Consider the following 144,179-nt stretch of genomic DNA (forward strand, 5'->3'; position numbering starts at 1 on the left):
TCTTTTCTCCAGCTCTTTCTACTTCACATCTGCAGGACCAAACTTCTTTGGCAATGTTTCTTTTCTTAGTTTATATTAAATGATTATTTGCTTTTTTCTACATAGTATATGATAAGGAAATGACAACCCATCACCCATATTATCTGATGGTATTTGCCACACCACGTCAGGCGTGCCACACACAAGATTTTACATGTATGAGCTTCACTACTATTCATGTGGAAGGGCCCATCTGTGGGCAATGTTACCCCTGGGCAGGTGGTCCTGAGTTGTATATAAAGTTATCTGAGCAAGCCACAAGGCACAAGCTAGTAAGTAGCATTCCTTGATGGCATCAGTTCCTGTCTCTAGGTTCCTGTTTGAGTTCCTGCCTTAACTTTTCTTCATGGCGGACTGGGACTGGGATATGGAAGCTTAAATAAGCCCTTTCTTCCCCTAGTTACTTGTGGTCATGATGTTTTAGAAAAGTAATCAAAAGCATACTAAGACACTGAGCCTGAGGACAGGATTGAAATCAGACTGCTCTTCATGGTAGAGGATATAGAGGGTCCTTAACAACATGGCAAAGTGTTATACCAGCCTTATGAGTAGGGTAAAGAGAAAACTACAGAACCTACTCCAAGCAGGACCACCAAAGGCCTAGACCAGATGTTTGCAAGCTGAAGCAATACTGGGACAACTTTGAATGTGACTCTACTCAACTTGGATGTGGATGAAAATGTTGTATTGTGGTGTCATAACACTGGGCAACCCTGGCTAGACCTTTCAAGAGTTAAGGTTACTTCCTGAGGTAAGTGTGTGATCTGTTCAGGGGCTTGATGAAAATGAAGGGAATTCAGAAGTGAAAGTAGGAGGTTGTTACAAACACTGCCATGCCACTGGATCCAACCAAAAGCAAGCCATGACTGTCATGAGTAATTCTTGCTTTTCTGTGAACATGTTTGTGTGGTGTGTGTGTGTGTGTGTGTGTGTGTGTGTGTGTGTGTGTGTGTGTGTGTGTGTCTGGAGTTTTTCCTTTTTATTACCTTGTAGCTAGAGTTTTCCTGCCTGGCCCACAGTCAGGACAAATCTCTCTAACCCACCAGTCCCGCAGCAGCTCAGACCCAACCAAGTAAACACACAGAGACTTATATTGCTTACAGACTGTATGGCCATGGCAGGCTTCTTGCTAACTGTTCTTATATCCTAAATTAATCCATTTCTATAAATCTATACCTTGCCTCAGGGCTTACCGGCATCTTCACATGCTGCTTGTCATGGTGGTGACTGGCAGTGTCTCTCCCACTCAGCCTTCCACTTCCCAGAATTCTCTCTCTCCTTGTCCTGCCTATACTTCCTGCCTAGCCACTGGCCAAACAGTGTTTTATTTATACAGAACGTCATATAAAATAAGACATGTTGAATTTTTCCCCATAAAATTTTCCCATAAATTAATTATCATTAATTATGTCACTCAGTAGCTGCCTCTTCCTTTCTGCAGGCTCAGCACATCTTCATGTGTCCCCATGACTCATGTACCACAGTAGATGAATTATGATCTTGTTGTCATCTCATGTAGAGATTACCTACAGTTTAAGAAGTGCAGAAGTGACTGGCAATGGTTAAATGTATCTAGCTTTAACCTCATTTCTAAGTATGCCTGTGTGTCTCTATGATACTAGATTTGAATAGGTGGATGGAGTAGAGCTCTGGACCCTACCTTGAGTTTAGTAGGCATATATTTGTCCACATATAATCTATGAGCTCTTTTTTTCTGACTAACACTGGTAACATGATCTTAAGTAATTATCTCAAGCTTCCAAGGCTGACAAGTCTAAGCCAGACACTGGGAATGAACACTACACCTCAGAAAAGATGGCATCCTAATTTTGTGGGACATTCACTTTGACATTAGAGGACAGAACAAATGGCCACTCTGATGAACAGAATGAGCTGTCACACAGCTACCTATGGTTTGGGTTGTCCTTTCCACCCTCACTGGCTTCCAGATGGAGCTCTGTTTACTGAGCTCTCAGTCCTTCACACTAACATAGAAACCTACTGAAGTCCCTAGCATTTAAAATAAATAAACCAATCTATTGTGCTTCCTCAAATTCCCATTGCCTGCTTCTACTCTTCCTGGCCTCTTACCAACTGTATGTGGAGAACAACTCTTTCATGTCTTCCTCTAACTCACTCTCTGAAACTGAATGGATTCTGCTTCTACCTTCTTCTCCTATTACAATGGTCCTCCTCATTACAGCACCCGAGGCAAGACTCTTATCTAGCTTGCCTCTCGACCTTTGACATGATTTCCACTTCATGAATCACTATTGGTAATGTTAACTGTGGCGTGTATTTTTTATGAGTGTCAAGACCTTTCTTGCGTGGACTTGATGGGTGATGGTCCTTTGACCTCTTCTTCTGCCTTCTCCCACTCTATCTTGATCATCAGCTGGGAGAATATTTCCATGCACACATACATTCCCTGATCAAATCCAACGCCTATGTAGTTTTCCAGATGGGGAACACAAACCCTCATTGTTACTATAGATAGAAATGGCTTTTTTTGTGACAATACCAAGAATTAAAGGCCTAATTAGCAAATTATTACAAATGACCTCTTGACTTCCAAGAAGAATTGTATAATTGTTTAAACAGAAAAGTGTGGATATTCTGTTGATCTTTCTCTCTCCATAACATGTCAAAGAATAATGCTAAATTACAAAGTTGGGAAATTCCACTTTTGGCTAAAAGTCAAAGAGTTCTTTAAAGAGGAAGATAAAAATGGTTACTATTTGTGAAGCTTAGAGTTTTGCATTTAAAAGATTTTTATAATATCATTTGCATTACACTGAACTTTGCTCCCCACTGATTAATATGTTTGTCCTTCATTTGACCTTTTAAAGCTCCCTCAACTGAAAGCTTTGCAGATAGCTGGTGACAACTTTGAAGCAATCCCAAACCCCAGGTTCAAGAATTTACCAACTGCTGATGTGGTAAGACTCTCTTGCTGAAGACACCATGTGTGTGTGCTTCCACTGTGGGAGATGGAGAAACTAAGCTTGGATTGAACTGGAAACTGCCACCCTGGACAGCTAGCTTTCATTGTGCCAGAAGGAACCACATAAACGGATGGTGGAGAACTGTCACTAACATTTCTGCTTGGGTATGAATCCTACATGCTAAAATACTGACATACCAGACAGGAGGTGTCTACTTGTGCAATAGTGGTTTAGCTGTCATGGTAAGACCACAACCATCTAACTGGATTTAAAGCTGTCTTACTTGAGAGAATAAAAACTTGTGGCTACAGAGGTCATAGGTCCCAATGGGGAAGCAGTTCTTAGCATTTTAGTAGATGGATGTGATGTGTCTGTCGGGTGGCCGTCTAAACATCTGATCACCACTGTTGTGGACCTCAACTTATAACCACTGGCAAGACTCGTGAGAACAGTGACCATTACAATGGCCTAATTTTTAGCCCTTGGTAGACATCTACAGTCACACCTTCTAAGGCTCAGTGGCTATCATTGTCAAATAGGGAGGCAGTTTATAAAGATAAAGGGGGAACCTCATGTTAGGATGAGGTCTTTAATTTTAACTGGGCATGTTAATCAGGTGAGCCAAAGGGGGCTTTTGCTTGCTGGATTTCAATACTTTGATAGCTGGACATTGGTAGTCAGCCTCAGGAGGAGGAAGAGGCCAAATAAGGGACTAGACCTTGGGGGACTAGCTTTTGGAATGTCATCTAGCAGTTTTTAGCAAGACAGAGGGAATCGGGGAGGAGGACAAGGCCTGCCAGATTAAGGTATTAATGATGTAGGGGGCCAAATGTAATCAACAGGGGCAGCACAGCTAAGCACCCTGCAATGGCCAACAGCTGAGTTACTAGCCAGGAAGAAGCCAAGAAAGAAAATTGAAGCCATTTATTCCCTCCTTGGAGGGCCTTGGGCCTTTTCCTTTTCTGTGAGGCTTTTCCAAAGTTCAGCCAAACTATCCTTGATGATTCCAGGTTGCATAGAAGCAGCAAGTTTTCCCAAGGCCATGCAGTAACCTCCTTGTTTTATATAAAGCAGATCAAGTGCCCTCCCATGTTGTAAGACTACCTCAGCCAATGAGTCGACCTGCTCTTCTAATTTTGCAATAGACTTTTCTAATGCAAATAATCCTGGGTTGTTTGATGTCCTAAGTTTTTGTATCCGACACCAGCTACTGCTATGCCTGTTCCCCCAAACAGCTCCAACTGTTCCCAACCCTAAGCTTACTAGAAGGGGTATAAGGAGAGGACTGATTTGTGAGTACAAGTGCTCCCTCCCTGCCAGACGGTCATGTACAAACATACTGGGGATTGGAATACCAAGAAACAAAATTTGGGGCCTTGATGCATATGCCAGATAGCTAAGCAGGGATGTAATCCATCATCTGCAAACAAACAGTTTCAACTGAGAGGTGAAGGAAAGAATGTCTACCTAATGAAGGGGTGGCTGGGAGCTGGGAGACATTTGTAGTTAAGTTTGCATTTGCTCTTAAAGGGGGAATCTAGACATATATCCCATGAAAGAGCAGGGAGAACAGAGTCAGACAAGACATTAGTGGTCTACAACCCATGTCAGTCTTATCTTCAGTGGATCTTCTCAGGCCTTGGTGACAAGCCAGCTTTTCTGCAGCTGGGTCATCACCTCCTGTGACTTGCTTGACCTGGGAATGATGTATCCAGGTGTGGTCCCTTCCAGTGGAGTCCTAGTGCCTTTTGACCTAAAATTCCAGCCTTTTGTTGAGGATGGGAGGAATGTACCCTCTTCTGTAACTGCTTCTCAACAGAGATTAGAATGTTGTCAGGGCCCATAAAGGCTGGAATGCTAGCCAAAAGCCAAGGGTGGGGGATTCAAGCAGTTTGGGGGCATTCATCAGAAGCATCTGGTTTGCTGACCCAGTTGAAGAGACAGGGAGCAATTACATTGGCTGAACTGGTTTACACCAGTTTTCAGAAAGTCCAGGGCTCATGGCTGTTTGGAGTTTTGTAGTCTGCAGCTGATTCATGGATGATGTCTGTTAGATGGTAAGTTTTGGATCCCTGGTTACTGAATATCTTCCACTGCTGATGTAATAAGTTGGATCAGGCCAAATTAATAAATCCAGGTTTAATCTGAGCAGAACAAAGCACCTTCTGGGTGGCTCTTGGGAAGGCAGGAGAGAGAGCATGAGAGCACATGGCAGATATAGTGACCAGGTCTTAAGTAGCCTGTAGGCATGGTCTTGAGCAGCCCCGGGGCTGACACTTGGCTGGTCTTCTGAGGGGGTAGAGTCTGGAATGGGAGGAGTGAGACATGAGTGTGGAATGGCCCCTCTCCCGAGCTGGATCTCCCCAACATCCCAACCTTTTTGGGTATATATGGTGGATGACAATTGGGCTCCCACCTAAACAACAGGGAGCAATTCCATTGGCTGAACTGGTTTATACCAGCTTTCAGAAAGTCCAGGGCTCATGGCTGTTTGGAGTTTTGTAGTTTGTGGCTGATTCATGGATGATAACTGTTAGCTGAGTAGAAATCTGCTGGGACAGATACAGACAAGGGACAGAAGTTAAAGTTTAAAACTTAAAGAAAAATCTTATATTTAGGGCTTCCCCCTCAGGAATAAGTAGCAGGTGGGAATCTTGGGCTGCTGATTGACAGGAGTGCTTATCTGGAGTCCATTTGACCTATGGCAAGTGACTTCAAGTCCTGACTCCCTGGAGCTCACATAAATTTAAAGTTTACACAAAGAAATACAGGTTTTGGATGTATTAGCATCACCACTGTTTTTAATCTGTACAGAAATCCACATTGTAGTAAAAAGCAGTAAACCCATGCCTTTGAATCATAGTAAAAGCTTTGGGACCCAAAAACTGATTTGAGTTAAAAGCATTAACACATTTTCCTCTATCCAGAGGGCTGTTGGCTGTTGGCTCTGTATAATATATATACATATACATATATAAGCATGATGAGATGCACCTTTTAGTCTATACTTAGAAAACAACTAAAGGAAGTTTAAAATTTGAGCTTGTGAATATAATAGTAGTCAATGCTTTACCAGAGCTACATTAATAGCTTATCAGAACTCCATTGATTAATATGTTAAAACTCTGAGGTCCACAGCCATGAGCATCAAAAATTGAGATATCCCTATGTTATGATATAGCAAGACAAGGGCCTAAGAAGTTTGGCAAGAGCATACGGAATATCTCTCCTTACATAAAGTCTATTCAGGCTAACAGAAACTGGCTTAAAAACAGATATCTGAGCCAGGCAGTGGTGGTGCATGCCTTTAATCCCAGCACTAGGGAGGCAGAGCCAGGTGGATCTCTGTGAGTTCAAAGCCAGCCTGGACTACCAAGTGAGTTCCAGGAAAGGCACAAAGCTACACAGAGAAACCCTGTCTCGAAAAACCAAAAATAAAAAATAAAAATCAAAATAAAAACCAGATATCTGGCCTCTTTGTTATTGTCAACTTTGTTAAGCTTTAGCTATTTGGATAAACTGAGTCATACAAGAAACTGGTATTCTATAAGGATGCATATAAAAGGATCAAAAATTAAGCTCCCTACCAATTTCAACCGAGTTCAGTCCCTCTTCTCCAGGGACCTTGGCTGATTTGCACAGCCAGTTTCTGTTAGTTTTACGGGAGGATGCTCACACCTAGAGTCTGAGGGCTGTAAAGGATACAGAACACGGACTTGACAAACAGGTCTCAGATTAATTTGGATTAAGTATGTGGCTGACACACCGAATTTTGTTCCTCACTCCCTGGGGTTTTGAAGCTTTGATACAATGTAACAAGGTAATTCATACACACCAAAAATAGAATGGATAATACTTTTTTCCCCCAAGAGGTTGGAAGTGAAGGCTGGAGCAAGAAAAGGGAAGGCAGCATTCAATTAAAAATGAGTGGCACTGTCCTTGGAATATGTCATTAACTGTAATCCCAAAGTCCTCCACTGGCTTTTGAGTGGGGCTTTTAAACAGTATGCTGATTGCATGGAACTGAGCATATTCAACAAGAATTTCAGCATGCTGTATTAATATAAAAAATTTCACAGTAAAAGAGCCCATTCAAAATCTTTCAATATTCCATAATGATACTTGTGTATCTATAGCACCTGAAAAACATATACATGCATTCATATGCTAATATATGCACATGTGGCTATATACATATATCATTTCAGTTATCTGGGGTCACAGCAAACCTGCCTTGAACATTTCAACCAATATTTTTTCTTAAATGAATCAACATAATTAAAACATTGGATATAAGGCAGTCATTCTCAGGAAAAAAAAAATTGTATACAAGACAATCATCCCACAATTAATTCATTATCTTTGGAAAACTCAAGTGTTTAGTCAGACATTTGCTTAATAAATACTTAAGCAATTCTAACTCCATCCATCAAGGTATACAGATTCTTTAGAAAGTTTAGTTGTTTCCATTTTAATTTCAAGTGTTCTGTGTGTGTGAACCGTCTACCAAGCAAAACAAGGCAGTGTAGACAATACCATCGGTAAAACTCGGGCATTCTGTTGCTACATGCCAAACAATTTATGTCATTGCTATTTTCAAAAACTGAAGGCTAGAGAACACTGTTTTTTATTAGGTGTATTTCTGTGGGAGTTTATCAAGGCAGACTATCATGGACACACTGGGGATCAGCAAATACACTTAATAATGGCGACGTTTAGAAAACTATAAGAGCGATATAGAAATCTGAACCTTTTTCATCTCCAGAATCTTCTAGAACTATCTAGATGCTTCAAATTCCTCCTTACTCAGTGTGTAAGAGTAGAAGGTCACACCCATATGTGCTCAGGTAGCTTTCACAGCAAGGAAATTTTTCTGCACAGAAGCTGCCCCTCAGTGGTGATATGGGAAATCTCTTGCCATTTTACACTGAAATCTCACTAGCTATACTCAATGTATTTAGGAACTATTCCAAGCATTAGCAAATTTCAATAAACGTGATCCAGTTACAAATTACATTCATGCTCCTGAGGATCTGACTCACAATTGAGCAAACTAGTCAGGACGCACCTGCATCAGCAGCTGTGACAACCAGGACGAAGTAATCCCTTGCTTCTCGGTCCAGACTCTGGGTCACCCGAAGCTCCCCACTGGCCATGAGGGCAAAAGCATTGTCTTCGTTTCCACCAAGCAGAACATAGGAGAGCTGGCTATTCGGCCTTGATCATCATCTCTTGCCACCACCTACAGGGGTGAATAGTCACATGGTTGTAATGTGCCACCTAACGTGAGACAAATGAGTCATCACAAGACAACAGGAAGGGTGTGGGGAGCAAGACAGTGCAACAAGGCTGTAGTTTCAAATTTCTAAATTGAGGGCTCGAGAGACAGCTCAGTGGCTGAGAGAGCTTTTGCTGCTCTTGCAAAGGGTCCAGGTTCAGTTCCCAGCACCACGTGGTGGCTCACAACCATCAGTAACTCCAGTACTAGGGGATCTGATACCCTCTTCTGACCTCCTTGAGCACTAGGCATACATGTGGCATACACGTAACACGCAAATACATGCCTGAGGGCTAAACACTCACACACATAAAGTAAAATTAAATCTAAAGATTTTGTAATTAAAGTAGTAAATAATAGTAACGTATTATTACACATATTTGCATAAAGCCAACATATAGGGTTCGAGGAAGGCTTCCCATAAATGTACAGTATGGTTTTTCTTTTTTGTAAAGAAGGAAGGTAGAACAATATTTTTAATGAACTTTTCCAAATTTTGGTATCATTTTATGTATGAATATTATTCTCATCGTAAAACAAAATTGAAAAATCCTCCTCAAATGAACAAATGGGTACAAAGTGAGTATACACAGAGGAAATTACTAAATCTCGGGGACAATGTTCGTAAGCATTGATTTTCAAGGTTTTCTATATCTGCATCTATCTCCCCCTGGCAGTGCGAGGGAGGAAGGGATCTTGAACATAGTTCAAGAAGTCTTTTAGTTTGATGTCTTAGGGCAGGATAAGCCCTGTTGTGTTTAAACATACTGACCTGAAGAATGGTTCTGGGCAGGGTCCCTAAATTTTCAGGGACATTCACGGAATACGGAGACAGCTCAAATACAGGGACAAAATCATTCATGTCAAGTAAAGTGATGGTGACAGTGCAAACATCCGTTCTGGGGCTACTGCCCCGATCCGAAGCCTGAACAGTTAGAGTGTAAGCAGGGGTTGTCTCCCAATCCAAAGACTTAGCCACTATGATGGTGCCATCACGGAGTCCATCCTGAACTCCTGCTGTGTGTTTCCAGCCAGGATGCCATAGTGAACCTGCCCATTGGTGCCTTCGTCACTGTCTGTTGCTGACACTTGGATTATATCTGTGCCAGTGAGGGTGTTCTCCTTAATCTGCACTCTGTACACAGCTTGAGCAAAAACTGGGTTGTTATCATTGATGTCCAGGACCATAACCACAACCTCTGTAGAGGAGGACAGGGGTGGTTGTCCTTTGTCTGTGGCCACCACTGTCAGGCTGTAATTGGAAACTTCCTCTCTGTCCAGCTCTCCATTGAGATGCACCTCACCATCGATGGTCCCAATGCTGAACTTGTTTGCCAAAGGGTTCAGTAGAGTGTACTCAATGTAGCTGTTGGGGCCACTGTCTGGGTCTGTCGCTTGAGCCTTGAAGACAACAGTATCAATAGGTGTGTTTTCTGGAACATACGTCAACTTGGGGGAAAGAAACGTGGGTGGATTATCATTGACATCTAACAAGATGATGGAGACTTGGGCTGTGCTTGTGAACCTGGAGGCAGGAGGCTGGGGGGAGTCATGGACCTGAATGACCAGGTTGTAGAAAGACTGGCTTTCACGGTCCAAAGTCTTGAGGGTTTTGAGGACCCCGTGCTTATCCACTGCAAACTGCCCAAGGTTTTCACCTGAAGCAATGCTGTAGGACAGCTCAGAGTTGACACCTAGAAGTGATAGAGGAAAAGTTAAGCTTATTAAACAGGTGATGGTTGTAGTCCAAGCCACACCAAATGGTCTGACACGTACTAGAGCATTTCTGACGCATTACCTACTATAATGACTTCCTGAGTGATTCCACATGAATCACTCAAAGTGATTGTGAATGATTTACCTATAGTTAAATACCCTTAGTAAATACTGCTGAACACATGACTCTTCTCCATTGAGCTTTTGATCTGAAATGCATTTACAATCTGGTGTATAAATGATCTATACAGGGTGTGTTACTTAGAGCAATGTTGAAATGTTAAATTACCAAAGTGAAGAAGAAGAAAACATTCCAGAGAGCAGATATTTTTCTAAACTTTTCTTGGTTTCTATCACATAACTCCTTGGGGCCCAACACTACAAATGTCACTCTCTATATTATTAGCTAAACATTTATAACTTCAGTAATTTATTGAGGCCGACACCAGTTTTCAGAGAAGGGTAATAAAATGTTCTGATGTTGGACATTAGTCATGGATGCTTAAAGTCTCCTTTTACATTTCTTGTCAGAACTAATAAATACTTTTTAATTCCTATTAAGCATCTGGCCAAGCAACATCCTTTAAGGAAATAGCCCCTCTCAAGGTTTATGTACATTCAAACGTTTGAAAAAGTATCCCTTAAAGGAACTGTTAGCCATAAAGTTATACATGAAAGTCTTCAGGCAGAAAGGTTCATGCTGTCCCTGGCACATGCTTAGATTACACACACACACACACACATACACACACACACACACACACACACACACACACACACACACACACACACACACATATATATATATATATAAAACTTTTAACTTAAAAACTATATACTCACTTTTAAAAGTTGCAGAAATAATTATAGCAAAGATACTGAGGAAAGCATATCTGCCATCATGTTTTAATAAGTTATTGAAGGGTAGACTCTACATAAGCAACAAAAACCAAGACAGGCTGGATTTTCTGCCTCAGAGAGTATTGTCCCAACTAGCTCACAATGCCACCTGGGCTCTCCCATCTCATCTGAAGGAAATTCAACTGTTTTAACGTTCTGAGTCCTACCTACCAGGAACAATGTTTGCTCTTTGCCAAGAGCCTCCCAGAATAGTTTACTAACTTGTTGTGAAAGCTATTCCTCAGTGATCTGCCAACACTTGAGTACATTTGCTTTTCACTTCTTTTCAATCTCGTGTTCCCTTTCAGGCACATTACCCAAGTCATGGAATTTCCTCCTCCAATGTGGTCCTGTTACTCTGTCTCTATGACCTGAAGATCTCTCTCTAGCATCTTTCCTCACATGCCAAAAATAAGGAAATACATTTAGAAGGCAAATCTGGGCACAGAGGGACTGATCTAGAATTTCTTGTGTGAGCTTTGATGAACAGATCTCTGGAGACACAGACTATGCCATGTGGTCATTCATCTGTGCAGTTTACAGCAGACTCTTCCCAGATGAATGGAGCAGAGGTTATAAGCTTAGGAGCCTGAACACCAGGAAAAAATACAAACAGTTCAGAGGCCACATATCTATCCACCTGCAGGGAAGAAAGGATGGGAAATCCAGAGCAGACAAGGTCAGCTGAAAGCTTCACCATGTCTTACATCTGCCCAGGTTGAGAAAGGTTCCACCTACTCTGCTATAAAGTGTGATTGAATATGTCAGGGGTGCTTTTTACATAAAGTGTAGTTTTATAAGTACATTTTCTAAGTCTCCTAACACAAAGGTCAGAAGCAAATGTGGAATCCTTGTTCTTCTTGAGATCCACAGTCACCAAAACACAGAAGTCAAAGCAATACCAAAGAACCTCCATGAAAAACTTAGTTCTATGCAGACATACAAAATGGTTCACAGTCAAGATCAATGGAAACTAGGAACAATAATAACATTCTACACAACTTCAGGGGTGACCCATGGGAGCCGCACAACTCAGTGGGACTGGTAGTACAGCAAAGATCTGAGAATCCTTGTTCATCATGGGTGTTCATTCAAGTAAGTGTTAAACTGTGGAGAAGAAAGAACAAGCCACAGGCTCATGGCCCCACAGAGAGCAGAAAGGGCCTTTTCACGAAGGGAAAGGATGACAGGAAGGATCAGCTATGGAACTAATAAGTGTGAACCTTTAACTATCACTAAGAATAAAAACATTTATATTTACTTTATAATCACAAATAAATTAAGGATTGCCATTTAAAATAAACCACATATAACTATGATCTTTGAAACAAAAAGTAACTGTTATTACACTAAATAGTGTGAGGCGAGAAATAGGTCTTATCTCAGAACTGGAATCAGAACTGGATAGTGGAAAATAGAGAGCTGCACTTTAAGAAGGGATGTTTCTCTTCAAAGAGTCTAATCCATCAGGTAACCTTTGTTAGCATTTAGGCATCTGTACTGGCTTGCCCTTAGTGTCCTAATAGAATAGTTCCTCAGCTGCAGCCACTAAGAGCACTCCAGTGTGCATTCACTACTTTCCCTTATAAAAGGCAGGCCTTGCCCACCTCCCATCTCTTTCTCTTCCTTCACTCTCATCCCCAGAGACCAGTCTCTGGCCCCTTCTCTGCTCTTCTCTCCCCTCTCCTCAATAAACCTCTCATGGGGGCTTTGTTGTATAGTGTGACTCCTTCCCACTGTTTTTAAAATACAACAACCTTGGCAAAGCACATGGTCCCAAAGGGACTCAGAACCTCCCAACACTGGCCCTGTCTGGAAAACATCAAAGATCTCATCATTCCCCTGCTCTTTGCAACAAGTGTCTGAACAGTAAGATGATAAATACATACTTAATTTTGAGTAATACGTTAACATTTTTATTTAGGGGCTTTTACAATCCAGCAGATAACTACACTGAATAAAGGGCTGTTTTTCCAACCATTCAAGTTCAACTTGCTGGAAGTCATGTGGTTCCATGAATGTTCTTGGGATTGGTTGGTGTGAGTGTTTTGCAGCTGCTAAAGGTGTGTACATGTGTCTGTGTTTGGGGAGATGTGCATAGATATGGATAAGTGTGTGTGCATGTTTGATTGTGAACATATGATATTGACATTTGCTATATGGTTTATTCCCAAGAAGTATAGAACATTATATAAATACATATAAGTAATGCAACACATTCTGAAATGATAAAATTAGCTGGATTACGAATGTGCACATTTAGCCACAATTTATAGATTTTGTCCTATGTATGTGAAGGGCTAATATTTGCTTGCCTGTGGCCTGACAAAGATGTACAGTATTGACAGGGCTACCACTCATCTTCAGGGAGCACTTTTAGCAAGGTCATCAGGGACCTGGACTATGGGATGGGCATTAGTTCAGCTGTGCACCAAAGATAAATGGACGAAGTCATTCAGAAAAAGTGACAGTGTGTCACTGTTCAAATATCCTGTAACGGCCACGATGCCTCAAGTGGGCATGGTTTCCAGAAGGATACAACAGCAGTAACCTGCATATTGTCATGATGTTTAAGCTATAACTTTTGTTCCACATAATACTTGCTAACTATATTCATAGACACATTGGGATTAATAAAGCTGTGACTTGTGTATTGACATCAATGTAAGATTTGCCTTATTGATAAGATTCTGTAACCCAAAGTGTTAAAGTTTGAACTCTGAATACATACACAGACAACACAAAAGGTCAAAGTCCCTCTCCTAGAGCATTCATCTCTGTAGAAGACAGCAATGTCCCAGACTGGGAACTTTCTGAACGGAAGACAAGTTGAACCTGTTAAACTGAGTGTCCCATTTGTAGACACACGGGAAGTGTTCACTGTAACTGTGCTGGTGTGCTTACAAACAAAGTCATTCTTATCTTTATCCTCCAAATCCAGAAGGGATGGGAACTGTGTCCTCTATTTTAAGTCAAGGTTCAGGAAATGACTCTGATAAAAGTATTCAGGCTGAACAATGGCTAAAAGCGGTTTGAAACTTTTATAGTTTTAACCAGCACAATTAAATGGAGAAACACCCTTAAAAAGAAAGAAAGGAAAAGATTTGTGACTGCACATGCAGGAATCGTTCCAGAAACTTTTTGAAAAAATTCATACACCGGTGCCTTTTAATCTTGTTCGCATTCCTTTACATTTAATTTTGAGGGTAAATGAAATTTGTTCCAGAGGATAGCTGGGGCTTCAACAGACCCCAGCCCACGTAGGCACCAGGCAGAAAAATGTTCAGCATAGAAAGCTGACCCCAGAACTGCGATTATGACTCCAGCAGTAAACCACTTGCCCTGCAAGCATGCAGATGGTGTTTGATCCCCAGAACTAACATAAAAATGCCAGGCCTGGTGGTACACACTTGTCATTCACATGCTGGGGACCCAGAGACGTTTGAAATCCCAGAATCCATGGCCAGACAGACAAGCCAAGTTTCCAGCCAGTGAGAGATTCTGTTTCACAAAACAAGGTGCACATGTCTGCATAATGACACCAGAGGCTAAGCTCTGTCCTCCATGCTTGTGAACACATACAGACATGTAACCATATAAACACATGCATACGTGGACATATCCACAAGAAAAATTAACTCAAGAATGTGTGCAGGTCATGGCAAATGCTCCATATTCATGTTCTGGAATGGTTAGAATCAATGAAAGTGATTTAAGCTTTGCAAAGGACTTGAATCTGGATCCTAGCACCCATCTCAGGCAGCAGCTCACAATTGTCTGTGGGACCCAACGCCTCCGACCTCCAGAGACACTTGCACACATGTGCAACATCCATATGCAGACACACACACACACACACAAACACACACACACACACAGAAATTAAAATAAAATAATCTCTTTTAAAATCCTTAACTTTATTATATACTATAAATTTAACAATCCTTTCCAGTCAATGAAAACACAAATGCTTGCCAAAATATTATTAGACTTTTAATTTAATAATACATAATTTAGTTATTCACTATAAAATATTTTCTTTAAGACGTTTTTCTCTTTTTACTTTGTATTTTTACTCTTTCAAAGTCTAAGTAACATACAGGCCTGTCAAATGGCCGAGCAGAGTAAGCTGCTTCCTATGAAAACTGATGACCTGAGTCCACACTCAGGACCCACATAGTAGAAGGAGAAAACTACTTCTACAAGTTGCCCTCTGACATACACACACACACCATGGCACATGCATCCATATACCCAGACACACACAAAGCAAATCAATAAATATAAAAATCAAATTTAAAAGTTTGAGCAATACACACACACAGATTTTTTTATCTAACACAAACTCAGAATAAATCTTTGACCACCAGATTACTGAACTAAAATGCTTCTAAAACACTTAAAGCAAAACTAAAGATAAAATTTGTTAAGGATATTAACTTATAATCAATAGTATGATTGGTATGAAAAATTACGCTATAAATTCCTTGATTTTTTAAATCCTCTACAGTTAAATCAAAACTCAAATTCCCACCTTTAGATACATAGTTATAGAATATCATTCATAAATAAATATGAATAAATAAAACAGTTAATAAGATAATAACATTGGAGTCATTAAAATATACACTCTACTTTAGTGGAAGTTTTAGGGACACCACAGAAATGACATACCATCATCTGTGTCAGTGACGTTAAACACAAGGACAGTGGATCCGAGAGGCAGATTTTCCATTAAGGATGTGCTATAGGAGCTCATGCTGAAGACAGGTGGATTGTCATTGACATCAAGGATGTTGAAGTAGGCTCGGATGGTGCTGAACTGTCCCCCACCATCCTCAGCATGGACCGTAAGTATGTAATATTGCTGCGTTTCATAATCCAGGGCTCGAGTCAAGTTGAAGACACTGGTAACTGGGTTCAGGAAAAACACACCATCCCCATCGTCTTCATCCACAACATATGTGATTTCTCCATTCACACCTGAGTCGTCATCTGTGGCTAAAAGAGCTGCTACCAGAGAACCTGTGGGAATGACAAACCAGGTCTAGAGTTAGTGGAACAAGGGGTACTGAGGTAAGTCTAAAAGTATAGACTGACCAAGAAAGTATTTTTATAGTCAAGGATTTTAAATAGATGGCTTCTGTAAAACAAGGAGCTTGGTATTCTGCTGACTTCTAGACTGACACACCCATCCCCTTAAACCACAATCCAAGGACCATGGCAAGCACCCCATGAAGCTCAGGCTGTAGTGCAAGGGTTATCAGAGAAGCAATCTTACTTCTGACACTGTTTCCACCCAGTGCTACCAAGCAATACACTTATCCATAAGTCAATGCATAATCATTGGAGCCCACAGATAATGTGGGGAACTGGGATTCCAAACAATATCGTGTGTGTCCTAGAGTTGGCAGCCTATAATACCAGTGGTCACTACTGTAATTAATATAGATAAAATGTGCTAAGAAATTAAGGACTGGGCATATCAGCTTAGAAAATGAAGGGGGAACTGTCAGGGAAAGGGATTACCAGGGAGTGACTTCTATCCAATTTTCTGTGTAGGCCCCGCTGTCCTAGAACATTCTCTGTCTCTGTCTCTGTCTCTGTCTCTGTCTCTCTCTGTCTCTCTCTCTCTGTCTCTCTCTCTCTCTCTCTCTCTCTCTCTCTCTCTCTCTGTAGAACAGGCTAGCCTCACACTCAGAGACTGATTCCTGCCTCTGCCTCTGCCTCTGCCTCTGCCTCTGCCTCTGCCTCTGCCTCTGCCTCTGCCTCTGCCTCCCAAATGCTGACTAAAGGCATGTGCCACCATGCCTGGCTGAGTTTTGATTTTTGAAGACAGCAACACAATGTAGTCGAGGCTGGCCTCTACTTCCTAGCTGTCTCCCTGCCTCACCTCCTGAGTGTTAGGATTACAGGTGTAGGATACCACACCCAGCTTCACATTTATCTTCTAAATTAACACTTTGTGGATTCTAATAATTATTGTCTCCATATTACAGAAGAAAATGATGCTTGAGAAATGAGTTAAGCAGCCTGGTCACACAGCTAATGAGGCCTAGAACCCCTAACTACAGTCTTTAACACACTCATTTGAGGTTTATCCATTTTTAAAGTATAAAAAGAGAATGGAGCTGACTGTTGTGAAAGCTGATGACCTGAGGCACAGGTACATTCAGAAACAAAAATGTCTGTAGTTATTAATTACGAACTTACCTCACCTCATCTGCTCTAACTTATTAATCATTTTCTTGGAAATTACACACAAGATGTTATGCAGAAGATCACAAAATGTGAAGTATATACTGTCACAGCTGGAAGTAAACATGTGTTAAACACTATTTATTGCTTAAAACAACCAGAAGAGTGGTTCCTCCAAAACGCTTCCCAGGGCATGTCACTTATCAGGGGTTGTATCTTCTGGGATGTCAAAAGAATACACAGGCCTGGAGAACTTGGGGGTGTGGTCATTCACATCGCTGATGGTGATGTTTATCCTCATGTCAGAGGACTGAAGGCCGTCATCTGCTCGAACCAGCAATGAATACTTGGACCTGTGCTCTCTGTCCAGCCTCTTGGTGGCTATGAGATCTCCAGATTCGGGGGTCAATTCGGAAGCTGTCATCAGCTCCACTAATGAGGGCATATGTGACCAGAGCATTTGCACCCTGAGGAAAAAGACCAGGCATGTGAACTGCTGGAGTCAAGAGCATCGCTTCTTGATGTTTACAGTGGGCATGAATTTGACAAAAGAAGACCTTGGGGCTTCGACTGCATGTAGCAGTGTACAATTTCAAAAGGTGGGGAAGAGAAATTTAACTAAGGAGGGGAGGATTTGTGCCCTAAAAATTAAAAATCATCAATGAAATAAAAGACCAAAAATTCATCTGATATTGTGCACTGGATGACCTAATATGGCTACCAGGTCCACACATACCATAGCAATCTACAAAGTCTATATAGGCTCTTTCAGAACCCTCATGGCACTTTTTATAGAAATAGAAAATAACACAGAGGATTGGAGAGATAGCTCAGCAGTTAAGAGAGCTAACTGCTCTTGCAGAGGACCTAGCTTCCATTCCCAGAACCGACATGGAGGCTCACAAATGCCTGTCACTTCAGTAGTTCCAGGAGAGCTGATGCCCTCTTCTGGCTTCCATAGGCTCCTGCATGCATGTAGTGCATATATACTTACACATACACATAAATAAAAATAAACATTAAATAGAAAAGAACACAACTTTAAAATTCACATAGAAACACAAAGGACCTGAATGAGACAAATCAGTGTTGAAGAAGAAAGCTGGAGATATTACTCCTCCTGACTGCATACTATATTTCAAAGCTACACAATAACACTGTATTCCTAGACAGATTCATAACAGAGCAGAGCAGAAAACTCAGAAATAAATCCATGGGAGTGGTCAGCTGACCTCTAAACAATCAGAAAGAATAAGCAATTCAGCAAATGGTGTGGGGAAACCTGATTGTTTACATGGCAAAGAAAAGAGCAGGGCTCAAAAGTCAGCACATATCAGGTGAACTCCTCAACATGAGACCTGAGACTCTAAGTCTCCGAGACCAGATGCAGAGGTCTCTCTTCTTGGTGGCATTGGTCCTGGTGATTCTGTCGCTGCCACAACACTGAAAATGCAGGTGACAAAACCACAGAGAGGTAAGGGAGGTGGCATCAAAGTGAAGGATTTCTACCCTGTGAAGGAATGGATGGTTGTGAGACGAACAGATGTTAGCAAACTGTACACGTGACAGAAGGTTCATTCCTGAAATACCCACAGACTGCAAAATATTTGTTTTAATAAAACAAATGACTAAGGATTCATGTAGCCATCTCGCCAAAGAAGTGGGGACAGCAGCAGGTGTGTAAAAAGTGTGCAATGTCACTAACTGCCGTGGAGATTCAAACAAAACTCCACAGATGTGCCACCTCAGACCTAACAGGGCAGTTACATTGGAGCATCACAAGAGACAAGCAATGTCAAGAAATTGGGGAAATAAGAAGCTCACTGTCTGTCAGAAGGAATGCAATAGAAACAATAGGAAGGGTCTACACACACACACACACACACACACACACACACTGAGAGAGCCTGAAAATGGATTCATCAATTCTACTCCTAGTATTTATGCAAAGGAACCGAAATTAGTATTTCAGAAAGAGGTTGACAGTTTCCTTTTCATCACAACACTGTTTTCCACAGTCAAGGTTGGGAGATGACATGAAAAGAGATGTGGTCTATACGTGCAAGGTTATTAGTTCAGAAAAGAAAATCCTTTCACTCAAAAGAGCTTGAAGATATCACTCACAGAGGATGGAGGTCACATGATATCAGTTACATGAGCCATCTGAAATAGTCAAGGAACTGAAGTACAGTGCTGTGTCCTGGGGCTGGGAAGGTAGTGAGGAATTGCCAGTTCCTCCCATTCTTAGAGAGGAAGACACTGGGTGGAGATTTGGCTGACATACAACAATTCCACTGAATGCGTCAGTTTTGGTTCCTAAGCTCCATCAGCCAGACTCAGTTCATGTCCCCCCAGTGCTGTGCTGTAATGGCAATTAAAGGCCAAGTGCTAAATGGAGGGGCTTTGGAGAATAGAAAGGCAAAGAAGAGAGAGGGGCCCTTTTGGGTTGCTTTCAGGAAGATATAATGCAAAGAGGACAATGGTGTTGAGTATCATAGAGTGCGGGAAATGTCTTGAGTGTAAGCAAATATTCACAGAGAGAGAGTAAGCAAGGCAAATAAAGAGCTCGGATCAAACCGTCTTGATAAAAACGTTAGGATATATGTTGGAGAATTTCAAATGTAGCACAGATTGGCTTGAATTCCATAGCCCTGAAATCTGATTCTGTTTCACCTGGAAGCACGTGTTGATGGACAGACAGATAGAGAGAGAGGGAGCTGGGGATACAGACAAGGGTACACTGTAGACACAAGGAGATGGCCTACAGTGGGGAAGTGCTGAGAAGACAGTGAGTAGAATGGTAGCCAAAGAGATTGCTGCTCCTTTACCCAATAGCTGGATGAAGTGATGTGGTGACCAAGGACAACTTCACAGAAATGGCAATCTGGCAATCAGAGATTGAGAATGACATGACATCTAAGAAGATCGAGGTAGGAGGTGAGAGTCCCCAAATGAGAGAATTTAAATCAGAGTACATGAGAAAGAGCAGGGCCAAGACTAAGCATCGGCTGCTCAAGAGCAGACAGGGTGTCATGAGCCATGAGGGATAAAAGGTGAAGAGGGGCCGGAGAGAAGGGTCAGGTGGCTGGCTGCCTAAGGTCGATGCAGAGGCCTGAGAGGAGGGTATCCTAGCAAAGCTTGAGTGTAAGGAGACTGTGCAAAGTTAAAGACCGTGCCAATTTGTTAGTGGAGGCAGTGGCTTCACAGCAGTGAGTGTCTCATAAATACACTGCTATCCTTGGAAACTAAAAAGCAATTGAAGTTGTAAATTCTAAGCTGTGTGCCTTGTGACCGAAGTGCCAAGTGTACACTGTGCAGGTTGGGGTGTCATCCTCGGAGCTCCTTGTCATAGGCTGAACCCTGCTCTAGCACTTCTGTGTTGCACTGGGCCACACACTGTCCTCTCTCTGCCTAGCCATCCTTGTAGGCATAATTGGAATCACGTGACTACCTGCCAAACAGTGCTGTTTCAAAGATTAAATTGGATAATACCTGTTTTCACAGTTAGAGTGATCCTTGATAGAGGATGTAGGAAAATGCTAGTTGACCATATCCTTCATTTTCTAAGGGAAGTATTTGATGATGTGGCCGTCTACAACTGGAGAGAAGAGTCCCTGTTCTCCTACAGAAAGTAAGTCTGATGCCCTGTTATAACCACTGACTAGAACCCCAAGGTAGTAAGTATGGCTGGAGTTCTTGGTTTTATAAACCTGTTTTGGTTTAAACACAGATCCTGTAAGGAATTTGCTTTTTCTTATTTGTTACTATCCAGAAATTGATTCATTAAAATATTCAAAGAACTCTCTCAAGCAATACTAGGAAGCAAATGGTGTCAGGTGGAGATCAAAAGCAGACTGACTGGATTACAGATCCTAAGCTCCTGGGCAGCTTTTATGTCAGAGGTTTTTGATGTTTTACTGTGTGTGTTTCTGTTTTCCATGCATATAAAAAGATCATCTTTGACAGCATGAGGCAAAAACACTCTCATTCAAAACTTACGTCCAGTGTCCTTTATAGGCTTTTTTACAATGTGTTTCCAAAGCCAGTCTTAAATTTAATAAAGAAAGTGCCTCCAAATCTCCCATAACTTAATAAGAGAAGGACTGAGTTTGACACGTTCTCTTTGTGGATTCACCCGTATCTAACATATTCACTGTAGTTTTATGGATGAACAAAAACATTCAAAAAGCATTTTCTGCTGCGGATCTACCCACATTCTGGACTGTTCCATGCCATGAAGAATTTCACCACTCTAGTGGAGCTGTGGCCATGGTTAACAGCTACATTCCATTCTGAACCATCCAAATGATAGACTAGTAAGCTAAGAGAATTTGAAGGAACAGGAACATTTTGAAACCATTATTCAAATGATTTCATACTTAGAAAAGCCCCATCTACAAAATGACTCAGGATAATAAACAATGTTCTTCAAATGGTAATCATTCTCCTGAAAGGAAGTGAAGACCATGTCCATACAGCAATCTGTTCCCCTTCAGAATCAGCTGGTGCTATTTACTCATGAACAGCTGAAATGTCTAGTGGTTAAAGTGGGAGTTTTGTAAAGTCTGTTTGTTTAACATCTCAGTCCTGTCAAGTGGGGACACACCATTAAAGCACTACCCCTGTGCAGCCAGAGGCAGAGCCCCACGGGAGGATTTCATGGAAAATGACAACATCGTGCAGTTGACTTTTCCAACCTGAAGTGTTGTTTTCAAAAACTGAACTTTTGAATGAACTGAGCTGTTCTTAGCATGCAGACTTGGTAACTGGAGAATGTGGCCTTCTGACACGGATCACTTTACTCAGTGACCTGTGGTTTCTCTAAAACATGAATATCTCCATATCATATATATTGTCTTACTATATGTAATATATTATATATATTATATTATATATATAAAATATAATATATATCTAACTATATATATTATACATGAGTATTTCATAATATATAACAAATATATTAATTAAAGAGAAGTGTATAGATTAAAAACCAATAAGATGATTGAAATTTCCAGCAACATCTACATGCTCAGTGCCTTGAAAATGTCCATTTCTCCTCAGTAGATAACACAGCAACTTCCTGTGTCACTACAGAGTAGAAGAGGCATCTTGCGTTTCAACACTGTTCTGACAAAGCAAAGTGCAGCTAGGGCTTCAGTGGACAGGAAACATTCCCATGAGCTGTTTCCATTCCAACCAAGAGGTGAGGTGCTGAGAAAGCAAAGCCCATAGACTGAGGGGTTATCCTGCTCTATACAGTCCAAGAAATGCTGGCTCCCCACAAGGGCTGAAATATCCTGGTGCTGTGGGAATTTCCCCTTATTAAGAACAGGATGTATTGAAGGAGGAAAGAATCCCAATGGGCTCCATCTTTTTCAAACAAAGAACAGTGAGTTCGAGGCCAGCCTGTTCTACAGAGTGAGTTCCAGGACAGCCAGGACTGGTACACAGAGAAACCCTGTCTTGAAAAACAAAACCAGAAAAGAACAGTCCTAATGCAGACTTCAGATTTCTTGTGGGTTTGCTGATTCAATCTCCCTGACACCATGCTTTTCTACAACCTCCCACACAGCCCTTAGAGTCTGTGGCACCCCAGTCTTCTCCCCAAGGTTTTCCCTCTACTGCCTTGACCAGCTGACAAGTGCCTCCCCAAGCTGTTTATTCCTGCTTTACCCTCCTGTACCTCCACCCTGCCTGACCCTGAACAAGCTGCTCCACTCCACATCTTCACATCCCATGTCTTTGTAAAGTGAGGTGTCTACATGACCATACCTGCATACTAACTTGAGTGTTAAATCTAAAAACCACCTCTCAACAAAAATAAAACAAAGTGTATGAAAACCAATTTGGGTGTAAATAACTAGAGACATAAGGAATCTCCTACTCCTCCTCAAATGTCACTATGACTACATCTTAAAGATGAGTTTGAAGGCAGCTGGGCATGAGCTGCATACACTCTTCACTCTCAGGCATAGCAAAGCCCCAAGAGAAGCATACCATGCATACAACATGACACTCATGTCAATAACATGTGCTCTAGAAAGGGAAGTGTAAGGATAATCATCTCAAGATAATAGTTAATGATGGATCTGATAGTCCCCAAGGGACGGTTCTTAGGAGAGTCATATACTGATGAAAACAATCAAATTTCCATACACAATTTATTTGCAATCCACCATAATTTGGGTTGAGCAATCTCATATCAATCATAATATCCCACAGAGTCAACATCCATACCACTAAAATATTTATTAAAATTAGCATAGCTATTGCTTCATTTTTCTGAAGTGATTAGAACAAAACATTTCAAACAAATGAGTTACATTTCTCTCCTCCTCAATTGCCATTACAGCCATTCAGTGCTGATTATTTTACATCAACCGCATGATATTCATGTTGATGTTATATTCAAATTGGAGTTCATGAAATTTCATAAATGGATACAGCTAAATATATTGTATCAGTGACAAGCTTTAAGAAAGTGAACTATTTGCTAAACTATGTCAGATGTTACATAGTATCAATCAGTACAGGTGTTCAGTCTTACAACTGTCAGTGATTACTGACCTGGGAATCAATATCAATATTTCTCTATACAAAATAAAATAGTAGACACTAACAAAAATCATCAAATGTTTTCTAAAAGAAAACTACTGTTATCTAAAAATTTATGTTTTATTCTCTTTCCTTTTACTAAATTTTATGAAGTTAATCATGACTAGGCTATGATATTTCTGACTCTATTATTTATTTATTTATTTGTTCATTTATTTACCTTTTTATTTATATATTTTTGAAACATGATCTCACTGCATAATCCTGGATGCTGGCATTCTCCAGGTAGACCAGGCTGACCTCCAACTCACAGAGATTCACCTGTCTCTGCCTCCAGATTAAAAGTGTCCACCACCAAATGCATTCTTGTTCTACCTACTTATTCAATGTTAAAGAAAAAAATCTATAAACCATTTAATCATAGTTTAAAAGAATCAAATGTCCAGATATTCCTGGGGTTGAGGAGGAAAGACAGTTCTGGGTGGGGCTTTGCTAAGAAATGATGGGAGGATGTTCTGGTGTTTGGGAAGGCTTTCCACTCGATATCAGAGCAATAATTAAACCTTTCACTCACAAGAAAGGAGAAACCAAGCAAGGAGCTTTTATGTGGGGAACTGTAAATTAACTCTGTAACCTCCCAGGCTATTGGTAGCATGGATATTGTGTGTCTACACTTAAAATAAAATATAGAGGATGATAATCTATATTGTGTCTAAATTTAACATTTGCCAATAGGTACGAAATTTGTTTATTAGAATAAATTGAAAAACTCATTAGTTTTTCTGCATGACAGCCTTAGATAATACACATTTTTTAATTTATATAGGCATAACTATATGTAAGATATATAATTATTTAAAAGTATAAAGATTTTAAGGTCACCTTAAATATTGTTAGTTTTAAATTATTTTTTTCAATTACAAATGAAATAAAAATAGATCCTTGGTGCTTTGAAAGCAAATAGAAATGAAGAAAAGGTAAGAATAAAAATCCAATTTCAATGTCTTTATTTATTTTAAAAATGACTTGGCCAAGAAATCTAAAACACAAAGGAAAAACAACTGAGTTGTCAATTGTTGATCAGAAAGATCCTCCTAACTGACCTTGTCTATTCTCATTCTTTTCTCCTATTTGTGTTGGGAGGGTAGGTATGGGCTTACATGGGTGCAGGTGTGTGTGAGTGCATATGAAGATCAGGGGTCAACTTGGGTGTTTCTCGGGGGTTACCCAACTTTAAATTTTTAATTCTGTCTCTTCATCTCTCTATCTGCCTGTTCTCTCTCTCTCTCTCTCTTTCTCTAGTGTGTGTGTGTGTGTGTGTGTGTGTGTGTGTGTGTGTGTGTGTGTACATGCACATGGGTGCAGTGTCCATTCAGGTCAAAGAGTATGTTAGATTCCCTGGAGCTGGAGTTACAGGCAGCTGTAAACCACCCAAGGTGGGGCTTGGGAACTGAATCCATGTCCTCTACAAGAGCAGCCAGTGCTTTTGACTGCTGAGCCATCTCTGCAGTCCCACCACAGAGTCTCTCATTGAGACCTGAGGCCCACCAAATAGTCTAGATGGGCCAGACAGCCTGCCCTAGAGACCCTCCTGCCTTTGCTTCTCCAGTGCTGGGTTTACAAGCCAGTACCACTGCACCCAGCAGTTTTATGAAGGTGAAGAGGCTTGAACTTGGGTCTTCATGTTTGTGAAACATACACTTTACAGACTGAGCATATTGCATTCTTATATCACAGTTAGAGCAAACTAATAGATGCTGTCTGGGAAAGAACACAATATCCATAACCTTAGAGCTCCCAGCATGTACTTCAGATTCTGTAAGTCACTGCTATTACAGATTCTAAAGACATGAGCTACCTCATCAGCATCCACAGCAGTCAGCTGCATAATCTTAGACCCATCTCCAATGTTCTCTTCCACAGTGAGGTCCAGAGTGTCTGTTGGAAACACCGGTGGGTTGTTGTTGATATCTTGAAGTGTTATTTCTACCTACAAAGAAAAAGGAAACAAAACCATACATGAGGGCTCTACCCAAAATGCAGACCCGGAGTCCATGCAACTATCCTTCCCAAAATGAATCAAAAACAAGCCAAAAATCAGGACTCCTTGAAGGAAGAATATAAAATATTCATAGGAACAAATAAGGCCAATCAAACAGCATCTGACTTGTTGATGGTAAATGATTTTAAATGGTCACAATGGAGTTCATACTGGAAAATGTCCCCGAGAGTTGTCACTGCAACTCCTTTAAAGATCTTCCCGAACTAGGGACCATCTATCTTGCAACCCATGATGTCAGGTGACAGTGGAGGTGATATAAACAGTTTTGCCAGAAATGTTTGCACAGTGTTAACTAACGCCTGTGGGAAGTAATGACAGTCACACATTGTTTCAGGAAGCTCTTGAAATTTCTCCATGTAACATCAACCCTCTAATTTGGGAACACAAAAACTACACACTTTCCATCTTGACTCCCATTTGCAGTAACAAAAATGCACCAAGCCCCCCTTCAAAAGCCACGTTCCAGAAATCACAAGTATGAAGTGCTTCTTTGAAAGATCTTAGAGCTAATTTTCCTACCTAAGAGACATTTTCTAAAGTAAAGATCTACAAAGTCTGAACAATAACTTCCAGTCCCTATGTTTCTTGTCTGAGTTGGGTGTGAGAATTAGAGCCTCTGAGAAGAGGGAAGAGAGCTGCCAGTGTAGAAGATCACAAATTAAATCAGGGAGAAAACTCACCCAGCCAGTCAGCAAGGAAGTATTTCTCACAGAATCGGTGTTCTGTAAGAAGCCATTATTCATAGCTATCCTGTGAAGACCCTATCAGATCCAGGGGTTAAAATGAGAACTGAGGAGAGAAGGGGGCCAGCAGAGAAAATGGTTTCTCCTCAAGAGACACAGGAAAGGGGAAGAGAGCATTAGGTGGGCACAATGTCACTCTCTGACCCAAAATGTTGGGGAAAACTCAGACAAATTAGACAACTAAGTGGATGAAAAATTGATAAAAAGAAAACAATATACAGAATTTAATATCTAATAATTGCTGTGAGTCTCGCTCTACCTTTAGTGGAAGAGATTTGCTCACCAGCAAACAGTTCAGCCTCTCCCAGGCAAAGGCAAGAGAGGCCAGCAGGAACCCGCAGCTTCCCTGTCCACCAGTGAGGGCTCTCTCCACCCTCCTTCTGAACATTACAGTTGCCTCCATGGCAGCTGTAAGAGGCAACCAGGCATCTGAAGGCTTATAAATGCCATGGGTCTACAAACAAATTGGGCTCTGCCCCTCGCCCAACTGAACCTGAACACTTCATGTCTCTTGGCCTCTATCCCTCATCCCAAAATCAAGTTTACATAGGAAAACTTAGAAATACACACACACACACACACACACACACACACACACACACAGAGAGAGAGAGAGAGAGAGAGAGAGAGAGAGAGAGAGAGAGAGAGAGAGAGAGAGAGAGAGAAACGTCTCCTGTGGCTGAAAGCTTCAGGCGTTGGTCCTAACTTTCCATCTTGTTCACCACTGAATACTCCAGGCTTGCTAACTCACCTGGAGATTCCCCTGTCTCCACTTTCTGTCTAGTTCTGGGGAATCTGGGATTACAGATGTACTACAGTGCCCACTTTACTTCTAGGGATTAGGACTTGGGTCCTTACCCTAGCACATCAGGTTCTCTACCCCCTGAGGTATCTCTTCAAACCCCCAGAACAACTAGAGCACAATTAGCTGCCAGTGACAGATCTCAGATCCACAGTGGCCCTTCATTTGTTTTTTAAGGGAAAATACAGAAAGTATTTTTCAACTTGTACTCTCTCCGTTCAGGAATCTGATGAACTATTTTTGCATTCCAGATAAATCATTATTTATTATTGTTCCATCTAAAAAAAATCAGATTTAGAAAGAAAGAGGTCTTTATGTTAATTATGCTTTTGGATATATTTGCTAAACTTCCAGTGATAGATTTCTGTGTTTTATATGATAGTTCAAAACAAGCCTTTCTACATCTTCATCCAGGCAGGAGATTAAAACAGTTAACATAGGAGTCAAGACAGTGAGCCAAGCCCAGTCCTTTCTGTACTCGCTGAGAGAAATGACTGCACCAATGTGAAAAGGCAGCTCAGAGAAATCCCCAGTGTCAGGAGACAAATTTCTTTTCCCCAAGTTGTCAACAGTAGGTTTCTAATTGGGGAGGAAGGATTTCAATGTCTCAATTTGCATATTCATCTATAAGCACCTTTCACCTTTTCCCTTAATGAACAGTGTCTTGTCCTATTTTCTCCTGTGATGTTCATGGCTAACACAGGCCCAGCACTTCATAGACACCAAAATGCTGGATGATAAATGTTGGAGTGAGTGAGCATACCACAGGCAAAGCAGTCCAGATTGCAGAAGAGAATAATTTGTGAATGTGTGAAAATGTGTTTATAGTTTGGCTATATTTTTTTAATATCACTCACTGTATTTGTTGGATACACACAGGTTTTCATAGTAACACACTGTTCTGTACAACTTGCAGCTGACATGCACCGTAGTTCTGGATTGTTACTAAGCCCAGGGCCTTCACACCCTCACACCTGACTCCCGTAAAGAAGGCTGTGCATGCTTGTGTATGTGCACATGCATGCGGGGACACACACACACACACACACACACACACACACAGCCTAAAACAATGTGTGGCATGTGTGCTAGTTTGTTATAACTATTAAAATACACAAGCCTGTTAGCCAGTTCATGCACTTAAGGCATCATGAAGCCTGTTTCAAAGTCTTTGCCTGCATGAGCCTTTGCAAAATGATTCTCAATGAGTGGAGAAAATCTTTTGTGTCCTTTTAAGCTTATAGAATGTGTGGCATGATGTGGGATGGTCTGTATGTCAAATGTGTTGCTGATTGGTCAATGAATAAATCACTGATTGGCAGTGGCCAGACAGGAAGTATAGGCGGGACAAGGAGGAGAATAGAGCTGGGAAGTGGAAGGCTGAGTCGGAGAGACACGGCCAGCCGCCATCAGGATAAGGAAGATGTAAAGTACCGGTAAGCCACAAGCCACGTGGCAAGGTATAGATTAATAGAAATGGATTAATTTAAGCTGTAAGAACAGTTAGCAAGAAGCCTGCCACGGCCATACAGTTTGAAACCAATATAAGTGTCTGTGTTTACTTGATCGGGTTTGAGCGGCTTGGGACTGGCGGGTGAGAGAGATTTGTCCAGACTGTGGGCCAGGCAGGAAAACTCCAGCTACAAATGGCGTCCAACGTGGTGGCAAGAGTTTCCACCTAAAACCTGAGAAAAAAGATTCTAAAACGGAGCTAAAAACAGCTTCCTAATTGTCTCTCTCAAATGAGCGGCAGCTGCGGGTTTGAGCTACTGGCGGGTTGCTGGCGTGCGCGCTCGACCTGCAGTATGGCGGGAATGAGGCCTCTGCAAGTGGCACATTAAGCTACATTGTGGATTTAGCCTTTGCTAGTACAAAACAAAAAAGGAGGTTTCTGGGCTACACGCTGCTTGGATAAAAGCATAGACCCACGATAGAGCTGGCGGAAAACTACAGTACCGCCGCCATGTTGGGAAACTGAGGTGGGCGGAGCCAGCAGCCACAGCTGATGCAGCTTAAAGCAATAGACTCACAATAAGACAGATTCAGATGTAATAGTTTAAAATGTGTGTAAAATATACGTAGGCTTGAAAGAGACAAAAAAAAAGGTGATATATACAGTATAGAAACAAATACATGGTTTTAAAAAATAAAGTCTTTAAAGAGACAGTAAAATTAATATAAAAAATAAGCCACGTAGAGATGACTATTACACAGAGAGTCTGGATTGTGTTGTCTTTGGGATTCTTAACTACAGAGAGATATTTGATTGTAAAGGAAACTGAGTTAAACCAGTATGTATATTTTAAAGATACTTTGACTTCAAAATTTGGATGTAAGGATATGTTGCTTTGGAAAAGAGTCTCTTTTGTTTCCACAGAAAGCAAGAGGCTATGGATTTGTTCCAGAGTAAGATACATCAGGTTTGACCAGCCAAGACCCCCTGAAAGGTCTCCGATGACACCATGGTCCAGATGATCCAACATCCAGAACCGTTTCAAGACAACTGGCTCAGATGATACAGCCTCACGGACTACTCCATGATTCTAAAATTTTCTTTGTTTCCCCAGAAGATACAGCGCCCCCCTCCAGCAGGAAGTAGTAAGAGAAGCTACGCCCAAATTCCCAAATATACCAAGCTGACTTTGGAGATGTGTAAAGGTTAAAACCTTCCTTTTTAAGAAAAGAAAAGGGGAAGTGATGTGGGATGGTCTGTATGTCAAATGTGTTGCTGATTGGTCAATGAATAAATCACTGATTGGCAGTGGCCAGACAGGAAGTATAGGCGGGACAAGGAGGAGAATAGAGCTGGGAAGTGGAAGGCTGAGTCGGAGAGACACGGCCAGCCGCCATCAGGATAAGGAAGATGTAAAGTACCGGTAAGCCACAAGCCACGTGGCAAGGTATAGATTAATAGAAATGGATTAATTTAAGCTGTAAGAACAGTTAGCAAGAAGCCTGCCACGGCCATACAGTTTGTAACCAATATAAGTGTCTGTGTTTACTTGATCGGGTTTGAGCGGCTTGGGACTGGCGGGTGAGAGAGATTTGTCCTGACTGTGGGCCAGGCAGGAAAACTCTAGCAACAGTGGCACACTGAAAGTTCAGAGAGCTATTCATTTATAAAATGTATTAACATTTAAGAAACCTGGAAGAGCATCGTGCTCACTTCCTTTTATTTTACAGAGAGCGTGAGTCAAGGCATTGAAATGTCAAGTGCTTTTATCTAAGGAAAACAATGAGAGGTCACAGGGCCAGGATCCATTGAATTTTCCGCAGTTGAGTGTAGAGTCTGGAATGCTGAGCTGGTTTGATGATGTGCCCAAGGCCACTGGTCTCTGCCCTTAGTTTTAAAGCAGAAATCTATCACTCAAAACTTGTCCTTTGTGGTGATATATTGTGTACCCTAATAAAATCTGCCTGAAGATGAGAGGACAGAACAAGTCATTAGATCAAAGGTAGAGGCCAGGCAGTGGTGGCACACACCTTTAATCCCAGCACTAAGAAGGAAGTGAAATGGCTGAGTGGAGAAAGGTATATAAGGCATTAAGAGACACGAACTAGAAGTCTTTTCAGCTGTAGCCCTTTAGACTGCCAATTCAGAGACATTCAGTCAGAGGATTTGTGGAGTTGGTGAGGTGAGAAGTAGCTGTGGCTTGTTCCTTTGTCTCTCTGATCTTTCAGCATTTACCCTGACATCTGGCTCTGGGGATTTTTATTAAAAGGCCATTTAGGATTTGTGCTACAGTCTTTATTCAAAAATAACATGAAAATTATGTTTGAGGAAGTTAATACCTAAAGAGATGCATGAAGAGCCAATTGGTTAAGAAAGTGAAATAGAGAGAGAAAAGAAAGGAAGGAAGAGAGAAGAAGGGAGGGGGAGGGAAGAAAGAAGGGAAGGAGGGAGGAGAGAATAGAATAGAAAAAAAGAGAGGAGAGGAGAGGAGAGAGGATTTTATCCAATTATCCCAAATTTAGGATATTTCATCTGTGGCTTGTGGAAAGATAGATATTCAGATAGGTGTGTCTTCAAGTTCAATCACTCAGTAGGAAGTTTGAGGTGTATATTACAATACAATACAATACAATACAATACAATACAATACAATAGAGCTGTAGTGTAGATACAGGTATAATTGATTGCTTTTCAAAATCAGAAAGATCTGCTTTCTTCCTAAATGTTGAGATCCTTTTAACCATTTCAGAAATTACTGACAGCTAAATAGTTGGAGAGATAGAAAGTACACACACTATGAAATAGCGAGCCACACTATGTCAGGGCAGAAAAGGCTGTTGGCTGAGCGGCAGGCATAAGACAGAACATCCCTGCCACTTTGTCTCTGTGGAACTAACACTTTAATTAAATCCCATGTGTACTATTAGATAGCTGGGTTGTATAAATTATGGAAAGCATTGCATCAAAAATAAAAATTAGAGTTCACATGCATATGTACTACCTCTATGGATATTGAGGAATTACATCAAGATTATATAAAAGTACAATTTTTAAGTATTTTATAATTGTGAATGTGTGTGTGTGTGTGTGTGTGAGAGAGAGAGAGAGAGAGAGAGAGAGAGAGAGAGAGAGAGGGAGAGGGAGAAGAGCACACTCATGTGCATGCACATAGATACAGTACCTGCAGAGCTAGGAATGGAGTTACAGGTGATTGTGCACTACTCAGTGTGGGTGCTGGGAACTGAACTCAGGCCCTTTTGAAAGAGTAGTGTATTCCCTTAACCTCTGAGCTATCACCCTAGCCCTAAGAGTACAACTTTTAATGAATTGTTTTTGCTAAAATATATCTCAATAATAGAAGGTTATAGCTCTAAATTTTCTACATCTATCCATATGCTGCTGAAGTTGGTAGAGACTAAGAAATGCTTATTCTAAATGCTTAGGGTTGGCGCTTTCCTGGTGGGCAGCTACTTCTAGAATTGGGGATATTTGTATGGCTGTGATGACATACTTGGGGCAAGAAACTCAAGTCTAAATACCACACTCACTTTGCTTCATAAATACCCTCTAAACATATATTTTATGGCGTATTTTCAGTTTGCCTGTGTCTCGACTGCTTCCCAGAGGCAAGTGTGAAATTTTCCATTTTTGGCAGCATTTCCATGCTCCAAACACTGTGTGTTTTGAAGTACTTTAGATTGTCAGAGTAGAGACATTTAGCCTGTCACTGAGACTCTCCAGTTCCCAAAACCGTTAGTAACACTCAAAATAGTGACCTCTAGATTCTAAGATTTGGAGAGGATGAATCTGGCTTGTTCATATTTACTACTTATCCCTTCCTAACAGCCTCTTCCTTCTAGGGACGTGTCCTTAAAGCAAACCTGTTTTTAGGTTTCTGCAGCAGGGGCTTCCTACTGGAACATGAGGAGTACACTGATTGAAGCTGTCTTCTATGTCGTGATAGCTAGACTTGCCCCAATCCAGCTGCTCTCCTAGCTCCTTTGCATACCTCTGGCCACCAAGTGTCTTCCTGGTGGCATTAAATGCACTGTGATAATTTACTGACACCATGCCAGTAATGATGGCTGAAACAATAACAGAGCTTGAGACAAACATCACTGCGACCTGTGCAGAAGGGGTTCCCTTTGAGAGAGCATGTGGAATCCTCAGTGGGACCCAGCGCCACGACAGGTGCAACCAAGCTGGTAGCACAGTGAGCATGGCCCACACTAGGCCATCAGACTGTCCCTCCAGGGACACTTTGCTAAATGAGACCTAGGTGATAGGCATGTAGACTGGGTATGCACTACTGAAAATCGCTGAGGAAAATATTCTAGTCTTACTCTGAACACAGTTTTTATTTTTATTAGAGTGATGTAGATGCTGGAAAACTACCAGCTCCTCTTCTGTATGGATATCCCAACCCTCTTTTGTATGGAGGTCCCACCCCTCTTCTGTATGAAGGTCCCACCCCCTCTTCTGTATGGAGGTCCCACCCCCTCTTCTGTATGGAGGCCCCACCCCCTCTTCTGTATGGAGGTCCCACCCCCTCTTCTGTATGGAGGCCCCACCCCCTCTTCCACATTGAGGTCCCGTTGATCCACTCCAGGATCTATTCAGTCCTCATGTATGATCGGTCACTTCCTTCGGCTCTGAAGAGGAAAATGCCACCTTTCCTGCCTGACCTGAAATATCATGTGGATTTTACATTTCCCAAAGATGTCTGGGCTCAGCTGTGCAGAAAGGCCAGGATTGCTGGGACACAGGACCTGACCATCTACCCAGGATACTAGAGAGTACTGTTTATTACACAGCCAGCAGGGGGACTCATTAGAAACACAGCTCTGGGTAGATAATCAAATTTAGTTGTAATGTGTTAATATCGACTCCGACTAGAACCAGATACTATGTGATTTATATTCAATGGGATTGGCTCATTAATTATGCTCTGTGAGCCCCTGGGAGCAAAGATTAAACTCATATGAAAGCCTACATTTGCTATAATACCCCTCCCCTCAGGTGCTAATTATCAGCCAGAACTCTAGCATTCTGCTTTAGTTTTGTTTTCAAATTTGGTTATAGATGAACTAACCAGATGGCTTCATCAATAGAACAAAAATCCAAGCCCTGTTGACATTGTAATGTGTGGCTTTGGGCTCTATGTACTTTTGCTTCTTAAAACGAAAACTAGCACAGCTGTAAAGGTTGGTGCCAGGGTCCACCCAGCTGCTTTGATTGTGTTCTTCAATCCTTTTCCTCTTTGGGGTGACCACTGGGAATTCTGTTGCCATGAGTCTGGGTGAAGCTTTCCCTGTGTTCTGAACAGTTCATCGTGCTACAGAGCCAACATGCATTACAGTTCGCGTGTGACTCACATTTTAGTTATGAGAAGGTCTTAACAAGGAACAGCTTACATTTAAATGCCCAAATGTCAGGACCGCGGTGTTTGGACTGTGGAGGCACACAAGGTCATGACAGTCGATGAGCAATACTTTCAGGTATTTATTTATTTATCGTGTAGAACCGACCTAGTTCCACAGTCTGCGGTGATAAGAGTGTGTGTCTCATTTCGACGGCTGACTGGAATCCTGATGGAAGAAATCAGACTTTGGAGGAAAAACTTCACATCCCACCATGTAAGAGCCTGGCAGGGGCTGTGTGTGAGCTGTTAGGAAAGCCAAGCGGAGCCACAAAGTTTGTCCTACCTCAGTGAACCCCACACTCTTGAGATCTGAAACCTGTTACAGGACCAGAAGCTATTGAAGTCTCAGAGGGCACCAAAGAGTAATTCTATATATTTAGGCATCTTTTTTCTTAAGATTTATTTCATTTGCTTTTTCTTTTAAGTGTATGAGTTTTGTGCATACCTGGTGCTCAAGGAGGCCAGAAGAGGGTGTTAGATCCCCTGGAACAGGAGTTATAAACAGTTGAAAGCTGCAATGTAACCATTGCTGGGAATGGAATCCAGGTTCTCTGTAAGAGCAGTCAGTGAGTTCTCATAACTGCTCTCTCCAGCCCTGAGGTATCTTTTCCACTTTAGAACTGAAGAAAGCCAGGCGTGGCTGTTTAGAACCATAATTCCCAAATTCGGGAGGCCTAGGCAAGTGGCAGCCCAAAGAGTGGTCAGCCCAGGCTAGAGAACAAGACCCATCTTAAACCAGACAGCTGGAGGAAAATTCTGTGAGACTGGAAAAATGGTTCAGTTACTGACCTTCTTTTCATGAGCATGAAGGCCTGACTTCAACCCAGGATCTGTGTGAAAAGCCTGGGCAAGGTGGTGGGTACTTCAGGTCTGGGAAGATGGAGATAGCTGGCTTCCTGAAATTCCCTGGCTGGCCAACCTAGACTTTGGGCAAAGTCCCAGCAAGAGACCCTGTCTCAAGTAGTTTATAATAATAATTATCATCATTGTTATTGTTGTCATTGTTATTATTACTATTAAAAAAGTGAATCACTTCGGAGACCCAACACCCAAAGTTGTCTGACATCTACACACAGGTAGGCACACACACACACACACACACACACACACACACACACACACACACACACCTCTGTTCACACACAAACTTACCCATACATGCACAGCTGCACACACACTTTCACATAACACACATATTCATATACAAAATGCAAATGCATTAGGATTTTACTAGAAAATGAATAGTTAACTGTCATTGCATCTATACATTGTTTTACAGAAAACACTTTAGTAAAAGAAATACGATTCAGAAGGTAATATGCCTGCTAACAATGAAGGTAGTAGTTGATTGCTTTGGGGATGCAAGGCTATTATGCATTTCTGCATTTGAAACTTTGTCCAGTATAAATGAAATTATAGGTGCAGGTAGGCACGTGTCCATTACTCCACACAAAGGTGACTTGTTCTCGTCCAGTTATTCCTGAATATCAGGGAAGAGGGAACATGTACCTTTTCAATTCTTTAGTTTCACTTTTAAAAGCAAATTGGAAATCACATAAAGAGCTTCAAGACACAGCTTATTACCCATATATGCAACATGGATGTGACCATGCCCAATTAAATTTCTCAAACCAAAGCCATTATGCTAATCTCTCACCACTAAAGCTCTCCCAGCAGTCAGGAGCATATGTTCTTGGAATTTTGATGCATTTCTCATAGGAAAGGAATACTTGTAACAGACAGACTTGGAGAGGAGCCAGTGATGATGAGGGTGGCCAGGGGTACAGGCACAAAGCAATTATGTCCATTCTTCAGGCAGCGTGCTTTCCATAGCTCACTAAGTGTGTGGTGACACAACAAGAAGCCAGGGCTGGAGCGCTTTCAATACTGTTCAAGTCAGAACCAAATAAGGAGTTCTAAGGCCACCATACGCAACCACGTCAACTTCTCCTGAAATCAAAACTGCATAATTTCTACATTTACCCAGATTCTTACACATGCCCTAAAGTGCATGCAGAGCAAAAGATGGAATAAAAGATGTGTGGTTTTCATGTGGAACTTAAGTAAATTTTTATGTTTCTTCAAAACAAACACTCTGCAAAGGCATTCCAGAATGTTCTTTTTGGTAGATGTTGACCTGAGTAACGGAGACACATATCAGAGGGAAATTTTAGTAAAAAGTAAACAAATGAAACAGTTCTGTCAAGATTTGTGAACCCACTTTTTCCCTGCTTAGTGGGCTCTAGACATCATGAAGCAGTGATACTGTCCCTGCAGACTCCTGAAGGGGTGGGAGACAGCTCAGCCTATGAAGGGCTTGCTTCATGAGCATGAGACCCTGGCTTCCAGCTCTAGAACCCTTGCAAAAGAAAGCCAGGCATCATGGTTCTTGCTTGTTATGCTAGAGCTTGGGAAGCAGAGACGGAGGCCCCTGGGACTTGCTAGCCAGCTAGGCTAGCCTGAGTGATGTGCTTCAGCCAGAGAGAGACTGACCCAACAAAAAGCAAAAGTGTATAAAACCCGAGGAACAACAGCGAATGTTGTCCTCTACACACACACACACACACACACACACACACACACACACACACACACACACAGAGCTACACACACACAAGCCTACTACTGAAAAGTGAAAATGTCAGGCTTGTATTAAGAGCAGAAGCTGTGGTTATTCATCGATTGGCTGACTGGCCCCTGTTCTTCACCCCTCTCCAAAAATAACTACGCGTCCCTCCCACTAACCTTGTTATTTCTCCCAATGACTCCCGACTAGGAGTTCATCTAGGACACTCCATTCGAATGGTAGGGTAGTCACAAATGGAGAAGCTTGAAATGTCCTTGAACTGTTAGTCTCCTGGTACCCGGGAAAAGGATGGTGTGTATTCAGTGGAGCTGTCAGAGATGAGAAATCTGTAGCCCAAACTAGAGCTTCCTGCCTGAATCATAGCCTAGAGCAGCCACACTGACAACTACCCAGAGAGGCACGAGGAAGTGCATTCCTGTCACACTGTCAGGTACAGGGTTCTTCACTGTGAAACAATATTGAGCCAAGCTGAACAGGTGCATAGAGGAACAGAAGGGATCTACTCCCTGAATTGTTTCCATAAGTTTAATCTTCTAAGTCATGGTTGATGAGACACAATAAAGAGAAAAAAGCCAGTGGCTCATGACCTGAGGTATGCCTGGTACTCGAGGTATATTTTATTGCTCTGAGCTTGTTGATAAGCTCTATCGCTGTATGTAACATGCCAGTCTGCTCTCCGCTGCCTGTTGTGGGGATGAGGTATGGCAGAAGTGAGTGTGTCATGCCCCCTGTCCAGGGCAGCCAGATGAAAGCTCCAGGATAGCTGAATAAACATTGTTGATGTTGAGCATGATACCAACTAAAATGTCAATTTCCACAGAATGGAGGGGTGACTCAAAGGTGCTAAAATGTACACTGGAAATGACAGCCTTTTCAACAAATGGTGGCGAGAAAACTGGACATGACATATAGAGAAATGAAACTAGAATCCCCATCTCCCACCCTAGATAAAAACTAACTCCAAATGGATCAAAGACCTTGACATTAGATCTAAAACTTTGAGTATAAATCAGGTAAACAATTCCACTTACAACAGCCTCAAAGAAAAAAATGATTAAAAAAATACATTGTAATAAACCTAACCAAGGAAGGGAATGGCCTCTATGATAAAGACTACAAAACATTGAACAAAGAAACTGAAGAAAACAGAAAGACCTCTCATGCTCACAGATTACAGAAATCGAAATCCTGAAAGTTCTATCTCCCCCACAAAACAAGGGCAGATTCCATGAATCTCCATCAAGTTTCCAGTGACATTCTTCATGGAAATAGAAGAAAATCTTAAAAATCATATGGAAACACGAGAGAGCACTGAGAAGGAAAGCGATCATGTGCAAAAGGGATGCTGCTGGTGGTGTCCCCATGCCTGATCTCAATTTACACTGTAGAGCCATCGGAATATAAACAACATGGTACGGGCACAAACGCAGACTCAGTAATAAAACAGAATAGAGGAATACACATGAGAATCTGGACACAAGGCCACACAACTACAACCACCTATTCTTTTAGATACATGACAAAGATACACAGTAGAAAAAGACAGCATCTTCAACAAATGGCCCTTGGAATCCTGGGTAGCTGCTCATAGCATGAAACTAGATCCTTATTTCTCACTCTGCTTGGAAATCAGTTCCAGATGGATCACAGGATTCAGTGCAGACCTGAGAAGCTGAAAGTGATAGAGGAAAGAGTGGGCATGCGCTTCCCAGTCCAGGCATAGGTAAGGATGCTCTAAACAGAAACCCAACAACTCAGGAGATACAAGTAATAATCAACAGGTGGAACCTCACAAGACTAGACACAACAAAGGAAGCTGTCAAGTGTAGAAACAACCTACAAAATAGGGAAACAACACAATTTTGAAAACTGGGCCAGGAATCTGAACAGAGTGCTTTCAAAGGAAGGAATACAAGTGGGAAATACACATTAAAAATATCATCAAGACCATTAACCTGGGAAATGCAACTTGAAACTGTCCTGAGGAGCCACCTAACTCCATTCAGAGTGGCTAGCATCAAATAAACAATGGACAGTAAAAGCTCTCCAGGATGTGGGGAAAGGAGAACACTTACCCACTGATGGTAGTAATGCAATTGATGCGGCCACTATGGAAGTCAGTGTAGAGGTCCCCACACAGCTAGAAATAGATCTTTCATATGAGTCAGCTATTCTACTCTAGGACATATACCCAAAGAATTATATATCCCTCTCGCACATTCCTATTCACTGTGGCTCTATTCACAATAGTCCAGAAGGGCAAATAGCCTAGATGTCCATCAACTGATGAGTGGCTAATGAAACTGTGCTACATACAGGCAGTGGAATTCATGTATTTCCACTGTAAGAAGGTGTGCCTTCCAGCAACACACCATTCATTAGGCTAGATGCTCTTACAGAGGCACAGAGAGAAAATGGGAGTCCATCTGAATGCCCTGAATGTTAGACAGTGTACATGGCTTGAATCCATAAGGGAACTCAGATCTTATCAGTACTTGGGCCAGTTTCATAAGGCTTTAGTACTAGAGCTAACACCCTCTCCATCACTGAGACTTCAGTGCTGCCGGGAAGCCCAGCACACTGTACATATGTTAGATACTAAAAGCAAGCTGCAGGTCTCAGCCTCTAAGACCCCAGACCACACGGGCCTTTGTTCTTTCACTGTTCCGCACTTGTTCATGTTACTCTTCACTCCAGGTTACACATTCTCACACAGCCTACCAGGCTGTGTGACATTGCCAGGCTCATGGATAGTGCTTGGACTTCAGCACCTGTCAGCACTCTGTGGTGAGTGAGAATAACCCTGTATGTTGTTCAGTGCTGGGCAGCTTTTTACTTTATTTTGACCAATTAACTGAAAATCACTTTGGTGTAATAACACCACATAACAGATTAATGTTGCCTCTCAATCATATACTTAGTCCTGAACTCTGGGCATCTCGGTGAACTCTGCAGTTAGAATGGAAATTCTGAAGCCATAAAGCTTCAATGAGGGTTTTACACTTCCACTGTCAGCTACACTTTTATGCACTTCTTCTCACATCAGGAATTTGACAGGGATGCCCATTCTCCATGCTCTTACTCAATAAAAGGCTCAAAGTCTCAGGCTATATCAGTTAGACAGGAGAAAGATATAAAAAGAAGAGAGAACAATCCCTGTCTACACGTGCCCTGGTTCTTTACTTAAGAGCCCTACAGAACCTACTATAGTAAACACATTAATCGCATTGCAGAATGCAAATCACTAAAAAAACCAAAGCTTTCATTTGCACCAACCATGTATCCCTAGAGCAAGAAATTAAGAAAAATAATCCATTCATAAAAACTCCAAAAGAAGTTTAATACACTTGACCAAAGAAGAGAAAGACTGGACAGTGAGCATTTTGGCACACTGAAAAGGGAGTCAGAGAAGGTGCTAGAAGATGGGAAGACCCCCCTATGCTTCTGGATGGGCAGAATCAACATTGTGAAGATGGCCTTACTACCAGGACAAATGTACAGATTCAATGGACAGTTTATTTACATGGCCATTTGGCTTTGATAGCCCATGTTCTTCTCATCTGAATGCAGGAGGAAAGGACAAGGAAGCATCTAGAATGTGGAGAGATAGGGAAGTGTTCAACAGGGGGGAAAGATAATGGTAAGATGAAAGGCAATTTCAACTCCACCATACAGAGTAGAAACCTACATCACAAAGAACCAACATCACTGTCATGCCTGTAAATCTAGTGTGGTCCTGTCACCTCAGCCCTACATTGGTTTAGACTCATAGATCTCAGATCTCAAGGGCCAAGGCAGCAAACCTGTCAGGACCCTGAATATCCATTCCAGCTAAACAATATGTGCTGTGTGTACATAATATAATATTATAATACTTGTCACTCAGCTTTAAAGAGAAGCCAAACTGATACTTGCTGTAATATGCACAAAACAGATCTTATCCAAGTGACATGATCCAGCTACTAACCTATTATAAGACAAACCCCTTCCTTGTGCCTGTCACCAAATCAGTCAAAACTCATCAGAGTAGGGCTTCAGTGTCAGAAGCCAAAACCACACAGGCAGCACATAGTGATGACCACTACAGAGCCCTGGGAGGGTCCTGAATGTCACTGAACAATATATTTAACATTGGTTAGAATGGAAAGTGCTAGGTTATGTGTATTTTATCAGAATTTTTTTAAAGTGCCATGGCACATTCCCATCATTTATGTTGAAGCAGGAAGGAAGGAAGGAAGGAAGGAAGGAAGGAAGGAAGGAAGGAAGGAAGGAAGGAAGGAAGGAAAGAAGGAAGGAAGGAAGTAGACGTGGAAATCGCCACAGGAAAATCAGGAGCTTTTGTTCCCTCTGTGCCATCACTGACTGCAATGCTTTTTCATGCTGAGACAACTGTGCTCACACAATTTTGAACAGTAATCAGTGTAGTGTTGCTGTCCACCAACCCAAGCACTTGGAAATGGGAGGCTGGAAGTTTCAAGACCATCTTGAGCTATATCGCCAGTTTGAGGCCAGCCTAGCCTACATGAGACACAGGCTCAACCAAAAGAAAGGGTTTTACAATTAAATTGGGATAAAGACACAGCTGGTTTACCTGAAATCTCATCTCCCTTGTGCCTTCCAACCATAACACACGTGTATCCAGTGTCTGCCATGTGTTCAAGTTTAGTGGGAAAGCAAAAGCATGGTCTGGGTGGATCTAACACAAAGAGACATACTCATCAAATATAAGAAATCTAGCTAAAGCTGTACAAAATACCCCTCCTTGACGCACTCATTTGTGAAGAAATTGGAGGCTATATGGGGCCAAGCACAACATTCTTCTTCTGTCACGCCAAAGTGAAATCTGACCACCGAAGTCTACAGGATGAATAAGACAAATAAATGAGACTCTAAAACCACTCCAGTAATACTTGGGGCCACAAAAGCATGGGGAATATGATTACCTTAAAAAGTAAAGTTTCCACAAATTCTCCTAAGAATTCCTCAGCAGGCATTTGGCTATGGTCCAATTTTTCCTTAAAAAAAGAAGAAAAGGCTTTGGATATCTTCCTATCTTGACTTTCTAGAGAGATTCAAGGTTTTGCCAAAAGTCAAGTGGGCATGTGGTGTATTTTTATTCATACTTTAAGCATTCTTAATTTGCACTCAGTTTTCAGTTTCAAAATCAAGAAAGTCTCAAATTCAACCTCAAGGAAAGAGTTAAATTTCATCCAATGATATGCGTGTGTGTGTGTGTGTGTGTGTGTGTGTGTGTGTGTGTGTGTGTGTGTGTGCATGTACTCTAGGGAAATATCATAGACTCCATGGCTTCTCTCCAAAGACTCCACCAAGTCAGTCTCAATGGCTCTGTTCCAGTTCTGTTCTAAAATATCTTTCCAGTTTGCATTTCTTTTGTCTTTTCCATATTTTAACAACATAGATGGTTTACTAGCAATGTTGTGAGGTCTGGTGTGGGATGTTCTGTATGGCAAACGTGTTGCTGATTAGTCAATAAATAAAACACTGATTGGCCATTGGCTAGGCAGGAAGTGTAGGCAGGACAAGGAGGAGAATAAAGCTAGGAAGTGGAAGGCTGAGTCAGAGAGACACTGCCAGCCGCCATGATGAGAAACAGCATGTAAAGATGCCAGTAAGCCATGAGCCATGTGGCAAGGTATAAATTAATGGAAATGGATTAATTTAAGCTGTAAGAACAGTTAGCAAGAAGCCTGCCATGGCCATACAGTTTGTAATCAATATAAGTCTCTGTGTTTACTTGGTCGGGTCTGAGCAGCTGTGGGACTGGCAGGTGAGAGAGATTTGCCCTGACTGTGGGCCAGGCAGGAAAACTCTAGCTACAGTCTCCCTCTTAACCAGTGACATTAAAAACCAAGGTAAATAATCACAAAATGGCACTGGAGTGAAACGCATCCTTGGTCCCTAAGAACTTGCACAGCCCCACCTCAGACCTGTATTGGTCCAACCTTACCATTCCCCCCAATCCTCCCAACCCTTCCTCCCAGACCTGCACCAGTGACAGGAGTTCTTCGACAAAGTGAAAGGTCACCTCAAAATCCTTCTTTTCTTTGCCAAAGTGTTTACCTGTAATGCTTAGCATGTCATCCTCCCTCCAGAAAGCTAATTTCTATGCTAGTAATAAATACTACAAGATCTACTAGGAAAGTCCTATGAAACAGAAGCAGACAGAGCATAGGCCTGGTGGGGCTACATTATTCCACACCATTAGGTAAGAAACTGCCTTTGCACTCTTGTCCATAATACCTGTCTACCTAAGATGGATACACACACACACACACTGTTTTCTCCTCTCTGATCATCAGTCTATTGCTTCATTATATCTGAGATGATAACCAATACGCAAATAACAATTTTTTTTTAAAAAAAAGGAAGAAGATCTTTTTAGTTATGTTTCTGTGTGCCTGTGAGTGAAGGTACCCCTGGAAGCCAGAGGATGGTATCAAATACCCTGGGGCTGGAGCTGCAGGTGATTGACAGTTACCAAGGGTAGTTGCTGGGGATCAGACTCCTCCGGTCCTCTGCAAGAGCACTGTGTACTCTTTTCCACTGAACAATCTCTCCAGCTGCACCAGTCACACCTCTTGGAAAGCTTGCTTATTACCATCTAAGTGAGCACCTGCATGCACAGCACTCAATGCCTCCTCTGCCATGACGATTTCAGTGTTATTTCTTTGGTTATATTTTGAACTAAAACAGAAATTCATTTTCCTAATTGGAAATTGCATTTTCCTATTGAGTTATGAGGGCTTCACAACTTTTATATAAGCTAATCAAGTATGCCAAACTACAAGACGATCCTCCTCTCTGTGGAGGATGCTGTCACAGCTGGATCCCTCCAGTAGAACTTTGTGTGTTTAAGGATGTCCTCTTTTATTAATTTATTTTTTTACTTAATAATCATTTAATTCAAACAGACAAATACATTCTCTATCAATAGTAATTTTGAATATTTTGCTCATAAACCCATTCTGTACTCATTCATGGAATTGGCTGGACATCTGTCTCTGTAGCCAGCTTCCTAACTGAAGAAAACCTCTGGCCAGGTTTGCATTCGTATATTTAAAAAAAAAAATGTTATCCATTTTCTCCATCTTATCAAATGAGGAACCATTTCTCTTCTAAAATCCACCAAACTTTGGATCTCTCACCCTTGAAATGATATGTCCACTCATGACTTAAGTGATTGGAAAACACAAAAGAACAAGAAGACTCAGTTTTCTGTATGGAAAACCTTCTCTGCCCACATCTCACCTCTTCTTCCTTAAATTAAATCTATATTAATATACATCATCTATGATACCTCAGACAGAAGAGTCAGGCACGTCAGATCCTGTGTGACATATCAACAGAGTGAGTTGCCCTTTCCCTGGACAGCTTCTGCAGCTACCAATAACTCAAATTTAGTCAAAAAAGAAAAGAAAACTTTATAGTAACGGTTGAGTTACCTGTCTCCTCTGTTTGCATTTCTCTTTAAATTGCTTCACAGGTGTTGAGTGAGCATGCCAGTTGCTTCCCATATTTCCAACTGCACAGCATCTTTCCTAAGTACACGATGACATTCTATTTCTCCAGCCTCTCCTGACTCTGCTGCAAGAGCAATCCTGATGATTGTCCAGGGCTGATCTACCCATGCCATTCCTCAGAGGAAGGTGCCAGGCCCATTCCTTTATTTCTCCTGTGCTTTATGCTTCTGTGGTTTCACCACCCTGAACGGCTTCGTATGTAGCACTTCCCTAGAAGCTTGGCTAAGAATGGACAAAATCCTGAAGAATAGAGACACATTCACCATGCTTGAATTCCCCTCAACACCTAAAAGACAAGGACTAACTGAAATGTCCATGCCCTGTGTGCCATGCAAACAGTCCAGATGTCCTTCTTGCTCATCTTCACATACAGATTGTGAAGGAGCTCCTGGAAGACAGGTGCTATCCCTTGGGTCCTTGGACATGACAAGTCTGATTAAATTGCTCCTCAATTCATTATTAGCTGAGAACTCATGACTTCAAAGTGTGTTGTAGTGAAGAAGTAAGAACAGCTAGTATGCAATCTTCATTCCAAATTCCTTGATAAGGCACTGAGGTCACTACATGGCTTTATATCTCTCCCATCCATACTTTGGAGCAGGACAAAAGGAAGATCAGAGGGAGTTGATGGACAGGGAGTTGACTGAAGTCATGGAGAGAGAGAGAGAGAGAGAGTGGATTATGGTAAGTGGGATGTGAACCAGACATGGTGACTCAGGACAGGGGAAGGAGTTAAGAACTCCCCAGGTGTGAGGCGTTTACCTAACCACCCCCACAGTTCCCCAGAGTTTTCTTGAGTGCGAGCAGCAGGAAATATTGGATAGAAGGATTTATTGTGGAGAATCTTGCGGAGATAAACAGATAGAAAATAAAGGATAGCCTCGAGAGGGCCTGGAACCTATTCCAACCGGCCCCGACTGTCTCTGCCCCAGGGATTTTATAGAGACGCCAAGGGGTGGACGCCAAGGGGTGGAGCAAAAGACCTCCTCCCCCAGCACGGCCAAGTGCAGACCATCCCAGACACCTGCACTCAGGCCCGTGGTCTAATCATCCTCTATGCGGACCTGCTGGGTAAAGCCACGAGGAACCCGAGAATGGGCTCCCACAGGTCCCCCTTTCTTAATATATAAAAAACAACTATTAATGGCTTACAGCAATCTCCAAGCTGTTACACCTCCCAGTATGGGAGTAGAGGATGATAAAGATGGCATTTCTCTTTTGAATTAGGTCCAAGGTGACTACAGCAGTCTTAGCTGTCACAAGCCCTTTCTAAGCCAAAAACTCTTAAGGTGACTACAAACTTAAAGAATCCCTTAGCTTCATCATTACCATTAACAGGTTAACATAAATATTGCTATACATAGTCACAATTCTCTCAGTCTTACAACACAAAGCAAACTCTTAACAGAACCATTTGAATTAGCATATATGGTGCTAAATATAGTTAACAATTTTCTCCGTCTTACAACTTTAACTGTTAATCATTTGAATTTTCTTGCTAACAGAACATAGGAAAACTTCAATGTATTCACATCAAACTTAAATATTTCCTTAACTCCACAAAACCAGGGTGCATTAATATCAATAGGGTAAATATAATTTCTGCAAACATAATTCAACCTCATAACTCCTCCTTTTCTTTATAATTTTTTAAACAAAATCTCAAACCTAGTTAGAAGACCCAAACTTTTTCCTTTAAACAGTTCCATTTGTAACACAAAACCAGTCCCAGAAAACAGTTTCTGGGTCATTACTGTAAGTAAACTCAAAATTGTCCCATTGCAATGAAATCTATTGTTCAGTTCATTAAGTCCTAGAATTCAAATGATAAATTCTGGTACTAGCCTTCCAAATATGAAGAAATCCAGAACCAAAATCTTTCTGTAGTTTTATCTCATTTTAAGTTCAAAAAGTTCAAACAAGAAATAAATTCTGGTATCAGGCTTTCACTTCCAAATATGAAGAGATGTTTTTCAACCAAAACTTTTTGCAGTTAACAATTTTTGTTCAAACAAGCATCACCAAACTTTTATTCTCAAGCCAGAGACCTTTTTAGGTACAGTAGTATTCTAAACCGCACCGTTTTTGATGTTAGCTCAGGTTTTTCTGTGTTGCATTGGTTTTCCACAGATCTCAGCTGCGGATGCCTTGTGCTGGTTCTGGTGTCTGCCATTCTTAGCTTCTTAGCAGCTTCTGGAACTTTTGAAAACCGCTCAGACTGCCTGCTTTGCAGTCTGCTAGGATACTAACTTCTTTATCTCAGGTTCTTTCACCATATACAATAAGAATAGACTCACACTTTTTACAAACTCACATATAACTTTTTTTGCAAAGCATTTAGACTCACATTCAACATTTACATGTTTTTAAAAACTCACATATAACATATTATCATCTACTTATTTATACTCCTTAAGGAAACTATAGAACTACTTTAGCAAATATATTTCTTATTACTTCTTATATATTTCTTATATTCACTCCATCTTATTCTTATTTAAACTTACATTTACAACTAGCATCTTTACTTCTTACAAGCTTATTACTATGTCTTAAGACTACATTAGATACTTCTTGCAAGCTTATATTCTTAAACGAACTCTATAGATCTATTTTACAAACTTATATAGGGCTACCATTAGCATATATTTAACTTAACAAACACCTAAAGATTTCTTAACAGAGATCTAACAAGAGAATTTTTACAAACTCACATATCTTATTTTCATCTTTTTCTATTTCTTACTCTTAATTATTATCACTATCTCTATTAAATTCTCTTAACTAGACAGGAAGTACGTACATCATTTCTAAAGTTTAGAGTTTATAGTCAGCTTTGTTATAAAGCACTGGAATTTAGTGAGTGTTGTTGTTATAGAATTGTGATAGTTGTTGCTAGGGGACTATAACCTTCCCAGGATGATGCCACACTCCAAAGTTGCCAGTTCTCTCAGCCGTTCCGGACCGGCAGAGATGCACTGTCAGCGGTAGATGGTTTTTAACTAGAGGCTGTCCCTTCACCCAAATTCATAATAGTCCCCTAAGTGCTTCAATTCAGACAAACATTTCTATTACAGCAGTACTTTTGGTTCCTTCTACCGAAAAACTTCACTTCACGCTGAGAGTGAAATTACCGTATTTAGTTGCTGTAAAGCTCTTCGCCAAATACTGCACAGCTATTAGGTGATATAAAGTATTTTTCTAAAGGAACTAGTAAAGCCACAAGTGGCACAGCTCTGAACTGTATTTAGTATTTTCACCTCTTTAGCTTTAACTCCTGATGTTATTAGCAGCTGTAATATTTAGCATTGATTTCTTATAAGGAACTTTCAGATGAAGCAACTCTTTTGTAAGACAGCTAGATTTTCTGAAGTTTGTTTCCCATCTATAAAGCAGTCATTTCATTTTGAATGCCTGTTTCTTATCCCCTTAATTAGATTTGCAAAGGAATCACTCATTGCAGGCTGTTTGTTCAAGAGGTAAATAATTTTTAATTTCACATAAGTTTCTTCATATCTAAGACAACGTTCAGTGTATAAACTGCTTTCCCTTGCTTTAAGGATTTTAAAGTGGCTTGTTTGCTCTTAAAGGTAGCCCTTTGTCACCCAACTATCATAAAATCTTTGCACAGCTATTAGGGTAAATAAGGCATTTTACCAAAGGAGCCCCAAACCGTGAAGCACCTAGTTCGTATCCTTACAATTTTTAATTGGAACTGACACTTAAACTCTTAGATGATTTTCCTCCTTATTCTTTTAAAAGCTGTATTTTTAAGTTTACCATGAACGTATTTTCTAGCTGACAAAAGTGTTTCAGGGCAATGTTGCCATCTTTAGTGGAAAAACTACCTTTTCCAGAATGCATTTCCCTTATATCAGTCCATAATGTTATCAGTCCCTTAAATCATTCCTTTATATCATTTCCCTTATACCAGTCATTTCCCATAGTTCTTTTTGGGTCTGAGAGTCAACTGGTTCTTTTACCAGACTTGCTTACAAATTCTTGCCCAGGAGGTTTGAACAAAGTTTTTTGCTTTTGCAATGGGAGATTTGAACAAGCATTTTACATTTTCAATTATGGGACTTTGGGAGGGTTCTGGTCTCTCCTTAGCTGGCTTTAACAGATGTCTCTCCTTCATTTGACACTGGCCCCCAAATCAGAACTGCACCTGCCTCATTAGCCGGCATTGAGACTGGCATTTCTGATAGCAACTTTCCTCGGGGCTTGTGTTTGCCTTAGCCAGTCAGTGAAAAACATTCACAACAGAGCTTTTCTATAGCTCCTTTGGAGAGAGTTTCTCCCACTGATCTGTCTCATTTTGCTTGTTCCTTCCTTCCCCAGATGCAGAGCTTCAGCTATCTGTCTGCAGCTCTGTACCTCTGCTAGCTGCCTTTGGAAGTAGGAGCTTTTTTTCTCCCCCCGAATCTGCCTCAAATTCTAGCAGCTTTTCACAGGTCATGTATTTTCTGGGGAGGAATATGTCCCTTCTGTTTCTTTGGAGTCTTTTTCCCAGACAGTTCCCAGTTTGGTCTCAATTTATTCCCTCTACCCCAGAAACAGTTTCCAACACTACAGTGGTGGCTTTCCCTGCTACTGAAAGTAGGGCTTTTTTGTCCGTTTGTTTTCGGGGTCTGCATGGTTTGCGTACAGACTGAAAATCTAACAAGGGAGGTTTTTGCCATTTCTAAACTCCCATTAGGACAGGTGTTTTGCTTCATTAGGCCTTCACCTGGCCCAGTCCCCCAGTGGGTTGTGTTTGCTTGTCTGGGTGCTCAAGGACAGAGCTTATGCCAGAGGCAATCACCCCTTAGGGCTACACTCCCTCATCTCAGGGAGTCAGTTGAAACAAAGCTTTTCTCAAAGAGGTGCTTTCTCTGACAGAAAAGAAAGCTTTACTCCTGGATAGTTCTGTTCTGCCCTGGCTGGGCTCTTTCCCCAGACAGCGTTCTGACTCAGCAGCATGACTGCTTCAGACACAGTTCAGCTTTACTGTTTTCCCAGAAAGGTCCTTACTTTGATAGAAAAGCTTTTTTTTCAGATTTCTTTTTGCAGCTGTGGACCTATAAACCCGAGACTTGTAGGAAAGCAGGCAACTGTGCTGTTCCCACTGGCTTTAGTTTTGTTTGTTCATTAGCAGTTTTCCCCTGGGCCCTGCACCTTCCTGCCTCAGCTCTGTGCTCCAGGAAGTTTACCACTGCAGGAACCCTAGTATCCCCGAAATGCACCCCAACTCAGAGACACTGGCCAGTTGCCTCTGGGTTTTTGGTCAGAAGCGAGAATACAATGCTTCAGGGGATCTTTGCATTAGGATGATTAGGAGCACCTTTTCATTCTGAAATGCTCATTCAGAAACAAAACCCTTGATGCCTCAGCTCCACTGTAATTGAAAAGCTTGGCTTTTTTGCTTTTCTCGGGTAAAGTTTCCTGCCCTTTTGGGCTCTCCATAGCTCTTCACCCACACTCTCCCAAGTGTTTCCCTCAGGGTACTCTGACCCACTGTCTTTTTACTAGTTTGAAGAGACAGAGCTTAGAAGAGGTTTTTTAGGAACTTGTCCCTGCCTCCTGCATTGCAGGGAGGATTTTTAAAGCTTGAAAGAACTTAGGTTTTGCTGTCTTAAGAGGTTTGTTGTTTTCCCTTAGAGCTAATCACAGGTGGTCTCCATACTAATATCTTCAAGTGATTCTAATTTGTCCTTCTGAGAGAGAAAGTTAAAGGCTTTAGTTTTTAAGTTTGAGAGCTTTTGAGAAAGATTAAGTTTTTTAGAGAGATTTTCCCAATTTTTCCAAGAAAAGCTTTTAGTTTAAGAGAAAGATTTTTTCCCCAAGAGAGAAAGACCAACTTTTCCCAAAACTTCCCAACTTTAAACTTTGGCTTTTTACACCCCCATTTTTGCCTCAGGGAGAAATCACTTTCTCCTGCCACTTGGACTTAGCATTTCAGCTGTCCCCAGGTCAAAAGCTTCCATAGGAAACTTTTTCTTCCCCAAAAGCTCAGAGAAGAGTTTTACTACCCGTAAAGCCCAAAGAAAGATTTTTCCCCCAGTTTGCATTCAGAGCCCCCAAAGTTAGAAAATTGAAGAGTTTTTCTGTCTAGTTGCCTTACTTATTTTTTTCCTACACAATCTTACACTTCTAAGTTTTTCCTACACTATTTTACTACCCTATGCCTTATACTTATTTTTCACAGATAGAAATTGAGAAAGGGATAGAAGATAGAAAATTTTGACAGAAGAGAATTGTGCTGCAGCATTGGACATCCTTCCAGTCCGCTTTCCTTTTCTCTCAAGGATAAAACCCCTGCCTCTCAATAATATATATATAAAAATATATATATTTTCCATAACACCGGCATGCCTTTCCACTGGCAGGGCTGACTCAGCACTTTCGCCAAAAACTCTGTAATAAAACTATTTTCCTTTATCTTTAGTCCCTATTATTTTGTTTTTAGTCCCTGTTCATTTGTCTTTAGTCCCCCCTTTTTTTTCTTGAGTACCTTTTTTTCTTTTTTCTTTAGTCCCTGTTCATGGCGCCATTCTGTGGGGCATTTATCCAACCACCCCCACAGTTCCCCAGAGTTTTCTTGAGTGCGAGCAGCAGGAAATATTAGATAGAAGGATTTATTGCAGAGAATCTTGCAGAGATAAACAGATAGAAAATAAAGGATAGCCTCGAGAGGGCCTGGAACCTATTCCAATGGCCCCAACTGTCTCTGCCCCAGGGTTTTTATAGAGACACCAAGGGGTGGAGCAAAAGACCTCCTCCCCCAGCATGGCCAAGTGCAGACCATCCCAGACACCTGCACTCAGGCCCGTGGTCTAATCATCCTCTATGCGGACCTGCTGGGTAAAGCCATGAGGAACCCGAGAACGGGCTCCCACACCCAGGCAGTGGGAGAACTGGAGCCAGACACAGACTAGGAGAAGACTGTGACAAGGCATGTGGCGAACACTCTGGATAAGCAGGGACCAAGGTAATGCCAAGATGAAAGGGAGACAGTCGGACCTCAGCACACCTGTGTGAGGTGATGTGAGGAACAGTTGTCTAGTGGAAAGACAGAAATCCTCTCAGGGGAGTTGGATAGAGCACCCCAGTAGACAGGCAGCTCTCCACCCAAGGGGGAGCACAGTGCTTTGAGAATGAGAGTAAAAGGTCTGAACTTGGAACTGCTCCTTGAAGCTCCAGGTTTGAACCTGTAAGCAGAAGATGGTCATGCAGATTGGGGACTCAGTCAAGTCCTTGCCATCTACACATGAGGACCTGACTTGGTCACCAGCACCCACGAGACAGCCAGTGCTGGTTGTGTGGAGACAGAAGGATCCCTGGGGCTCTGTGGACAGCAAGACTAGCCTATTAGAGAGTTCCAGGTCAGTAAGAGAACCCATCTCAAAAAGGAACATGGAGGGAGACCAAGAGAAAGGGGGACATCAACCTATGGTTTCCACATACACGTACAAGATAAATGGCAAGGAAATAAAACAAACAGAAACATACAAATAGACAAATCCACAGAGCCCTCATCCCCTGAATGCTGATGTGACATTTCATTGTGATTTCAGTTGAGCCTGGTTTTCTGTGACAGGTACTCTCCTGTCTTTCAATTTTCCCTGTGAAGCATCTTCATTTGAGGCTGTATTCATGCCAAAAGGAAGACGGCTCATGCTTTTCATTTGAAAGAAAATGTAAAAGGCTGAAGATATAGCACAGTGACAGAGTGCTTGCCTAGCAAAAAAAAAAAAAAAAAAAAAAAAAAAAAAAAAAAAAAGCTCTGTGTTTGGTTCCCAGTTCTACCAAAAAAAGGGGGGGGGGGACAATCAAACACTGATTAAGTTTTTTTACAATGGGCTGAAGCTATTTTATCACTTTCCAATATTTTAAGGTATTTTTATGTGTATGAGGGTTTGGTCTGTGTGCATGCTTGATGTTACAGAGATCAGAAGAGGGCATCAGAGTTCTTGGACCTGGAGTGAGCAGTCAGGTGAGGGCAAGGAATTGAACTCAGGACCTCTGGAAAAATAGTGCTTCTAAGTGCTGACTCATCTCTCCAGTTTAATAGTAAGTGAGCTACATTCTTAAGTGTTATAGATCTTAGATTACCTACCCACCTGTCTAGTAGACTGTTTGCACTGGAAGATTTACATTTGAAGTAGATGTGTATGCTTGCATGTGTGCCTATGTGTGTGCATATAAAAGTTCCTTTAGAGGAGATGCCTGGGGGATAACCTGTCCTTAATATGCATGGCTAACTTAGGGTTCTGTTAATAGGAAACTCATGTACCAGGAAGGATTGACGAGTGCCCAGTGAGTACCAGAGTAGGAGTTTCACATTTGGCCTCAGTAACACTGGGTGATTTTCCCCACCTGCCTCTCATTCATTTTTTTTCTAGGGAAATGGGGAGAACAGAATCCCAGGAGCATGGAGCACACTGTGGGCAGGACAGAAATCCCAGAAGCACGGAGCACATTGTGTGCAGGACAGACTGCAGGAAATGCTTCCTGGCCATCTATGCTGTTTCTATTATGCTTGTTTATAAGACAAATTATCATAATTTTAATGTTTTCATTTCTATCTTCTGCATGACCATTCAGTGTTTAAAATTCTATCTAAATCTCAGTGTAGTTATCCAGAGTGCAAACTGCAAGGTGAAATGTTTTTATATGTAATATTTTATAAGCAATATTTATTTTGTTAATTTTATTTTTACTAACAATTATATTTACAAAGCTGAATAATTTTTCCATTTTCCTTGTCATTTTAAAGAATGATTTTTAAAATATTTTTATTTATTCTTTGAAGATTTCATGCATTCACCCAATGTACTTTGGTGTACAATGATGGAAGATTCAAAGGATGGATATGACCTGTTATCTCGTGAACACGTGAGTCCAACTCTGACAGTAATGCTAATAGGAGCCAATCTGCAATAGTGACCATCTCTGACACTTCGGTTTCCCAATGGAACAGGGGTGGGACTTAGTCATCTTGGTCCATTGGACACTTGAGGATCTGTGTCCTCAAGTGGGACACGGAATCTGGAAAGCAGAATCAGTACTTTTTTTCCCTTAAGATGACTTTTCCTTCTCCCTTCCAAAGGATAAGAGTGTTGGCCCCCAAGCCTGTAACCTACACCCCAAAACAGGAGACTACAGAAGTTCACGGTAACAGAAGCTAACACCTCTCACATCGTAAAAGGCAACATGCCTTAATTATTGATAGGGACCAAGTTCAAACTAAACACACATTTTTCTCTTCATAAATGATGAATACAGTCAGGGTGAAGGGCCATGCCTTTTCTTAGATGCACCCTGTCATGGTAGGAATATCCCACGCCTAGCTCCCTTAACTCATAAGAAAGGCTGGTTAGGTTTACGTAAATGGTAAGTGACTACAAAGGAAACTAATGCCAGGAGTCAAGGGAATCTTCATGAACCCTGGGAAGGAGTGAGGCTTTCCCCTCAGAAGTGGCCATTGCATCATTAAACTACAATAAGCAGGAATGATGCAACCTGGAGCCACTCAGCACAGTGACCAGAATGCTCGACAGTCAGTGACAACCCCCTAAGAGGAAGGACTGAGCCTTTGCACAAACCCTTGAATCAAAATACCACCAGGGCTTTCAATCTGAGCTACAATAAGGAAAGACATCATTTTCTCTCCACTTAGGAGAAAGAGTAAAGTTCTTATTGAAGACTGGTCCAAATGGAGAGACCAGTACTGTCAGAACAGCTGAGGTAGGTAACAGATTTCATTTAGCCAATACTACGAACACATTAGTAAAATAACTATCATCAAAATTCTCCTCGATTCTCTTCTTTTTGCTATTAGTACTGTTAGGGCCAAATCATCTACATGTTTTCTGGGTTAAGAAACATTTATTCTAAGCTCTGCTGAGCAAATCCTTTGCTCATATGAATCTTATCAATGAGAGAGAACAGATGACGATTTTGACTCTGGGTCAAGAAGTTGAGTCTCTGCCTAAAGTCATCACAAAATTAGAAGACCTTATTCAGACATTTTTATTCTCTGGAAACAATTTTGGCACTTCAGTCTATGATCTTATGGCTTATAAGATGATCTTAATAATTATTTTGTGTTGCATATGTCCAGAGACACAGTTATTTGTAGCTGAGCATAAGTTCAATTTTGTTCATAAAAAATGTATTGGTGTTTTATACACATCATGGATACATTCACCTCTTACTTATTCATTAAGAGGCATCTATGATTAAATAAAATAGAAGAAACACACAGACATAGTCATGTCCACAGAAAATCTAATTCCACAGTGTCACATTCATGAATGTCCATCATAAAACTCCTGTATGTATAAGGTAATGTCACCATCTATCAGAATGTCTTATCACTTAATTGGTAAATGTCTGCACTGCAGCTATCACAGTATCAATCAGATCATTGTGATATATTATATGATTATTACATTTTCTCTGTATCTATGGTGTCAATAGAAATAAATGATAGACAAGTATTCCTATTTACCCAAACAATATTAATCTAATGTGCCTGACATTTGACTAAACTATTAGAATATTGCATGACTCAATATTTGACTAAATTATTAGAATATTCTGTGACTCAATTATATCCAACTTTTTTATAATATCAGTCTAGTCACCTGTACTACAAAAGAATGTGTGTGCCTGAACATGTCACCACATGCATGCAGGTGTCTGCGGAGGCCAGAAGAGGCAGTTTAATCCACTATAACTGGAGTTACAGAGTTGTGAGCCCCTGCGTGGTGCTGAGAACCAAGCACAGGTCCTCTTCAAGAGCAATGAGTGCTCCTAACCAGTGAGCCATCCCTCAAACCCCCCAAATCACTTTTTTACTTGATTTGTATAGCATCTGTTGAAATGCATAAGTTTACTTCACAACCCATAAAAGGCATGGAGAAATAAGCAGACCTAGATCTCCAAGCAGAGCAGCATCCCTGTCAGGCCCCTCTGCTTGAGTAGCAAAACAAAGAAACTTCAGCTGCTTCTATAAATACCAACATTATCAATGGACAAAGAAGCAGAGAAGGAAATCAGAGATACATCACCCTTTACTATAGCCACAAATGACATAAAATACCTTGGGGTAACACTAACCAAGCAAGTGAAGGACCTATATGACAAGAACTTTAAGTCCCTGAAAAAAGAAATTGAAGAAGATGTCAGAAAATGGAAAGATCTCCCATGCTCATGGATAGGCAGGACTAACATAGTAAAAATGGCAATCTTACCAAAAGCAATCTACAGATTCAATGCAATCCCCATCAAAATACCAACACAATTCTTCACAGACCTGGAAAGAATAATACTCAAATTCATATGGAAAAACAAAAAACCCAGGATAGCCAAAGGAATCCTGTACAATAACACATCTTCTGGAGGCATCACGATCCCTGACTTCAAGCTCTACTATAGAGCTACAGTAATAAAAACAGCTTGGTACTGGCATAAAAACCGACATGTGGACCAATGGAATCGAATTGAAGACCCTGACATTAATCCGCACACCTATGAACATATAATTTTTGACAAAGAAGCCAAAAGTGCACAATGGAAAAAAGAAAGCATCTTCAACAAATGGTGCTGGCAAAACTGGATATCAACATGTAGAAGGCTGCAAATAGATCCATATCTATCACCGTGCACAAAACTTAAGTCCAAGTGGATCAAGGACCTCAACATAAATCCAGCTACTCTGAACCTGCTAGAAGAGAAAGTAGGAAGTAGTCTTGAATGCAGTGGCATAGGAGACTACTTCCTAAATAGAACACCAGTAGCACAGACTCTGAGAGAAACAATCAATCAATGGGACCTCTTGAAACTGAGAAGCTTTTGTAAAGCAAAGGATATGGTCAACAAGGCAAAGCGACAGCCTACAGAATGGGAAAAGATCTTCACCAACCCCACATCTGACAGAGGACTGATATCCAGAATATATAAGGAATTCAAGAAATTAGACATCAAAATGCCCAACAGTCCAATTAAGAAATGGGCTATAGAACTAAACAGAGAATTCTCAACAGAGGAAACTCAAATGGCCGAAAGACATTTAAGGAACTGCTCAACATCCCTAATCATCAGGGAAATGCAAATCAAAACAACTCTGAGATACCACCTTACGCCTGTCAGAATGGCTAAGATCAAAAACACTGAAGACACCTTATGCTGGAGAGGATGTGGAGCTAGGGGAACTCTCCTCCACTGCTGGTGGGAATGCAAGCTTGTACAACCACTTTGGAAATCAATATGGCACTTTCTTAGAAAATTGGGAATCCATCTCCCCTAAGATCCAGCTATACCACTCTTGGGCATATACCCAAGGAATGCTCAACCACACCATAAGAGCACTTGTTCAGCTATGTTCATATCAGCATTGTTTGTAATAGCCAGAACATGGAAACAACGCAGATGCCCTTCAACTGAAGAATGGATAAACAAAATGTGGTACATATACACAATGGAATACTACTCAGCAGAGAAAAACAATGGCATCATGAGGTTTGCAGACAAATGGATGGATCTAGAAAAAATCATCCTGAGTGAGGTAACCCAGACTCAGAAAGACAAACATGGTATGTACTCACTCATAGCAGGATACTAGACATGAAACAAGGATGACTTGTCTGCTACTCACATCACCAGGGAGGCTACCTGGAAAACAGGACCCCAAGAAAGACACAGGGATCGCCCAATGACAGAGAAATGGAATGAGATCTACATGAACAGCCTAGACATGAGTGGGGGTAATGAAAGGCGAGGGTTGAGGGAAAGAGAGCTTGGGGGAGCGGAATAGGAGACCATGGTAAATGAAGACCACATGAGAATAGGAAGAAGCAAAGTGCTAGAGAGGCCCACAGAAATCCACAAAGATACCCACACAACAGAATGCTGGCAATAGTCGAGAGACAGCCCGAACTGACCTACTCTGGTGATCGGATGGCCAAACACCCTAATTGTTGTGCTAGAAACCTCATCCAACTACTGAGGGATCTGGATGCAGAGATCCATGACTAGGCCCTGGGTGGATCTCTGGGAGTCCAATTAGCAAGAATGAGGAGGGTTTATATGAGCGAGAATTGTTGAGACCAAGGTTGGATAAAACACAGGGACAAATAGCCAAATGAATGGAAACACATGAACTTGAACCAATGGCTGAGGGGTCCCCACTGGATCAGGCCCTCTGAATGGGTGAGACAGTTGATTGGCTTGATCTGTTTGGGAGGCATCCAGGCAGTGGGACCAGGTCCTGTGCTCATTGCATGAGTTGGCTGTTTGAAACCTGGGGCCTATGCAGGATTGTTTGGCTCGGCCTGGGAGGAGGGGACTGGACCTACCTGGACTGAGTCTACCAGGTTGACTCAGTCTGTGGGGAAGGCTTTGCCCTGGAGGAGATGGGAATGGGGGGGGGGGGGGGGGGGGGGGGGAAGGTGAGGGGGACGGGAGGGGGGAGAACAAGGGAATCCGTGGCTGATATGTAGAACTGAATTGTATTGCAAAATAAATTAAAAAAAAAAAAAAAAAAAATTTAAATTTCAGTGTAATCATGCTTAATTTTTGAGCATTTAGGACATGTTTGAGGCTGGATGAATGTTGAGCATATGCAAAAGAGCTTAAATGTGTGAGCTTTTCAAAATTTTAGACACTTAGTTAGCATGGGATTTGTATGAGAGTGGTTTTTTTAAATGGATGCTGAAAATGACCTGATGTGAGAAAAGTGATGATCTTGTCTAGGACATTTCATGCTTATAATGGTTCATGAATTTTTAGTTGTTGACAAAATTTGATCTAAAGGTATAACCTTTGAATTTAATAAAAAAAAAATTTTTCATGTGCTGAAATTCAAGAAAAAAAGTCAAAAATCAGGATTAATTTTACATCCTCAAAATGAGATTTAAGCAGAAGTTGAAAAATTTAAGAGATTCAAAATTGCCAAGGTTTGAATTGATTCATTGTAAACTGAGATGGCTTTATTGAGAGATGCAGTCAGTCACTGAGAAAAATGTGATGAATGTCAGAATGGCCAGTGAGCTGAACTGTTGAAGAATAGTATTTGAAAATTTTGACATCATTAAATTTACTGAATGCTGTCTGTAAAAGAGAAGATGCATTTATTTTTTTTTAGGAAATTTTGCATGTTGAGCAGGCATTGTTCTATTATTTGAAGATTGAAGTTCAATGATTAATGTTGCATGGAACATTTGAAAATTTACATGAATTGGTTTGTTTGTGGAATTTTTATTTGATTGGTTTGCCTGAACAATTGATGAAACTATGTAAAAAAAAAGTAAAAATGGAAATTGTGGAGTTGAGGTCAAAGCATAAAGCTTCATGAGCCAGGGAGCAGCAAGAATTAATTTGAAAAGAGTTGAATTGCTGAAAGTATGCAGTTTGAAGCATTCATGAATTAAAAAAAATGATTTTTAAATTAATGTTTCATAAGGTGTATGACAGGGAGTTCAAATTGCTAGGTGGATTAATGTCATTTGTTGATTAAATTCATGAATGTTGTAAATGTGTTTTTATCAGAACCATAGTGGTTCATTGATGTCAAATAGGTAAATTGCCAGAGAAAAAATTGAAAAAGTTGAAATGAATCAAGGTAAAGCTAGCAAGGATAAGTGAAAGTTGATTTGATCAGGGAAAAGTGAAGATAGAATAAATTCAAGCAAATTTGTATAATTCATTTTGAAATCAAAGAAGTATTTTTTGATGTTTCAAGTGTTGAAAAGAAAGAAATTGATGCATAGGATTTAGAATTTCAAATTGAATTTGAAAAGCAATTTGAATGAAAATTATTTTCATTACATTTTTTTTTAATTTGAAAATGGAAGTCTTTTTTTGGCAAATCAGGCTTCTTCATTTAATTTCTGATGCATGATTCTGAAATTTCCTGATTTAATTTAACTGACATTGGAATTAATAAATTGAATGACTTCTCTTCTTTGCTGTCTGGCAATTAATGAAAAATTCATTTTTTGAAATCTAAGATTTAAAGTGTTAGAAATCATGTTTTTTTTTCCCTGAGTAAAAAGTTTTGGAAGAGATTTAGCATTTTCAGAGTAAAATACAAGTTAAAGATGGATTTCAAAATGTTTGAAAAATTTTTCAAGTTCATGTTATGGATGGTCATGCCATGAATTTTGAGTATGCAAAAGTAATATGTTGAAAATTTCTTTAATGTATGATTAGACCCATGAGAAAGTTTTAATGATAAATTTTTAAATTCAAATTCCTGTCTATTCAGTCACACAGTTTAGCATTTAAAGAATGGAATAGATGGTCAGTGATGTTGAGGTGAAACTTCTAAGTTACATTTTTCAAGTAAATTTTTTAGAAAATGATTAAGGAAAAAATAATCAAAATAAAAGGCAGAAATAAGTTTTACTTTTTTTTCAAAAAATTAAGTGAGCAAATGCAGGAACAGCTAAAATTCAGCTAATATCATGACAGTTGACATTCAACAGGAATGTAAGATCATTAAGCTGATGAGATGATCTCAGTAGCAAAAAAGACATTGGATTCTTAAAAAAAAGAAATGTTGGTTTCATTTGCAGCTGAAAAACATGAGGAAATTTTGTAACTTGATTCAATGTTTATTAGCATTTGTTGCTGTGAATGGCTAAAAAGACCATTTTTGTAGTTTTTTTGCCTGAGTCATCCTATTTACATATTTTTAGTTTCATTAGAGCTTTGATTTTGGATTTTTTTCATGTTTGATTGAAAAATGTAAATTGTAAGATAATGAATTTGATGACTTTTTCTTTAATTATTGAATGCTGAAAGTCTTTGAACTGATGATGCCAAATGCAAGGAAAAAAAGTCAAGAATTTTCATGAGTCATTTTGGAACTTTAAGATCCAATGAATATTGCCTGGAAATTTGATCTTTAGAATGTGGCTTTTTGTGTATTGAAAATTTGAATGATGATGTCCTACATGTAGAAATTGCAGACTCATAGCATGAATGTAAAGAGTAATTTCAGAAGGGTCATTTTCAAATTGATGGTTCTGATTCAGATGAATTTCCATTTTCCAGTTTGAAAATTAATGAAAGTCCTGAAAATGATTTGCAAAAATCATGAAATTTATGTTGAATGAAGAGATGATTCATGTGATCTTCAGAAATGTGAATTGAAATTTTAAAGAAACATTGAAAGACATGAAAATAAAAAATCATGGCAGTCTGCATGTAAAAAATGAAATTGATTGTACTGGCATTTTTAAAATTTTTCAAGTTTCAAAGTTTTAATGAGAATGAGAAGACTAGTTTTTAGAAAAACAAGTTGTGGAATGGTCAAGGCATTGCAGAATGCATGGAGACAGTGAATGTAGAAGATAAAATGTTAGTTGAAGCATGTACTGTGTCATTGACATAAATGCCAAGTTTAGAAAAATTTGTTGGATTTTTTTTAAATTTTTTAATGAAATGATTTTTTTATTTAATCTTGACAAATTAAATTGATTTGAATCTTGTTTTTTCTGTTTGAGTTTTATTTTTTTTGAGTATCATAAAAAAGGAATTTTAGTTAATTTTTGATTTTTACTGATAATGAAGATGAAATTTCATGTAACATGAATTGAAAAAAGCAAATGCATTATTTTTAGGACAAATTGATTATTTTGGACTTGTTTGAGTAAAGACTTGGTTTAGTTCAGGTGGCATTCTGATTCAAGTTCTCAAATAAGTTCATGATGGAAAGAAGATTGAAATTCATTCATGAGCATGCTATTAAATTCATTTTACACTTGGATTGAATGCTTAAATGATTATAACAGATATTTTAAGGACATTCTGTTTAGAAACTTTAGTCAGGTTTTAGAGTCTATTGAAATGCTGTTTAGTGAGAATGTTTCCTGAATGTAAGAGAATGATTTTAATTTGAAGAATGATAATTTTTTTTGAAGTTTTTGACTTCATATGTTTGCAATTTTTGTCATGATTTGAGCAGATATTAAATTTATTAAACACTGGCTATGAATGAAGGTGGAGAAATAATCAAGTTAGTTGAATATTTAAAATTTGTAATTTTAAATTAGGAAAAAATAGTAATAAAAGTCCTGTAATAAGCTCTAATGAAGTAAAAGGAATTCACATTTTTTAGTGATGTTCTTAAACTCAATTTGAGTATAATCATGAGATGGAGTTTTGAAAAATTTATGCTGTAAAATGTTTGAAATGCTTGTTGAATGAATGTACATCTTTTTAAGAATTTAGAGTGCAGTTGACACTTCAGAAGAATATGAGAGAAAGAAAATTGGAAATGCATCTCAAAGTTGTTCAAAGCAAGTGGTGGCATGAAATGTGTGTTGATTTACAGTGACATGTGGATTTGATACTCAGGGTCTAGGCAGTTGTGATTAATGTGTGTTCAATGAAAGGGCATTTTTCATGGCATTTCAGTAATGGAATTTTCATCATTTTTTATGAAATGAGAAAAGCTGAAAAAAGTGAAAAGTTTATTGTTATTGGGAAATGCTAAGTTGGAATCTTGAAAATTTGTATTAAACAATGTAAGTTTCCAGGTAGCTATGCATCTCAACTCTAGAAATTTTGAAAACATTTGTTTGTAAGATAGATATTTGAATGTTCCCAATTGTGTTGTGAGAATAGTTTTATTTGATTTACTTTATTAAAATCATAACTGAAGAAATTTTTGAAATTTTTTTAAATTCATTTAAAATCAAAAAATGAAAAAAAAGATAGATTTAAGAGGAGTACATTGAGATTTTTGCTTTTTGTAAAAAATTTGATGGAGAGGTGAATTAATGTAGCATTAAATTCAGTCAAAAGCTATGACTGAAAATTTTGAGAAAGGAAGTTCTGAATTGAGTCAAGCTTTGACAATTTTTTTTCTAATCATTGCAAGAGAATTTTGAAAGTTTTTTTTTGATGTGCAAGTCTGCACTCAATTAGATGCAGAAGATCTTACCTGATTGAGAAATGTATAACACATTAACTGATGATGAGTAGTGACAGAAAAAGTGAATGATGGAGATTCAATCTTTAAAAAAATGTGATTGAATATAGCTTAAGTCCAAATTTTTTTGTCAAAGTTCATGTTTGAATGTATAGTTTTAATAGAGCTGTATTAAGTCAAAATTGAATAATACTTTTGAATTCTGTGAAAATGGGAAACTGAGAGGCTGTTAGAGATGCAAAAGTGAACTCTTGAAATCTCAAAATTATTTTGGGAAATTTGAAATGGCAATTTTAGTAAACTTTAAAAGAATGTTGCAAGTCTTTGATGGCTTTGAGATGCATTTGATTTGAAATAAGTGTGATAATTTGAATAAAGATTCACAATAGTTTTGATGAGAGATCAGATGAATGCTTTAGGCTGAACCAGTGGATGCTAAGATGAGGTCAGATGAGGATATTCAAGTCCAAATTATAATAAGTAAGGCATGCTACTTTCAAAGTCATGCCTTAAAAAAAAAAAAATGTTTTGCCATGAAAAGTTTCAGATGTTTGAAACACTTCAATTATTTGAATCATATGAAAAGAAAATTCATTGAAATAGCTGTAGCTTCAGCTTTTTTCTGAATGGCAAATTTAGACTGAAAATGATGTAATGTTTTTCAATGAAAATGAACATTGGTTTTTTTAAGTTTTAGATTCTAAATTCATTTCATGAATGTGAAATGATCCAATTTCTGGATTCCCTGTTCAAATCTTTTAGATGATTTTTGATTAAGTCAGAGTTGGAAAAAGTCCATATTAAAAAAAGTTTAAAATAATTGTGAAGAGTTTTCCTCAGAGAATTGAGAAATCTATGATGAAATAATCTCTGTGAATATGAATTTGACTTAACAGTGAATGATGATGCTGTGATTATTTGAGCTTTTGCAAGGTTAATTTGAAAAATGGGAAAAAGCAAAAATGCACTCCATTAAATGCTTAGCCAAATTCAAGTATAGCTTTAAAAAAAAAACTATTAAATTTATTGAAAATTAAGTTTGGTAAGTGTGTTTGTAATAATAAATTTTTCTGTGATCATTTCTATGACCCTTGAGAATCAGTTAGAGACTTGAATTAAATCAAAAGGGATTCCATCAAGAGAAGATTTTTGCATTTAGTAATGAACAGAAGATGGAACTTTATTGCTTTAAAGCTTCAAGGCATTAATCATGGAATGGTTAAAAATGATTAGAAAAATGTCAGATATTTAAAATGTGCATTTGATGATGGCAGTTCACAGGCATTAAATGAGAGAGATCATTAGACCTGAAAACTTAAATTGTTGATTGATGAGGGTTTCCTATGGAAATGAAAAAAAGCCAAAAGCAGCTCTAGTTGTAGTTCTCTTTTGGAAGTGAAGTCAGAAATTGAAGATAGTTGAATTTAAGTATATCAAGGAGCTAAAAGGGTCTAAGAAGACTTAAGAGAAAGAATTGAAGGCTTTATCTTTAAAAATTTGAAACTTGGATTCAATTCAGTAGATTTCATTACTGGAGTTATTGAATGGGAATCTTTCAGTTATGATCTCAATTTAGAAAATTTTCAGTTTTTTATAACCAAAAAAGTTTTCTCAGTATGTTAAACTGAAAATGTGTTCCAGCATTTGAAAACTGTTGAGATCTTTTGCTTGATCTTTTGGAAATTAGGAATTTATGATTGACTAAGGAGACTAAGACTGGAATTTTTGAAATGAATTTCAATTTTAAAATTGAAGTTTTTAAATGGAGTGATCATGAGATTTATGCTACTTTGGTATCTGTTAAGTGAAAAATTCCTTGCAACAAATGGCATGTAAATTTGAACTAGTGAAATTTCTATAAAATATGTAATTGAATGCATGGAGATTTAGTTTTAGGAAAACTCTTCATTTGAAAAAAAGGGGAGTTCAGAGTCAGAAAGTTAGTTTGCTTTTTTTAAATTAGTCATTGTAAGTAAAGCTGGAATGATGCAATCTGTGATCAAGTGAATGTGGATGGAAAGAAAGATATTTGGTGAGTGCTAGTATAAAATTTGAATGATTTTAATTAGATGTCACAAGATTTTACAAATTTAGAATTTTGATTATAAAGTGCTGGCTTAAATGAAATTTCAAATGAGCAAAATATTGACTAGTTAGAAATAAGGTAGGATTTGAATGCAGCAGGAAAAGGCTGGAGTTTAGCAGTCAGGATCATTCTAGGATAATAGGACTGTGATTTCTGATATTGAAAGAAATTTCAATGATTCAAGTTTATCTTTTTTCAGATTTCTTTCAAAATGTGATGTGTGATCAGATTGAAAAAATCTAGAAAGGGATGAGCAATTGGCTACAGTTTGATTCCAATGGGACTGATTGAGGATGAGGATGAGCTTAAGGTGAATTTAGATGTTCAAATGAATGTTCCAGCAAATAATGTATTGGAGTAATGTTGAAATGCATGTCTTTCAGTCATACTCTCTGAAATGAATGTTTTTTTTTGAAAAAGTTAATTAGGAAAAGTAAATCAATAACATAGATCAAACTGTAGTTCTATAAATTAAATTTTTACAGGCTTAATGTGATTTAAATACATGGGCATAAAATGCTGACATTGAGGAAATAATGAAGAGAAGAAAAAAAACTTAAGGTAAGCTTTTCAAAGCAAAACTAAATGAATTTATTGTAAAAAAATTTGATATATTTTGAAATTTGTTAAAAAAGATGTGTTAGGAGTGACATGAAAGATTTGGAAAATTTTGAAAGTTGAAGGATTTTTTTGTTTAACATAATTTTTTTTATAAGTTAGCATGAATGCAAAAGTTTATATTAATGATAGAATTCATGGACACCTGATGTTTTGACTATTAAAGAGATTGATTCCATGAATCTTAATTTGAAAATGAAGGGATTAGTTCAGGCATAATCTTGATGTTTTTTTAATTTTAGAGTTTCTACTTTAATTTAAAAAGAGCAATTAAAAATAGAAATGTTTTAAAAGAATGATGGAAGCAGTAAATGGAATTTGAGGCTTTCATGGAATGATGTTTAATTTCCAATGTAAAGTTTGATGTACTGCAAAAAACTGTTCAGTGTTGATTTGAATTGATGCCAGTGATTGTAAGAAAGTCTGATGTCCTCTTGCATTAGAAAGGAAACAGCAGATAAGTTTAAAAAAGTTGTATCTTCATGATGCTATCAATGTGATAAATTTATTTTTTTAAAGTGATGATTTTGATTGACTCAGTGATGATTTTTGACAGATAGAAGTGGTAGTGTGTAATAGAATTGGATTCTATTGATAGAATAGTCAGTTAGAATGTGAATTAGATAAATGATCTGTGATTAAAAATGAACATGTAAATCTCTCAAATGACTGAATAATTGAAAAGATTTTCTGAAATTGAAATCAGTTTTTTTTAAAACTGTGTGGATGCATGTATCTTTCTAATCTCTGAGATCATCTATGAAATATCATGATGGCTATCTCAAATCCTCATTATAATTAATCATAAATCATGCAGAGGATAAATGTTAAGAATTCATAGAAAGTTGGATGTGGAAATATGGCTGATGAAAAGAAATGTGAATTTTTGTCTGATTCATGTATGAAATAAGCAATCATTTAAAGAAGATTGAATTATGATTTAAATATAATGAATGTTATAATGAATTATTTTTCAAAATTTTATGTGGTCAGGCTTTTGATGAAAGAATGAGAAAAGAATGAAGTGTGTGAACAAAACATGAAAATCATGATTAAGATATTGTCCAATAGAAAGCAATGGAGGATTTCATTACTGAATTTTTCTCAAAGTAAAGATGTCTATTAGCATACAATGATTTTCTGGTTATTTTGCAAGGATTTGCCTTGTTTTCAAATTTTCATGATTTAATTCTTCAGGTTAAGATTGTATTTAAATTCCAATGAATGTATTGAAGTGAAAAAAATGAATTTTTCCAGAATTTACTTGCATGTTCAATTGAGTTTTGCTGAGAATGCATGTTCAATTTTCAAATGTTGATTTTCAGGTACAGTCAAAATTCAAATTTTTAAATTTTAATTGATGAATCACTGAAACCATGATATGAAGCTTGGAGGCTTATTCAATTTGAAAGAGCTTTGTGACAAATGTTAAACATTTGCAGAATTCTTAGGTTCAAACAGAACTGCAAAAAAGTCTAATTAGTAAAATGAATGGCATTGAAGATTTAAGCAATTGAAACTGAAAAAAAGAGAAAAAAAGTTTTTTATTACTGATTTTTTTAATTAGCTGTTTGAAATCTGATCTTCTTTAGTATCATGTAAATCAGTTTCCTTTTCATCAAAAGTTAAATAGCTTGAATGATTTTGTAAATGTGGAGGTTGACAATGTATAGAATGCTTTTGAGAAAGAGAATGAAATGAAAGTAAGAATGCATGAATTTAAAAAAGCTTTATGTTTGGGCTTTCAAAGAATTTTTAATTTCAGAAGACTGGATTTGATGGTGCTAGTAGATCAGGACATCACTGTACTGGTTGCAGTTAAGTTCATCTATCTGGAAAGTTGAGATTTTGATTACATGAAGAAAATTCTTGATTTGAATGGAGATGCAATTGATCAAATTCCCATTTGATCTAGATTGATAATTGGGTTCAGTGTTATAATTTTTGTGATTTCTTTTTTGGTGAAAAATATGCTGAGAAGATGATATGAAATGACATTTAACTTTAATTAGCTGAGAGGTTAATAAGAAAAATTTGCTGTATCAATTGATGCTGAATTTGAATTTTCAAAGTTCTGTGATCTGTGTATGTGTGTGTGTGTGTGTGTAAATGTGTGTGTGTGTGTGTGTGTGTGTGTGTGTGTGTGTGTGTGTGTGTGTTGTGCAGTGTTCAGTGTGTGGTCATGCATGTGCCTGAAAAAATATAAAGTACTTGTGCTAATTAAGTCTTGAGTCAAGAAATTATAGAGAATTGTGAGGTTGAGATTGGGATCTTAGAATGTGTGATTGTGGAATGCTCCAAAAGCAAAATTGTGAACCAGTAAAGATCACCTTGAGGAATTTCAATGTCACAGTGAGGAGCAAACACCAAGATTCATCTTAACAGTGACTTCAAAGTCATGTTCTGAGACATCTCTGGGTTCATTTCTCTCTACTCTCTCTCTCATCAGAGTGACTCTTTGTTTCACACACACACACACATCACACACACACACACACACACACACACACACACACACACACACACACACACACACCAGGAGAAACCAGAACTCTAGCAATGTCTCTTCAATTTTGAAACATGAGGAGTTTATTGCAAGCCATTTACTGAGCTGGAGATCCAGCATCTGATTTTATAAAGATGCTCTGCTTTTTCCATGTTCTTCAGGAATGACTTTGCATGAGGATTTAGGTGCTGAAGCTTTGTCATGAAACACATTGATGTGGACTGCCAACTACAGGTGGGATCTTCCACTTGATTCATGATGCCAACTCATAAACAAATTTGTGGTGTCAATTCAAGAATTTTTCTGAGAGAAGAGGGGATGGTGATTCAGATTAACTGGACACTAATTGTAGAAAGATTGGGAGAGCTTTGTAAATGTGAGGATCAGACTCAGTGTCTACATGTTGATCATTCAGGCTGCATTGAACTTTTTGGATTTCAAAAACATAAGCCAACTTCTTGTTCAAATTGAGTTAGAGAATTGTAAAATGCTGCAATGAACTGATCAGTTTGACAGAAATGTTTTTGAAGTAGCCAGAGAAAATTTTTCATGTCCAGACTTTTTTGCTGTTTTTTGCATTAATCCTGTTAAAATCTGAGATGTGAGCAAAATGGAGTCAATAAGTTCCTAAATCATCATTGAAGCTGGCTGTAGATAACTGGTGTAATAGAAGTTCAGCTGTGGACAAATGTAGTCTGTCAGGGCTAAGTGTAAGTTCATAGGCCTGATTTGCTTGAGCAGTGCAATTGAATAACTGTTTGCAAAAAATCAAAACCTCATGAGTCTTATGTCAGTGTTCAAACTCATGAAGTTTTTCAAAAGGTTAGAGAAGTGTGTGAAGAGAGCTATTGGAAGAGAATATTAACTCAGGGACTTTAAAGCTATTTTATCCATGAACATGATTGACAAGATTTAGGCAATTTTTCATGAGAAATCTGAATTCAAATGGCTTACAAGAATGAACATTTCATGAGCAGTTAATTTTATGTAGTGTGTTCATGTATAAGGGGAATTTGTCATGGGCAGATGCAGGCTTTGTGTCTATGCTTTTGTATCATGTGGAGAATGGCCATTGCTGGCCAAAATGAAGAAAGTCTTTTAAATTCATGGTGAACCTATGCATAATATGAACATCTGATAGTGTTTTTTACTTTTTTTTTTTTTTTTTTTTTTTTTTTTTTTTTTTTTTGGTTTTTCGAGACAGGGTTTCTCTGTGTAGCTTTGCGCCTTTCCTGGAACTCACTTGGTAGCCCAGGCTGGCCTCGAACTCACAGAGATCCGCCTGGCTCTGCCTCCCGAGTGCTGGGATTAAAGGCGTGCGCCACCACCGTCTCTCTATAAATTTTCTGAATTAGTCTTAAGATTGAAAGAGACATAGAAATAAAATATACACAATACTATTGTGGTGGTGTGAATGAAAATGGCCCCCATAGGCTCATAGGGAGTGGCATTATTAGGAGGTGTGGCCTTGTTGAAGTAGTCATGCCTCGTTGGGAGAAGTATGTCACTGGGGGTGGGCTTTGCAGTTTCAAGCACTCAAGCCAGGTCCAGTGGCTCTTTCTTCCTGCTGCCCAAAGATCCAGATGTAGAATTCTCAGCTACCTCTCCAGCACCATGTCTGCCTGCATACCACCATGCTTCCTGCCATGACAATAATGAACTAAACCTCTGAGCCTGTAAGCCAGCCCCAGTTAAACGCTTTCTTTTATAAGAGTTGCTGAGGTCATGGTGTCTCTTCACAGCAAAAGAAGCTCAAACTATGACAACTACATATCATGATAATAAAGAGTTTATACAATATTGTTGATAATGCATACCATTGGTTGATCATTAATTAAAACCATAGAAACCAAAAATGAAGAATTTCTTACACAGCTATTCCTCACAATGAATCTTAACAATTAATAACATAAGGCAAGCATATTGATGCTTACCTATAATTACAACATTTGGGAAGCTGAGGCAGAAGTACTGCATTGAATTTGAGGCCAGAGTGATCTATAACATGAGACTCTTTCTCAAAAGAAACAAAAAAATAAGAATTTAGTATTGATTACAAGAAAATGGTAAAGGTTTAAGGGGCTAGAGTTACCATTTGCCCTGATTAACCAGTGACTCATAAAACAAAACACTCCATTGTGCTTCATGAATACATACAAATATTATTTGATGCAAAAAAATTCTAAAAATTAAAAAAAAATATTTTTGCTTTTGCCAGCTTTCAGAAGGCCATTAATTACAAATACTCATTTCCATCATTGCCTAATATCTCCTATTATTTATTGAAAATACAGCGCAGCTCCCAAGAGCCACTGTCCTCCACCATTGCCCCATCAAAATTCACTGACATTCCCACTCAGGGAAGCAAAGGCCACAGATCCCCAGTGATTCCACTGATACTGCTGCCAAGATCCTGTCTATGATAACATTGATTTTGTTTCTATTAAATTAATCTATACAGAATATCAGAGATTAACAGAGCTCTCTAAAATTGATGGAGGCAATAACTAAATGTTGACTTGTCTTTTCTATGTGATTAGATGCATAAATTTACTATGAGTTAGAAAAGATAACATGCTCAAGGTCCATTATTCATTTAGTTAGATCTGCTGTCTTCTGTCTTTGCCTGGCTCTGAGACACCCTCTCAGGTTCATACATCTGATGTTACCTCCAGGACTTTTTTTTTTCAGCTCAGCAACTGTAAACATGTACTGGTCACCCATAAAGTGTTAGGCAAGAGCCTGCTACTCCTGGGCTACAGTGTGGTGCTCCTTGCTGCGAGCAATCTGCACCATGACCAAATTGCATGCAGACCACACAGGAGAAATGCCTATCCATACATATACGCAACATGGATCTTCTACAGGCTGCAGAAAGACAGCAAGGCCTGCTCACATGTACACAATTGACTTCAATGTGTTTGTCTCTTTGCATCTATTTGGCAGTCAACACTGTGGATGGATGTGAAGGACCCAGGGATGGAGAAGGACACTAGGTCAAAGAGACCGCAATCTGGAGGGTGGTGGTGGTGGTAGAGACAGATAGTGTAATTCACAACATTTGTGGTGCTAACAAAATAATTTGAACTAAGGAGATTTGAATTGAGGGGCAAATGATTCGATCTAAATGGCAACCAAGGACACTTTCCCCCAAAGCTGCACCCTTGACCTACACAAAGAGTAGAAGGAATCCTCCAGACAGGAAGGTTAATGAGATTGGCCATCATGAGCAAGGGAAAAATAAAAATTACCCATGAAACATCTGTTTGGGGCATGTTCTGGGATTTTCTAGTAAATGAAAACTTGGGGTCTACTGACCAGTCTCCCTCAGCAAGCTCACAGGAGGAGGGCTTAGACGGCAAGAGGCTCCTTCTCTTACTAAACTGTTGGTGTATGGCTGAATACTTTATGAAAGTGATTTACCTAACCAATTTTCACCTACATTTTCCCCAAGTGCTTCAGAAATCCATTCAGCACAGGAAACAGAACCAAGGACGCACACAGTGCAGTGAAAGGATAACCCTCCAAAGCAGCTCACCTTACTCCAGGGCAGTGTGTCACATCTTTGGGGCATGTTCTGCCCAAACTTACAGCACTGCTAGATAGCTGTCAGAAAAATTTACATTATAGCAGTTGAGCTACAAGTTCCCAGAACTGCAACAATTTAAGTTGATCAGTTTTTCAAGGAAACTCACCCAAAAACCTTTTTCTGGCACTCCTAATTCATATAACGAACTAAGTCTTTGCCAGTTCTGTTTCAGGGTGTGACTGGAGGACTGACCAGCTCAGTTTCTGGTGGTTGGTTTTGTCTTGTCTGCTTTTGCTTTCTTTTACAATATTTTGGGCTGAGTTCACCTTTAAAGATGCCTCATACTTTGTCTCTTTACATGACATTGATATTATCACAAGACAAAACTTCTTAGTAGGAGATTTTCAATTTAATAGACTTTAGAGTCTATCTAACTTGTCCTTCATATATTCACTCACTGGCCTTAATCACATGCGCCGGATAGGTCTTTCTGTACTGTAGGAGCTTCTCTCCACATATTTGACACTTTCAATTCTATCACAGAGCATGAACATTCCTCTAGCAGACAATAAACTCAGATTTTAATCCTTCAGGTCTACCCCACCAGGAACGCACCTCAAAAAGGTTCTACAATCTTCCAAACAGCAACACTAGCTGGTGAAAAACCTTCTGTGTGTGTGTGTGTGTGTGTGTGTGTGTGTGTGTGTGTGTGTCCATCCACATGTTTTTGAACTACGGGATAGATGTGATGTGTGTCTGCGTTTATGTACATACACAATTGTATCTGCTAGATAGATGCCAGGGAAACAGCTCTCCTAGCAGATCTGGACATTGCTTTTGCTAGTGAGAACAGCAGCCTAAGCCCCAAGTCTTAGGAAAAAAAATATTTTGCAAGTATAATGAGGTATTTTATCATGCTGAACAGAGTTTGGTGTCTGATAGAGAATGCAGAAAATCAAACCAGGTAATGTGGTCATCCTTCCCTTCCAATGAGGACGTTTCAAATTCCAACACAGAGAAGTAATCCTTAGCATCCCAAATTGGAGGCCACTTAGAAAGCATGAGCTCTGACATTTGACTCCAATATGAAGAAAACCGCAAAGCAACATTTCATACATTAGGAACAGAATGCCACGGAGCACTAAAGAGCACTGCTTTGAGTATATACAACACACCTCAGACTCAATTACACATATTCCTATCACAACCACTAAAATGTTATAAAAGTAAAGAAAATACATCATGTACAAATGTACTCACTTACATAAATACAACCTTCAAACCATGCCCTTACAATTCACTTATTCTCCTAAGAATGAGTTAAAATTATGCATTTTTGGTTATTTTCAAAAATAATTTTTACTACTCTAGCAAATCAATATGCTTACCATACAACATAAACAAGGAGATTAAAGTCTTGTAGTGTTTTGTTTTAGTTATGAATAAACAAATAAAACAATTAGCTGTAAATTCTAAAATAAATGTAATTATTGATTCAGATTATTTTAATATTGGTCATTGAGACTGATGATGAACAATAACAACAACAACAATTGTTTTAAAGAGATGAGTAAATTCAGTCACCCTGAAGTGAGTTTTCTGGGAATTGGTGTCTTTAAATTATTCTCCCTATTTTTCTGGTGCCGATCTTATCTTACATTGATGGTGCCATAGGAAGCCACATCAATTTCATGTGTTTTTAAGAAGAAATAACAAAATCTTACTTCTACATGTAGAGTAACTACATGTAAATTTTGAATAATAGTGGACCACTGAAGAAGTGGCCAGGTTTCCACTTTGACTTAAGTAAAACATGTAAATAACACATTTGTAATTTCAGTAATAAAACTCTGCTGCAAATTAAAATAACTCAATAATTGAAATGCCAAAGACTAGTATAATGACACCTCCAGATAATCATATTCTATAAAATTTAGTTTAGAATCATCAGGAATGTGATTCAGAATTGTTTGAGCCTAGAAAAATTTTTACTCATGAAATGTCTTACTGAAATGGATTCATTCACATAAAATCATGTCAACTCTATGACTTAAGTTCTTCAACTCCAGTTACCATTATGAAATTGTTGAAGTTCGTGGACTAATCATTAGATTTACTAAAAACTCTGTCTCAAAAAACAACAAAAGAAATTTATTTCATAAAATCAATGTAATATTGACAAATCATAAATCTATTTATTCATTATTTGGCCAACATTCACAATACCCAGGATTTTTTGGATTTTAGGATTTTTTGTTTTGTTTTTCTAGAGAAAAACTTATATTTTATACCATTTAGTGAATTCTTGGAACAAAATATTTTGGATATTTCCTGTCTCTTTGGTTTACACACCCTCAAAGATTTGGTTTTGCTTAACTGTATTGAACATTTTATAAACTGAATGAAAGGAATTTAGAACACCATTAATCTTTCATGTATGATGGAAAGTCATGCATCATCTCAAAAAATCAATGCTCTTGATAGACACAAAAGAACTCAGCTTTAATTCTAAATCCTCTACTTAAAACACCAAATGTCTTTGTATTGCACCGAGTGCTCCAGATGGCTAACCATTTTTCAATTATGCTGAATTCTGCTTCTCTTCAAGTGTTCTTTTCCCCTGAACACACAGACTTTACATTAAAAACCACTGCTTGTGCATTGACGGTTGCAAGCTACCATATTCTTATATGTAAATGTGGGTATTCTTTAGATAAGGAAGAACATAAGGGAACCCAAAGCCTTAACAACACATTGGTACAGACTTTAAAACACATCTGAGGATGTGATCGATTCTGATAAGGTCTTATTAAGTTCTCGTCCATCATCAACCAACTTCCTTTTGAATGGACCTTACTGTCTTCTCACGGGTTTGCTAGTTCAGTCCTCCATCTACCACGTCCATTTCCAATTGTAATCTTGTTTTTTTGTTTTTTGTTTTTTTTTTTTTTACGTTTTTTGAGACAGGGTTTCTCTGTGTAGCTTTGCGCCTTTCCTGGAACTCACTCTGTAGCCCAGGCTGGCCTCGAACTCACAGAGATCCGCCTGGCTCTGCCTCCCGAGTGCTGGGATTAAAGGCGTGCGCCACCACCGCCCGGCCCAATTGTAATCTTAGAAAAAAATCCAGATAGTGACTTTCTCAGGGCACCTCATGTGCTTTTTAAAACAATTCGTACATCTCACACAGTGAAACCATTTGCACACATTAGCTCGTTCCGAAAGGAGTTAAAGTGGCATTTTTAATGAGTGCTAAAAAAAGCTCTGATTTCAGTCCATCTTACATGCTTACCTCAGGCTTCTTACAGGGCCTTGTTCCGTGTACTTGAAACAAAGCACTCTCCTCACCTCTTCTTCTCTCCTTTCATCAGCTAAGCTTGCCTTAGACATCAAAAACAATTGTGACAACAAACACTTGTAATAGCTGGTCAGCTATTGCCGAAATAATGCGGGAGTTGTGAAAAGCATTTACATCAGAAAAAGCAACTTCCCATTGATATCTTCATGCTCATGCTCTCTGTGCTCCTGCCATGGTTAAGCTTCCTGCCTGCCTCCCTGTGGAAGCTTCTGCAAACACTGCTCCAGGCCACAGTGCTTCTGCTTTGGCTGTTCTTCACGTGCTGGAGCACCTGCTGCAATTGCTGCTGCCATATCCCTAATGGTACTGGAGCTGCTCCTTCTGCAGTAGCTCCGAGTATCGTTACTGCTCCGGCACCACTGGAATTCCTCTGCCACACAGCTGTGCAGCTGTTGCTGTTGCCCCACAACGCTGGTGCATCTGTTGATGCTGCCCCAACACCACTGGTTCAGCTGGTGTTGCTGCCCTGCACTGCTGGTGCAGATGTTACTGGTGCCCCAACCGCTTCCATTTCTACCCCAAATGCTGTTTCAGAGCCAGGCTGGCTGCTCTCTGAGCCACTCTTCCAAATATGCAAATGTGTGCTTTCCTCCTGTTTAATAAGCAGGAGTCCTTTCCTAAGAGGATCTTGGCCCTGGGTGCTACTTTATCATCACTGCTTAAGTTCTGATTCACATTTTTCCCCCAAGGATTTCCCTTAAACTTTTGAGAATAATTTACATTATAAATGGATGTCCACATAAGGGATTCTCATGTATAGTAACATTTGAGAATGAATCAAATTAAAACATTTCCACACAAAAGTCAAATATTTTTCTAAACTTTAAATTTGGCTTTTTTAAAATTGAATATATCTACTAAAAACATATAAATTAAAGAATAAGAGGCCTTGACTTAAAAAAAATTGGAGAAAAATATTTTGTTAAGTCAGTACTTTTTATAAGTCAGTATTTTAGCAATTGCATTCCTCATACACTTGACTAAAATCATACTTCTGTGTTTAAATCATTTTTGATTGTAACTCATTTTAAAAGAACTTCAAGTGATATTTTTAATCCATGCTACAAACACATACAATAAAAAGTAATAGCAATGTATGACAAAAAAAATGAAAATAGCAGTTAAGCATTTTCCTGACATAGTTATTAAAAAGAAAAAAAACAAAAAAACCAAAAAATTGCCGTCGGAATGTGCAGTTGTCTAGAGTGACGGCTCAAGCCTAGCACCGCCCCTTTCTAGCATATGCTCAAGGCAGTTACTTTTTTCTCTCTGTGTCTCCATTTCACCATCTGCAAGATGATGCCAGCAACAGAACTTATTTCTAAGCATCACTTTAAGTTTGAATGAAAGAGCATAAGTAGCCATCTGTTGTTACTGAATGCTAGTTTATATTTTCTCAGGAAAAGTAGCATATTATTGTTCAATGATCTTGTTCAATAAGTGCATAGTAACTGCTTACTAACTACTAGTATAACTAGAAACAATGTTAAAAATCTGTGACTAATTGCATATCCTGAGTGAGCTCTACAAATATGGCATGTAAGTAGGCAAATGGCCAGGGCCTCTAGGGGAAGAAGAGTTTCTGGAGAGCAGAGATTATAGTCTCATGGGGTGGACCTGGTTTCAAACAAGAAGGAAAGGAAAAAGGCAGTGATCACAGTAGCACAGAGTGGGCTTGGACCGAAGCAAGAAGGAAACACAGGCATTCGAAGTGACTGCAACCTAGACCTGGGTGCAGGAGAGAACCTCTTGAATGAAGCTGGTGTCTGCTTAATTACATAATGATGTTGCATATTAAATTATTGAAAAACAGGAAAGAACAAAGATAGACATCTTCTAGCAGATGTCACATTATGGAGACCAAGAAATCAATTTCATTTCACTCAGGTCAAATAATCCAAGAAATCCCTCTCTGAATCTAACACTGCCCTAGTTTTCTTTCTGCTTCTGTGATCTCAAATAAAAGCAACTTGGGGAGAAAGGGTTTATTTGGTTTACACTTGCAGGAACAGGTCATCACTGAGGCAGGTCAGTAGTAGCTGAAGCAGAGAACATATAGGAAAAATTCTGACTGGCTTGCTCCCCCCTGCTTGCTCAGCTGCCTTTTTTATACAGGCCAGGATGGCCTGGCTAGGGGTTAGCACCTCCCACAGTGGGCTGGGCCCTCCTACATAGGTTAGCAGTTAAGAAAATGACCCACAGATATACCCAAGGGCCAATCTGATGAAGGTAGTTGTGGTGGTATTGTGTTCCCCAAAATATTATGCATGCTAATAAACTTATCTGAGGTCAGAGAAGAGAACAGTCACAATACTAAACATAGAGGATAGGCAGTGGTAGCACACGCCTTTAATCCTAGCATTCCAGAGGCAGAAATCCCTCTGGATCTCTGTAAATTCAAGGCCACATTGGAAAGAGCCAGGCATGGTGATTCATGCCTTTAATCCCAGAAAGTGAGCATTTAATCCCAGGGAGTGATGGCAGAAAGCAAAAAGATATATAAGAATGAGGACCAGAAACTAGAAGCATTTTGGCTGGATAAGCTTTCAGGCTTTAGAGCAGTAGTTCAGCTGAGATTCATTCTGGATGAGGACTCAGAGGCATCCAGTCTGAGGAAACAGGATCAGCTGAGGAAGTGGCAAGATGAGGTAGCTATGGCTTGTTCTGCTTCTCTGATCTTCCAGCATTCACCCAAATAACTGGCCTCATGTTTGATTTTATTGATAAGAACTTTTAAGATTCATGCTACAGGTAGTTCCTCAGGAAAGGTCCCTCTTCCCCCTTGGGTCAAGTTGACAACTAAGATTATCTACCATAAACACTAAAAGCCTGTGTGGGATAAATAATGAGTCAGTGAAATCAACTGGAAACACCGCTCAATGTGCAGTCTTCTAGGTTTTCTGACAAGAGACTAGGGTCTTTACAATAGACTTACTGTATGCTGCAGTGTGGATTTGTAGTGGGGCTGATTGATGCCACAGTACTCAACAGTATTCCAGGGAGTGAAAAATGGAGTGAGATTGAGGACCAGGAGGTCACAACAAACTGTTCACAATAAAAATGAGAATAAAACTCTAATGCAAACCCTCTGGTTCTGAAGTCTCTGGCTATTGCTTACAGACAAGCAGACTCCAACCCAAGGCCAGGGTCGGTAGTATAGCCAGTATCCTCCTGTCTCTGTCTTCCATCTCACTATGAAACTGGAAATGCTAAGTGGTTTCCACCCTTGGCTGAAACAACCCAAGGAAACTCTTCGACACTGGCTCTGTCTAAAGGCTGAGATGATGAAATCTGTTTCAGTTGACTCCCATGACTGTGCTCACCTTTTATCTCAAAGCAGCAATATGGAACAAACTTCCAAAAGGAACCAACTGATAAGTTATGGACTGCAAAAAGGCATCCCTGCCCAGATGCAAAAAGATACCAACACTTCCTTTCCTCATTACTCTGCATAGCCTCAGACAGTCTTTGTTTCTCATCAAGATTTCCCAGGTCTGAAGTCAACCATCTAATTCTTGGTCCTCAGCTTGAGGATATGAGAAAATAGAGGAAAGTGTAAGAAATAAGCCCAGTAGGGAGTCTCAGGTATTGACTGAGTGTCCTAAGGGAATATGGGGAAATAGGCCCACCTCTTCTCTCTGTTTGTTCCCTGGTCACTATGAGGGGAAGTGGTCCCCTCATGCCTTGCTTTGTTCCCTGGTCACTATGAGGGGACATGGTTCCCTCATCCCTTGCTTTGTTACCTGGTCACTATGAGGGGAAGTGGTCCCCTCATTCCTTGCTTTGTTCCCTGGACACTATGAGGGGAAGTGGTCCTCTCATCCCTGTCTTTGTTCCCTGGTCACTATGAGGGGACATGGTCCCCTCATCCCCATCTTTGTTCCCTGGTCACTATGAGGGAATGTGGTCCCCTCTTCCTTCTATCCATTTCTTGGTCGCTCTGAGGTGAGCATTCCACTACACTCTGTGCTTCCTGCTGCCATGCCTACCAAGCATACCCAAAAGCTACTGATCAATCATCCATAGGCAGGCCTCTCTACAGATACATGTTTGTGCCTTCACAGTGTCTGGGTTTGTTGCCACAGGCCTTTGTTGGTGTAATGGGCATGTGCCTCTGCAACATGTCTGCATGATACAAATCCCAGTTACAGTTAGGCTCTTTGTCATCTCTTCCACCACTAACAGGTCTGTGTTCATTAACAGTTAGCCTACAGAAGGTGATTTTTTCTTCCCCACAACCACTACTAGAAAGCAAAAACCAACTCATTCATGTCTGAGCATTTGATTAGGAGACATACTTAGTTATATTCATGGTAGAGACGGCCCCTTCAAAGTCAGCTTCACATCCAAATTTAATTTAGCTAACTATAAATGTGACCCAGAGAAAAGACACATTTTCTGTTCCCTAAGCATGTCCTTCCTCTTCTCCTTTTGTTTTTCTTTGTTCCCACAGTCTCCCTTTGAAGCCCAGGCAAGCCTTGAGCTGGCCATCCTCCCTCATCGTGTTGATTTATACTTTATACTTCCCTTTGCAACTAATTAATGCTTCATTGAATGTGATATATTCACATTCTCTGAAAGTGAGCACTATTAACTCTTTCACAGAAATGTTGGTTGAATATATTTTCTGACTTAAAAACGGGTGAATCTTCACTCAACTACAAAGGAAATGGGAAGTTGGATTTACAACATGGGCCAGTCCGAGTGCTGTCAATCACATTCCTTGAAGCTTCATCTTTTCATCTTATTGTCATGTGATGACTTAAGATGATGTATAGTAATTAAGAGCAGAGGGGTGTATTAGAAAGCAAAAGCTAGCCAGGCGGTGGTGGCGCATGCCTTTAATTCCAGCACTCAGGAGGCAGAGCCAGGCGGATCTCTGTGAGTTCGAGGCCAGCCTGGGATACCAAGTGAGTTCCAGGAGAGGCGCAAAGCTACACAGAGAAACCCTGTCTCAAAAAAACCAAAAAAAAAAAAAAAAAAAAAAAAAAAAAGAAAGCAAAAGCTTTGGAAACAAATGAACTTGAATCCAAGTCTATCCAAAACAATGTGCTCCTGTGGTCATGGTTGCTCACAACCTCTGTGTGAAGTAGGATATATTAGTTCCTTTTTTTAATGGTGTGATAAAACACCATAAACAAAAGCAACATTGAAAGGGAAAGGTTTATTCATCTTACACTTCCAGGTCCCAGTCCATTATTGAGTGAAGAATACTGTGTGAGTCATAGCAGGAATTCAAACAGAAGCTATGGAGGAAAAGTACCTGCTGCCTTGCTTCCTGGCTCATCCTCAGCTAGCTGACTTTCTTACATAACCCAAGACATTCTGCGTAAGGATGGTGCCACCCACAGTGGACTGGGCCTTCCCCGATCAATCATCAACCAAGACTCATAAACTCTTCACGAAATGTTCCCTTTACCCTGGTGACTCCAGGTTGTGTCAAATCAGCCATAAAGTCTGTTCAGGACAGTAGGCGTCCAGCTCTGCCTTCAGGGCCACTGCAAATGCAACATTTTTATTTCGAGAGATGTCGTTTGGACAACAAAATAAGCAAATAAAAAAGAAGACTCTTGCTTTATTTCTTCCACTATAGCACCAAAAAAGAGCACGGGAGTGAGACAACTGTAAACAGAATGGGCACTTTCCACCATAATTCTTCATCGATACACAACTCAGAAATTGCAGTGTGCCGCCATCAGGCGAGGGTGTTCAAAGGTTCCCATTAGGAAATATTCCCTATAAGTGATTAAATTAAAGAAAAGGTCCTTACAGCCTGAACATGGCCTGAAGTCTCCTTTATGACATAGTCGCTGAAATTTCAATGTCCCTTTCAGTATTTCATAGCAACCCCTAGATGGAATATAACTTAAAAATGGCTTCAGTGCCAAACAGGTATCCACACAGACTATGAACTAAAGAATGCCCATCTGGGTTTGCATTACAAAAAATACAAGACAAATTTTGTTAATTACCTAAAGTAAATGTTTGCAAAAAATAATATTTCAAAACCAGGAGTCATTTCCCTCTCTTAGCTAAAATCCTTTCTGTTCTGAGCTTTTCCTTCCAGCTCACTGGACATTTGCTGTCATTTAAATTGAATTTTTTTTGTTCTAGATTTCAAGTAATGAAGAAAATTACATGAAGATGCTCTGATGTGCATCCTTAATAATTCCCTTACATTTAAATGCTCGGTTTATTCCTGTCCACACAGTCTCCTTAGACGTGTCGCCACCATCCCTGTGTGAACAGTAGCTATTTCCTTGACCAGTAGTTGTTTACATTTTTGTGAAATCATTGCCTTCTGGACCACACAAGGAGTAAATAGTCGAATGCAGGAGCCTCAACTGTGGGCCGAGCAACCTTCAAGCCCAGTCTATACTTCTGTGTGGCACATTTTCCTCCCAAGCCTCACTGAAAGGCTACATTGTCTTCCCTTTATCAGACAAAGGCACAAGGCTTAAAGAGGCTGGGCATCAGCCTGAAGTTCCCCCCGCAGGTAGGGCTTTGAACAAGCTACTCCCCTTTTTAAATATGTTGACCAGGAAACTGGAGAGATAGCTCAAAGGTTAAGAACATTGATTGGTCCCCTAGAAGTTCATGATTTCAAATCCCAGAAACCATATGGTGACTTAGAACTATCTATAATGGGATCCAAAGCCCTCTTGGGGCACGTAGACGTATGTGAAAACAGAGTACTCGTGTATATATAAAATACATAAAGAAATAAACCTCAAATTCTGTTGACTATAACACTTCACCATGCAGTGTGCCTCTGTACCTAATATCAAAAACAATAGAGAGCCGGGCGGTGGTGGCACACGCCTTTAATCCCAGCACTCGGGAGGCAGAAGCAGGAGGATCTCTGTGAGTTCGAGGCCAGCCTGGTCTACAAAGTGAGTTCCAGGAAAGGCGCAAAACTACAGAGAAACCCTGTCTCAAAAAACCAAAAAAAAAAAAAAAAAAAAAAGAAAAAAAAAAAACAATAGAGAGGCTCCCCTCAAAATTGAAATGTATATCAAGTTCAGTAATGGAGAATGAAAAAATTGACTTTAGGAAATCCCAAACTTAAAGAGATAAAATTTAAATTGTGTTTTATTTCTCCAGTTATTTACACTTTGTCTCATGTTATATCAACCAATAGAATGTGTTTAGAGCACTTTTTAAATATACTTTTCATTTATGTGTGTGTGTGTGTGTGTGTGTGTGTGTGTTTATGGGTGCCCATTCATATTTAAGAGGTATGGAAGTCAGAGGTCAATTTCAGCTTTGTTTCTCAGTTGCTATCCACTTTGAGTTTTTGAGATAGAATTTCATATTTAGGCTGGAGTTAGGAGGCTGGGAATCCTGGCCGGTGACCTCCAGGCGTCTGCTTGGGGTGTCTCCTTCAGACAATGCCTAAGATAGGAGGATGAAATGTCCTAAGAAATAAGTGTGTAACATGATGAAGTTAACCCCAAGCAAGCATGCCAAAGTCCTGTCCCACACAATCATTCTTTCCTGTGTTGCTACAGCTCACCCCCAGCACCACCCCCCAATCCAGCATTTACCACCGTTCTTAAACAAAGAGGATTCATTTAGTGTGTCTAATGTGTATCGTGGATGCTCAGTGACAAATATTCTTCATGGGTATAAAGGCATCGATCGACCCCCACAGATGCACAGAGCAGAGGACACAGGATCTCTATCGCATTGTCTGTCTGTGCTTATGAACAGAGCAGAGGACACAGGGATGGCCACCTCTATCTCATCATCTGTCTGTGCTTATACACAGAGCAGAGGACACAGGGATGACCACCTCTTTCTCATCAGCTGTCTGTGCTTATACACAGAGAAGAGAACACAGGGATGGCCACCTCTATCTCATCTGTGCTGGTTTGACCCAAGTTCTTGGAAAGTCAGATTGACCCTCCTGTCCAAAGCCATGGTATCCCACAAAGGAAAACTCCTCTCCCACATCCTTCATCTCTCAATAAGTCAGAGGTCAAGTGGTGCTCTCAGTTTGCCTGGCCCTGGGTTCAGGACACTAAAGATTTATTGCTTACTTCCAACTAATTCCAACCTCAACAGAAAGATAATTTCTGTCTTTTATTATGCAGAGTAATAAAACAGTAAGCTGGCTTTGCAACACTGGCAGCCCTGGCCCACATAGACACAAACATGAGCAGCTATTTTAATGGCTTTAGTTGGTGATTTAATACACTATCTTAAAAAATAGACAATGACTCAACTTTTTGTAGCAATAGCAGGACTCTGAGTGGCTCCTACTGAGAAAAAAATCACTCTGACAGAGAAACAGAAGCAGTTCAGTAACATTTAGTGGCAATTATGGTTCAAAGCTCCATTATCACACTTAAAACTATCATTAAAGCAATGTAAAAAGTACAGGACTCATTTTATAGACTACCTCTAGTAAAAATGTCACAAATCTGAAAATTGCTATAAATTTAAAATAATCAGGACAATATTTAATATGCTTTTAAATTTGAAGACACACAGCTTCTCCAGAACACGAAATGTAAATTTCTGAGGATTCTCTGGAAAATTCAGAGGTGTTATCGTGTACAAAGAGGGTTACATCCATTTTTTTTTCAGTGTAAATGATGTCTTGGGAGCAGTGATCTGGTTGGAACCGTGACAGTTACATAGAGTGGGGAGAGGTGACGAGAAGTATTGTCTGTGAGCCGAATTTTCACAGCCAAACTTCCAGCTTCAAGTTCAATTGAGTGTTCATTTGAGACGTCTTTGTGGGGCTCATTGGCCTGCTGGAGTCTCAGGCTGAAGCTTGGGGTCAGCCCTGAGTGGAGGCTGGGAAGTGGGTGATTTCCACTCTGTGACATCTCTGCCACTGACATCTGTCAGGTGAGCAGATTTCCAATCACTGCCCATCTTGCTATCATTTCCAAGTGAGGCTGCAAAGTCCTGATAGCACTCAAAGACTGGGCCTCATTCCCATCCTCAGACCCTTTCTCTAAACTGTCACTCTGCCCTGGTAGGTCAGACATTCTCTAGGGGATGAGTAGATATAACAGCCATTCTGAGTCATTTGTAATGTTTGAAACCATGTCACATATCTAAACAGCATCCTCTCTTCAGTGGTTCTCTTAGCTTACAGCTCTAGCAGTTTCTATTTCTTAATAAGTGGAGACACTCTAGGCCACAGATGACTAGAGACAATATCAAGAATTTTAACCACTGCCTAATACTTTACAAAAAAGAAATGGTCCCCTGTAGGTTAAGCTACAGTTTTTCTGAAAAGCTCCTTAGTCAGGTTCCCTGTGACAATCTGGAGAGCCACTGGAAAACACCAACAGGACCTTCTCCAGGTACAGAGAGAGAATTCCCCCAGGAGAGCCCCTGGGAATCTCTTCCCATTCACAAACCGGCTGCCAGATTTCACTTCCATAATTTACCATGTTCATGGTGTGGGAAGATGGAGAGAAGCTGCAGGGGTGGGGGGTAGTCTAAGAAATAAAAAGGGGATAAAATAAAAAGTCACAGGTATCAGTGACATGGAAGCTGAGTGAAGGAGGCATTTAACAGATGTGAATGACTAGGACTATATACTTTGAGGAGATTAAATCTGACAAGCATCTGCAATGCCAACGTGAAAAATGGCATGCTCATCATGGCTGCCTAGGTGAGAACAATTTCATCAGAGCTTGTTCACTGTTCAGGTCTGGTAGAAATGACATTGGAGGTAGACAGAACACAAGTGGGCAGTACAGATAACTCATTCAAAGTGTGTTCTCAAAAGGACATTTAAGAAATGAGTCAGCAGACATTGAGATGTCTCAGTGGGTAAAGGCATTTTTTGCCAAGACTAGTTACCTGAATTCAAACTTGGAATCCACATGATTTAAAAAAAAAAGTGAGTAACCTCTGAAGACTGCCCACTGATATACAGACTATACAGACAGAGATGCATATGGATGGACACACACACAAACACACACACACACACACAGACAGAGAGACAGACAGACACACACACACACATGAGTAAATATAATCTAATAAAAATGTGTAAGGAGTCATAGGCCTGCAGAGGTGTCTTAGCTGTTACTTGCTCCTCTCATGGAGATCCTTGTTCAGTCCCCATGGAGGTTCACAATCACCTATAACTCCTGTTCTAGGGTATCCTTTGTCCTCTCTGGCCTCCATATGTACTACATGCACTTTTTACAAACACATGTCTGCAGGCAAAATACTTACAGATATAAAATAAAAACAAGTGATTCCTTTGGAAAACTGAGTGTGTAAACCGGAAGCATGGAAGTCACTCCTGCTTGAGTTTAATAAGACCAGAAGAGGTCATGATGAACCTTAGCAAGACTGTCAGATCCCTACATCCCTGCCCCTGGAGCAGCACCCAGGTGAAACCCTGTGATTTTTCTCCTTCAGCCGTGTGAAAACCTTTAGAACAATGGAAATGCTTTACACAGTTAGAACCCTATATCTACAAAATGAGAAAGAATGTCATTCTTAAAACAAGTAGCAGGGATGAGGGCTGCTGGGAACAAATGCCTATGTGGCTGCAGTCACACCAGCATGTTCCTAAGTGGCTCCTGACATCTCCTTAAACCAGAAACTTCTTTGATTTTCACTCAATGTGTTTCTTAAATTTGTGAAGAAGACCTAGAGCCAGTTCTTGGCCTTATGTAAATTATCTGCCAATCAGATCCCTGTTTATCAACATGACTTCATTGTCTAATCTGTCATGTGTGTGCGGTGGGGGGAGTCCACCCTTTGTACAATAGGAGCATAATGCTAATAGATCATTACATATGTATTATCGTTGTTATTATTGTAATTATTATTATTAGTTGGGAGCGAGCCACAGTGTGTGTAGGAGTCAGAAGACAACCTTGGAGCTGGTTCTCTTTACCTTCCATGGGATCTAATTCAGGTCACGGGGTAAGGAGCAAAGACTTTAACCTACTGAGTCACCCTAATGTCTCACTGTGTCTATCTTATAATGGAGATTGATGTAATAATTAAATTCCCCTTGTCTTTTGTATCCCACTCTCCTTCCATGGGATGCTCTTATACAGACTACTGAAAGTCTGGCATTAGGAAATACCATCATGGGTGGTGGTGGTGCACACCTTTAATCCCAGCACTCAGGAGGCAGAGGCAGGCAGATCTCAGTGAGTTCCAGCTCAACATGGTCTACAGAGTGAGTTCCAGAACAGCCAGAGCTACACAGAGAACCCTTGTCTTGAAACAACTCTCCAAATATGGAAATATCATCATATTCTATTTTATGGATACTTTAAGGAACATTCAAATCTACATTGGCCTCAGTCATTTGCCAGTTATTACTGTCCTGAATGAGGATTCTACATCTGTTAGTCACTAAAACTCAGAAAAGCCAGACTGTAACACCTCCCCCATTAATACACTGTCTAGCTACCTTAGTTCTTAGGCAAGTCCATGCCCAGCAAATTCAGCCATCTCATCTAACACTAACCAACTCTAATTCTAAACTGCCTGGAATAAAATCATTTTTTAACTTACTGTCCAGCACCCAGCATCTCCACCTTCTCTTGGTAATCAGTATGGCTGTGTTGTGAAAATTAATAGATTATCCAATTGCTAAAGTTCCTTCTAGTCTTAATTAAACACAGTCCAACCATGTACATAGGTGTTTATCAAGATATTTTCACCTGTGTGAGGTCAGAGGTCAACATCAGGTTCACACCAGTGCTCACAGTAAACCTGAATGCTAGTTTCACTAAAAATGGAAAAATGTTCTTTAGAATACAGTATAATTATCCATTATGTTTCAATGTCTTATCAGTGTTTTGTGTTACATGGGATTACACATGCACAGAGAATCAGTGCTCTGCACCCCGATAAGCACTGTCTGACTGTGCCATGAGCCTCAGAAGCCGCTGTCTGGGGAAGCCCATTTCCACCACAAAGAGCCACTAAAAGAAGCTGCTCACTTGCTTGTATAATGAGTGAAGGGAGCCTGGCACTTCAGGCAAAATAACTGACGATGTTAGTGGTAAGATTTGAGCTAACAAGTAAAACTTTGAATTGAGAATAATTTTTAATCATCCCCGGGGAGTTGAGAGTCAATACATGCAAAGAGTTTTCTGAAAGCCAAATGTCATGTGTCACCATAAAAATAGATGCACATATCACTGAAGGAGGACAGCAAGTGCAGAGGCAAAGTCACAGGCTACCGGTGGACTGATGTGCAGTAACAAATGTCTGCAAGAACACACCATGGGGAAGGACAAGTCCATGGTGCTGGGGGAAGCCTTGTTCATATGCAGTGTGAATCAGGCGACACCATCATTCTTTGTCATGTAAAAATGGACTGAAAACGAAAGGCCAGACCTCAATGTGAGCATTAGAATAAATCACTTCGCCTGGTGCACTTCCTTCCAAAATAGTGATTGTCCATTTTTTTTTAATTAAAAGCTCAGAAATGTTGACAATGAAATAAAACAACAAATAGGCAAATACAAATCAGACTAAGAAAGCTTCAGAATGACAGAAACAACCAATACAGTGAGAGAAAGACCTATCGATTAGAAAACAGCCACAAAGGATGGATCTCACAGGGGTTAGTGACAAAAATATAAGAGGAACTGAAACACATCAATAACATCAAAATGAGCAACAGAGTTAAATCGTGGGCAGAAGACAGGACAGTTCCAGAAGAAGATGCACAGATAGATGGCCAAGTCTGTAAAGAATGTTTAACATTGAAGAGCTCAAGGCAAACATGAGCCCAGGCTATGACACTCCACTCCAGTGACACTCCACTCCAATTAGAATGGCCGTCATCTAAAGACAAGATTAGAGCTTCAGGCTGTAAGAATTTACTCACATGACCATTGGTTTGTGGGTTAGACAGCTTCCCCATGATTATAATGAAATCCCTTGATCAATTTATGAGGATAAAGGGTTGATTGTGGATTACAGTTTTGGAGGCTTTGGTTTATGACCCATTGGCATCCTTGATTTGGGCCAGTGGTGAGGCAACACATCGGGTTAGAAGTGCATGGTAGAGTCAACTGGCTATACCATGACCCGGAGAACAAAAAGGAAGTGGAAGAAATCATGGGCACTGGCCTCCTCTTAGGACATCCTGAATATCCTAAATGACCCCCACAAAGCTGCAGCTCTCCAGGATTCCACCATACCTCAGTAGTGACACCACAGGGACCAAGCTAACAAAATCTGAACTGCAGCAGTGGAATGTGAACTAGTGGCTCCATCATGGAAAACACGAGAATTTATAAACATAGCAGCTCCCATTTCACCACCGTGTTGTGTTTGGACCTCTGCCACGCATCAGAAACCACATTTGATCTTTTGAGGTTTTTGGCTGAGGGGCAGAAGCTAGGACATCTCTGAGGGGAGCGGGAAGCAGGAGGGAAGACTCAGAAAACATCCATCAAGCATTCTAGAAGATAGCCAAATCAGTTCTTGGCGATTTTCACACAGCCCAGGAAGGGAGGAGCCTAACCTAGAAGATGTCAATCAGGGATAGTAAGATGGGCAAGGCCACAATCCAGCCTGTGCCTTCTGGGGGATAGGCATGGGACTGATTTGTGCCCAGAGTAGCCTTTCCTACCTGGAGACAGGACAAGCGCCTGCATCATCACATAACAGCACACTTTTATCCCAAGAGTCGGAGTGGAACTTCAGATCTAACTGTTCACAGCTACCTGAGTTAGTTTAGGAAGAAAGAGAAGCATTTGCTCCATGCCAGGAGATAGTTTGTAAGCTCCTCAGGCAGAAGAAATCAGGAAACTCCACAAACTTGGCTCACCACGTTGAGATTACTCACTGTCTATAAAGAATCTGCCAAGCTTGCTGAGGATGAGGAGGTCAATGCCATTCTGATGTAAACTGCCGTGCAGGCTCCAGCACAACCCAGCTCAGAAATCTAACCCACTCAGGGATCTAGGAAAACCTTGGAACAGGGTTCACCTTGAAACAGGGATCTCCTAACTCTGAGACCGCCCATCCCCCAGCTGATTTCCTTACTGAGAGGTCTATGTGAGTACAGTGCCTCTGCTCACACAAATGGGCTTTAATTACTTCTACAAATGGCAAATGCTATGTCAGGAGCCTAACACTCATGGTTGCAATTAAGGAACATTCATTTTTTTAAAGTTCATTATTTATTGTAACTTGGATTATAGCTGCATTTTCTGAAACTATCAGTGCGTGACAATGTTTTCTAAGTTGTCCCTGTTCATAAACATAGCCATGAAAACACAGTTAAATCATAGAGAGTAATCACAACGACAAAAACATTTAGAAAAAGCCCACCCAGAGCAGATAATAAAGGAAATCAAGCTCTCACCTCTGCTGTCTGTGTCCTGGGAAAGGCAGATGACTTCTCTATGGCATAAACATCCACCAGATAGAGACATGCTCCCTGCTCCCGGTCCAAAATGGCTGCAGATTGAATGACCCCAGTCTGCCGTCCAATGGTAAAGAGACGTCCAACAGTCTTTTCTTCACAGTGAATGGAAACGATGTAATATTCCACTGGAGCTTCTGACCCCCTGGGGCTAGCTGCTTCTATGGATATAACATTGGTACCAATGGGCTCCCCTTCCTTCAAGATGGTTATGTATTTGTTCTGTGTGAAAATAGGCCCATCAAGGCTCTGGAGGATGACGGTCAACTCCGTGGTTGACTTCCTCCTCTCTGGGCCCAGGTCTGTGGCTGATACTCTGAGGTTATAGATGAGCTGTGAAGGCACTAATGCAGAAGCCACACGAAGGTCTCCACTGTAGCGATCCACAGTGAAGGTTTCTGTGTCTCCATTGACTATTTCATACTCCACCTCTCCATTGGCACCTTCATCGGGTTCTGCAGCCATTATGGTAGTCAAGACAGAACCAATCATGGCTGAAGGATCTGCAACCAGGGCGTTTTGTGATATAAACATTGGGACATTGTCATTGAGTCTGTTACCAAAATGGTCACATTTTTCAAGGCATACCTCCTAGTTTCTATCGGCACAGCTTGATCATTGGCTTTCACTGTTAACTCAAAGAGATTGGCAAATTCCCGGTCGATCTCAGCACTGGTGTAGATGGTTTCTTTGACTTCATTTATGCTGAAGTGGTTGCCTCGGGGTCATCTGTTGGATGATGGCGTAAGACAGCTGCCCATTGATATTCGCATCTGGGTCATGCGCTGTCACAGAAATGACAGATGTACCAAGAGGGATGTTCTCCACTATAGACTTAAAAATGTCTCCCGGAGGAAAGCTTGGGGGGTTGTCATTGAAGTCCCTCACATGAATCACCACTGACATTGTGGATGACCTAGGAGGTCGCCCTTGGTCTTTTGCTGTGACGTTTAATTTATATAAAGACTGTCTCAAAGTCCAACTTCTTGGCAAGAAAGATACTCCCAGTGTTTGGACTAATACTAAAAGTCCCATGGTTGTTTGATCCTGTGATGCTGTAGTGTAAGTCTGCATTGACACCAGAGTCAGAATCAGTGGCAGTAACAGAGGACACCAGTTCACCAGTCCTCATGTTTTCCAAGACATCCACAAATAGTGTTGACTTCAGGAATGAGGGCGTGTTGTCATTTTCATCCAAAATGTCAATACTTAGAGTACAGGTTGAGTTGAGGGAGATGGCCCCTGAATCCACTGCCTGGATGAGGAGGGAATAGGCCGGGGTCGCCTCATAGTCTAACTTACCTATAAGAGTCACCTGACCAGAGAACTTGTCTATGGTGAACTGTCTTTCTTCGTTTCCTTTGAAGATAGAGTAGTGAATGAGGGCGTTATTTCCTTCATCCACATCGGAGGCAGACACCTGTAAGACCTGGGTCAGATTGGTCGCCGTCTCTGACACTGTAGCTTGGTAAAAGTCTTTTAGAAACTTGGGGGCATTGTCATTGATGTCCTTCATGTAGACATGCACGGAAGGCCCTGATCTGTGGCTATCACTGTGAAGCTGAAGACTGCTGTCCCCCGTCTCCTCATGAGTGACTCCCTGTCAAACTTGTGAGTGTTGGTGATTTCCCCAGTGACAGCATGCAACTCAAAATCAGGCTGTGCCACCTCAAAAGCATACCTTACTTCCCCATTAGGCCCGAAGTCTTTGTCCACCGCACTGACCTTGCCTACAAATGACCCGGCCCTCTGCTCCTCTTCAAAGTAGAATGTGTAATTGGTACTATTAAACAAAGGCCTATTGTCATTCACATCTTCTAAAATTACGGTGACATTCACAGTAGCACTTAGGGGCTCCACTGCCCAGTCAGAGGCAACAACCAATAACACATACCTCTCCTGAAGTTCACGGTCCAATTCACTTTTGATGTACAACTGGCCATCTGGGAATATGCCAAAGGCATCCCCAGTGTTCCCATCTGTGATAGTGTACACTATTTCCCCATGTGCCCCAGAATCTTTATCGGAAGCTTGCACTTTAAAGAATCGAGAATTCACAGGCTCCGACTCAGAAAGTGTGACCTCATAGGAAATCTGGTCAAACACTGGAGGGTTGTCATTTACGTCATGGACATAAACTGTCAAAATGATGCTGGAGGAGAGCTGGGGGACACCCATATCAGAGGCCAAGATTTCTACCTGGTATGAGCCAGCGTGGACATCCAGTGGAGCCAGCAGACTGATGTTACCATTCTGCTCATTGATAGCAAACAGGTTCTTGGGGTTCTGCTTCAGGATGTAGAGCACCCTGCCATTGACACCCTCATCAGGGTCCACGGTTTTGGCCTGGAAGATGCTATGCCCTGCCTGCCAGTTCTCCACTGCGTTTATACTTTCTACTGCCTGGAGGAAGTGGGGAGCGTTATTATTCAAGTCTTTCACTGTGATGTTAACCACAGTGTCTCCTATTACTGCTCCCCCACTGGCCATGACTCTCAGCTGATAAAAAGACTGCTCTTCCCTATCAATCACACTTGCTGTGGTCAGCTGCCCTGTGACAGGATTCATAACAAACATACCTCTCTGGTCCCCAGTAGTGATGAGATAGCTAATGTTAGCATTGAGGTCCATGGTGGTGGCAGAAACACTGCCAACGTGGTAACCTAGAGCCACATTCTCAAAGACCACAAAGCTGTAAGCAGCCTGGCTGAATACAGGTGGGTTGTCCTGTGTTTCTAACACTGTGACTGTTACTATGGCCTGGTTAGGAGACTGTAAATTGCCCCCCATCAGTGGCCACTATTTGCAGCTGGTAGGCTGTTTTCTCTTCTCTGTCTAGGGCCATTCTTGTAGAAATAACCCCGCTCTTAGCATTAATCTGAAACCTCGACCTGTCCCCAGCTGATATACTATACTGAACAGTTCCACTGGGACCCATGTCTGGGTCAGTAGCAGACTCTGTGGGGACATAGCTACCTCCAGGCTCATTCTCCTGAATATGAGCAAAGTATTGGACTGAGTAGAACACAGGACTGTTGTCATTGATGTCCAGAAGACTGACATTCACCTGAGCTGTGGATGACTGGGGAGGGGAGCCCAAGTCTGTCGCTAGAACCAATAGACAGTAGAAAGCTTGTTCCTCTCTGTCTAGGGAGGAGATAGTACTCAGCCTCCCAGATACAGGATCCAGGCGGAAGAGCCTTCGGTCACTCTCAGCCTCTTGCAGGGAGAAGCGCACTGTCCCGTTGTCACTCAGATCCCCATTGGTTGCCCCTAGAATCAACAGCTCAGTCCCAGCTGGAGCGTTCTCAACTACAGACACCTCATAGCCTTCAGGCTGGCTAAACACGGGCTTTTCATCATTGACATCCAAGACAGTTACCACAAGCTGGGCATAGGGCACCTTGGGGTGGACCCCCTGGTCTCGGGCACTGATATTCAGTACAATCTGGGAGGCGAGTTCACAGTCAAGGCCCTCTGCAGCACTGGTGGTCACTAGACCACTGTGCTCACTAATGTGGAACCAGCCCAACCCATTTCCAGAGACGATGCTGTAGCGCAGGTTAGCATTGAGATCAGAGGCACCGTTGGTGGCAGACACCCCAATCACATAGCTCCCCGGAGGCGCCTCCTCGCTCAGGTTCACTCTGTACACTTGCTGCGCAAAGACCAGAGGGTGATCATTGATGTCATTGACAAAAATCACCAAGCTGGCCACAGAAGAGCGCGCCTGAACTTCGGCGGTAGGGGGCGCCCCGGAGTTATCCGAGATGGAGACTGTGAGGTTGTAGGAAGGAATTCGCTCGCGGTCCAGGGCGCTGGCCACCTTGATGAGACTCAGGTTGGGCACCTTGCTCCTCTGTACCTCAAAGTGGTGTTGCTCATTGCCCCCGAGAATCTGCACTGAGATGTTTCCATTGGCTGCCGGGGAGTCCGCGTTGGTCACGGTGAGCAGAGCCACCACTGTACCCACCTGCGCGTTCTCATCCACCGAAGCATAGCGCGAGGTGGCGGGGAAGTAGCGAAACTTCACTACAGGGTCCTTGTCATTGACATCCAGCAGTTGGATGATCGCTTCCGCGCGCCCGGTGAGGGAGGGCACGCCCTGGTCCGTGGCCTGCACTGTCAGCGAATACTGTCGCAGGGCCTGAAAGTCTAGCGACTCTCGCACGGAGAAGACCCCCGTCTCCGGGTCCATCTGGAAGGGGGTTCCCTCGTCCGGCAGCCGGTAACGGATGTCCGCATTGGTGCCCTCGTCTGCGTCTGCCGCCGCCACCTGCAGGACACTCGAGCCCACAGCCGCGTCCTCAGGCACCCCCGCCTGGTAATGGGAACTGCCAAACACCGGGGGATTGTCGTTAATGTCCTGTACAGTCACATTGACCTGAAGGTAACACCGCCGCTTTGGCTCACCCTTGTCCTCCACCAGGAGCTGGTACTGAGGCGTGACCTGGCGGTCCAGCCAGCCCTTGGAGACCAGGTGCAGGAATGCTCCCTCACCACTGGGGTTCAAGGTAATGTCCAGTCGAAAGCGACCCGCCTCGTTGCCGCGGACGATGCAGTAGGAGCGGTGGTCCACGCTGTTGGAGTCGATGTCAGAGTTTGTGGCGGTGTCCAGAATGACCCGACGCCCGCTGCCACTGTCCTCCTTGAAGGTGACCTGGGAAAACTGGGGCATTGTCGTTGAGGTCACCCACCAACACCCGCACCTCAGTAGGGTAGGTGGGCGCGCTGGAAAGGACCACCAGGTTGACCACGTCGCTGGGCAGGCTCTCGCGGTCGATGGTGGCTGTGGTGTGCAGCGCTCCGGTGCTGCTGCTAATAGCGAACAGGGCGTGGCTTTCGTTGAGCTGGTAGGTGAAGCCGGGGCGCGTTGGGATGGGTCCCACCAGAGGCCCTGGGGGCTGCTCTTCCATCACCTGGAACACCTGACGCTGTTCGGCCGCTTGGACCCGGGCCAGGCCCGGGAACAGAGACAACAACCCCCAGACTCGCAGCAGCTGGCACAGGGATGGAGAGAGTAGCAGGAGCTGCCTGAGGCCAGGTGCCGGGTCTGCGGCCAAGTTCATGGTCCTGGTTTCCAGGAACCGCGAGAGGAAGAGAAACAAGGTGAAGGAAAGGGCCTGATCCGGAGGGTTTCTGAGTGGAGCCAGTAAAAAGCCAGTTTGGCCGGAGATCTCTGCAGTTTAGAAGAGAGAGCAAGGGGCAGTTGCCCAGGAGAAGGCTCCTGGTGGCGGGGGAGACGCGCAGCGCAGGGGAGGATGAGGCGACAAGCAGCGGGGCATTCCTGGGCTCTCCCGAGAAAGTTTCCAGGCCTCCAGACACTTGGATTGGAATCCCGAGTCTGAGCGTCCTGACCGCGGATAGGAGTTGCGAGAGGCGGCCTGGATTTCAGGGACCTGAGGAGTCACTCACTGCACGCACGTCTCTCCAAAAACTTTAGAACTTACCCAGAGCGTGACGCCGGGAGAACCTGAAACTGGAGATGCACACTCTTCTCGAATTTCGCTCTGGGGGAGCTGGGAAGGTCGTCTCTGGATCGGGCACCCTCGTGGAGGCAGCAGGGGCACCGCGTCTCCAACAGTACTCAGCTCCGTCCCCTCGCTGGTATCCCAGGCTGCCCAGGCTGCCTTTGCGCCAGCCGCTGCTTGGAGCCCGAGGTCCAGCCCAAGCTGCTGCAGGCGCTGCTCCGCATCCTTCTCCTCCGCGCCGGCATCGATTGTACATCCACAGAGCGCAGGTTCCCCTTCCTCCTCTGCGTCGCGGTGGTCGGGCAGCAGCAGCGGCGGCAGCAGCAGCGCTGGTTCCCCGAGTCCCCTCCCCTCACCATGCCAGGGGCTCTTCCCCGGGCGTTAGAGGGCACCAGCGCCCCCAGGAGCGCCTCGCCCTTGTCCTGGGATCTGTGCTTTTATTGTCCCGGGTCAGTTTCACTTTGTAATCCGCTAGGCTTTGTGTTTGGGGAGGGGTGGGTCCCTCCTTCGCGGTCCCCGAGGACGACGGGGACTCGGAGGTGGGCGTGCTCCTTCACAGTAAGGGCTCAGAGGTGGCACCATGGCGGATCTGGAGCCCTGCAGTCCCCCGCTGCCTCTCCGGGTCCCTCGCACTCTCCCCGCCCCTTCCCCGCTGCTCGCACACACGCACTCACACACACGCGCGCACACACGGAGGGGGGAGGGCTGTCGGCGATCGCGAACAAGACTGAGAAACTTTGCTCGCCCCTCGACGCTTCCGGACTCCAGTGGCCGCCACTCCCCTGTTCTGGTCCTGTCACCCGCGGGCCCTGCCCTGCTACAGCTCATTGGCCACAGCCCCGCCCGGTGTCCCCGCCACCCTCGCCTCCTGCCGCCACTGGCTGGGGCGACGCTCGTCACCGCGGCCTCCTCTGAGGCTGTGGGCGGGTGGTGGGAGAGCCCGGCGGCAGAGGCGCAAAGGAGGGGCGACCATCCCCCAACTCCTTTCTATTTATTTATTTTCCCTTTTGGTCAAACCTTGGCTGGTGTCGGCGCAATCACAGCAAGAGGCAGCCGGGGAATAGATGGGGGTGGGGTCAGGTTTGGAAATAAATAAGTTTAGTGGCTGGAGCTGGGGGTGCCATTAGGCTGTTAGACTGTTAATAACTCGGTGGAGGGGGTCGAGGGAAATGAAAGAAAGGCTGGGGGCGAGGGTCTGTTAACGCGGGAGGAAGGATTAGGCAAAGCCTATCTGGGAATGCACACCGCTGCTGAGCTTTAACCATTTTGTGCCCTAGCCAGGGGCAGTGCCCGAGCGAGCTTCTGCCCACGGGACCCCGCAGAAACCCAGCTCTTCCCTACTCGTGAACCTGGGCCCCAAGCTGCTGTCCCTCGAGACTAGGAGACATCGAGGCCTCGGTTCCTGCAGCCCTCCAACTTCTCAAAGGAAGAGAGGGGCACGCCTGCACCTGCAGCTTGGTTAGTCTCACAGCTGGAATCCGGTCCACAGATCAGTCCTGAGGCTTCAGCTGAAACAATGGCAGCTTCTGCGGGGACAGTTTCCTCTTACAAACCCAGTTTGGAATTTTGACCCCCGGTTGGGCTCCCCCCGCCCCGGCCCCCGTGCCTGACATTTTCAAGCCAAAGGAAATCTAATAACGTTTGGTTTCGGTTTTGGTCTGGGGGGCGGGAGGAGGAGGGAGAATAGCTGTAAGTAAATAGAAATAAATGAAATGAAGTTTAAATTTAATTTTTTTAAGTGTCACACGTCACCGACTGCGCTCAGATGATTCCCCTGCCTTATCTTATTTGTGTGGTGCGCGCGAGGTTTCTTTAGAAGAAAAATAAAACGTGACTAGGAATCGGGTCAATAATTTTCCCCTTTAAGGGAACCAACTTGCAAAACATGAATTGAAGCCAAACAATGCAAATATAGGGCATATGTCATACAATTTTGCCACAGGAATCCCTCCAAACCTCAAACTTTCTGCGCCCGGAGATTGTTTAAGCGCGGGCCAACACTGCCCCCTGCTGGTTACAGCTAGTCTTGCAGCGACAGTCTCTGGTTTCGTGCTTTAAATTAAACGCAGACTGGGAGGATCTGGTTACAGAGCTAATTCCTCCTTCTTGCCAAGGGATGGGGGCAAAGAAAAGGATCTGCATGGATCCCCTACTGCCTTTCCTTGTGCGAGGTCAGAAAACAATCAAAAGCGATAGAGAAGACAGCACACTCAAGTCTTAAATGCAAACCGCCTGAAACCTAAACGGAGGAAGGATGGAGCCTGATTCTAAAACCATCGCGAATTCCTTTGTTTAGTTAGAACATTCGCTCCTGCCTCTTCCACACCTATAGCGTGAAGGGTGAATTGGACACAGACCAGAGAGTTAGTTATCTCTATTGCTGCATTTTTCAGACTACTTAACTATTGAACGCCTATCACTAACCTCCACTAAAAAAAAAAAAAACAAAAAAAAAAAACAAAAAAAAAAACGCTTTTAAGCCCCGTCAAAATTATTTTATTAACACACTGACTACCTGTCTGCTCTCAACCTCCAGGTCCATCAAGCCCTCTCTCCCCTTCCCTCCACAGTGGCCACTGAAATCCTTACTCTGCTCATTCACTCTGCACTCCTCCTTATCGCCTTCATGCTCACCACACCTCACTCCCCAGAGGCAGCCGCCTCAGTGGAAGACTATTCCTGAGTGCAAAAGTGGTCTTGCAAAAGTCCACTTTAGCTATGCTGCATTTTAGCTGAGGCACGTGACATTCATCCTGCTGCCTGTTGTACCACACCCCCATGTTTCTATTCATCCCTTCACTGCTGCTCTGACTTTGGCACTTTGCTCTGTCTGTACTACAGTGGCCAAGCCACCCCATTGTGCAGTCAGACAACAGCTCACCTCCAGGTCCCTAGCATCACAAAGAACTCTGCATTTTTTTGTCTGTGTTTGTTTCCTTTTTGGTATGTTCTCAATGTTTAGTTCAGTTTTTCATGATTTTTTTACATTTTCTCATATGCACATTGAAAGCTATTAATTTTCCTCAAGGTGCTGCATTGGCCTACCCATAATTAGACAAGCACTTTATGCAAATGAGAACAAAGAAACTAACATAGCTGAAGACAAAAATCATGTCCACCTGCGCAGATATGACTAAGAACTAATTATTAAAGGAGTTTAAATATCTTCTAGATCAAATTTGAGTTCAAGTTCTACTAAATTCAATTCTGTGAAACTTAAATTTCCCAGGAAGAATTTAGCAAAGCTACTCTTACTTCTGAAAGGCTTCCCCGAAAAAAATCTCATTTCCCACCAACACAGCTCTTACCTAGCAAGCCTCTTACTCAGCTATGAGCTTCCTGCATTGATAAGGAGTCCCTCCCTATGACACCTTATTCTGCAGAGATGTCCTCATCCACTTCCATATCTGGTTTATAAGGATATACAAAGTCTTTTTAAGACTCTCTTGTTCCCAAACAGTGTGTTTGTCTTGGAAATCGGCTCCTACACACAAAGTCAGTCTTCTTGAATCCATCACGGTGGAGTTTTCTCCTGTCTTTTTTTCCCCATCTTATTTTCTGCATCCTGACAATTTAATATTCTGTTAGTCATGGTGTTATCATTTGCCTTTGTTTGTTCGATTTTTCAACTGCTTAAAAAATAATTATATCTTACCTAGAACTTTCAGTCTCTTCCTCTTTAGTATGGTCAGTTATGTTTGTGTTTGTAATGCTTTTCTGACTCTGGGATAAATACCATGATCAAGGCAACTTAGAAAAGAGTCTATTTTGACTTGTAGCTTCTGAGAGAGTCTATAATGGCAAGGAGGCATGGCGTCAGAAGCTGGCAGCCAGCTGATCACTTCTTTAACTACCCATGGGAAGCTGAGAACAGGAAGTGGAGCCAGTTATAAACTCTCCAAGCCCACCTTCTGTGACATACTTCCATCAGCACAGCCACACCTTCTAAAGGCTCCATACCCTCCCCAAAACTGCACCATGAGCTGGGGCTCAAGTGTTCAAATACATGAACCTTTGAGTATAGTTTTCATTCAAACTGCCATGTGTCCTTCATGGTTCTAGCTCTTCTGTTTTATTTTATTTACTTTATTTTTTCAGAAGTTTTACATTGCAGCTGGCAAGATTACTCAGTAGTTGGGCATTTGCTGCCAAACCTGACAATTTGAATTTGATCCACGAAAGGACCCACAAGTTGGAAAGATCACACAAACTTCTGAAAACAGTTCTCTGACATGCACATAAGGGCTGTGGCATGTGAGAATACACACACACACACACACACACACACACACACACACACACACACACCACAGAATAAATAAAAAATGCAATAACATATATGAGAGCTGGTAAGATGGCTCAGTGAATAAGTGCAGTTGCCACCAAACCCAAGGATCTGAGTTTGATTCCTGAGATCAGCACGGTGGGAGGAGACACGCAGCCTCCACGGGTTGCTGTCTTACCTCCAAGTGGCACATCTGTGCTCCCCCCCACACACACACCATAGTCACACAAATGTACAATTTTTTATTTTAAAAAGTGGTATGTAAAATAATGTTCATTTTTCTATGTCTCATGGTATCATCTTAATAATTTTAATTTTATTTTTTCTCTGTTTAATTCTGAACATTTTTGACTCATCTTCCAGTTTAAAAACCTTCTCTTCAGCTCTCTCTAATGTACTTCTAAATACGTCCACTTAGTTTTGGGTTAAATTGGTAACTGTTTCCATGTGACTACTCTGCTGTGCTGTTTCACAGATGCCGGGACTCTAACAAAACTGGCAGGACTGTTTGCTACTTCTGTGAACAAACTAAGCATTCCACTAAAGTTGTGCCTGACAATGTCAATATCGCAAATATTTAGCTTTCTCAATACTATTTTATTGTATTGTTATTTGGTCATGTAGCCGGTCTTGCGGGGACAGAGATGTTCACTTTCATTTAAAACCTTTAGTGGCTGATATTTGAGTCCTGGGATTTTCTTGCTTTTGTGAAGATAATCTGATAATTCTTTGATTAGGTGTCACTGGTTGTCTTAGCTTTGTTTTCTGTTTTTTGTCTTTAAAAAAATACCCTGACAAAAGCAAAGGATTTGTTTTTGCTTACAGTTCCACGTCACAGCTCATCACTGCAGAGAAGTGAGGGTAGCAGGAACCGGAAGCAGCTGGCCACACCACAACCATAGCCAGGAACAGAGAGAATGAATGCCTACTTGGTTTGCCCAGCTAGCTCTCTCCACTTACACAGTTCAGGATCTCCTGCCTAGGGAATTGTGCCACCCACAGTAGGTGAGTTTTCCCACCTCAGTGAACCTAACCAAGACAACCCTTCATAAACAGGCCCACAGGGTACCTGGTCTAGACAATCCCTCACTGAGTCTCTCCAAGTTAGTCTAGGCTGTATCAAGTTGACAATTAAATACAACCATCCTGTTGGGTTATCATTTTATCTGAAACCACTTGTTTCCTTGAAACTGAAATATTCACCATGACAAAACAGGACTTTATGAAATGCTATATAATTCCAAAAAACTACAAACATACTTATTCTCATGCTGACCTTGTGGTTCACGCCTCTAACTCCAGCACTTGGGAAGTTGAGACAGGGCAATCAAGAGTACAAGGCCAACCTCAGACACCAGAGGATCTGTAAAAAAAAATGTGCAGGCAGGATGATGGGGAGTTTGTAGTCAGCCTGGGCTACATGAGACACTGGGAGGTGGGGGAGTGGGGGCCAGAGCAAAATCTAATTTTCCTCCATTTAAATTTTATTTTAAAACCTTTTAAACTGTCATTTAAAATAGTGTTATGCTTGTTTATTTACAGGAAGAAAACTATAAACCAGGGTAATTAGATTTTCTTATCACAAAATATCCCACCAGGTTTCCTGCTTTTCTCTAACACACTGACACTGTTTATCTGATAACCATTTTCTGTTATTACTGAGTCATAAGGACCATGTGACATTCAGCAAATATAATATATATCTGGACTGTAAACATTATTAGCAAGATGGAGTCAAAAGTAAATGAGTCTTTACCATAAAGTGATTTTTATTTAATAAAAAAAGCAAAAATCATGGTAATTTGTGACTTGAATCTGCTTTTATTTCTACCATACCATCCTAGTAATGTGGTCTTCAGAACCATTTGTGGCTTCAACTGTTCACTGCTGCCCCCCCAGCCACAGCCACACCCCCACACACACAAAAACCCTCTCCCAGCCTAGTCCTGCATGACCATCTGTTTCTCTCCCCATGGAGAAGGCAGGGTGAGTAAGTCAGTGTGTCTAGATATCTAAGGACTTAGGGCTGGGCTGTGGTAGAAAGAGGCCTTTTCTTTCCTACTAGGGTCCATTCCTCTGTGGAGCTCTTTGCTCTCACATCCAAAGGCACCTTGAAGGGAGGACCAGGTTTGCCAGTTGAAAAGAAAGCATCCCTGCAGGACTACCTTGGAACTCAGCTAACCTCTCCGAGGCCTCATTCTTTTCCAGACTTCATACAGTAAATGCTGGTATGGAGCCAGCTCTTGGATCTTTTAAGAAATATTATAAAACTGTAATTTTAGTTAAGTGATTAAAATAACAGCTCGATGTGTTCCTGGCCAGGAAGGGCTATCACTGTTGTTTCTTCAAATCCTTTCCTTTTTCTGACTTTCTTTTCTTCAGGAATGACTGTACCCTTTGGTATTGATCTGTCATCCACAGCTGTCTAGCATTCCCTCTGTCTTTGGGAAAATTTCCTCTGTCTTAGGGAAAATCCCTTAATTCCTTTGCTCAGGTGGCTAGCTCATTCCTGAGGAATATCCAGCTAAACACTGACTAATGTTTCATTTCAACTCATTTTTTTTCATAACTGTCCTGGCTACTTTTTTTTTTTTTTTTTTTTTTTTTTGGTTTTTCGAGACAGGGTTTCTCTGTGTAGCTTTGCGCCTTTCCTGGGACTCACTTGGTAGTCCAGGCTGGCCTCGAACTCACAGAGATCCACCTGGCTCTGCCTCCCGAGTGCTGGGATTAAAGGTGTGCGCCACCACCGCCAGGCTGTCCTGGCTACTTTTACATCAACTTGACACAAGCTAAAGTCATCTGAGAGGAGGGGACCTCAAATGAGAAAACACTTCCATAAGGCCTTAAGCATTTTCTTAATCAGTGAGTGACAGGGAACAGTCCAGCCCATTGTTGGTGGGGCCATACCTGGACTGGTGGCTGTGGGTTCTATAAGAAAACAGGTTGGGAGCAAGCCAGTAAGCAGCACCCATCCATGGCCTCTGCATCAGCTCCTGCCTCTGGGATCCAGCCCTGTTTGAATTCCTGCCCTGACTTCCTTCAGCGATGAACAGGGATGTGGAAGTATAAAGCAAATGCATCATTTCCTCCCTTAGTTGCTTTGGGCATGGTGTTTCGTCACAGCAACAGTAACTCTAACTAAGTCAGTAACAAATGTTTCAACTATATAACTTGTACCTGAATTTTGTTTTTGTCTTTTCTGATGTCTATATATCAAATCAACCTGCCCATTGGTACCCATCTCAGAACGTGTACATTCTTGTTTGTCAAGTTGAGATTCATACTTTCTGTGGCCCATGTTATTAATCTTGCTTTTTATAAAGTGTTACTTTTCTTAAGATTCTAGTAAGTTTGTCAGATGAGTCAAAGTTAAGCTGCTTCTTTAATTTGTGTTGAGAAGAGTCCCATGGTCAGGCTGTAGTCTGAGATTAAACATAATATTTTTATATAAGCAACAAGATATTAATATTTTGGAATTTGAAATTTGATTATATTGATTATTGTTACTTTCATGGTGCAACAAAAAATGTGACCAACTGATTATGACCATGTTCTGATAAAACTTTATTTATAAAGACAGGAAGAAGGAACCAATCTCTCCACATATTATCCCTTGCTGGCTCTTGCTTCAGAACACAGGAAGTTCCTTATAGAGAATCCTACCCAGAAGTGCAGCTGCATGTCTTTTGTAAGCTTAATTTAAAATAAATATTTTTTGTCATTTTTATGAAATGTTTGCCTACATGTATGTATGTGTATTATGTGTACCATGTGAATGTAGTGCCCAGGAAGGCAAGAAGAGAGCATCAGATCCCCTGGAACTAGAGCTGCAAACAGTTGTGCTCCACAGTTTTGCTGGGAACCAAATGCAGGTCTCAGCATGAGCCTTAACCACTGAGACATCTCTCCAGCCCCTGAAAGCTTAATTTTAAGTTGTTTTCACTCCCCTAAGATATTCATCCTTTCACGTCTTTTATATAAACCTCTTGTTTTTAGTTTTTCACTTGTATTATCTATGATCATCTTCATGTATATATACATAATCATGTTTATAACACACACGCACATGTATGTGTGCTTTGCCTAGACAAACAATAAGCAATGTTATGTATGTGTACCCCTCTTAGTCAAGCTAGCATTTAATTAAAAAAAACTACATGAAGCTGTCATTTTCTGTAAATAAATATAAAACTACATGATGGAAACTAGAATCTTATTTTTTAATGTCACACTTATGGGAAAAACCAAATTAAGGGTTTGCTTCAAAATTCTTCATAATACCATATGAGTAATGGCGTGAGCAAACCCACTGCCATGGAAATTCCTTACACTGAATGTGAGCTTCCTTCTCTAAGTGTTGTGGCGGTCACCACAAGCTAGTGATTACTGCCCAGAATGTGGAGAAACTTCTCAGTTTAACATTTGTTTGGAAAATTCCACCATTTTGTTGAAACACACGTTACAACTGGTCATGTTTTTGTCTTTATTATCTAGAAGCCTCCTTCCTGTCTTCAATCTCAAATAATTAGTGCATGTGATGGTTAACAAGCCTGTGTCTTCTAGCACGAACATTAAGATGAACAGCACAGTGGATATCTTACTGGGCTAGAGAACAAAAAATGATATGTATGTGTAATTTATTCAGTCAATGTGAGTGTTTGTGATAACAGGTAAGTGATGTGATCAGCTGAACACGTGGCCATGTCAGAAATATAGAAAAACATTACTGAGACTTTTATCAACATGAGAATGGACAACTGGGAGAACCCAGTAGGAGAGTTCATCTGAGAGAGTGGAGAGCCCCTTTCCACCACTAAGAGTCCATCTGAGAGGGTGGAGAACCCCTGTCCAACATCAAGGGTCCATCTGAGAGGATGCAGAGTCCTTGCCCACTGCCCACAGCTGGCGTCCCATTTTAAATTAAGGTGATGGATGGGAGCTGCTGCGAGATAACCTGCTTTAGGTTTTCATTGAAGAAAGTGTTCCTGGTTGCAACAATAATTCAGCATACATGGTTCCCCACTGAGCAGCGTCTCATTACATGAAAGGGCCAGAAATCATAACTTGTTCCTTTTATGCTCACTAAAGAAATTTCTAGGCTCCCTTGTTGTTGCAGATGATGCTGAGGCATCCTCATTCATGCTCCTAAGACTGGTGCTCCAAAGTCACTGTGCATTTGGGTGTTTAAAAAAGACATGGAGACACAGCAGAGAATAAAAAACAGACCAATTGTGGGGTTGTTTAGCCAAAATAAAGAAATTTCTTTTAAAGAATGCATATATCAAAATCACTCAATTATTAAAAAATGAAATCACTCAATGATTGAAATAAATTCCAATTTATTACCACTTGCTTAGCGGTTTTGTAAAATAATATATATCTATGTACAATAGAAACTGAAGTGTATCAGAGCTCTCTCAGAAAGAGAATCAAATGCATTAGTGGGCAGCTTGTCTTAACTCCTGAGCCATCTGAAGAGACCAAAGAAGTGGCTTCATGGTTATGTTATTTATATTTTATTCTCTCATGAATTATTTGTGATGTTTACCAATGGAAGCAATTGGGGTCTCAAAGGTAAATTCTTGCTTATTTTGCTACTGCTGTTAAATCTGTGTTAAATATACATTTCTTCTAAATTTGTAATTCAGTTTGCCGCTACCCAGAGGCTGAAGGAGGACACAGAAAACTATAATTATAGGTTGTTGGGTTGTTTTTGTTTGTTTGGTTTCTTTTCCCCTGCTTGTCTGAAATGAGCGGCACTAGTTGGCACCTCACCACAAGAAAGAGACGATTCTGTTTTCTCCATATCTAACATGATGCTTGGAATTCAGATAGTATTAAGCAAAAGTCTCTTTCCAGGAGAGCTAAAGTTTTACAAAGCCTGGCTAGAAAAGATAAGTGAAACCAAGACTTCCACCCGCCAACTTAAAGCAGTGTCTTTCAAAGTAGCTGGCAGTCACCACTGCTCAGGGATGCTTCCAGACGGCTTGGAGGAGGGTTTCAGAAAGTCTGTTTGTAAGTTCAAAGCACTGTGGTGGGTTATTGTGGCTTGATATTTGCCATCTGTTCACGTTTTGCATTTCCAGACACTGTTTTCTGACACTCTCACCCCCGTGCCTCTTTGTGAGTAGTTCTACTTACAGCCACTCACACGGATTTGTCAGGAAAATTGCATGAGAAGCCATAAGTCATCTCCCTCTGCCACTTGTCAGAGCTGTGGATGCTGGACCAACATGCTTAGGGCCCAGCTTGCATCTGCTGTCAGCGACCATGGTGCCTTGTGCTCATGAGTCACGTTACTTTCCTAAGCCCAGCGGGACTTCAGTTCCTCACCTGGATGATTTGGGCTCACAGAACCAGATAAAGGAGAGTTTTATGCAACCAGACATTTAAGAAAGATTCCATTTTTATTTCTTTTGGGAGGAGAATCGTCTGTCCCGTAATAGAACCTTCTATGTCCTCCCATAACACTGCATCCTCCTTCCAATGAAAGAGGTCCGAGGGTGTTGTGTGACAAGCATAATTCATAAAAATCGATCCCAAATGATAGTGCTTGATCAAGACACGATTCTCTTTAGTAAAGAATAATAATAGCTCATATGCATCCAAGTATTTAGCACAACGCACTGAAATTAAAAAATAAAAATAAAAAAGCTCAGAGCTTGGTGTGTTGGGAGAGGTCATTCCCAGGGCTGAACCATTTCTGGGAGCTCATGGTGTTCAGCTTTTGTACAGGAAAGAGTGTATTAACTGAAGGACTTCTCCAGAACAGTCCAGAGGGCTCTTGTCTTACTGAACCTAACGTGTCTTAATTCTTTGTTTATTGGAAGTGCTTCTTGGCCCCCTTCTTTTCACTGCATCCTTCATCATTGAGTCTGTGATTAAAAGCAGCAAACATGCATTTTGAGAAGAAAATGAGCTGTGATTTTGGTTGGAAGCAGTAATTTCTCAATGGCAGAGCATATTAACCCCTTCTTCTGCCCTGTTCATAAACTCATAAGAAAACCTAATCCAAGCCTGCTGTGCATCCCACACTATAGGGAACCAAGGGCATTGCCCTTCATGCTCATGGCACCAGGGAGAGAGAAAGAGACAAAGAGACAGAGAGAGATGGAGGGATGGAGATTTTGAAAATGAATCAAGTAGAAATCCCGGAAATAAAGATTTCAACAAATCAAATTAAACAAAAACTGTTTGGCGATTGTCTTCAGCCTTTAAAAAAAAAAAAAGAAAGAAAGAAAGAAAGAAAAAGAAAAGAGAAAAGAAGTATAATAAAAAAGAAAACTGACCTTCAAAAGAATGGGGGGGGCTGAAAGATGGCTCAGGGTTTAAGAGCACTGGATGCTCTACCAAAGATGCTGAGATTGATTCCCAGCACCCACATGGTGACTCCCAACCATCTATAAAGAGATCAGGTGCCCTCTTCTGACCTGCAGACATAAATGCAGGCAGAACACTGTATAAATAATAAATAAATAAATATATTTTTAAAAAGAGAGAGAGAGAGAGAAAGAGAGCATCTAAGGGCTTAAGGATACAGTCAACAACAATCATACAAAGTCATGGAATGCCCAAAGGAGAAGGACCCAATGTTGGAAGGAAAGGCCAGGTAATCCGTTGGATGTCATAATAGCAAGGTTTCTTCTAAGCCAGGAAAAGATGCTGCAGTCAAACCATGAATATGCAAAAAAGAATGAATCTTCAGAGCTTTGTGAATTACTAAGCTCCATTAAAACAAAACCAAATGGAACTTCTCAAGAGAAACAAGAACAGAAGGAAATATGGGCCACCAAACAAGCTTGAAAATTAACACTTGTGGGAGTCTGTATCCAGAAGTGAAAGACAGGGAACCAGTGTCATGAAAGCATGGATTCTATGATGAAGGCAGCTACACAGAGAAGACACTGTGAAAATTAAGATAGTAGAGTGTTGAGGCTTGAATGAGAATGGAGCCCATAGGCTCGTAGATTTGAATGCTTAGCCATCAGAGAGGAAATTTGTTTGGGAAGGATAAAGAGGTGTGGCTTTGTTGGAGGAACTATGTCACTAGAGGTGGGCTTTGAGGTTTCAAAAGCCCATACTAGGTCCAATGTCTCTGTCTCTTATCTCTCCCTGTCCCTCTCTGCCTCTCTTTATCTCTCTCTGCCTCTGCCCATCCTCTGCCTGCTGCCTGTGGATCAGGATGGTAAAGCTCTCAGCTACTGATTTAGCACCATGCCTGTCTACTTCCTGCCATGATGATAATGGACTAACCCTCTAAAACTGTAAGCAAGCCCCACTTAATTACTTTCTTTTATAAGAGTTGCCTTTGTAGTGGTGTCTTTTCACATCAATACAACAGTAACTAAACATACAGTAAGCCATTAAATGTAAAGGAATACAAAAGATGGCAAAGGCCAATGTAGCTTTATTTATTAGCCAGTGGGAGCAACACATATTCACAGTACACAGAAAGACATCCCACAGTGCTTCACCTTTTCTGTCTAATCAAAAAGGAAGGTTTTCATTTTAATACAGTAAACTAATAGGTAACAAAATAGTTATCAATCAAGAATTACAGTTATAATATCTAGTCTATTTGTATTTGGTAAAATTAAAGAAAATATTTTATCATCTATTCTGTATTTGTGAGTCTGAAATTTCATAGCTAATTTACCTTTTATCAAAACCAAGAAAAAGTATAATTATAACTATCTAGTCTTTAGCTCCACCCGAGACCCCAGAAAGATATAATATTACCTGAATAAACAGGAAGTACATTATAAGCAACTTCCAAAATTCTGGATATAACAAGAGATATCTGGTTGCCTGGACAGTCACCCAACATTTCTCTGCAATGTTGGGGCATCCATTTTCAGCCTATAGGCCTAGAGTCTCTCCCACAGCAATAAATGGAATAAATTCTCCAATTAAACAATACAGATTATGTTGATGAGTTACTAAGTGTGGCCGAATAATACACTGCCTTCCTCACCAATAAAAATGCACACAGGCTGGAAATAAAGAGTGGATATCAGGTTCTGATTGACAGGTACCCCAAGGTAACCAGGAACTGCTATGGTCACAAGGACAAATGGAAGACAAAAACTGCAAGAAAAAGAGAGCTTTCCTCTAGAGGCCAAGGCATCAGTTAACCATGAAGATATGAATGAGAGTATCTGTGTCTCACATTGCTATAGGAGTTTTACAGGACCAACACCATTAGGCTAAAGGGAGGAGTGGACTCGACCATCATCATGATGTGCTGTTCATTACCCATTTTCACCAATAGACAGGTCATCCAAGTGAAGAGTAATAAGGAAATATCAACCTCAAACTACCACAGGCTCGTCAGACTTCTACAGGACAATCTGTGTACCAGCTGAGAGACATCTCTAGAGAGAGTTAAATGTTAGCCCACAAATCTTAATAAACTTTGAAACTTGAAATCATGTCCTGTATCTTTTCTGACCGTAATAAAATAGAATGAGAAGTCAACAATGAAAGGTATTTTATGAATCACATGATGTCGGGACTGAGACTACACACTGTGAAGTCAGGAGATTTCAATGTTCTCAGAACACCAAGAGGAAAAGGGAAGCAAAGCATACCGGAGTGGAGCTGTGGGTGCAGAAGCAGCAGTGCCCTGTGAGGGACCAGCGCCTGTGTCTACAGTGAAGAAGTAGAAACGGACCTGGTGAGCGGCTTGCTGACGCATTTCAAGGAATTAGAAAAAGCAAGAACCGAATCCAAAATCAGCAGCCAGGAAGAGGTAGGAGAGATCAAACAGGGGACAGACTGAGCAGAGCCTTCGCTGTGTGTGAAAAGAACAAGGAAATAAAGTCAGCTTTTCGAAAAGATAAAGAAAAGAGACACACTTTTAGTAGACCAATAAAGACTGAAAGGAAAAATGAAAACCAATAAAACTAAAGACGGGAATGGAGACCCTGTCACAGAACTACAAATGCTATGGTTGTCGTTACAGCATTTATATGATAACAAATGATGAGAACCGGCTTAGGAAGACCAATTGGTGTGTGAAGTACTTGCCGCACTGATCTGAGTTCAGTCCTTAGACAGGTCATAGTGCTGTTCATTCACAATCTAGCTATGGGGATGTGGAATCAACCAAATTCCTGGGGCTCACTGACGGTACAGCCCAGCCCCTTGGTGAGGACCAGGCCAGTGAACACTGTGTTCAAAACTAATTATTTCAAAGGTGGATATTACCTAAGGAATGACACCCAGCCTGGTCTCTGACTTCCTATGCACATACACAGCACACGTGAACACCACAAATGTTCATCCACACATATCTGCATATGTGTACACACACACACAAATTAGAAAGTCAGAAAAAAGAAAGAATTTTAGAATGTGTATGGCCTACCAAAATTGAATCATCAGGACATAAATAGATCAGTAATGGATAAACAGATTGAACAAATAGTGAAAAGTCTCCCTAGAAAAGCTGCGGTCCAGACGACTTCACAGGTGATTGATATCAAACTCCTAAAGAGCTAATGACATTTAAGGCTTTAAGGCTGCACCACAGAACTAAGAGTAAAGAAAATATATCAAAAACATTCTGTGATGCCCATATTACCCTGGCCAAGTCCAGACAAGGACACAAAGTCTGACAACTACAGGACCATGTCCCCGATGGATTCAGATGCAAATGTTCTCAGTGAAAGAGTAGCAAACAGCAAGCCTGGTGGCTACATCTTTAACCCAAGCACTCAGGAGGCAGAGACAGGCAGAGCTCTCAGAGTTCAAAGCCAGCCTGGTCTACAAGGAGAGTTCCAGGCCAGCCAGGGCTACCTAGCGAAAGCCTGTCTACAAAACAAAACAACAACAAAGAAAGAAAAACCAAAACCAAGAGGGTTGGAGACATGGCTCCATGGTTAAGAGCACTTGTTGCTCTTGCAGGGGACCAGGCTTCAGTTCCCAGTAGCCACATGGAGACTTACAACCTTCTCTAACTCTAGTTCCATGAGATTCAGTGCCCACTCCTGGCTTCTTTGGGCACTGGGCATGCACATGGTGCACATACAGACATGCAGGCAAACGCACAAACACATGCAGTAAAAATGAACCTTTAACACATCAAGAAAAGAGACCAAACAATAACAATAGTAAGAAAGTTTGACAAACAGAACCCGCTGTGCTTTTGTGCTGTTGTCCGGCTGTCCCCATTTGATGTTTCTACTTAGTCTTAAATCTTCTGTGTCTCTTAGCATTTCAACTGAGCACATACGTGCTTCCATTTTCTCTCCTTGCATGTGTTCCATGTTTTATTCTAGAGTTTACAGTTTTCACTATAGACAATGCACATCCACTTTCAAATAGCACAAGGATGTTTTCTTGAGAGCATAATTTTTTCACATAAAAATCTTCCTAGTCCTTTTGTTTTGTGATGCAGCCATTTCCTTTTTCAATTTTAAGTACATACCTAAGCATATGTGCATGCATACTTACATTTCTTTTATTATTGTGCATAAACATGTATCATAGCTAAGAATAAAAACAAGTACTTATTTTACCTTCATGCAATCTACATTTCTGTCCTGTGTAGGTGCACATGTGTACAGCGTTGAGGAGGCCAGAAGAGAACATCAGATCCACTGGAGCTGGGGTCACAGTGGTTGTGAGCCACCATGTGGGTGTTTGGATTTAAACTCTAGTCCTCACCAAGGACAGCTGGTGCCCCTAACCATGAAGCCATCTTTGCAGCATGACAATCTGCATTTCTGACCTACATCCTTTTTGTTTTTTCCTAACAAATTTTTAAGTAAAGTTTTCAATTTATTCTTGGAACACTTCATACACATACATAATATATCTTAATGTTACTCCCTTCATTTCTTCCCTCTCTTGGACCCACCAACCTGTCTCCTTCTAAACTGCCTGTCCACTTTTTATGTTTAATATAGTAATAGCCTCTGTGGTGGCTTGCATAAAATGACCCGCATAGGTCCATAGTGAGTAGCACTATTAGGAGGTATGATCTTGTTAGAGTAGATGTGGCCTTGTTGGAGGAAGTGTGTCACTGGGGATGGGCTTTGAGGTTTCAGAAGCTCAAGCCAGGTCTAGTGGCTCACTCTCTCTTCCTGCTGCCTGCCAATCCAGATATAGAACTGGATTGGCTCCTTCTCCAAACTCTTGGCTCCTTCTCCAGTGCCATGTCTGCCTGCACACCACCATGCTTCCAGCCATGATGGCAATGGACTGAACCTCGGAACTGTAAGCCAGCCTCAAATAAGAGTTGCCTTCTGTGGTCACGGTGTCTCTCCATGGCAAAAGAAACCCTAACTAAGACAGCCTGCCAGGACCACTCAGTGCTGACATATGGGCATGGTCGTCGGGCTGTCCACTGGGCAAGAGAACTGGTGAAAAAATGACCCTCCCTCCTTGGGCAGCCATCACCTGCTGAGAAGTCCACAACTAGGGATGGCTCTCTAAACAATTCAATGAACACTTCTTACATGGCAGGCTACTGGAAACAAACTTTCAGGGTTTGTTTTTGTTGTTGTTGTTTTCATTTGCTTGTTTGGGGTCTGAGAAAGCCCTACTGTTTTCATTAGGAGGGACAGTCTGGCTGGCAAATTCACTCACGTTGTGTATCCTCCTTCCTGTTTTTCTCCTGAGTTTGTAAGGAGATCTTGGAGAAAATTCTTTTCCTTGTTCTTTCATATATGAGGCATTCTTGTTTCCTCAGGGTTATTGCTGGATGTTTCCTCTTTTATATTTTAATTTCTAGAATATGATTTTTTTCTTACTATATGCCCAGGATTTCCTTTTAAGTCTCCAATTGTCACCCACACTCCCAGCTTCCGGGATCCGTGGGTCAGTGTCTGAAGCAAACCAGCTCTAAATACTTCCTTTCTTTTGGGTTCTTTTTTCTCTTCTGATATTCTGATTACGTGAAAACTGCACACTGTTCATTTGCCCACAGTTCTTGAATATTCTGTTCCCTTTCCTGATAATCACATCCAGTTCTATTGTGGTTTAGATTTATTTATTTTCTCAGGCTCTCTTCACCATGTTAAGTCTACCAAGGAGCATGTCAGATGCCTTCCCAGTTGGTAGAGCACTTTATTCCACAGAGGACAAGGTGTTTATTTCATCTTATGTTGTGTAGTCCATTTTCTTGGAAACCAGGGCATGAACTCAGAGCAGAAACTAATGACTAAAGCTTTTGCTGGATATAGTAATCTGGGCTGGCATCTGTGGTCTCTTCTACTCTGTAGCACATGTGCTCAGGCTCTTCTGACTTAAGAGTTTCCATTAAGAAGCCAGGTTTATATTCTAATGGGTCTTCCTTTATCTGAAACTTGTTTTTTCCCTTGCAGCTTTTAATATTTTTTCATTATACTCTGTTTTTAGTGTTTTGATTAAATTTGATTTAATTATTCTTACATATATATGGAAAATATGTAGATGCAACTTGCTGTGTCCATTATGTATTGCTTTTATGTATATGTTTTAGATCTAAATACATGGTTTTGGATAAACTATCAGGGTGCACATCTCTGGAAAAACTAATTTTTTCTCATTAATGATGAAACATTCCTTAAACAACATGTAGCGATGATTCTGCATGAGATTTTCCTCATCCAAAATAGCACATCAATGATGTTTTCATTGCTCAGGTCTTGTTTAAGAAGCCATACTGCTGAGACTTCATGGATGTAGCTTCCCTGTCATAGCTGGAAGACGTAATCCTTTAGCAGATTTCTGGATACTCCAACCCTTATCTTTCCATCTCTTTTCTAGCTATGTTCACTGAAATGCAGGTGTAGGAGTTGTGTTGTAGATGTTTCAAGTGGGCTTATGTAAACATGTAAATGTGGCTGCAATTTATGAATACTCCATCTCCTTATACATCAGTGTGTACTGACCTATAAAGAGCTATTTATTACACATTAAATACACCTTTCTTTCTCTAGGTGAAAATTCATCATAGAATTTCTTCCACAAAATAGAAAGTTTTCTAATTTGTTTCATCTATGTTATTGCAATTGAGAAATATATTCTCCTTTCCACCAAATCAAGTCATCACAAGTAGATATAGAGAATGTATACACATAAGGGGGATCTGTTTCTCCCAAGTTAGTAATGCATAATACAAATTATTGTCTAATGGAAAGGGGCTGGGAATCAAGGTGGGCATATTGTTATATTAAGGCATTAATAAATGCACATTCTTACCCACTTGTATAATAACTGTATTTTATAAATTCTAAACTAAAGTATTCTGTTGCTAGAGTTTTCCTGCCTGGCCCACAGTCAGGACAAATCTCTCTCACCCGCCAGTTCCAAGCCGCTCAAACCCGATCAAATAAACACAGAGACTTATATTGGTTTCAAACTGTATGGCCGTGGCAGGCTTCTTGCTAACTGTTCTTACAGCTTAAATTAATCCATTTCTATTAATCTATACCTTGCCACGTGGCTTGTGGCTTACCGTACTTTACATCTTCCTTGTCCTGATGGCGGCTAGCAGTGTCTCCCTCACCCAGCTTCCTGTTCTCTCAATTCTCCTCTCTGTTAGTCCCGCCTTACTTCCTGCCTGGCCACTGACCAATCAGTGATTTATTCATTGACCAATCAGCAACACATTTGACATACAGACCATCCCACAGCAGTATTCTTTAATAAAATACACATAGAACTATAATGAGCAATAGAAATAACTATCTGTAAAATGGAATACTGCTGAATTATTCATTATAGACTTTCTCTCATGTATTGAAAGAATACCGAATCCTTACAACTTCTGTTAAGGAATCATCTCTAAGTCTTCTTGCAGAAAGGAATTTGGTTGATAATCATTTATGGGTAGTATGTGCTTGAAAAAAGATCTCTTTGTTCTGAATAAGCAATATTCAACTATAATTTTCTCAAATTGAATGTACAGTTCTTCCTTACTTTCTTCTGTATAATGGAAAAACAGAAGAGAACCTAAGATCTTGTCCATAACACTTACATACCTATACTGAGTCAGAGGCCATATGAACTTGTAAAATAGAATTTGCTTGTTGTACAAGAAATGTTGATGATATAAACTTTCATTGTGGATTGGAGGAATTAGCCACTTTTTCACCCAGCTACATAATTTAAATGCTCTGATATGCATTTTACATAACTTTACCAGTATGTCAATATTGTACAATAGTGAAGATGTGCTTACAAAACACAACGATAACATAAACAGCTGAATATATATAAAAAAAGAACACAGATTGTGCATGTGAAACTCAGGCAAAAGAATGTGAAAACAACTTCACTCTCTGCATGGATATCTCTATGCAATAAGTATAGAAACTTTAAAATGCATCAGCAATAGAGAGAATCAAGCAGAAGAACATCAGGGCTGGGAATCAAGGTGGGCATATTATTATATTAAGGCATTAATAAATTAAATGTAATGGACACATCATTCAAGATCTCTGGGAATCTGCTATTCAGATATTGTACTTGTTAATTTTCTGTTTCTGTGATAAAACACCATGACCAGAAGCATCTTACAGAATGAAGAGTGTATTTGGGCTTCCAGATCCAAAGGCATAGAAGTCTATCATGGTGGGGAGACTTATCATAAATGGCCCACATGGGGGCAGGAAAAGGAAGCTTAGAGGTTCCATCTCAACCACACTCAGGAAGAAGAGAGCAAACACAAGGGCAGAGACAATGACCATTCCAGGCCTGTCTCCAGGGACAGATGTCATCTATTAAGGCTCCATCTCCCAGATGTTCCACATCCTCCCCAATTAGTACCACCATCTGGGACCAAGTGTTCAATTATCTAAACCTGTGGGGGACATTCTTGTTCAAACATACCTCAGAGACTAAATATAAATATCTGGTATTGCAGATAGAGTGGAGATAATCAGAGCATAAAAATCAAGTTCTGTGAAACAATAGCAGAAATTTCCTCATATCTAAGGGAATTTATGAACCAGCTCTACAGAAGACATTTAGAACCACAACAGCCATGACTGGATAATAACTTCTCCATATTGTATTGTAAAGACATTAAGCAGGGAAGAGGAGCTTGGACCTGCCTCATCTGAACATACCAGGTTCTAGTGACTCCCCAGGGGAGACTTTGCTTTGGAGGAGGTGAAAATGGGAGAGTGGATTGTGAGGGAAGGCTTGGAGAGTGGGAGGATGGAGGACAGGGGAATCCCTGGTGGATATGTAAAATGAATAGAAAAATCTCTTATTGAAAGAAAGAAAGAAAGAAAGGAAGGAAGGAAGAAAGAAAGAAAGAAAGAAAGAAAGAAAGAAAGAAAGAAAGAAAGAAAGAAAGAAAGAAAGAGAAAATTTGCCATTTTTGAGGAGGTTCTCACTATTCAGCTCTGGCTCACTTGTCCAGGCTGACCTCAAACTCACAGAAATCCATTTGTCTCTGTCTCCTGTCAAGGACTGGGATTAAAGGGGTGTACCATCACTCCCAAGCAGACAAAAATCGTTGTTTTACAGCTTTTCACCTCACTGAAAATTCCAAAAACACAGAACCAAAAACACCAGAGAGAAGTTTCAAGAAATTCCATGTCCTTACGAAAGCAATCCATCCATGACCTCTTAGTAAAAATGTAAATAAAAACAAGCCACAAACTCAAGAAGAAATTTTATAATGAATAATTGCAGTCCCAAAAGAAAAGAAGCACCAAGCAAGATTACAGTGGGGAGGAAAGGATCCACCAAACCTGAGGAAGAGATTGAGGATATGTGAAAACAAGCACAGAAGACTGCCACACTTACATTGCACATACGCAGTGAACACTATTTGCTCCATCAACTGTCAGTTATGCCTGAGGAAGAAAGAGCATGCTTTTGTTTACCAGTGTTGCGTAGCAGCGACTGTTCTATAACTGGATGCTTCGGTTTGATTGGTCAACCATAGCCTCACACTTGTGAGAGTCGCAGAGTTAGGCTCTGGTCAGTGGTTAAAAGTTCATCATTTCCTAAAATTAGTTAGTGTTGAGTTGATAGAAAGGTGGTCACAGCTATGTTGTTCACACCGAGGAAGCTCTTCTGCTTTAAGAAGGAGCCAAAAACCCCCTTGGGGTTTTGTGACGGCCCAAGCAGGGCAACGGGATACTTGTCCTGCTTTTACTGTGGAACTGAAGACAGGTACTGCCAGCCTTATGACCCTGAAAACGAATTTCATGAGGCAATATGCATGGGAAAGCTCAAATTGGTGGTGCGTCTCCTCAGGAAGAAGCAATTTCATGTGAATGATGAGGATGAAGGGAAACGGTAAGAACACTTGGAAGCTAAGGATGAGGGACTTTGAGGAAATCGGGTGATGGGAGAAGCCTACCTTTCCTAGCTCTGTTGAGGGTAACAGGGGTGAGGAGAGACCAGCTGTGCTTTCGGGACTACAGTCTCCTTGGTACCCGTGATCACACAGGTCCAGTGTCCAGATCTTCAGGAGCAGGAGAACCATAAGACCAAAGCTCCAGCAGGTTTACTGTCACCCCGTAATTCCCCTATGGAGCGTCAAATACACAATAGAATAATCTAACAAACTATAAAGAAATGGGATTTAATTTCAATGTACCTAATAAACACAATGTTGTGTAAACTGTAGAAACTACAGAGATCAAGTAGTGTTCCTCATAATGTCTTCCTCCCACCTAAAATCACCCCAAAACATTCAATATGGTTCTTTTATCTGTATGTACTAACATTTATATTCCTCACTGAAAATAACAGAAATAATCTAAACTTGATAGATGGTTGTGTGCTCCTCTTCCTGCTGCTCCTTCATTTTCTTGTTGTTTCTCTCTAGTTTCCTGGGGATATCACTCTCCCTTCTCTGTAGATTTCTCTTAAGTTCCTTCACTCATTACTTCATGTGTTTCTGAAAGTTTATTCAGTGCGGCCTTGATCAGCCACCATTTTAATAACACAATGTGCTGACAAGCTCCAAGTTCTCTGAAAGTTACTTCTGACATCTTTACTTACTTCTGATAGAGGTGAATGGAGCTTGCTGTGAATTTCATGATTTACAAATCAACAAACTATCTTGCTTTCCCAATTTTGGGTTTACTCGAGGTGGCCCACAGTGTCCTAAATCCTCATGAAATTGATATTAGATACTGATGTTAGGCATAGCATACATCTAATTCATATGTATGCTGTGAATTTAACTGTTGTTAAAAATGGCCGTTCTTACATATTTGACTTGAGGTTCCATACTTACTTCCTTTGAATTAAAGTTCCTTAAAAAGCAAAGCCAATTTTGCTGTGCATTTAGATTTTGCTGTTGATAATTTTCAGTTTTTATCAATAGTACATTTCATAGCTTTCTTTAAAAAATCCAGTAAAAGTCTGGAAATGTTTTATATATATATGGTTATGTATATATGTATGTATATGTATATCACATTATATATCACATTTCACTTAGTAGAGACATCATGCATGGCACAATGACATGCTATCTAATGTATTAAAAATTGCCTTTAAGTTTTGGCAGTCACTGTTGTACATTATGAATTGTAAATGACATTTCAAATTTAGCTGAGTTAAAATGCGTAAAAAACCAAATCTCAAGCTCAGTGGTGTGTCATATCTACAATCCAAGCTCTTTGCATGCTGAGGCAGCAGAAGCATAAGTCTATTGCAGAACTTGTCTCAAGTTTTGAAGAGATGTCCTTAGACTCTAAAATTTATACTCCTTAATATATTTACAAAATAGATATAATGGAACTAGCATTGACTTGAAATATGATTATTAGAGTGTTAACATTCATAACTTAAATACCAAAATGATTGTTAAGTTGTTGTTGAAGAATATATTTTGAATAGTTGCAAAGAATCTAATTGAGTCATCCTAATTTGTTAGAAGTATTCCTTTTAACACCCATTTTCTGGACAAGAATTCACAACACAGGAAGGCTGAGAAGTAGTTGGTTGATGGTAGTGTTTAGAGTAGGATTCAAACTGAGAATGAGTTCACCCAATAGTCATGTTCTTTTTGTTCAAATAGGCTGCTCTTTACTACGTAGTTCACTAATAGAGCACTTATCTAGGCTGCAACAGCTGTGTGTATTATTCACACTGCGATAAATGATAGTTGCAATAAATTTTTAAATACAGTAAATTATAAGAGCAAATAAAAATAAATTTTGAATGAAGTTAAATATTTTATGGGTCTATGGACTTAAATACTATATAATATTTATAAATGCCAGAGTGATTGTGTATGTTGATAATAGTGCCTTACAGTTTTCCTTCAAAATGTCTCTCATTCCCACAGAACTGCGCTCCACTTTGCGTGTTTCTATGGTCATATCGATCTGGTTCGTTTACTGTTATTTAAGGACTGTAAGATAAATGCCCTTGACAATCAAATGCCACACCACTAATGAAGGTATTTCAAAGACTTCAATTTCAGTAATTAAGTTGATCTAAGTGTTTAGAATGAAAGTAAAATTAAAGTCACTTAAATATAAATCATGGTGAAAGCTGGGGGAAGTTTCTTCTGTTTTCTTTAAATTGACAGTGTTTTCCTGGTAATGATATACACAGGCAGTACAAAGTTGGGAGACAGAGATCGTGTCTGTCCTACTTGATCATGGAGCAGATCCCAATATTAAAGACTGCAATGGAGAAGCAGAGATCCACCATGCAGTGTATGTAGACAGGCCAGATATTGCCAGCAGTCTTCTTGAATTTGGGGGAAACATTGAAGATACTACAAAGGTAAAGATTTTCTAAATTGAATTCCCAAGTATTTGAAAACTATATGCTTTAACAGTTGTCATATCTTGGTCCAATTTTTTCAAGTTTAGAAGTTGAAGTATTACTTGACTGGCACTTTGAAATAACTTGATCGGTATCCATCTAAGTACTGATATGTTGTTATAGTTTGTTTTTTACCCCATTGAGTCCAATTCGTGCTGCCCACATGCTCTTGGGTATGTGACCATCCACTGGAGCATGCTCAGTCCACCCAGGCCACACCTTTAAATGAAAATGACTATCCAGTCTTATCAGCTATAACTGTCAAGAAGTTCTCAGCTCAGAGCAGAACTTCATGCTAAATTCCTGCTTGCATAATGACATTTTGTGTCACTTGAGCTTCCAACGGTCTTCTGAATGTTTTCATGGTGACTGTGATGTCATATGAACATCTACGCTGGTGTGCCCATGAGACACTCTTTGCTTTTGGTCATCCAGTGGACCTGGCTCTTACAAGCTTTAACCTGATCTTCTATAGTGACCCCAGAGACTTGAGAGGAGGTTTATATCGATAAGGTTAGAAAGATGGGTGGGTACAGAAGAGGGGTGCATTTGGAAAGCAGTGAAAGGGAAGGGGTGAATATGATTAAATTGCACTGAATATAGCTCTCAAAATAATTTCCAAAGGGGGAGAAGTAAATGTTAATTTATTGAAATCAGTATTAGAGAATTTAGCTTACTCTTATGGAGCCATGGAAAATATTTATAAAAATAGATAATGGACTAAAAGGATTATTTGACTTACATTTCCAAGTTACTGTGTATTACTGGGAAAAGCACAGAATCAGGATCTTGAGAAAGCTGTTGACATATCATCTATCCTCAAGAGAGGGAGAAATGAATGAGTCCAGGATGCCTATTTGCTTACTATGCAGCTATCTCTATAAAGTCTTACACAGCCATGCTCTGAAACAAGGCTGTGGTGCCACCCACCAGGGGCTGGGTTCTCTTCATTGGTTAGCCATCAAGATAACTTCCTATAGGCAGCTGGATATAGCTTTATCTGTGGTATCAGGAACTTATCCTTCCTTCCTCCTCATATCTCCACAGAAACAGAATCAGTGGCCTCTTGAAAAACTCAGAATAGGTGTACCCCAAAACTGCCTACATACCAATATCACACCCATCAAATATCCAATTGCAAAAGCTTCAACACCTACCCAAAATATTGACAAGCTGTACTGGGATATAAATCACTTCAGGCTCTGGGTGATACTTCACCTTCAAACTGCTATCTCAGACTGAATATTTGCAACTGAAGTATGGTACATTGCACTACAAGTACTTCATTTCTACACATCCATTAGTATGCATGCAGCAGAGGTTAAAATTTTAGTAAACAAACCAAAGGGCTATGGAACAGCGCAGTCCATTCATAACCTCCGTTTTCTCCAGGAATGCAGTGCACGCCCAATCTCTAGGAGAATTTTAAAAACTATGCTTCATCCTGACTATAGCAAATCAAATCATTTTGCTTTTGAGCCCCTATGATGGAATGGTTCCCTGCAGGATGTACTTCCACAATCCAACCTCCTCCAAGTGTGTTTTATTTGCTAACAAACCAGAGCTGTATTCCCCCATTTCACCTGCTTTGCCAATACAGGTGTTTAAGTCTACTAGCCTTATTTCTTAGTGTTCAATATAAATTTAGGATGTCTGAAGATTCTTTTCTCCCTTGGCAGTTTGCAGAGCACCACAGGAAGCTAGTTCTTGGGTAGGAATCACTGGGTTAGTTCCAGCTCTATTCCTGCTAGTCTTTTCTCCAAAAGATTTGGTGTCTTTTGTAGCAAGATCTTACACTTAAGTGACTGATGGCAACCAAGAGCACTGGCAGTAGCTCATATTGTTTGGGAAATCTCTGGAACTCCCAAAATGTCTAGGGAATTTTTACCTGCCTGACACTGTGTATCTTGTTAGCTGTGGAGTTGGGCAAGGCTTTTTCACCCCTTGTTCATTTAACTTCATGTAAATTACAATACATTGTCTTAATCTCACTGATATTGATAATCCTAAAATCATCATAGACTTCCAATATTAATTTTTTAGATAGGGTTTCACTATGTAGCCCAGACTCTCCTAGAAGTCACGATCCTCCTGCAATAATACCCTGCAGTCTATTGATGGGATTACAGTTGTGCCTTCATTTCTGAATTCTAATGTTTAAAATACTTTTAAATTATTGCTCTATTTTGATTCCTGCTTAGGTTGTTTTCTAAGTAAAATATACTTTTTTTTTTTTTTTTTTTTTTTTTAAGATTTATTTATTATATATACAGTGTTCTGCCTGCATGCCAGAAGAGGGCACCAGATCTCTTTGGCTTTTGGAGACAGGGTTTCTCTGTTTAACAGCCATGGCTGTCCTAGAACTCACTTTGTAGACCCAGACTGGCCTCGTATTCACTGAAATCCACCTGCCTCTGCCTCCCAGCTCTAGATATCATTATAGATGGTTTTGAGCCGCCATGTGGATGCTGGGAATTGAACTCAGGCCTTCTGGAAGAGCAGCCAGTGCTCTTAACCTCTGAGCCATCTCTCCAGCCCCCCTAAGTAAAATATAAACCAGAAAGAAAGCAATGCCTTGCCCATCTCTAAAACTTCCATTACACAGATCTGTATGCACTAGCTATAGTACAGTACAGTCACTCAGTAAATTGGACTTAGATGCAATGATGATTAAAATGCAGCAAATACAGCATATAACAGAGATCCACAACTAATGAAAATGCAAACACCAAAGGATCATGGGTGTCTACCACAATCCTACATCTACAATACAACACCCACACTTAAGTTTCAGGTGACACTGAGAAAGAAAGTTCTAAAACAAACAAACAAACAAACAAACAAACAAAAAACTCTGAGTTCCAGACACCAGGATGACTGTTGCAGAAAAGTGACTTCTAGATACAAAAGGGATAATTCATCTATGAAATCTCAATAATATGGTTGCCTAAATAAGACGTGCACAAGGAAAACACCACCAGTTGACATGCAAACACTTGATAGGGGAAACTTCAGAACTACACTCGTAAATAAAGAGTTGCCCATTATCCATAACTGCTGAGAGTAGAATTCAATTTTCTCCAGGGATACACTCTAAACTCCTCAATAGTTTATCCAACCACAGTGGCCATGCTTAAACACACACACTTACACACATACACACATGGACATACACACACACTCACAAACCAACACACATACAGGAAGAGAGAGAGACAGAGGGGGAGGGAAAGAGAAAAGGAGAGGCAGAGACATAAAAAAGAGGCACACAGAGAGTCTGCTCACATTACATGGAACCAGTAGGTTGTACGTAATACACATGTGTGTGTGACAGTAATAAAAAACAGGTCCTGAATTTCAGAGGGAGTTAGGGGGAGTTGGAGGAGTGAGGGTGTAGAAACTATGTAAATACAGATCTCATGTAGGAAATTGTCTAAAAATAATATAAATAAAAAACATTTTAAAAATGTACTGGATTTTCTAAACACTAAGACAGTTTTCAACTTGTAACAGGACAAAATACATTTCAAGGTAAGCAATCAAAGATTTTTTGAGTTGGGCGGTGGTGGCACACGCCTTTAATTCCAGCACTCGGGAAGCAGAGACAGGTGGATCTTAGTGAGTTCAAAAAAAAGATTCTTTGAGATCTTACTCATTTTGAGGTCATTTCTTTGGTGATCTGTTCAGAGCAAGAGGCAGACATTGTTACCCTTGGCCCTTCCTGAATGGAGAATCAAGAAGCGCTTCCTCTGTGTCCTCAGCAAATACCATATCATTACAATACTCTGAGAATTGTGCCTGTGAAACAACTTCTGCTGTTGCTGATATTTGCCCCACAAAAGATTTGCCAAACAGTACTTCAGAAATCAAGTTTTAAATACTGGACAATTCCATAGTTTTGTCATCATCCTTAATTGAATTTTGCTGTTGGGAAATGCTGCATCTGCCACATAACTGTCTTTTGAAATACAGGAGAATTTCTGACATAGAAAAGACAATTTTGTTCATCCATGCAATTTAGGATCTAACACCTTTGCCACTGTGTGTCGGTGTGTGTCTCTTTAGATAAACTCTGAGGGGAGAGTGCCATGGCTTCAAAGTACCATGACAACTTCTGTGACAGGAACCACAGGTCCATGGTTGTCACATGAGTTCTGTAATGGACTAGAGGACTTTGTGACAACTGTAGCCATGGTTAGAATATTGCAATCTTGAGGATCGTTAGAAGGTGCATTAGGCTAATAAGGAAAAGACTACTGCGGTCAAGTCTATGGTAAACATTACAATCACAGGGCTACATATATGATTTTCAGTTCAGTTGTGAAATATGTGGTATTGCGAATGATTAATTGATATCATTACAGGATGGGTTGACCCCTCTGCTGCTAGCACTCCGAGAAAGGAAACAACGCATGGCAGCATACCTAATCACACACGGTGCGAATCTTCACGTATGTGATAAATATCAAAGGTACTACACTTTGCATTTTTAAAACACTAGTTGTGTTGAAAATAGTCTAGAATAGTAAAAATCATTCATTTCAAATGTGTTATGGGAATAGATCAGAAAAAGTCAATAAGACATCAGTTACACATCTAGAAAATATCTATTACATGAAATGGTTATGCCAAAGAATGATATTCAGGTTCATATTCCCTTTCATAATGAGAGGTTTTTATTTTGATTTTTATTTTGACTGCCATATGATCTTATATGAGTTGATAGCATTTATATTAGATTTTACATTTACAGTGTCAGTTCCAAAGTTTTCAAGTTTGTAATCACACAACCTTGTGAACACCCTTCAATCTTCAAATACTTTTGGTGGTGTGCAGAGAAGGATGATACATGAATGGTAGTTGTAAACTTACATATATGGCATGTATCAGTAATTGAAAACATTCATTTTTAACATTAAAATTATTTGATAACATTATTACTATCATTTTACGCAAATTGCAATTCCATGTTTAACAGTGAATTATATTATAATAGAATAGGAAGGAAATGGTGTTCTTTTTCATATAAAGCTTTCTGTACTTCTGGTCAATTTTCTCTAAACAGTTATTCACCATAAACAATTTAAAATACAAATTCTACTCTATAAAGTAACATAATGGGCTAAGAAGTTTTCTGCTTGTTTTCTAGTTTTAGCCTTGGACATATTTTATTAATCAGAACTCTGCTTTCAGGATGCTTAAGTCTACTTAGTTAATGGTTAATCCTTATACTTATATGGTAAAATGTATACAGTTCACCATTTAAGTAATTGAACTGCCTCTGTCATTCTAGAACAACACTCATGTATGCAGTTAGATGGGATTGTGAAAATATTGTTGAAATTTTACTGAAGAAAGGTGTTGATCACCAGTTAAAGGACACATTTGGATGGAGTGCTCTTTATTATGCCATTGTGGGGAAATGCAAAACGTAAGTACAGAAGTTAAAACGCTGATTGAAACTAAATTTAGACCTGAGATATTTACCAATGTTGTATTTTAACCAAGCGTGACTTCATTATTTAAATGCTTTTGGAATGGAAGCATTTTAGTCAACTCCACTTGCCATGAGACAAGCAAAGGGATAGATTGGTCAGAATAGCAATGGGTGTGCAACAGTCTTAATCTCAAGACTGATCTATGATGATGCTGAGAATCACACTCAGGGACTTGAATGTATGAGTGCTTTCATTTAGGATTCTAATCAGATCAAGACTGAGAAGCAAGTTAGATACTGCTTTACTATTTCTGTGCCTGTTTTTAGGTGGTGAAATTTTCATAGCAAACTGATAAACTAAAGTAGGGAAATCCTGAGTTTTGGAAACTAAGTTGGAGCCTACGGAAACACTTTCCCAGAGCAAGAATACTTAGGACTCCTTCCTATATTAGGGCACTTCCCATCCTGTCAAGATAATCCAGATGATTTGAACCAGAGTAAATCTACACCATTTCACTCTGTTCTTTCCTTCTAAAATGAGACACTTTGTAAAATCTTTTAGAACTAATAAATTTGAAGGGTATGTCTAGATGACTTGATGGAATCTTATACTGTCTTTGAAATAACTTAAATATTTAATATATTGATAAATGGTTTTCCATCCATATTAAAATAGTAACGTTGTTTACCACCATTTCCATACTTGGCAGAAAAATGGTGATTATTCAGCACGACTTACTCCTCTTGAGACAAGAAAATACCTTCACACGTAAGTCTTTTGAAGTCTCCTTCTCTGTAGCCCTTCTTTAGATTAAAAACGTTGCATTTAGAATTTTTCAATTCTCTGTAATTAGATATTATTTGGGTATATACCCAAGAATGGTGTAGCTGGATCTTGAGGTAGATCCATAACCAGCTTCTTGAATAATGGCCAAACAGATTTCCATAGTGGTTATATGTTTGTACTGCCCTTAACTTTGGGTGAGTGGATGAGAGTTCCCCTTCCCCTTCACGTGCAAAGAGCAGTTTTTATTTTTAAAATGCATTTAAGTTATGATAGAATTAATATCCTTTCCCCCTTTACATTCCTTTCTCCAGCTCCTCCTAGGCAGTTTTGAAAACCAAGTGTCTATTGACGGCTGATTTGTTTAAGAAATTAGTTGTATGAAACTGCTTTGTTAAAAAGTTTTCTCAGTTTTGCACCGGAATTACATACTAGCATGTAAAAATATTTTTTTAAATTACCATACTGTGGTGAGATGCCAGCCTCTCCCCAGCCCACAGCACATTTTAGTTTACTTCATACATTTTTTTTCTAAAAATGTTGACATAGTGTCTATTTCATTAATAGTTCCACTACACTGTATTGTAATTCATTTTATTTGTTTATTTTATTTCATGTGTGAGTGTTTGCCTGCATGTACACCAGGCATGTGCACCATGTTCATGTCTGGTGCTTGTGGAAGAGAGAAGATGGTGTTGTATTCTTTGGAACTGGAGTTACAGGTGATTGTAAAATACCACATAGGTTCTGAGAACAGAACACAGGTCCTCTTGAAGAGCAAAGCATGCTGTTAACTTCTAAGTTGTCTTCTTATCTATCCACACACATTATAAAAAAAACACATTATTTTCTCACAGTAAAAATGAATGCATTGCAGTAAGCGAACACAATTACTTTGTTATACATATCATAGAAAACATAACTTGTATGGCTAAACAAGACACAAAATTCAATCCTTTTATTATTTCCTTTCCTGTGTATGTTATTAAAGGAATGTTTTCTTTTCTATAGATTTTAACTAAAGTACAATTAGATCACTTTCCCACTTCCTTTTCTTCCCTCCAGCACACTCCCCATGCTCCCACTTTTTCCATGTCCCCGCAGGTCTCAAATTGATAGTCTCTTCTTCCCTTATAATTACTCTTCAATGCACACATTCACACACAGAGACACAAATGTGTAACTACAACCTACTGAGTTCAGTTTTCTTGTTTGTAGTTACATGGTTTCAGTGCTGACTACAATTTCATCAGTCAAGCAATTAGGGGTTCCTGTCTGAGAGAGACTCACTATCCCTATCTCAACAGTCATTAGTTTCCTTGCAGTTTCTTGTCCAGGAGCATGGCCCTCGGAGATTCCTCCCTACTTCTTCCTTAGCATGTCTATTGATATTGTCTCTGTTCAAATTTTGTTAATGTAGCCATTTCCATGAGAGACTGTTTCACAGCAGACTTCCTAATGTTTGCAGTCTTTCCATCTGCCTGTTCTGTGATGTTCCCTGAGCTATAGATGCTGGAGTTGTAATGTTGATTTATCAACTGAGACTGGGTTCCCTAGACTCTGCTGATCTCTGCTCCATGTCTACATTCTGGTGTGGGACTCAAGAGAATCTTGATGAAGGAGTCAGTGGGTCATCTTTATCTTCTCAGAAAAATAGCTATTAGATTCATTAGTTATTTGTACAGTTTTCTTTTTTTCTATTTAATTCATTTACTTTTTATTATTTCTTACTATCTACTGTTTGGGGGTTTCGTTTGTTCTTTTTTTTTCTTCAAATTCTTGACTTGGATCATTAGGTCATTTATTTGTTTATATGCATACTGGAGTTTATTTTGCTGTCAACTTTAACTTTTATGACTCAATGTTTGCATACTGTACATGGCATTATTTCAATTTTCTGTATTTCTTAAAGTTTCCTTTGTCTCTAGGCATATGGTCTATTTAAGAGGAGCCTCTTTGTGCTGCTGAGTGGAATATGTGTTCTTCGGTGTTGAGGTGGAATATTTAATTATTGGTTAGGTCAATTGAATGAAGATGTCATTTAATTCTGAGATTGTATGTATTTGGGCTGGATGACCAATCAATTGGAAAAATGGGTGTTTGCAATCACATAATGTTATTGGGTCTGTGTTGATCTGTGCCTTTTGTTCCACTAGGTTTCTTGGGAGGTTGGGTGCACCTGCATATATGTGTGTGTGTGTGTGTGTGTGTGTGTGTGTGTGTGTGTGTGTGTGTATGTGTGTGTGTGTAAGTATTCTATTTTGTATTTGTTGACAATTTAATTAGTATGAAGTGCACATCTTTGTCTCTTCTGCTTCATTTTAGTTTGAAAATGATTTTCTGGTACTAGGATGCCAATACCTGCTTGCTTCCTGACAGTGTTTGCTTAGAATACAGTTTGAGAATACATTTTGCATCCATACATTGTCAGAGGGTGCTTGACTTTTAAACTAAGATGGGATTTTTCATAGACAATAGATAGTTGGATTTTGTTTCTTAATTTGTTTAGGTAGCCTTTGTCTTTTGACTGGAGTGTTGAGGCCATTGATATCTGGATTCGTTATTGCAAGTTGTACCTAGATTGCAGTGTTTTAATTTCCTGTTGTTTTGTGTTGTTAGATGCCCTTTGTATTTCCTTAAATTATAGCTTTGCTTGTTTTCTTTCTAAAAGTCTCCTCTCAACTTACTCCTATCCTCAGTTAGAAGTATTACATTTAGTAGTCTGTTTAGAATTTGTTATTTGCTATGACTGTTTCAGGCTGCTTGTATCATGGAAGTGTTTCCTCTTCAGCTATGGCAGACAGATTCACTGGGCACATGAGTCCTGGTTGACATGCTTGGCCTTGTAGTATTTGAAGTTCATTGCTTCAGGCTCTTCTGCTTTTCAGAGTTTTATTTGATAATTCAGCTGTTGCCCTGGGCATGTGCATTTCCAAATGACTTGTATACTTTCTTTTCTTAAGCTTTCAATATTTTTCCTAGTCCTGTATATTTGGTGGTGTTACTATTACTTGCTTTGGAGTTTTCTTTTTCTGATCTTGTCTGGTTGGGGTTTTGTTTGATTCTTATATCAATTTGTGTATATATTTCCTTACTTGGATGAAGAATTCCTCTGTGATTTTTCTATTTTTTTTTTATGCTTTATATTTTTTTTTAATTTATTTTAATTTATTTTGCAATACAATTCAGTTCTACATATCGGTCACGGATTCCCTTGTTCTCCCCCCTCCCGTCCCCCTCACCTTCCCCCCAACGCCCCCCCCATTCCCATCTCCTCCAGGGCAAAGCCTTCCCCACAGACTGAGGTCAACCTGGTAGACTCAGTCCAGGTAGGTCTAGTCCCCTCCTCCCAGGCCGAGGCAAACAATCCTGCATAGGCCCCAGGTTTCAAACAGCCAACTCATGCAATGAGCACAAGATCTGGTCCCACTGCCTGGATGCCTCCCAAACAGATCAAGCCAATCAACTGTCTCACCCATTCGGAGGGCCTGATCCAGTGTGGACCCCTCAGCCATTGGTTCATAGTTCATGTGTTTCCATTCATTTGGCTATTTGTCCCTGTGCTTTATCCAACCTTGGTCTCAACAATTCTCGCTCATATAAACCCTCCTCATTCTCGTTAATTGGACTCCCAGAGATCCACCCAGGGCCTAGTCATGGATCTCTGCATCCAGATCCCTCAGTAGTTGGATGAGGTTTCTAGCACAACAATTAGGGTGTTTGGCCATCCCATCACCAGAATAGGTCAGTTCGGGCTGTCTCTCGACCATTGCCAGCAGTCTGTTGTGTGGGTATCTTTGTGGATTTCTGTGGGCCTCTCTAGCACTTTGCTTCTTCCTGTTCTCATGTGGTCTTCATTTACCATGGTCTCCTATTCCTTGTTCTCCCTCTCTGTTGTTGATCCAGCTGGGATCTCCCGCTCCCCCAAGCTCTCTTTCCCTCGACCCTCGCCTTTCATTACCCCCACTCATGTCCAGGCTGTTCATGTAGATCTCATTCCATTTCTCTGTCATTGGGCGATCCCTGTGTCTTTCTTGGGGTCCTGTTTTCTGGGTAGCCTCCCTGGTGATGTGAGTAGCAGACAATTCATCCTTGTTTCATGTCTAGTATCCTGCTATGAGTGAGTACATACCATGTTTGTCTTTCTGAGTCTGGGTTACCTCACTCAGGATGATTTTTTCTAGATCCATCCATTTGTCTGCAAACCTCATGAAGCCATTGTTTTTTTCTGCTGAGTAGTATTCCATTGTGTATATGTACCACATTTTGTTTATCCATTCTTCAGTTGAAGGGCATCTGGGTTGTTTCCATGTTCTGGCTATTACAAACAATGCTGATATGAACATAGCTGAACAAGTGCTCTTATGGTGTGGTTGAGCATTTCTTGGGTATATGCCCAAGAGTGGTATAGCTGGATCTTGGGGGAGATTGATTCCCAATTTTCTAAGAAAGCGCCATATTGATTTCCAAAGTGGTTGTACAAGCTTGCATTCCCACCAGCAGTGGAGGAGAGTTCCCCTAGCTCCACATCCTCTCCAGCATAAGGTGTCTTCAGTGTTTTTGATCTTAGCCATTCTGACAGGCGTAAGGTGGTATCTCAGAGTTGTTTTGATTTGCATTTCCCTGATGATTAGGGATGTTGAGCAATTCCTTAAATGTCTTTCGGCCATTTGAGTTTCCTCTGTTGAAAATTCTCTGTTTAGTTCTATAGCCCATTTCTTAATTGGACTGTTGGGCATTTTGATGTCTAATTTCTTGAGTTCCTTATATATTCTGGATATCAGTCCTCTGTCAGATGTGGGGTTGGTGAAGATCTTTTCCCATTCTGTAGGCTGTCGCTTTGCCTTGTTGACCGTATCCTTTGCTCTACAAAAGCTTCTCAGTTTCAAAAGGTCCCATTGATTGATTGTTTCTCTCAGAGTCTGTGCTACTGGTGTTCTATTTAGGAAGTAGTCTCCAATGCCAATGCGTTCAAGACTACTTCCTACTTTCTCTTCTAGCAGGTTCAGAGTAGCTGGATTTATGTTGAGGTCCTTGATCCACTTGGACTTAAGTTTTGTGCACGGTGATAGATATGGATCTATTTGCAGCCTTCTACATGTTGATATCCAGTTTTGCCAGCACCATTTGTTGAAGATGCTTTCTTTTTTCCATTGTGCACTTTTGGCTTCTTTGTCAAAAATTATATGTTCATAGGTGTGCGGATTAATGTCAGGGTCTTCAATTCGATTCCATTGGTCCACATGTCGGTTTCTATGCCAGTACCAAGCTGTTTTTATTACTGTAGCTCTATAGTAGAGCTTGAAGTCAGGGATCGTGATGCCTCCAGAAGTTGTGTTATTGTACAGGATTCCTTTGGCTATCCTGGGTTTTTTGTTTTTCCATATGAAGTTGAGTATTATTCTTTCCAGGTCTGTGAAGAATTGTGTTGGTATTTTGATGGGGTTTGCATTGAATCTGTAGATTGCTTTTGGTAAGATTGCCATTTTTACTATGTTAGTCCTGCCTATCCATGAGCATGGGAGATCTTTCCATTTTCTGACATCTTCTTCAAATTCTTTTTTCAGGGACTTAAAGTTCTTGTCATATAGGTCCTTCACTTGCTTGGTTAGTGTTACCCCAAGGTATTTTATGCCATTTGTGGCTATAGTAAAGGGAGATGTATCTCTGATTTCCTTCTCCACTTCTTTGTCCATTGTATATAGGAGGGCTACTGATTTTTTTGAGTTGATCTTGTATCCTGCTATGTTGCTGAAGGTGTTTATAAGCTGTATCAGTTCCTTGGTGGAATCTTTGGGGTCGCTCAAGTATACTATCATGTCATCTGCAAATAGGGAAAGCTTGACTTCTTCCTTTCCAATTTGTATCCCCTTAATCTCCTTATGTTGTCTTATTGCTCTGGCTAGAACTTCAAGTACTATATTGAATAAGTATGGGGAGAGTGGACAGCCTTGCCTCGTTCCTGATTTTAGTGGAATTGCTTTGAGTTTCTCTCCATTTAATTTGATGTTGGCTGTTGGCTTGCTGTAAATTGCCTTGATTATGTTTAGGTATGTTCCCTGTATTCCTGATCGCTCTAATACCTTTATCATGAAGGGGTGTTGGACTTTGTCAAATGCCTTTTCTGCATCCAGTGAGATGATCATATGGTTTTTTTCTTTGAGTTTGTTTATATGGTGTATTATATTGACGGACTTTCGTATGTTGAACCACCCTTGCATCCCTGGAATGAATCCTACTTAATCATGGTGGATAATTGTTTTGATGTGTTCTTGGAGTCTGTTTGCCAGTATTTTATTGAGTATTTTTGCATCAATGTTCATGAGGGAGATCGGTCTGTAGTTCTCTTTCTTTGTTGTATCCTTGTTTGGTTTAGGAATTAGGGTAATTGTAGCCTCGTAGAAGGAGTTTGGTAATGTTCCTTCTGTTTCTATTGTGTGGAACAATTTAGAGAGTATTGGTATTAACTCTTCTTTGAAGATCTGGTAGAATTCTGCGCTGAAACCATCTGGTCCTGGGCTTTTTTTGGTTGGGAGACTTTTAATGACTGTTTCTATTTCGTTAGGGGTTATTGGACTATTTAAATAGTTTATCTGGTCTTGATTTAACTTAGGTATGTGGTACCTATCCAGAAAGTTATCCATTTCTTTTAGGTTTTCCAGTTTTGTCGAATAGAGGTTTTTGAAGTATGACCTGATGATTCTCTGGATTTCCTCAATGTCTGTTGTTATGTCCCCCTTTTCATTTCTGATTTTGTTGATTTGGATGCTCTCTCTCTGTCTTTTGGTTAGTTTGGATAAGGGCTTGTCTATCTTGTTGATTTTCTCAAAGAACCAACTCTTTGTTTCATTAATTTTTTGTATTGTTCTCTTTGTTTCTATTTTATTGATTTCAGCTCTCACTTTGATAATTTCCTGGCGTCTATTTTTCCTGGGAGACTGTGCTTCTTCTTGTTCTAGAGCTTTCAGGTATGCTGTTAAGTCTCTAGTGTGAGATTTCTCCAACTTATTTATGTGGGCATTTAGTGCTATGAATTTCCCTCTTAGTACTGCTTTCATAGTGTCCCATAAATTTGGATATGTGGTGTCTTCATTTTCATTGATCTCTAGGAAGTCTTTAATTTCTTTCTTTATTTCTTCCTTAACCCATTGGTGATTCAGTTGGGTATTATTCAGTTTCCATGAGATTGCAGGTTTTCTGTAGTTTTTGTTGTTGTTGAAATCCAACTTTAGACCATGGTGGTCTGATAGAACACAGGAGGTTATTCCAATTCTTTTGTATCTGTTTAGATTTGTTTTGTGGCCAAGTATGTGGTCAATTTTAGAGAAGGTTCCATGGGGTGCTGAGAAGAAGGTATATTCTTTTTTGTTAGGATGGAATGTTCTGTAGATATCGATTAAGTCCATTTGAGTCATGACATCAGTTAAGTCCTTTATTTCTCTGTTAAGTTTCAATTTGGGAGATCTGTCCAGTGGTGAAAGTGGGGTGTTGAGGTCTCCCACTATTAATGTGTGGGGTTTTATATGTGATTTAATCTTTAGTAATGTTTCTTTTACATATGTGGGTGCCCTTGTGTTTGGGGCATAAATATTCAGAATTGAGACTTCATCTTGGTGGATCTTTCCTGTGATGAGTATGTAATGCCCTTCTTGATCTCTTTTGATTGATTTTAGTTTGAAGTCTATTTTGCTGGATATCAGGATGGCTACACCCGCTTGTTTCTTAAGACCGTTTGATTGGAAAGTCTTTTCCCAGCCTTTTATTTTTAGGTAGTGTCTATCTTTGAATTTGAGATGTGTTTCTTGTATGCAGCAGAAAGATGGGTCCTGCTTTCGTATCCATTCTGTAAGCCTATGTCTTTTTATAGGTGAATTAAGTCCATTGATATTGAGGGAAATTAATGACCAGTGATTGTTCATTCCTGTTATTTTTGGTGGTGATGTGTGGGTACTTCTATACGTTGGGGTTTACTGCTGTGGCTTTATCTGTTGCCTGTGTTTTCGAGGGTGTATCTGACTTCCTTAGGTTGGAATTTTCCTTCTAGTGCTTTCTGTAGGGCTGGGTTTGTGGATAAGTATTGTTTTAATCTGGCTTTGTCATGGAATGTCTTGTTCACTCCATCTATGGTGATTGAAAGTTTTGCTGGGTATATTAGTCTAGGCTGACATCCATGGTCTCTTAGTGTCTGCATTACATCTGTCCAGGTTCTTCTGGCTTTCAAAGTCTCCATTGAGAAATCGGGTGTTATTCTGATGGGTTTGCCTTTATATGTCACTTGGCCTTTTTCCTTTGCTGCTCTTAATATTCTTTCTTTATTCTGTACGTTTAGTTGTTTAACTATTATGTGGCGAGGGGACTTTTTTTGGGGGTCTAGTCTGTTTGGTGTTCTATAAGCTTCTTGTATCTTCATAGGCATTTCCTTCTTTAAGTTGGGAAAGTTTTCTTCTATGATCTTGTTGAATATATTTTCTGTGCCCTTGAGTTGGTATTCTTCTCCTTCTTCGACCCCTATTATTCTTAGGTTTGGTCTTTTCATGGTGTCCCAAATTTCTTGGACATTTTGGTTCATGACTTTGTTGGCTTTAGTGTTTTCTTTGACTGATGAATGTATTTCTTCTACTGTATCTTCAACGCTAGAGATCCTCTCTTCCATCTCTTGCATTCTGTTGATTATACTTGCATCTGAAGTTCCCAATCGTTTTCTCAGATTTTCTATTTCCAGCATTCCCTCTGTTTGTGTCTTCTTCATTTTTTCTATTTCGCTTTTCAGGTCTTAGACTGTTTCCTTCATTTGTTTCATTGATTTTTCTTGATTTTCTCTCAGTATTTTATTGTTTTCTTCCAGGACTTTATTGATTTCTTCTAATTTGTTTGCCCTTTCCTCTAGTTGTTTACAGCATTCTTCACATTTTTTTGTCTTTTCCTCTACACAAGCCTCTAGCTTCTTCATGATGTCATTCATAAGGCTGTTTTCTTCTGCTTCTTCCAATTTCTGATGTTCAGGTCTAGGTGTTGGAGGAGGGCTAGGGCCTGGTGATGCTGTATTGCTATTCATTTTGTTGTATATGTTTCTGCCTTGACGTCTGCCCATCTCCTTGTGGTTCGTTCTTGGCCTTATCCGCACACTTGGTTCAGCCAGACCAGTGTTCCAAAAGGGAAGTCCGGAGCAAGATGGGAGCTGGGGGCCGGCCTCTAAGTCTCAGGAAGAGGCTTGGGGCTCAGGCGGATGGGCGTGGGGGCAGGGCGTGGAGACTGCAGGGCCTGCCAGGGGTCTTGGAGAAGGGGATCCTTCCCGGTGGGGCTAGCAGGGAACCTGCCGGGTGGCCAGAACCTGGGGCCAAGTTGGGTAGGTCTTCCCTGGAGTGGCTGGTGCCCAGGGATGGGGTCTGGGGCAAGGAAGGGTACTCACCAGTTTTCCAAAAGTGAAGTCCGGAGCAAGATGGGAGCTGGGGGCCGGCCTCTAAGTCTCAGGAAGAGGCTTGGGGCTCAGGCGGATGGGCGTGGGGGCAGGGCGTGGAGACTGCAGGGTCTGCCAGGGGTCTTGGAGAAGGGGATCCTTCCTGGTGGGGCTAGCAGGGAACCTGCCCGGTGGCCAGAACCTGGGGCCAAGTTGGGCAGGTCTTCCCTGGAGTGGCTGGTGCCCAGGGATGGGGTCTGGGGCAAGGAAGGGTACTCACCAGTTTTCCAAAAGGGATGTCCGGCGCAAGATGGGAGCTGGGGGCCGGCTGATTTTTCTATTAATCTTGTCTATGCTATTGATTGAGAAAACTGTTTCTTCATGTATGCCGATAGAATTCAAAGATTTGAGCTTTTTATAGTATCTCAAATTTCTTGCCTGGTTTTCTACCCTGGCTTTTTTTCTTTTTTTAATATCATTTGCTAATTAATATTAGATTTTCTACTTTTTCTTTACATTCTCATATTCTATCCTTTGTTTGTTTTGTTATATTGGTAAGGTTTTTCTCTGAACTTTCTAATTGGGATGCTGAAATTTTCAGTATTATATCTATTGCAGCCATTGATCTGGACCTAGTCTTCTGTGTATGGTAACAGCCACAAACAAAAAAATGTGGGGGCAGAACAGGGAAGGAGTGACTTGCCAAGAAAAGTTTGTGATATATTGTGTACTCTAACAAAAATTGCTTGAAGATAAGAGGACAGAACAAGCCACTAGATTAAATATAGAGGCCAGGCAGTGGTGCCACACATCTTTAATCCTAGCACTCAGGAGGCAGAGATCCATCTGGATCTCTGTGAGTTATATCCACCTTGGACTACATGAGATTTAATCAGTCTAGGAGAGAAAAGAGGCAAGCTGTGGTGGCACCAACTCTTAATCCCATTACTGGGAAGTCCCATGCCTTTAATCCCAACACTAGGTAGGAAGTGATGGCTGGGTGGAGAAAGGTATATAAGGCATGAGGAGACAGGAACTGAAGGCTTTTTGGCTGGAACTCCTTTTGTCTAGAGGCTTTTCAGCTGGAGAGCTTTCAGCTGAGGGCTCAGAGGCATTCAGTCAGAGGATTCCTGGAGTTGGAGAAGTTGGACTTGGCTACGACTTATTTCTTTGTCTCTCTGATCTTTCAGCATTTTCCCCAATATCTGGCTCCATTTTTTTAAATTAAAATAACATTTAGGATTCCTGCAACAGAGGGTTCACAGCTTTGGGTCTGGAATAGGATTGTTGGCTTCCAGAGAAAATGAAGTAGTCACCTAGCTAGAAAAGGTAGCTAGGAAACATGGAAGCCAAGCCTGCTGCATTTCTCAAGCAAGGCATGTGGCTTTGGAGTTAGTAGTAGGGGATAATAGGATGGGAAATGTAAAAAGAGAATTGCCCAACAATGGTGGCTCACAAACAAAGAGGGTTGTCAGCTTGGCTCTGGAGCAGGTGTGAGTTTACTGATGGCAGTTTTGGGGTGGTGACAGAAAAAGAGACTTATTCAATAAAGGTGGCACAAAACCTAAAATAATGGTAATTTTGTATTCAAATTCTTCCATTTAAACAAATACATCATATAGTGTTACTGAAATGATTATATACATGGTGATTACTTCTGGCTCTACTATATGGCAATGGTCTGATTTCTAAATGTATAATTAGAAATTAATATTCTTATCTGTGAGGTGTTGAACTCAAGGTTTCATCCTTTAAGAAGGAGGTGCTCTATTTTTATTTTTGTTTATTTTTATCCTCCTGCTTTGTGTTGCCAAACTGACTCTTGACTGCCAAAAGGCAATCTCCAGAGGTCATACTTTTCCAAACTGTAGTCAAGTCTTTCACATGATTTTTTCCCATATGCAGTAACCTTTAGAATGTGAATAATATTCTGTATGGCAAATGTGTTGCTCATTAGTCATTAAATAAAACACTGATTGGCCATTGGCTAGGCAGGAAGTGTAGGCGGGACAAGGAGGAGAATAAAGCTGGGAAGTGGAAGGCTGAGTCAGGGAGACACTGCCAGCTGCCATCAGGACAAGGAAGATGTAAAGTACCGGTAAGCCACAAGCCACGTGGCAAGGTATAGATTAATAGAAATGGATTAATTTAAGCTGTAAGAACAGTTAACAAGAAGTCTGCCACGGCCATACAGTTTGTAACCAATATAAGTCTCTGTGTTTACTTGACCGGGTTTGAGCGGCTTGGGACTGGCGGGTGAGAGAGATTTGCCCTGACTGTGGGCCAGGCAGGAACACTCTAGCTACATATAGATGAAGCAAATAATGAACCTCTTCTTTGGGGAAAAAAAGAAGAAACTAGTCTGCTAATTCCAGATTTAAATTCTGTCTTTATTGTGGGTGGTTAATATCTATAGTGTTTATCAGTAAAGATGAAGCCACTCATACACCAGAGAATATTTGACTATCCATCCACAATCCCATTTTATCTTTTACCCTATTTTTGGAAGACAGGTGCTCTGCCACTTGGGCACGTTTCTAGTCTTCATTTTCCATGGGAAGATACTTTCTCAACGGTAATGTCAATAGGATCTCACCATGTGTTGTCTTTCTTATTTTATATAAAAGGAGAACTGTAGACAAAATTCTAAATGGTCTTAGTAAATAAGAAACACAGAGTTAAAAGTCCAAGAAATCAGAGCACTAGTGAAGAGCCAAGACAGCCTTATCTTGATACCTGGCTGTTGTCTCTTCTCTAGAGAGAGAGAGACCTTCTTCCTGTGTGACTTGTCTTTTTATTGCCTTTCTGTTCTGCCTTCTCATTGGCTCTAAACCCAACCACATGACTTCCCTGTCACTGCCTGTCTATACAGACCTACAGGTCTCTATGGTTGGTACTGGGATTAAAGGTTCAGGTCACCACTCCTTGGCTGTGTCCTTGACCACACAGAGACTCTGCCTGCCATGGGATTGGATTAAGGGTATGTGCCACCACCACCTGACTTCTGCTTAGTGGCTCGGTTTTACTTCTGATCTCCAGGCATCTTTATTAACATACAAATAAAACCGCATTTCAGCACAAATAAAATACCACCATAGGGAACTAGGTTTCTATCCCAGTAGAAAGATCTTGAGTTCTTAAGTGATATATATGTAGATACCTACATATGGATTTATAGTTTTATAATAAGCAAACCTCCAAAGCAACTTTCTCTGACCTAGCCTTCCTAGTACGTACTTTTAATCTTCTGTATTTTAGCCATGTGCAGAATAGATATATTCTTTAGGAGGGGATCTTACCAGTAGTTATGTCCAAAGGTGACAAAAGCAATTGAGTTTCTACCTTATTGCATCATAGGTAAGAATGAAAACTATAGCCAGATCTAAAAGAGCTCATTAGAACCTAACCACAGAGGAGATCGGGAGGGTGGGCAGCATTGATTTCACCTTACCTCTCTTTTCTGATACCTTGCAAGGCTTTATGAGAAACCTTGTCCAGATAGGTATCCATAATTTTAGGGGAGATTGATAAGTACAATGATCATTGCCTCAGGTTCTCTCTGATAGGTTGTTTCATCCCTACCTGAAGGATTGCAACCGTGTATCTGGGGAATATTTGTTGTGTTATAACAAAATATTTATGCTGTCTTCAAATTGATCCTGGTACCATTCTTCCAGAAAATTACTCTCTTTGCTATTTATTTATGATAGGCACTGATTCTGGCAACGGCACTATTTGCCATTAGTTGGATGGTCACCTACTTTGAGGTATCAAATGCTGATAATTTCTTTCATTCAATAAATCCAAAGGAGGTGAAGATTTCCTGATGCATTTGTTATATTCCAGTACCATAGTTATTATTTACCCTAGAAGATTTTTTACTCTAGAATATTTACCCTACGGTATTTTATAGACTAATATAATTGACTGAACTATGTCTACTTTTCATTCAATTATAGGAAATCAGCCTGAAGATGTCCCTTTATCAGGGTAAGATTTTAAGGTCTTTGAATATGAATGTTAACTTATAATTAGAACCAGGGAAAAGAACTAATGTTTATTGACTATTGTGTTCTTCACTGATTCCATCTGATTTATTTAGTGTCCATGATGCATTAATATAATCATATGTTTTAAAGCTTTTATATCCTTGTGACTAAGTGTCTTACTACTTTAGCAAAGGTCATCCAGAGTGTTTGATTAATTCTATGATTCCCATTAGTAACAATTTGCCAGCTCTTGACTGAACTGTCAGCCTGTGCATTCTCTTGTTCCTGTGACTACATTGAGATGATCTCATGTAGAAACCCAGTTTTCCTTATGTGTCAACTCTGGATTAGAGTTTTCCTGAGAAACCTATCTATAACTCCATAGTTTTTCTTTTTGAAAGTTGTTCTTAGACACTACATTGCTATCAAGTTTGGAGGGGGAACCTCTCTTTATCATGTCTGTAGTGCCATAGGTTTTAAATGAGCAAGATGACCGAAGGCTTGGAATTACTTTATTGGAATGATAGTCCATGTGCACATATACCATGTTATGTTGATACAACTGAGCATCTATTTAAGAGACGTTATGAACTTATACTCAGTTTTGTTTTCTCTTCAAACTACTGTACTGCCTGGGTACAGGAGGGCTTTTTTTCTTGTTTTATCAAGTCTTTGTTTCCACATGACACTAAGCATTTTGAAATATTTTATGGTACTTTATTTTTCCTCATGTTTCTTGACCTATAGTTTAGAATTTTTGACTGTCAGGTACTGCTTCTTGTTTTATTAGAAAATCTCAGATCTGAAAAATTTGTAGTTTTTAAGGAATTTTGAAAACTAATAAAAATATCCTGAGCACAGAAAACTAGATCCAACATTATACATAAACAGTTGCTCTGAGGGAGAAGCCAAAACTAAAACACAGTATTCTATGGAGGTGGAAATACAAATGGCCCAATTTAGATTCCCATGCATTCCTTCACTAAAAGACCAGGCCTTACTGACCTGGTCAGTATTTGATTGAGAATTTCTGTTGGAAAATATGGGAATGAGTCAAGTGTTCCAAGAATGGCATTAAAAGTAGCCTAATGGTGGATGATTTGAATGACTTTAACAGGGGAAGGGCAATTTCGAAAGGAAAATCATGGAGGCCAATAGGACTAAGAGTTTGGCCTCATGATTAGTTTTTTAAAGACAATAAAGTTATTTACATAGACAATGGATGGTGAAAATCATCTGGGAATGGATAGGGTTGTATGTAATTTGGAAACTATATTACCTTTTGTGCTTAATTGATAGAAATGACAAATAGATTCTTCTGTTGAAACTTACTTGAGCAACCTGAAGTCTTTATAGAAAACAGGAATGTGGTATCACAGAGGGTGGGCTAGAGAATGTTCAGAACCAAAGGCTGAAATGAAAAATATCTGTGATCCACTGCCACTGCTTCTTTTCCTGTTACCTTTGCCAAATTCCTGTCCTTTTCAGATTGGAATTGCAGAACATAATCATAGAATTTTGTAATATATCTAGGCTTGGAATGTGTGTTGCTGGCCCTCCATTTAGCTTATTTGCCTGAACCAGGGAATTAGCTGTCTTTCAGGTTCTTTGAGCCTGTACTTTCAGGAATCTGCACCTTCCTGGGATGAATATTTAAAGGCCAGAGAGCATCACTGAAGACTGTAAAAGAGGGAACGAGGAGTGGTATCCCATATAAAGAAGACATTTAGAGAACATAGAGGGAAAAAGAGGCAAAAGTCCCAGGAATCTTCTTTTCCAGAAGTCTCTGCCATCAACCGAGCACATATGAAGGTTTTTAAGTGCTTGGTAGTTTTTGAATCAGCCTCCACCAATGTAGTAACTGAGTTATTACATTTTAATGTATGAACACCCATGATAAGAGGATTTTAAACCTCAATGTGCACATTTGTTTGTTCACTTATAACTTTAATGTTCAAGGATTTCACATCTTTTTCATGACTTTACTATTTGTTTTACAATGAATGGATGTGATGGTTTCCTTTCAATGGGTATTTTCCATGCTCAAGAATGAAGGTTGCCATTTAGTAGTAATATAGTTTTTACTTTATTAATAGAGTAGAATGAGGAAACTATTGTTTTGCTTTATTTGGGGCTATTACCTTTATTTAAATTAATGATACAAGAGTATGTGAGCAATTCATTGTAATTTGCATGCAATCATCAGGACAGTTTTCAAAACAAATGATTTTCAGGTTCCACAAATATATTGACTGACACTATTTGATGTGCAACTATGTGTAACTCTTTCTTGACAAATGCAGAGATTAGGAGACGTGGAGACAGAAATTGACAGCTGAACAAATTTTATAAAACAGATGTCTAATAACAACAGAAACACCATTTGCTATTCAAATAACTAAACGTTCAGGACAAATGGTTTGGTCCACTACTGACTTATTTGTTGTTGTGTGTTTTGCTTCAAAGATATCACTTTGAATCTGAGTCAATGATTTCCGTGTGTGCAAGAATGGAGGACACAGCTAATTTGAAAACTCAGGTAATCAATGCTTTCTTTTTTTTTTTTTTTTTTTTGTTTGTTTGTTTGTTTTGTTTGTTTTTTTTTTTTATTTATTTTTTTTTTAATTTATTTTGCAATACAATTCAGTTCTACATATCAGTCACGGATTCCCTTGTTCTCCCCCCTCCCGTCCCCCTCACCTTCCCCCCAACGCCCCCCCCCCATTCCCATCTCCTCCAGGGCAAAGCCTTCCCCACAGACTGAGGTCAACCTGGTAGACTCAGTCCAGGTAGGTCTAGTCCCCTCCTCCCAGGCCGAGGCAAACAATCCTGCATAGGCCCCAGGTTTCAAACAGCCAACTCATGCAATGAGCACAAGATCTGGTCCCACTGCCTGGATGCCTCCCAAACAGATCAAGCCAATCAACTGTCTCACCCATTCGGAGGGCCTGATCCAGTGTGGACCCCTCAGCCATTGGTTCATAGTTCATGTGTTTCCATTCATTTGGCTATTTGTCCCTGTGCTTTATCCAACCTTGGTCTCAACAATTCTCGCTCATATAAACCCTCCTCATTCTCGTTAATTGGACTCCCAGAGATCCACCCAGGGCCTAGTCATGGATCTCTGCATCCAGATCCCTCAGTAGTTGGATGAGGTTTCTAGCACAACAATTAGGGTGTTTGGCCATCCCATCACCAGAGTAGGTCAGTTCGGGCTGTCTCTCGACCATTGCCAGCAGTCTGTTGTGTGGGTATCTTTGTGGATTTCTGTGGGCCTCTCTAGCACTTTGCTTCTTCCTGTTCTCATGTGGTCTTCATTTACCATGGTCTCCTATTCCTTGTTCTCCCTCTCTGTTGTTGATCCAGCTGGGATCTCCCGCTCCCCCAAGCTCTCTTTCCCTCGACCCTCACTCAGAAAGACAAACATGGTATGTACTCACTCATAGCAGGATACTAGACATGAAACAAGGATGAATTGTCTGCTACTCACATCACCAGGGAGGCTACCCGGAAAACAGGACCCCAAGAAAGACACAGGGATCGCCCAATGACAGAGAAATGGAATGAGATCTACATGAACAGCCTGGACATGAGTGGGGGTAATCAATGCTTTCTTGAAGTAAATTCTTGTGCTGAATTTCTTCTTTGTGGAGTTTGAAATGGTATAAAATAGCAGTTGTCCAAATGTCATCACTTTAGATGAAAAATTGGCTAGAATTTTTTTATAAAATTATGACAATATTACTATATTGTTGGTGAAAAGTACCAAAACATAATAATTACTTTAAGGTTCTGAAAGCCAAAAATGAGATAAGAAATAAGTAATCACAGAAAAATTAGTTTGTATAGTTTTACCACAGTGCACGGAATTTGAAATTTGGGAATATTCAGACAAATAAACATTAGTAGTTTTATTTTTATTTCTTATAGCATGACTTACATAATTTTTAGTCTTCTCTAAATATGTAGACTAACCTATTCATTATGTTACTTAAGGTATCTTATCAATAGCTTACATATCCAACCCATGTATTGAAGGGCACAGAAATTAGCATTAGTTTTTAAAGTACCTTTTTAAAAATCTTTTACTCATGATACTAACTTTTAAAAACTGTTAACTGGATGTCAACTGCATGTTAACTGGATGTCAACATGCAGAAGACTGCATATAGATCCCTATCTGTCGCCATGCACTGAACTCTAGTCCAAGTGGATCCAAGACCTCAACATAAATCCAGTTACACTGAACTTGAGCAGAGAAAGTAGGAAGTAGCATAGAATGCATTGGCACAGGAAACCACTTCCTAAATATAACACCAGTAGCACAGACACTGAGAGAAACAATTAATAAATGGGACTTCCTGAAACTGAGAAGCTTTTGTAAGGCAAAGGACACAGTCAATAAGACAAAACAACAGCCTACAGAATGGGAAAAGATCTTTACCAAACCTACCTGACATCTGACAGAGGGCTGATCCCCAAAGTATATAAAAGAATTCAATAAACTAGACATCAAAATTCCAAACAATCCAATTAAATGGGCTACAGGGCTAAACAGAGAATTCTCAACAGAAGAATCTCACATGGCCAAAGGACATTTAAGGAATTGCCCAACATCGTTAGGCATCACGGAAATGCAAATCAAAATAACTCTGAGATACCATCTTACACCTGTCAGCATGGCTATGATCAAAAACCCTGAAGACAGCTTATGTTGGAGAGGATGTGGAGGAAGGGGAACACTCCTCCACTGTTGGTGGGTGTGCAAACTGGTACAGCCACTTTGGAAATCAGTATGGTGGTTTCTCAGAAAATTGGGAGTCAGTCTTCTTCAATATCCAGCTATACCACTCTTCGGCATACCCAAGGAATGCTCAATCATACCACAAGGACACAAGCTCAACTATGTTCATAGCATCATTATTCATAATAGCCAGAAACTGGAAACAATCTAAATGCCCCTCAGATGAAGAATGAATAAAGAAAATGTGGTATATACACACAATGGAGTACTAGTCAGCAGTAAAAAACAATGATATTATGAAATTTGCAGGCAAATGGATGAAAACCCAGACTCAAGAGGAAAAATATGGTATGTACTCACTCATAAATGGATACTAGATGTAAAGCAAAGAATAACCAGACTACAACCCACAACTCCAGAGAAGCTGGCTAACAAGGAAGACCCTAAGAGGGACTCATAGATCAAACAGTGAAGGCGAAATAGATGAGATCAACATGAGCAAACTGAAGGTGAGGGGGAGTAATGGAGGGCAAGGAATGGGGGATGAGAACATAAGGCAATGGGAGGTTTGAGCTGGAACAGGGACAGAGTGGGATAGCAAGGAAAGAGATACCATGATAAATGAAGACATCATGGGAACAGGGAGAAACAGAGTGCTAGGGAAGTTCCCAGGAATCCACAAGGATGACCCCACCTTAGACTACTAGCAATAGTTGAGAGTGTGCCTGATCTGGCCTACTCTGGTAATCAGATTGGTGAATACCGTAACTGTCATCATAGAGCCTTCATCCAGTAACTGATGGAAGCAGATGCAGAGATCCATGGCCAAGCACCAGACCAAGCTCCAGTAGTTCAATTGATAAGAGAGAGAAGGAATTCTATGAGCAAGGGACATTGAGATCACGATGGGAAAATATACAGAGAGAGCCAGCCAAACTAGTGGAAATTCATGTAGTGTGCACCAATAGCTGTCAAGCCCCATGGGACTGGACTAGGCCCTCTGGATAGGTGAGACAGTTATTTGCCTAGAACTGGTTAGCAAAACCCCAGGCAGTGGAATTGGGATCTGTCCCTGGTGTGTGAGCGTGTTTTTTGGAGCCCAGTGCCTGTGGTGGGACACCCTGAGCAGCCTTGGTGCATGTGGGTGGGGCTTGGGCCTGCCTCAACCAAATGTACCAGGCTCTGCTGAGTCCTCATGGGAGACTTTTCCTTGGAGGAGATGGGAATGGGGGGGGGTGAGTTGGGGAGGAAGGCTGGGGGTGCAAGGAGGGAGGACAGGGGAATCTGTGGTTATTATGTAACATGAATAGAAAATTTCTTAATAATAAAAATACAAAGAAAAAACCTCTTACTCATGACACTAACTTTTAAAAACTATTTTTCAAGTCTGGTGTAGATGGAAGATTTCCTGTGTCCTGCAGCCACTTGGTTCCAAATAAAAACACAGAGGTTTATATTAATTATAAACTGTTTGATATATGGCTCAGGCTTATTGCTATTATATCTTAAATTAACCCATTTCTATTAGTCTATGTGCCTTGTGGCTTTACCTGTATTTCATTACATCTTGCTCTCCCTGACAGCTTGCAGCATTTTCCCTGACTCCACCCTTCTTCTTCCTCTATCTCCCTTGGTTTTCCTGCCTGACTCTATCCTGCCCTGCCATAGCCAAA

General features: G+C 40.5%; 2 protein-coding genes across 2 annotated transcripts; one reads left to right on the forward strand and one right to left on the reverse strand.

Annotated features, from left to right (window-relative positions):
- Positions 1-7,868: 7,868 nt before the first annotated feature.
- On the reverse strand, positions 7,869-93,732 carry LOC128120201 (protocadherin Fat 4-like). Its single transcript, XM_052753894.1, is given in 15 exon segments — positions 7,869-8,202; positions 8,205-8,226; positions 9,035-9,255; positions 9,258-9,956; positions 15,553-15,906; positions 17,284-17,479; positions 17,481-17,543; positions 25,493-25,624; positions 88,597-89,207; positions 89,210-89,381; positions 89,383-89,626; positions 89,628-90,183; positions 90,186-91,443; positions 91,445-93,317; positions 93,319-93,732. Coding segments are annotated over 15 exon segments (6,969 nt in total). The 5' UTR covers positions 93,726-93,732; the 3' UTR covers positions 7,869-8,041.
- A 409-nt stretch (positions 93,733-94,141) lies between these two features.
- On the forward strand, positions 94,142-95,856 carry LOC128120200 (uncharacterized). Its single transcript, XM_052753893.1, has 2 exons — positions 94,142-94,576; positions 95,405-95,856. The coding sequence occupies exons 1-2, from the start codon at positions 94,142-94,144 to the stop codon at positions 95,588-95,590; spliced, it is 621 nt and encodes a 206-aa protein (XP_052609853.1). The 3' UTR covers positions 95,591-95,856.
- Positions 95,857-144,179: the final 48,323 nt, after the last annotated feature.

Source organism: Peromyscus californicus, unplaced genomic scaffold (genome assembly GCF_007827085.1).
Source record: "Peromyscus californicus insignis strain IS unplaced genomic scaffold, ASM782708v3 Scaffold_28__1_contigs__length_665956, whole genome shotgun sequence".
Classification (NCBI taxonomy): Eukaryota; Metazoa; Chordata; class Mammalia; order Rodentia; family Cricetidae; genus Peromyscus; species Peromyscus californicus.

What these genes read in the sequence shown, in the direction of transcription:
- LOC128120200 (XM_052753893.1), top strand. Translation starts at nt 94,142, where the DNA reads ATGCACACTCTTCTCGAATTTCGCTCTGGGGGAGCTGGGAAGGTCGTC. An exon ending in CTGTGCTTTTATTGTCCCGG is followed by an intron (nt 94,577 to 95,404) that starts GTCAGTTTCACT and finishes TTTGTGCCCTAG; the next exon opens with CCAGGGGCAGTGCCCGAGCG.